The following is a 144,179-nucleotide window of genomic DNA, read 5'->3' as shown; positions in this document are numbered from 1 at the left end:
GATAAATCATGAAATGTTAGGCCGATAATCCTGGAAAGGTTTTTAAGCAAAGGTTCACAAGAAAGTTGACAAGAAAAATGCCTCCTGAGTACCTTCTGGAATGTCTAAATTCTGATGTTATTTTAAATTTACAGTAAAGTAATGGGCTTTGTTTATCTCTAGTTTGTTTCAACTGTGATTTTACCTTAACCTTTAAAGGCTAATTCATCGTTATTACTGCTGTGCATCGCAGGGACTGTTTGGAATTTTCCATCAGGAACTTCAAGGCTTTAGGTTTTGGCCACAACATCATGACTACCACACAAAAATCTGAATGTACAAGTGCTTCAAAAATCCCTTTCGAGGAATCACTGCTGGTACCAAGTTGAAGTCTGTGTATAACTGGCATATGTGTCACGCAAGGGAATGTACAATTCCTGTAAGGTTTGCATCTGTGCTCAGAAAAAAACAGGAAGTAGGGCAAACCTGATGATAAAACCTCAAAAGTCAAAGTTATGATCAGTAATGACTGGGGTTAACAGGTTCTACTGCTGTTTTGTGACTATAGAAAACCATGTCTTCTCTCAGTCACTCTCCGTACATAAACTGCCTGGGTATGCAAAATGTACAAAACTTCGAAACCATGAGTTTTAACTAATTGCAGATAACATTGAACGAATGCATAATAAAAAAATCTACGAACATTTTAAAAACCGGAATCGGAAAGCTAAATTCAAATCCCACATTTTATAAAAAGCATTCTTGGAAAAGGGTGGCATTAATTTCCAAAGTCTGTTTAAAAAACCTGAGGTTAGATAAAAGAACATTGTTGACTTTATACTATAGTACATTATACTGTAATTTAAAATAGCTTTTTTTTACCAAAAAATAAAATGCATCACTCCATGATTCCACTTTAGTATTCAGCTGCGTCATAAAAAATCAAACATGGGAGCATTTAGAAATAATTCTCTTCTGATATTGTTAAGCTTGTGGATGTATTTATTTTTATAAGCATTAATAGAAATCTATGTACTGCATGAACAGTTATACAATATGTCTACACCCTAGAAGTAAATATTTTGAATTTCACTCCTTATTTCCAGTGCATAATAATTTTCTTGACATACCTTACTTTAATGTAACACAAGAGAGGACAGAAAACAGATGGAAAAGTGATTTTCTCTAGTATATTTCAAAATGTGCAGAATTGATATTCCTGGAAATAAACACTACTGCATGTGTGAACATTAAACATTGCACAGAATATATACTAGTGAACAGCTACTGCTGGCACTTCTCGTCTGTCAATGTCCTGGAACAATCAAGAAGTGCACCCAAAACATTGAACATTTGGAAACATTTCTCTTATGTGGTTGACCCCGCAGATCCTGTGGGGATTTCTGCTCACGATTTGAATTTCTTCTCTGCCATGTCATTATGTAACTCAGAAGAATTCTAATGGTTCATGGTCTTAGAAACCTTAGATACAGAAGCTGACAGTTTCAGATGAATTCCTGCCGAAAAATCGTCCAGTAAGTCCTCTGCTAGAACCCAGTGGATTTTGAGTAGATCTGAATGACTTTAGCCTTGGATCATTGTTCATATGGGGGTCAACTGTTGAATCAGAAAATTAGTGTCAATGAAGCTGTCAACATTCTCTGCTTCCTATTTTTAGTTTTGTGAATATTTCATTTCAGTTGTTCAGTTACGATTTTATGAGACAATGACTATGGGATAGTGTATCATGCCCTCACCGCTCCACCCCACCGGTTCGTCCCACAACACCTGGGCGCAAACCCAGGTCTCCAGCATAACGCAACAGGGAACCAGCCGCATGAGCTAAAGGCAGGCAGCTGAGGTCCCTGCTACGCGCAGGGAGGGCGATGACGTCACTGTGCCCAAACTAGCTTCACTACATGTACTTAATATTTTATTGCTGGCATTAACTTGCCTAGAGAAGGAAATGACAGCCATGCCCATAAGGTCAAGGCTGCCAAACCCCCACTCACTTGTAAAGAATGAGCCAGGGAGACAGCTGCAATGGTGGGTGGAGGGAGGGGGGCTAGAGAAGATGTGCACAAGGGGGGCACAGCAGGTGAGTATTTATACATAAGAGAGTGTAAGAGCGAGATCACAATTTGACCTCCTCCGGAAATTCTGACTAAAATAATGAATAGGTAGATTTTGTGAGGCTATTAATGGAGCACAGTTTCAGAGAAAAAAAAAGCTGTTTAGTTAAGGAGGCTCCTGGTGATCAGTTCTTCATTTGAAAAGGATGCTACACTTTGTTTATGGCGGGAAGAAAGAAAAAGTGAGTGAGCACACTGTTTGTGCACAAACTGAATAAGCAGCACTGGAAAGTAAACTCGTTGTACAACAATTTGCAATTTTGAACCACAATGACTTACCTGCAGGGAACCTCGAGATTACCCTTGGGGAAAATATTTCACAGTCAGGACCTGCAGAAGCAATATTTCTCATGCCACCTTCCATCATCAAATCTCTGAAATGCCGATGTTGAAATGTTTGTTAACGAGTAACTAAGTTACACAAAACTAATGTGACAGCTGCAAACCCTTCCCTGAGACTTTCTGACCACTGTGTCAGCTTCTAGGTGAGCTGCTTTATTAAAAAGTGATGATTGTCTGCTAGGATAGACTGGCAGCCAAGCATGACAGATCCACTTTCCAGAGATTTAATATTGTGCTCAACCTTTTATCTAAAATTAGGGAATATTAAGGGAAAAAATGTTCCCTCTACAAGAATTTCTTAATATCATGTGAACTTGATTAAAGTGGCAATGCTTCCTTTCAAGGTTGGTGTGTGAGACAAGACAATCATTGCATTTAGTTTCCTGGGTACGTTCTCTGCAGCACTGTAATAAATGAAGTTTTTTTTTTCTTTAAATGGCCGAGCAACTTCATAGCTGTGTAATAAGTCATGCCAACAGAGTTACATTCTGGTATTTCAGTGTAAAGTAGCAATGAACTGGATATTAAATCTTCAAACCTATCTGTTAGGGTAACCAAATGTTATTCACAAATTCTTCTATCAGGTCATGCAATGCCTTGTTTTGTTATTCATTTTTTGATTCTATAAAAAAAAGTGTGCTACAGAACAAATACTTAAAAAGCCATCTAACTGCATGGGTGCTTTGGCCACTTCGCTGATGCATGCCCTGTTGGTTTTTCATATTAATCACACTATCACACTTGGAATGCCATCTACTTGGTTTAGAGCACAATGTTGGGAAACTTATTTTAAGAATTTTTTCCAAATGTTGCCATGATTCTTACCAAATATCATATGCTTTGGAGGGCCTTGCAAGAAAGGAAATACAGAACTGTTTTTTTAATTCAAGCATGTATGCAAACATGCCAGATCAATGCACAAAAGCGACAGCATTGAGATATATATTAATATGAGGATGCGTGATGATTACTGCTCTTTCTGCCCTTCCTGGATTCAATCCCAGTTGCTCATGGGGTTTAAGCATGCACTGCACCACTTCCTAAACAGCAACCAACTCCACTGTGCCAAACAATTGGGGCCTTTTCCACAGCACAGTTTTAAACTGTCTGGATTTCAGGGGGGGGCATCTGTAAAATCCCATGTTTAAAAGGATCACAGCAGTTTAGTCTGTGACAGAAAGTTGTGACTTTTCAATTTTAAACCAGTATGATTCACACCACATCAACAGAGACAGAATTTCCAAAGTATGGTTTTCCTCTTGATTACCACCTTACCAAATTATCCAATGTCTCTGAGTGAGCATGTGATTTTTCCAGAGCTAAGTGGTAATAATGTAATAATACTGAAAACCACAGACATGGCTGCAAAAGGCCTCCTCATGTGATGTAAACTTTCATGCAAACCTACAGACATATATATGGAAGGCTCATATTTTAATGTATTTTTTGTATTTATGTATTACAGGGAGTTGGTCAAATTATATGTACTTGCAAATATAAATATCTACTGTTAAAGAAGTAACACAAATGATCCATTGGTTCACTTTGGTTTCTTCTTTCCTTATTTCTGTGATAATATCTGTTTTTATTCTCACTGAATTATCTTTTTCTAGATTTACATTGATTTCTGACCTTTCTAGTGTCCTAATCTAACTTAGAAACATCTAACATTATAAGTTTATAAGCTTTCTGTAAAAAAACTGAAGGTGGACCTCTTTCTAAAGTTTCATTGTTTTTTTTTAATCTGTTTTGTTTCTTCATTTACTTTTAGTATGACACATTTTTACCACATTTTAGTGGCATTTCTGAGGTAGTATTCTGCCACTAGACAAAAGTTATGATCAATATGTGACTTAAATAATACATACAAACACTTTTGTGTATGAATGGTACACGATGCAGCTGTTAAAAAAAAAACGTTCAGAAAAAAAGCCTAAAACGTTTGTCATGCTCAATAACTAAAGAAATAAAAGAGATAAGGTGAATGTGTTCCTTATCTGAACTCCCCAAACCAGTTTAAAGACACCAGTAACTCCAAACAGGTTTCTCCGAGACCACTATGAACAAAGTGCCCCTTTGGACATATACTTGTTCAATGAGTGGTGAATCTCAATGAGTCAAAACCAAACTATATTTCAGTCCACAGAAGGGCTGTTAATAAGAACTGCCATTAGATGCCAGTAGGAAGATCAAACAATCTGATATAATCAGATGCTGGTTCTATAATCTGTCTGTTGACATCCTCTCTAAACAATTTTTTTTAATTACACATACTCCTTTTGAGTCCCTAAGAAGATATACAGTAACACTGTTTGGTCAGGGCGGTGCCTGACGTAACTGCTACAAAAATGCATGTCCTGTTTTCTTCTAAATTTGCACACTTTTCAACATTTTTACAAGTCAAATCCAATCCTTTCTATTCCAATGCACTGGAACCTTGCTAAAGAAACCAATTTAAACCAGTGTGATCCCCAATAAAATATTAACTGAAGCAAACTGGAAAAAATGCCCTTGCAAAGACACACTTGTTGATTCTCCTTGGGTTGCTGCATTGATGTTCTGTTGAGGAGGTGAACCATTATACACTGTACTGGAGGGTTTACTTAAATATGGCTTGAGCTTTATTAGTGAGCTGAGGCATAGCCCTCTGTCACATACTGTAGGAAGTCCTACTTTGGTAATTGTCATTCAGAAAGTGAGATGCTATAACTGTATGTGAGGGGAGGGGTAGATTGAAAGGGTAGCTGGCTGACTGCATTTGGGTTTTACTGGCAGCTGTCTGAAAATGAATTAGGAGTTAACCCTCCATATCGCACAGTCTCCGAGAGGGGATACCGCATAAAAGTTGCCTATTATTAAAGAAAACATTCCTAGGTTGCTATGGAGATCCCTTGGTTCTTGTCTAAGTTGGTTGAGTGCTGACGGGGAAAGTGGAGGGCTGAATTCCATCCCCTCACAGAGGATTTGAGTTGTTTTGTTGCTACAGGTCTCGCTTGGCTCTTTCAGATTGTACTTATTAGTGTAAAACAGGACCCAGCAGGTAAAGCAGCATCTGGTTACCGTGCCATCCTTATGAATCTACACTCTTCCAGCACGTAGGCCACACTAGGCCGCACAAACCTACTTCTTTGTAATGAGAAATTAGACTATAGTGTGGAAACAAGTGAACGATAAAAAGCAAGAAGATACAAATCCAGATCTCTGCATGATTCAGGGCAAGTCCAAGTCCAAGTTAAAAGACACAGATCCAATGATGATGAACTTTGTATAGAGCTTTGGCATTGTACTGGAAGCTGCCTAAATGAGTTAGAATTTTGAAGACTGAGGTCCATAAAGTCCATAAAGGCCATAAATTATTTGTTGTGGTAGATCTTCCAGACTTCCACTCCTTTTTAATAAGCAATCAGATGGTGGTGATTTAAGCAAAGGGTCAATATTTAATAATATTACAGTAACAGTGGTAGCTGGACACTCTGAACTGTGTCTCCCTTTAATTAGGTATGACACTTACAGTACTTGGTAAAAAAAGTAATGAAAGAATAATTGTCAGCTACTGTGATTCAGATTGTGTGATTCAGATTTTCTGGTTACATTCTGTTTACATAGCTACTGCTTATGACAAAAAGAAAAAAAAAACTAGGTCTGAAATGACACAAGATGATGTAAGAACTTGAATAAAAAAGATTTCAAAGTCCAATGGCATAAAAGGGAGTCTAAACTGGAAGACAAACCAGGCTCAGGGGTATCACATGAGCCCAAGGCACCTCAGTTTACCGAAAGATGAAATCTTTAAACGGATTGCATCCCTAAAGGCTTCTTATGTGCTTTACCATGCTTTGATATGTGCTCTCCCTCATCTAAACCATGTAACACTATCTCTAACCGCTATGTACCATGGAAAAAAACCACGCAGGCCATTGCACCTCCTCTTCCTCCACTAAATCCACTTTAGTGGAAAAGATTACAAATGTTGTAAAACATGTGGCTGCAGTTAGAAGGAAAAAATGAGTTCAGAAATTAACGTGACTCAGGGTTTAATATTAAAATGCCTCTTTTCGGATCCAATATTACAACTTGCAGGGCTAGTCTGGGTCACGGTGCGTTCCGCTGTTAATGCGCGAAGTAGGTGTGTAGCTCTGTGATCTCATTGTGGGCGCAGCTCACTGCTGAGAAGGGCTGGATGTGGCATCTCCTTGGCAGAGCACAGACTCCACCCTACTCGGCTTTAGCATTAATTAAAACGCAATTAAGGACGGTGGCTGCTTGTACGGTAAACAGTGCATCATCTCCAGCGTTTTATTCAGAGAAATCTTTATAGCACAGTCCTGTCATTCAGACTTCCTACCATGCACACTTTTTTTTCCTAAACCACAGCTTGCAAATAATTTTTAAAAACTTTAGACACAAGCCTTAGTTCTCTCACTTAAATGTACCTTATTTCTTTAAAGATTCTTAGCCAGAGCTATTATTAATCCGCATGTGCTTGCATACATATTTATAATGGCGCTGGCTTTGCATCAGAAATGGAAGCACAAAAAAAGAGTTCTTTTCTCCCTTGATGCATAATTGAATGATGCATAATGTGTTATATGAAGGACGGAGACCATAATGCAAGCAAAGTGTAAATTTATACGCTAAAGGAAAAGACTAAATATTTATTTCGCATGGCTACACTTTTCTGCCATTTTCCTTCCATTTATCAAGGCTGTTTACACTACAGGTCAATGTGTTCTCTTCTGTAAGAAATGAAAAAGGAACTCTGTATGCATAAAACAAAACTGGTAAACAAGTGAGGTGGACTGAGGGCCCATCAATCAACATTGTTGGACGTATTTAGCTGTTCTGTGGTTTCATTGGGTTTTTTCTTTCACAGTATAGAACAAATGATGTTGGTAAAAGGTATGCAACTGCAGTTGTCAGGATGATTGGCAACTGTTTCTGCTTCATTGTTAGACTCCTGGAAGTACATGCAGAGGTGCTGAAGTATAACAGTAGTCAGAAATAACTTTGGTTATTAATGCTTAGGTTCTTCTCCTGATACACACGAATGATTTGTGTTTCTTTCCAGCAAGAAGAACACTAGACAATAAAGTTTCAAAGTTTTCAATTGCTTTATGCCAATTTTTAAAAACAAAACAACGAAACGTATTCTGCACAAATGATTCAGCATTGCTATATGATTGAACACATTTATCTGGATTTTTGCTCCAACTACTCTGGAATAAAAATCACATAATGAACATCTGAAATTCAACATAGACAATGTTTTCCTTCATTTATTCACTTGGTGAGAAAAATTCTTGAGCTCCAAATTTCACTGTTATCCTGGTCAGCAATTAGAGCTGATTCACTTTTCCTGTTTTAAAAATGTATAATAATGTGAACATTTTCAAGCACAAAAACATGCATCTAAACCATACTGTATAAATATTAATTCCCGACATGTTCTAAACTTAACGGTATATTAAATAAATGACATTAGAGCAACAACTAATGTAATATCCTGTCATTTCAGTAGACATAAATAGAGTACAAAAATATCCTTATTGATTTGCTTCTTGCATAGTCCCAGAACGTTTTTCTAGTGACCCCAACATTAGAGTTTTTAAACATTGTCTGTTTCCAAGTTCAAAGCTCGGCCATTTTAAGACATTAGTGGAAAATGCTGTTAATTTTCTCTTTATGCTGTCAAAACAATGAATCACTTTAAGAAAAGCAGTTATTTTATTTATAATTAGTTCTAGGGAAGCCGTCAACTGAATGGCGCTTACAGCCAACTGAGATAAAATGGACTAAGTTCAAGAGACATTAACTTACTGCTAAATGCATAAGAGTGTAATTCACTTAGTGTGTGACTATTGCCCAGGATCCATTACCCACAAGCAGATGTTGATATTACAATTACTTAGATTAATTACAAGTGCTGTTGTCAAGGGTTGTGAAAGGGACTCACGTATTTGTCACTGTAGTGTATATTAAGTCAGATTTATTAAGAATGTTCCAGTGAAGTGTAATGGGTACCATTTTTTACAACAAGAACATTATAATACAATACTCTAAGCCAATAACTTAAATCTTAACCATACTTGTGTGCTTTTTATATTGCAGAAATATTAAGGTAAAATATTCAAGTAGCTCGTAATATATAAAAGAACAAAAGCCTAAATCTGAAGATAGATGTAAGCAGGCTTTACGAGTCTTTGAAGTTACAGCATATGCGTTCAATGATGTTAGTATCTCAGTTGTCCAAAAATACCTATCGCTTTGTTAATGCAGAAGCTTATGTCATCAGCTGAAGTTTAACTGGTAGTCTCTTCTCACACCCCCATCCTTATCACTAAACAATGAAATGAGTATTTCACCCTTCCATTTTATAGGTGATCCGCAAATTCTAGAGATTCTCAGAGAAATATATTTGAAGCTGATGAAATGATTTATAGTTCTCCAAGTGTGATACAACCATCTGGGTAACAGAACAAGTCCTAGCAGACTTTAATAAACACATTTCATACCAGCCTGCCTCAGGGCTTCGGCACAAGCAGGTACAAACAGGCTGGGATGGGAAGAAGGGAACAAGCGAATATGTTTAAAAATGCCAAGCACTGTGGCATATAGTCAAATTAAACAACCACATAACCTCCAAGACTTGAGTCTGGAGAAGAAGCCACAGCTTATTTTTCACATTGTTTATTCGTTTTTAGACGCTTTATGCATTTTTGTAAGGATCCTGTAGGAGTTATGATTACGTTTACTGTAAATGATTGAAGCCCCAGTACATTTTTAACAACAATACCTCGCCACTCAGAAATTGAAGAGGGCAATGAATATAAGTTTAAAACTGAATATATCTTGAAGAGGAAGCTTTGTACTATTGCAATTCATGGGGGTTTTCATCCTTTTTCCAAGTCATAGTCACGTGTAGTTACAAATGAATTAGTTTTAATTAATTAGCTAATTAAAAATTAATTAGTTACAAATGAAAATGTTAAAGACATATCATTGAAAAGGATCCTAAACTTTTTATATCCTTTTTAAAATATTATCAAGATTCAAGTACAGACAGTTTTGGGGTGCATGGGCAAAATGAATTATGAATTATCTCCACTCTCAAACTATTTAAAATGTTTTCTTTTTGTGGATAAAATATTCAAAATTTTCATTCTGATGGTTTTTGTTGACTGCAGTATAGTAGCGGTTGATCATATATCTGCCTGCACCTGTACAGTATCAACAGGTAAATGAATGACAATAGCTTTTAGAAAAGACAGATGGATTGACATTCTAGCTGGACCTGTTTGTTACCCCGAAGTTAACAAGATTTACATCTTTATTGCACTGGTCCACATACAGTAAGCCACCCCGTCTTAATCACTTACAAATAATAATGATTAAATCTCAACAGGCTTTAAGTTTTATTCTTCTTTGAAGGAATTTAATCCATACTTACAATGCATTAAAATCTCTGTTCTCTTTGCTTAAAAAAATCTTTAAAACATGTGCTTTTTTAAAAAAAAAATAACTTTAACTTGGAGTCACTGACAAAGTTAAGCCTAAGATAATAAGTAGATGCTAGCATTTTAAACCATCTTGCCTGCCAATATTTGAAACTCAAGATGGCATGAACAACACCTTATCTAGTTCACAAAAAACAGCCTCAGCCCTTCCCTCACCTCCGAACCCTTTCCAATTATTGCTGGTGCTGTTGCATCCCATAATAGAATTGTTAGGACAACATCTATATAAGCTTGTCCTCCCTTTGAACCGTGATCTTGAACTTGACAATTGGAAAAAAAAAACACCCATTTTTGCTCCAGGACAGGTAAATTGCGGGAGAGACAAGAGCTGTTTTGTTTCAGACAGAAACACTACACCTTTTGGTACAGGAAGTTTTGTTTTCTCCCTCTGAAATAATGAATTAAAACCACAAAAGAAAGCCTTAAGGAAGAGATGATGGCACCTTCATGTCTGAGGAATATTCCTACTGTCAGAGAAAGATTGACCAGATAAGTACAGTAATATTAAATGTATACACTTCATGCTGCATGTTAGTGCTTTAAAGACAAATTTAGTTTCTAGCTTTTATTTTTTTTAAGTCTGTATCATGATTGTAGGTATCATTTCAGATCCTACATATTAAATAACACTACTCAAATGCACATTTTGCTCAGTGTGGCACTACTTTTTACAATAACTTTTAATTATTAATTGTTTTTAGTCAGATTATTAATTATATTTGACTTAAATCTTCCAAAATGAAACTCTCCTGGATGGCAAGATCTAACATGATTGTTTTGGTACCCTAAAATTTGCAAGCTGCACTTGTCTTTTTCCTGTCTAAACAGCTAAATGGTCTTTTTCTCTGTCAGTTTTTGCATCTCTCTCTTGATAGACTGTTAAATCAGCTTTAATAAAAAATGTTGTTCTTCATTTGTGTAATACTGTGTATTTATCACAACCTATTTATATCAAAGTAGGCTCATACTGTTTCTTGGTTAGTAAAGTAGCTAAAATTTCACTTTAAGGCACTATAAAACTGTCACCCTTTCAGTGCATAAAATGATGGACTTTAAGATTAAATTTTACTTTGTACCCTTCAGTGGGATACCAGCTCTGTTGGTGATGCTGTGTGGATAGGGTGGAAATCTGCGAGCCAAAAGAATTGCTGCCAGTTCTCGTCTCGGTGACAGCCACTTTATAAATGGGTTTTAAATGATCAAAATTGTTGTAATATGGAGGGTTTTGGTTTAAATCCAAGTAAAAGGATCCGTGCTTGGATTTGCAACTGAATAGCTCTGCTGGTAACACTCATAAAAGCATGTGTGCTCTGAAAAACCAGAACTCTTGTGGTAGGCTGGAATCCGTTCATTTGGACAAGTTACGGGAAGGTACAGTCTTAAGACCCACTCATTTGGTTTTGCTCTGGACGGTTTACGGAGAACCACTTTAGATTCTAATATGGAGAAGCTCTTGTGGCTTATAAGATGTATCAGGAAAACCCAAATGATGTATTGTACATCACACTGGGCCAGATCCCAACAGACAGACCCTGTCCAAAACACTTGTGGTCGGTCTTGCAGCTCAAGTAGAAAAATAATACTGTGTCCAAGGAGATTACAAATGCTTACACAATGACCGTGTCATACAAACGTGAGGTTATATACATTTCCTAACTGAAGCAGTTACATCACCAGAGCAGGCATTGTGCAGAACAGCTTGATGCTCACTTGGCTGAGTCTCATAAAAGGGATTATATGAGTAGTTATGTGGTTGTTTGAGAAGGAAATATTCCTTGATTTGTATGGCCTAAAAAATTGAACTATGGATACATTTGAAACTGCCCTGCTCTTGTGGTTATGAAACAGGTGTGGTTAATGCCGTCCTTTGAAAATAAGGATTATTTTACAGCACTTTAGAATGATCATATTGGCATGATCACCAACTCTGAATGCCCACTAAGCTTCAAACTTTGATCGTGGCTATTCTCCTAATCATCTGCAACTCCTGTCCCAATAATATCTGATTTGCAGAAGAGATACTTGTATATTAAATCATATGGTCCCTTCTAGTTGGTTCAATGGATATTTAGTCCTAAAGGTTACAGGTAGATTTCACAAAGAACATCAAACAATGTTCGCCAAATAATGCGATCATATGTTGGAGCAATGTCTGCGGTAAAATATTAGTAATAAAATGCACTATCCTGTATCAATATAGAGGAATAATTAAAAAAGTTAAGATACGTGCAAATTAAGTTCCACATAGTTTTCCTACTGTGAACTCCTGATAAATTGGTTTAATTGAAGGGCTTAAGGTGTTTTATCCACACATACCTTAAAAGGTGCCTGGTTGTGTCTGTCACACAATGGCCTGAGGAAGGCCAAAGTAGGTCCATTTTATAAAAGAATGGCTCAGGCGCAAAGCACTCAAGTAAAATAAGTGCAGCTTATTTACAGTGCTCCCAGTGCCCCACACCAGAAAAACAAAACCCCAAAAAGGAACAAAAATAACTCTTCAAATAAAGACAAACCCATCTTTTCTTATTGCTTTCTCTGTGATTTGAGTCACACTACCATACTCACCAACCACCAACAACTCCCTCTTAGCCTGAGGAGCCATCTTAAATAGCATGTAAGCCCCTCCCCCTCTGGAACAAACCATTTCTCCAACTCACAAATTATGCATTCATAATTAATTCCTTTCTAACCAAAGAACATCACATATCTTAATAACACAGTTCTTTTGATCCTGGTTCAAATAAACAATACTGAAAATAAACAATACAAACAATAACATTTCCCTCTCTTCACATGCATGTGGTTTTTCCCATCTCCATAAATAAACCTTGAGAATCAGTAAATGTGTGAAACCTTTGGCCTTCTGAGGCCACTATAGACTGACCCACCCTGGAAGTACCAACACCAAACAAACAGTGAGTATCATCCATTTTGAGAGTGCTCTCCACTCACACCACAATACTCACTCATACTTGTGTTTAAGTATGTGTTTTATGTATGTGAATGTATATGAAATTAAGTAATAGCAGTTACTAGTCAAGCCCTGAGTGTGCACCCTCAGGAACATATCTAGCAACCGCTCAACGGAAGGTATATGAATAGTGTATTTCCTGTGCTACCTGTACCTTGTGACAGGCTCCTCTGTCAGTGTCCAAGCATGTTCCTGTTTATTATTTTGGTTTTCCCCACCACTGGGGCCCATTGGTGTTTCTGACATGAGGTTTAGAAAAAATGTTCTTTAAAACATAGTAGATTCATTGATACCTATCATTTATGGATGGAAAGTTTGAGTGCCTTTGCAAGCAGAACAGGTGAAGACAGAGGCAATGTGGCTACGTGCCTGTTAGACAGTATGAAAGCCTTGTGGGCCCCCTGACATCTAGCTGGTGCACAGACCTCACAGAGGGTTGTTTATGGAGTAGTGCTTCTGCCCTGACAATCCACCTCCATCTCCAGGTCTGAATACTGATATGCCAATTTAGTTATGCAATAGTGCACTCCAAGAACAAAATAAGGCAAAAGACAAGGGGGTCCCTACATCCCCCAACTCTTCTCCCATCAGCAATAGGTGTATAAGCAATTCTCTTAGCCTATCCTACTCACTGCTTTGTAAGATTCAGCAGCCTCCTTCCTCCATGGTTAAAGTAGTATATTGCTTCACAACACCTTGGTGACATCATTGTTGCTACAGCTACTATCACCCTTCTACCCACAGTACCTTGCAGCAGGTTTTATCTCATCTGGCATCCAGCCCAAGGCCCGACTCCCACCGCAGGCACTCCACTGGGCCTCTGGCAAAACTGTTCTACAGGAGATCCAATCTCGGGAGGTTGCATTATGGCTTGCATATTTGCACTGATCCTTTCCAGAGATAGGCTGAAAGACCTGTCTCTCACTTCAGTCTGTGTTTACTCTAGGCCTGTGTATCTCAGCCTTCCTTAGTACATAATTTTGTATCATAGAACAGGGGCTTTACTTAGATCTCAGTGACTGAAATCCCCATCGAATGATGAAGTCAGTGATTAGAAAGTGAAATACAGAATGAGAGACATCTTTCTTTGCTCACCTACCTTTCATCTTTGTTACTCCTGGGAAAAACTTTGCGCCCTGTTGATATTTATCAATGAGCATCTGATAAGCTGTTCAATTGATTTAAAATGTCAGCTTGTTTCACACATTTACTGATTCATGGCAGAACTATAGAATCACCATTTGAAAGATTATATTTGTACACCATGGGGAAACATCCATAGATATCTCAAAGGATAATACTAACTTGAGTCTTTGTTCCAAAACCCTTCTTATAAATAATGCTTCCATTTTGTAGCTTGGAATGATCGTCTCAGTCCTACTACTCATCTATATACTTGTAGTTTATCCCATGGGTAAGCTCTGTAGTTTGATTTGTATACAAAGCATGACTCAGCATATGTGTATGTGTGAGCTGATAATTATGTTTTTAATGTGTGCTATTGTTTTGGTTTTGGCAACTGTTTGAACCACCGCATAGATACTGTATATCTTTCAATAAACTCAGTTCTTTTCTTGTGTGCCTACTATCCTTTATTATTACTAATATAAACTGAATTTTAGGTTGACTGGCTTAGCTGTATGATGTCATTTGATAGTAAAAGATTTTATGACTATTTTTTTACAGTACTAGTAGTTTTATTGTTTTTAATGCAGAATGCACATGGAGACAAGATGTGTGTGTGCACTGATCCATGACATCATGACTGATGTGTTTATTAGTGATAATCAGAGCTTTGTGGAGGAACATGGAAAGTACTGAATGCTGGGATTACATTATAGGGATCTGAAACCACTAAATCAGACTCCTTTTTGCCTGACTTCAAAGTCTGTGGCAAATATCATTCATACAGTACTTCTCTATAGTCCTATACTTGTCTGCTTGGGACGGTTATAACAGTGTTAGAGTTTTGACACATTATGTGAGGTTTATTGTGCTCATTTTATGTAACTTGTGTTGGTTTACTTTCTTGATTGGAAAACTATGATTTTAACTTTTCCAAACCAAAACTTCATTTTTAATTATGAAATTCATCTGTGAAAATCCCCACTTACTGTATACCTATTTTGTTACTTTTTTACCACCTATTTGCAGTGTTCTTTTTTGCATCTACTGTATCTAGGACACACATTTTTAAATATAAGAACCAATGTGAAAATTGCCCACTTCTTCTTTTTGTTTTCCTACCTGTTAACAACTACAAGTATTAAAAAAAAAACAGTAACATAGATTTTTTGACATGCTATCAATTCTCCAATGTGATACTTTATGAAAATGTTGAGAATTTCTTTAAAAGCCATGCAGTCATTGAGCTGTATCTAACACAGAGTTTATCTGTTCCTAACTTTATGATTACATGATGATTCACTGGTGCTGTGAAAATTCTGAAGAAGTGAAATACATGTGGAGGACAAGTCCAGGAAGTAAAAAGGGGAAAATCCTCCTGGATACATTTTGTTCCTTGTTCTGTAGTTAATCCTGCTAATACAAAGTAGATTATATTCTGCCTTTTTTGCTACTAAGCAGGGGTAAGGGCATAGCTGGAAACATGGAAAAAATAAAAAGACAGAAAAAATGTCTGTTCTTGAAAAGCTGTACCAAGGCAGGTCTGGATCTCCAAAACGACATCAGGCTTCAGGATTTTCTGTGCATGAAGCACGTCTCATGTCAAATGACTCAGTGAAAAACCTGCTGCATTTCAGCCCACAGACCCTGCCCCCCTTGCTATGGTGTACCATGGCAATGGTGTCAGTGAGACAGAAACCACAGTGAAACAAAAGGATATGACTGACATCTCTACATGCAAATTATCATCACATGGGTTTTGAAGGCATCAGCCTGTATCAAGTCAAGTACTGCAATCACTCCGACAAGTAGCGACACTACTTCTGCTGCGGTTTTTGCTGCTCCTTTTAGTACTATAATTGTATTGCTTACTAGTGTTGCAAGTAATGTTAATTATAAGACATATTAATAAAGACATAGAAGACATAGACATAGACATAGAAGATTTTCACTTCATATACCATTTACTGTACACAAACTTTCATATTTCTGTAGAAAAAAAAACGTCCTTTTGTCTGGGAAACATATTTCCATGAAAAACTGCAATGCAATCTGAAAAGTAATTTAAACTTTTAATACAGAAAGCTTTTTGTAAAGCATTCAAAAACTAAGTAAAGTGCAATGTAATATATAATTATAATGCAATATTTGTTTTGAATAAAACAAAACTCAGTGTAACATTTTATTAAAACTCTGTGGTATTTTACAGATGTGAATTTTTAAAAAAATAGTTTGAGATTTAAGTAGGAAACATGGCAATAACGACAATTAAGGGTATTTTGTAAAAGACACATAAACACTGCCAAAGCCATAAACCATAACAGCCACCATCTTGACTAATCTAATCTGTACTTGCAATAATAAGATTTAAGGAATATGACCCAGCTTCAAACAATTAATCACAATACAAAACATATATATATTTCTAATGTACAATCCAACACATTGCAGAAAAAAGTTGGCTTTTACTCAATATTTAGTTTGGAACCAAATGAGGTATACACGATGAATGGCCTTCTCTCATAATATAAAGTATATAAAAAACTTACATTTCTATACAGTATATCAACTCCTAAGGGAAAAGCTAAACAGTAAGTGCTAGAAAACTTCAAACATAGAGAATGCTCATGGTTCTCATAAAGCTTAAGTGATTGATAAACCCAAGAATCTACTTAAGCTGTTTCTTTAGGAAGAAAAGCTGCACTGTGATTGAGAGGTATCTATGCTGCTTCTAAAGGCTTTGCACAGTCTAGGGCACTTATACAGCAGGGGTTCCCAACTCTGACCAATGGTGTCTGACTGCAGCAAGTTGTCTAAGTGTCTCCCTAAGTTATAAACATCTCTCAGCATCAGGAGGTGTTAAATTCATCTAGTTAAGGTTTGATCTCCACAAGGTTATTATTTAAATCAAGACCTACAGAAAACCTGCTGGATTCAGGACCCTAAGATTTGCAGTTCAGAAGCCCTAGTCTATGTTGACCATGTGAAATACTCTTTACTTAGTGAAATACTTATACTATACTATAATTTTAAAATTGCCCTTAAACCAAAAGAAAATAACTAATAAATCAATTACTATGTCCTTACTTAGACCAATACTGGTCCTTCATGATCATGTCCAGCAAACTTGTAATATCCATCAGCTCTTCACATTTCTTGCCATCAACCTGACAAAGTGAACAGCTGGCCAATGTTATCTGTTGGCACGGGACAGCCATTGCACATTAGGGTTTATAAACAATTACTAACAAAAATAATCACTTCCACATATTAGTAACTGAAAAAAACATTGCAACAAAATAAATAATAAACATGAGAATTTCTAACAATAATATACTTGGTGATGGTGCTTTTCCTACTTGTATTTCCTATTGTTTCCCTCTGGGATAATTAAGCAACAGTGTTCCATGTGTATTTCTTAGTTAATGGAATTCTGTTTCAGGACTGTCCTGTTTCAATGTGTACAGGTGAGCACTGAGTCATATGGTTAGCGTATAAACATGCTTACTTTGATTCCTATGGTCTTAGTGGAGAGGTCTCTGTTAATCATAAGAAACAAAGTTCCCTGCGTCCGAATGGCCTGCATGGGTAATGGAGTTGTGCTCGGGAGCTAATCCCCATGGCTTTTGCACTAAGTCCTGCACATGTTGAGGAGATCAGGAGTGTGGGTGGTGGTGCAAGTCTGTGGCAGTCGCTCACCCCATGGCCCAGCGCCTGACTCGTCTAGCAGGACCCACTTAGCCCAGGATTTTTCAGATGTGATTAGTAGTAAGACCAGTCAGGGCCTAGGAGGCTGGGCAGCTATGTAACATATCCTTCTGCCGCTGTTATCGGAGCCACATCCGACTCAAGATTTGTTAGCAAAATGTAAAGAGATCTGGACAGCAGGAGAGGTGCCTGTTTCCCCTACGGCTCTGTTTCGGATGTAGGCACTGACATTGACAAGCACTCAGCTATAGTGAAGAGGGATTCCATCTAAAATCAGGGAAGTGATTTTTCCATCTAAAAATGGAAAGGCTTCACATTGCAATCCTCAAAGATTTCACAAAACAAACAAAAAATGGTTTTCTGTGCTGCTTTCCAAAACTTAATTTTTTCAAGGCAATAGGGCACACAGTATATGGATGCACTAATAAAATTGTTTTTCATACATGTAGTGCTGATATTCCGTAACTCTTGTAGTCAATATAATAATTTAAGAGTTATACTGTATGTCAGCTACAGTTTATTTGTTTGAATAAAATTCTTCAGAATTATCTTTATTAAACACCAGAACTGTAAGAGGCTAACTTTAATTTTGTTAACAAATAAACTCTTAAAATCTCACAAGGTAAACATCAGTAGAGGATACCTATTATAACTATTTTCATTTCATTTGTTGATAGGTTAGTCTTCATAACCATAAAGCCACAGTTTTCCAAGTGATTCGCCTACTCAGTCTAGCAAATACCAAACACCACATTACAAACGTATTATCTAGCTCTGTACTATGAGGTCACCCCATTACACATTAGTGATACTACAGAAAAATGCCAGATAAATGCAATCCAAAAACAGTAATAATCGGACTTTTTAATATACAAGCTTATATAATTTATCAAGGATATTTAGCCAACCCAGTGACTCATTAGAAAAGAATGCTTTCTGCAAAAAAAGTAAATTAGATCACACGTTACTTATTGCAAACATTTTTATCCAGAAAAGGTTTATTCTAAGTGATGCAATGTGTAGCAGCAGAGTAGGAAGCAGTACAGCTGAAAGGTTAATTCATGGGGGTAGAGGGCAGCCGACCTCAGTTTCATATTGCAGGCCAGGCAGTGATTTAACAGGTGACCTCAGGGAGTGTCTTCACTTCCCCCCCAGCCGCAAAGCATAAGGTCACCCAGCTGGGGAAGTGAATTGGAGGATTGCACTGGTAACTGGTTTTGCTGTCTCCTTGGACTCTGCACTTTGATCTGCAGCTCCCCTTCCCCAGCTCACCACAGGTGTTTCCTGCCCAAGACTCAGTCACCTGAACCGCATTCTGACTAGGAAAACTAGATATCCGTACTACGACTAAAGTAAGTCTAACTAATTTCACAAAAGGCACGATTTCTATGCTGGGAGAAAGTTTAAATGGTTGTCACCCCCGTCATTCTTTTTTTTGTTTTGCATTTTTTAAATAAAATGAAGCTATCAATTAGGCAATTACAGGAACAAATGATAAATCTGTACAGTATTTGTGTAGAAACAAACTTTATAATTATTGTTCTAAGAGTGCTGGGAGAACATAAAATAGTGTGGGTATTATAGCAACTATCTGCAATGTATATGAAACAGCCAGAGCCGATAGTGTGAATACGTTTTCTTTCCTCTTTTACGGTGACTTAAACTATCATAGACACCTACTGTAGGTCTCAGGACAAAGCATAATTCATCTTCTTGCTGAGAAGAGGGGTATATTGCAATCCCTAATATACTCCTCCACCTAATTAGTGCCAAATCAATACTTCTAATGAGGCCAAGTGAGGCCTCACGACTCAAGAACCAGGACCTTTAAAAATGTGCTTAGAACTCTGGAACATGCCAAATTCCAGAGAGAGTACTTGTTACAAACTGTGGCTTGTAACTTATACTGACATCATCTCAGGATACCTATATATCCTATGTCCCTGATGCAGTTGTACCTTGTGCATATTTAATACATTAAATTGTATGCATAAATGTACTGTATATGCTGCACCTATGAGATACATAACGTTCCATACATTCCATTTTCTATTAATTCCACATGAACTATCTCATGCCCTGAGGATTCTTGAACTGAATGCATCAATTCCATCTGGAATGGAAGAGCAAAACTAGAAACCTGGGATATATTATTTGTTTAAGAATGCAAGGAAGCTCGCTGACTTTTACGGGCCAATGATTATGTTTTTCTGCAGCTTTTGAGGTTGACGCTGCAGCTAGCTTGGGCTGTGCAGGGCAGGTCAGTGTTAAGGTTAAGTTCAGGTTTATAGAGAATGTTTTAGCAAACCCTCAGGCAGCCTGTTGTTCTACTGTTGAAGTGCTGACTCCATAGATGTGATATTTTAGGTCTGAAAATAAATCAGCAATAAATGCTAGAGTATAATTAGCTCCTTTTGTCTGCAAAGCCAAACTCTAATTTTGAAGACAAAGCTGAATCTCAAGCCTTGGTCCAAAAAGGTGTAAGATCCAAACAGGATTATGCCCGGCGTGCATCTCTAAATGTTCTTGTGAGAATTTCTCTTGGTGTGGATAGTGTCACGGGCATAGTTTGATTTTAAATACAGTACAATATCACACACAGGTGTGTTTGGGAAACAAAGCTCCTAATCCACCTCACAGGCAAGGTGCTGCTGAAGTGTGCCACTAGCCTTCAAAAAAACCTCTGCAAATCAAACAGGTCAGAGACTTTCTGGAGAAAACAGGATTTAAGCAACAGATTCTTTCTGCAGCCTTTAGCAATCCACCCTTCACAGTGTAAAGGGGACCTACTTTGGTGAGTGGTCTTTGCTAGTTGCTAGTTAAAAAAGATATCTCTTCTTAAAATTTTCAGTCAAGCAAATTGAAGAAATTGAATTAGAAACCACCAATGTTTCTGTTGTTCTATTTTAATAACGTAGCAAATGTTACATCCAAAGTGTACCATCTCTGTCAAAAGCCAAACCGACCTTAGACATGTAGCTGAAGCCCTGCCAACTTGGCAACTTGAAATGTCTGCATTTTATAGTAAAACACAGTGACTCACAAACTGAGCTGTTTATGACAAACTTGTGCAGTCCCCATACTTTCTTTCATTTTCCCCTCACAACTAAAACTGTATGCACTGAGACTGAGTGCACTTAATCTTTTCGTTTTTCAGAAGTCATTGAAGACATTGAAAAAATAAACTTGAAAAGAGACCTGGTTAACTGTGTCACTGTGTGTTGTTTTAGTAAATGGATTTGCTGTATAGATTCCAAATCTTTCTTTTTGCTGACCTTCATAGTACTCCAAATAAGTTACTGTAAATTCAGGTCCATTATGTGCCTATTATGTGGCATGGCCTTGGTTTCATACCCACATTGGAACAACCTAGGGATTTGTTTTGCCTAAATAAAGTGTCAAAGTAAAAATATTTCCAGACTTACTAAAATATGAAATATGAAGCAGTGCTCATTGCAAAATAAATATTCTTTTATGTTTTTTAACTGAAAGGAAAATGAAGGTCACACAAAAATAGATGCAAACTGATCTGCAAAGAATGGCACAACAATGGCACTGCAGAATTGATTACAGCATTTAATTTCATTTGATTACAGCTGTATCCAAAAACACTGCTACCTCTTTTTTCTGTGAGGCCAACATACACAGCAGCAGCAAAGCCTCACTGCCTTTTTGTTTCTTTATTTATTTCTTTCACATCCGTATTTTAAGACGTAATCCACACACATCTTTTCCTCAAAAGGAGGAAGTAAAATTATTTCCTAACTATTTTTTTAAATACCAATTACAACTTCTGGTAACAAATATACATACACATAGGAAGGAGAAAAAAAATAGTGATGTTTTTTACTGGGGAACTCAGAAACAAACGGCTGTGCTTCAGGCCTGTTAGAGAATTTTGTCAAATTTGTAGCGTCTCCCCAAGACTCAGAGGGCTGGAAGAAGCTGAATTTTTAAAGCGCATTGAAGGACAGCTGTAAAGGAAGCATTGCTGGCATAAAACATCGTATTTCAGTCAAGTTTGTGGAAGGTTCATTTGTAAGATTTGTTTCAGTACAGCGAGAGAGAGGGAACACAACTTGGCTCAGTATCGAATACCAGCTTTGCTTTGTCTTCCCACTTCGCCTATTATTATAATTACCTGGCAGGCTTAAAAAAGAGAGAGATATCCATTTCATCTGGTAATTTAAAAATAATAAAACCTGATTATATTTTGAAGGGGGAAAATGGAGACAATGGGAAGCTGGGGTGCATGACTGAAGAGGAGGGATGGGAAATATAGGCAAAAAAGGAGCACTCCTACTTTTTTATTATCATTAAACTTTTATCTCGGATTTCCAATAAGCAGCTTGCAGTTTAAATTACAGGATCGAGAATGGAGACGATCCAGGCGATTTGGGGGCCTGCCGATAACAATCGGACCGCATCAACTTTCTGGGATAAATTTCAAGCAGGTTCTGTTTGTAGACAAAGCTTTCTTTGAGTGGAATTAGAAAAAAAATCACTGAGTCTTCATTATTTTAATCAGGCTTCATGAAGAAAAAAAACCTTCAAATCCTTCTTCCACGACTATAGATCTGAGCTTGGAAGATGTGATTCCTTTGCGACTGTCTTGAAATGGATCATATTCCATGACTGATGCGCCCAAATGAAAAAAAAGACACTTCTTTCAAAAAGCCTAACATTATATTGATTTTAATAGCAGCAACTGCTGCTTTGCAATGCAACTCTGGACATGGGTTCTATGGAAATTTGGAGATTAAGGTACTAGCAGAAAATTAGGAAAGAGTAATACTATCCTTCTACTTACAAATGGTTGTTTTAGAATATAATCCTTTACATGTTCTGCAAACTGGCAAGAATTTCAAATTGCTTGCCCATGTACACCACACTTCAAAGCAATTTTCCTTTGTTTCAGAGTCAGTGACAATGAGGTTTTAACATTTTTTCAAATTAATTTCAGATTGACAAAAGACCGGTTCATTAAGATTTGAAAATTATATCGCACAGACAGGAAGCTTTTCATGACAGAGCTTGCAAATGCCAAGACAGACATGCCACACAGGAAAAGCAATGTATAGAGTTACAGACTTTAGTTAACATTGACGGAAAGAGGGTTGTTTTGCGAGATTTGCCTTCGATGCAGCTTTCCACTATACATGAACATGATTACATCACAGCAGTAAAATCCCTGCAAATCTACACAAATGCAAATTGAAGATTTGATTACTGGAAAAACATAGACACCATGGAAGAAAAACAAGGAAGTTTTTGTATTTTTTTTTCAACCCCAAGGTCATTTTCGGTGGCTTACAAACATTGGTCTGCATACATACTGAATCAAATTGCAACCAAAAACCAGTGTTCATACAGTGGACCCCCAGCACCTCCTGTATAAACAGTAGTTCTCTTTATTTTACAGAGATAAGGTGCTGACTATCTGGACCTGTGAAACATTCTGTCAGGGTTTATCGCTGATTCCTGAACTGTAACCAACAGCTAGAGGGCATGAATGGTGTCCAGTTCAAAAATAAAGGTGCCAGTGACAACAGGAAACATGGACTGCCTAGCAACAATGCACTTAGATTTGCATTACTTTCTGATTATGTGATAAATGGCATTCTTTTTCACCTGCTCTTCATCTATTTCTGATTTGAAAGCTTCTCTTGTGTTATTATTTACTGGCTTAAGAGATACCACCATCCAATGCAACTTAAAATATAGACAATTGTCTATGTAGATTGTACATTGTGTAGTATCATGCAGGTAACACAGAGTACATTATATGAATACAATGACAATAAGGCTAGCAAATATTGGAAAAGTAACATAAGAAAGATTAAAATGAAGCAGACCACTTGGTAAATCCACCCTGTTTGACAGTAGTTAACTGATCCTAAAATTACATCTATCTATTCCCAGAAAGAACCCAGAGTATCGGCTTCAACATCATGACTGGGTAGGTTGTTTCATACTCCCAAAACGCAGGAAAAATCCACGTAGTTTCCATTTATGCCCACTTGTTCATGTTTCACTTTTTATTCTGAATTTGCTGGGCTGACTTTGGATACTTCCATCAGGTTCCCTTGTCATGTGTTCTGTTCAAGACTGAAAAGTTTCAGTTCCTCGAGCCTGTCAGTGATGGACAATCCATTAAGCCCTGGAATGTATCTGGTTGCTGATTTTATAGGAGCAATATCTTTTCTCAAATGTGGTGACCAAAATTGTACATAATATTCTAAATGCACCTTTACCAGCAGTAGCGGTTCAGGTGGTAGCTGCGTCAGCATGCGTAGTCTGCAAAGGAACAAATAATAGGTTTATTCCATGCTGAAAAGAGAAGAGAGAAAACACAAACGTTTCGGCTGTGGAGCTGTGTAATTTTCAGGTGTGTCACACATGAAGAAGGCAATTCTGTAAAATGCACAATACACAGCAGATATATACCACCTGGGCCTGTACAATTTCTGCCTGTTTTGTGAAATAACACACCATTTATATACTTCATTAGATCATAACACTGTTTAAAAACAGTATATGCAACATTAATAGAATTTGGTCATGTTCAGCTAAACAGACCAGGATTCACGATGAATGTTGATATAATCATCTGTATGTAATTCTAATATCTAAAATGTAAACAGAGAAATTTTAGAATTAATTGTATGTATGGCATTTCGTATCCCACTTCCAGATAAGAATGATGTACATTCAGAAAAGAGCAGAAAGTCGGATGTGTTTGCCAGACTCCTGATCTTTACCAGTGTGTTCTGATGAGATACAGCTTGCGATGTTCTGACCTTCAGAAGAAGTGCTGCATTACCTTTTTATTTGGTTGCACCTCAACAAACCCATTTTTCGTTTGTTCCGGTTGAGAAACTGGGCAGCACAACTGTCATGCGAATATCTGTGACTGACCATTTTTTTTCTTCGTGTCAAGTCTCAAAAGTTTTATTATTCTTCCTGCTGTATATTAAAAGATGCCATGGGACCATCTCAACATGCTGCAGCAGATGGCGTAGGTTTTAGACATTTTCCTGAGCTCTCTTCCCTTTCTTTCTTGTTTGTCAGGGCAAACAAGCCCGAGCACAAATGCATCATGGTGGCTTTTTTAGCTAGAAAAAAAGAGGAGGCAGGCTGTCTCAATGGGTGGTGACAGTGACTGGCAGGTCAGTTGCTTATCTTAACCATGCTGAAACGTGCTGTGTGCCCCATCGCTCAGCTGTAGAGGAATTCCCACATAAACTAAAAAAAAAAACCAGGCGCCTCCCTGTTTCTCAACTCAGTTCTCTGACTCAATCACACCAGGGCTGATAGAAATCTTGCTCTGGGGCTACAGACACTGACACTGATACCAAGTAATGCAAGATGAGCCGTACAAGAAAAATTACACCAATGGAAAAAGTAAGGCATAAGCTGTATGTTACTGGGGCAGGTTAACTTCCAGACCCACCCCACTGTCAGGGTGGAGACAGAGTGTGCTTTCTACTGTTTTGGGGGATATCCTGGGGATTGAAAAGTATAACATCTGGCAGGCCCCCTGCTTGTGTCTTGACAAGCGTTATATTACTTTCATTTCACAAAAGACGTACACTGACTACTGGAGAGGGAAAAAAACAATGCTGTTATGCATGAAACACAGTGAACGAGGAGCATTTCCACAGCTGTGACATGCCCATCACACTAATAGTACCCTTCAAGTTCTATTAAGATTTAGTTTTCTTTGGGGTTTCTTCCCTTTTTTCCACATGAAAGTTAAGTGAGAAACTCGCAAAACACTTGTGGAGAAAACGGCTTACTTATGATTCTTAAACCTTTTAAAAGCTAAATTGTATAATATGGTATAACATGGTACAGTATAACAGTGGTATAACATGGAACAAAAAGCAGTGTAGTGTAATAAAGAATAGTGAGATCACTGTATAACATGGAGAGTTATGGCAAACCATGATACAGCCTGATAATAAGGTATCTTTCAGGACACATTTTTTTAAAGAAAAAATAATCATAACTACAAACCTTGTACTGTATCTCTGAATTTCCAAGAGAGATTTTACAAAAATCACAGAAAGCAAAAGGTATCTTTCAGGCCTAGATTTATCCCAGATCTTTTTCAAGTCAGGGCAATGAAATGCACTCTCCAGGAAATCAGAGAGTGGGAGAGAGAAAAAGCAAATGAAAACAGTTGGAGTCTCAGGTTATGCAGGCTGGCATTACCACATATATACACCTGATGGCTACTGGCTCAGGGAATCAGTCATGTGCCAAAAATTGTCAGACCCCACATTAACACCAGTCTACTTATTATTTTATTTATTTCTCTTCTTTTAAAAGCATGAATGCTTGCCATCTCATTCAGCATAAGGCTGTCAATACATACTGTACTGAATGTCCAGTCCTTGAGATAATGATGAGATAGTGACTCGAACTGCAAACTAACCTGAGTACTTTTAAAAGTGCCACCACACCTCACAGCATCCTTTTGCTTTGGTTGATTTTTTCTGCCTGATTAATGTTTGATTATCTTCAGGTTGCATTCTTCTAGTCAAAAAGCCTTTTCTTCTTGCAGTGCTGAGATTTATTTGGCTTTTTCTAAAACTCCCATTTTGTAAAGATAATACTCTTGTGGCAGTTTTGGCCTATCTGACCATGTCACCTTTTACCTGGGATATTAGTCTAGTCATAGTATGGGTAGAAAATCAGTTTCACTTACTGTCTTGTGGTGCAGCTGTCACCACCCTGGGGCCCTGGGTTCAATTACTGGGGTGCTATCTGCATGAAGTTTATATGTTCTCCTTCTGGTGTGGCCTGGTGTGCGTTTGTCTCTGTGTGTGCCCTGCGATGGACTGGCATCCTGGCAGGGTGTATCACTCTTGTGTCCAAAGCATCTTAGGATACACTCTGGGCAATGTGATTCAGAATTGGATAAGTGGTTATTGAAAGTGATGTGATGTGATACTGTTTTTTCCATTAGATATTTTTCACTCCAGAACTAACGCAGACTTACACTGCTTTATTTTATTAATTCTGCAAAATTAAATAACAAAATGAGAGAGAATTACAAAATCTAATTTTTTCATGTTATTTCATTTCAGGGAGTTTTAATGCATCACAATCACACCTTAAGCACATAGCGGATAAACTGGGAATTAATTACTCAGATATATCGGACAGTTACCAGCTTTAAATGAACAAGTCAAGACAAATAACTACAATCACAATTACAAAAACACATTTTAGATTAAAATGTGAGTAGTTAATTCTGGAAACTTTTTCTTTACTTACGATACGAAAGTTGCAAAGGTCATCTTAATGATAGCCAACTGTCTGTAAGTGCAAGCAGGAATATTACTGTACAGCTTTCTCTGTGAACTGCCACAAACTAGCTGTAGACTACAGTCTGCCTCACACAACCCTCTGAGATACAAACTAATGCATGAAAACCTCTCCCAAAACCTTTTAGCCTTCACACATATAAAAGATCTTTGTTAAATGCTGCATTTGAGCTCTGCAATGCCTGCAATGCTGATTCGGCGCTGCATTGCCAACCCTCAAAACATTGATGTGTACTTCCAATAGAGAAGGAGCATTTAAATTTTGACATGCATCTCAAATGTTTTTATCATCACTTGGTATTTTTTCCAAATACAGTATGTTACTTGACGATGATCAATTTCAGCTATGTGCAGAAAAGTGGAAGAAAGACAAAGACCTATATAGGGGGTTGAGTTGTAAATAAAGGCAAAAGTATGACCAAATCTTAAGAGTTAAAAGGATTTAAAAAGTTGGAAAATAGTTTCTAATTTCTATAGGCAAATGTTCTTAGTTATGCATCTCAATCAAGAGTAGAAAGACTAAACTGAAACAGTAAGAATAGAGAGGTTGAAGCCTAATATTGATTACAGCAAGAAGCATTTCTTAATTTGATCTTCAGAACTTTAATGATGGCCATCATTGAGTATATATGCCTCCCTATTTTAGTTTACTTTTGCTTTAGATTTCTTTGACAGAAATGAGGGAAATATTCTTTAATGTGTACAAGGGCGAGCCTGCAGTGGGTCTGCGGAAAATTAGAAATAAAAAAGCTGTCAACGCTTCTGTTTCTCTGAATCTTCCCCTTTGCCACCTGCAAAAGGTCAAGCCACTACCATATTGTGTTGAGTCACCATACACTGGAAATTTTTCATTTTTTCAAAAGCTGCATGTCAATTTCCCCTGTTCTTGGGAATCAGAAAACATTTGAAAGAAAGTGCAGGAGCACTTAAATACTTGGTGCAATTGTCCAGTCAAATAGAAGACAGCCTTATAGCAGACACCGAACTAGGACAGTCAAAGTCATTTAAGGTCTCCTATTTTCAATTTATACCTAAGGTTTGAAACTGCTTGTCAAAGTGATATATGGCAGAGTTACAGGATATCTGGCCTTTGTAGAAAATGTCAGGACCAGATTCTCCAACAGACTTATTTATTTGAAAGACAGCTATACAGTATACTAAATCAAGACTGTCCATTAGACAGACTGGAGCTTTTTTAAAAAAGGTCCCAGAAAACATACATCAGACTACTCACAAATTAAGATAATATCGTATACTGTATGTCCTTAATTATTCATTAAAAATCCCTAAATTATGTTTTAAATAAATACTACTTTATGCAATAATATTTTTCACTCTACACTGTCAAGCCATTACTATGGAATTTTACTTTTGCACTTCATACTCCCTACTCATTACAGAGGATTTTATTCAACATTCTATAATTCCAAAATTCCAGCATACTTTTGAAATGGATTTCTTTACAAAAGAAAATAATCATTTGAAGCCAGTCCTTTGTTGGCCACAAAATTCCAGTATATTTCAATGAAATTAATCAGCACAAATAGAAAAGAAACACTAGCACTATGTACCTAAGCCTTGACAAAGATTGTTTTTTATTTTGTAGCACAAAACAAATGCCTGTTTAAGAATCTAATTCTTATTGAATTTGGGAAAGATTTGACCTTATGATTTGTAATTTATATCTCTTAAACACAATTTATTCTGCTTAAGAGGGGAAATACAGTACATATGTTATTTAAAGCACTTTTTGGCAACCAATTCATAAATTACTTAGCTATGTAAATTTCAATGGGACTAATTATGTTCCTGAAGGCAAAGGTCTTGTGCTACCAGAACATTCAAAAGAATCCACAGAGGCACAAAAACAAGGCCTCTGTCAATCACACAGAGAGTCCATGATCAAAAGGCTAAAAATGGTATGTTCATATTACTTCAGTATGGCAGCATTATAACCTGAGGATGCTCTTTATGTGATTTGCTGTGTTAACACTACTTGAACAGAACTGTTTGGAGGCCAAGCACAACATTAGATGTGCTATTTAATCACCAACATTATTTATTGTGACAGCTGGGAGACTGGTTATTACAATCAAAGTCTGAGGGCTCTAAAATTGTATTGATATAATTTGCAACCAATTCAAATAACAACGAACATTTTTTAATGGTGCATTTGACTTTTTTTGTTGGATACTCTGGTCCACCCATCTGTCTCTCAGCACCAGTTGACATGCACAAAGACTGACAGGAGACCTGGACCACCTGGAGACAGTTACCTTCTTGCCTGTCTGGGTGATTCAGGGATGTTTAAGGGCTGCTCATACATTGCTCTGTGCTCTGAAATAGAGTTTATTCCCCCATCTTGTCTCCCATGCCTTGTTCAGATTCCTGAATTCTCAGAAAACCTCTCAACTCTGTTTCTCTACAGTGTTTATCTTGGGCTAGGACCCTGGATTGCTTTTACCTTGTCTTTCGGATTCCTCTCCTTGTGATTTGGACTGTTTTTGGATTCACTGGCTTTGATCGACCACAAACTTGAATAGTGCTGTTTCCCTTCTTCCCTAGACTGCTAAAGCACCCAGTCTACCTGCATACAAACAGCTCTGCTCTCCTGACTACCAGCAACTCTCCAGTGTGCACTCAGTTCCCCTGGGTATCATCTGACTCTCATACAGCAAGTTGGACCTTCTTTACAGCTCCCAATCCACTGCTAGTTCCACCAAGCAGTAGCACTGTTACACTTCTATAGAACTTCTAGATACACATGTACTGTAATCATTTTGAGCATTTTGACAAATGCATTTTTTTATTACTTTTGAGAACACACAAATGATATAAAGGCAACTAAATTCAGAGAGGGAAAGAGGAACAACAAGGCTAGAAACGTGCACCAGATGAGGTCACAAACAGAACGCAACAAAGTTTAGAAACTCGTAAGTCAACACCTGGCACTTATGCATTAAGGCTGTGGGAAAGGCTGGTATCTTAACAAAGTAAAAGCGCAGCCGAGTTTGCATTTGTGAATCGCTGCCACTGCACTGACCACCCTGCCTGCCTGCGCCACAGAGGTAGGGACTCGGAAGAAGAGGGCAAGCGCAGCTCCACTAATGCAGGATAAGATGCCTTTGGTTTTCTAACGTCTCAATTGCAATCCCACCCTTTTTATTCCATTCTCTTTCTCCCTCTAGACTTCGAGTGGCCTATTGTGCCCCTGAGAAATGCAAATGGGACATATCAGCACTGGCAATGGGCAAACACTCGTCTGAAAGTATTTGTCAGCTTTAATGATGGTAGAACTCTCTCTCCCGCTCGCTTGCCCTTGGCTGCTTTGGCACTCCATGGTTTCCATCTTGGCCGCCCCTCTCCCACACCCCCTTGCAACCCCCCCTCCTCTGCCGCTGCTCTCCGTATTGATGCTGATAATTACTACTGAATGGATTTCCAGATTCCCATGGATGTCAGTCTAGGCCCTTGGCCTGTTTCCCCCCCTCAGCCCTCCCTCTTCAGCGCGGTTCAATAGGGGATTAACGAGTGTGCAGCGCTCCAAGCTTGAGGACAGATTGTTTTGTAACTGCCTTATCATTTTCACAACTCGCCCCCCTTTCCCCAACCCCCAGTTCTCTATGATAAAAAAACAATAATAAATGAAGTTGTAGGAGAGTTTGGGACACTATAGATTTTGCACCCAAGTCGAATTTGTTCAATATTTGACTAAACTATCACACTGTCATTGGTAAAACAACATGAACATTTCTGCTAGTTGTCTTAAATGGGTTTTCTCATATGTTGAAAGTTTGGTGTTATTTTTTTTTTAAAAGAATGATTTAACTTTTTGCCTGTTCATGCAGTACAAATGGCAGAAATTTCTACAAATGTTGGGACAGTATAATGAGAGACATTAAGATGCAACAAAAAGGTACTGGAAACAAAAGCATATACAGTATATGTGCCTATCACATAATGTACACATATACTACATTTAGCTTCATAATCCACATAACATGCCTTCAATATTTTCCTTTAAATAAAATGGAAGGAAAAAGATTAACAAATGCATACTTTTCTGATTTTTTTATTTTGCAAATAGTTATTCATGAAGAATTCTTGAAGCATTAGCTAATTATTGCTTGGTTAATGACGCTGAATCACAGACTGAACAGACACAAATGAATCTGAAATTAATTTTTTTTAATTTAATTGTCTTAATAAACAAAAATAGAATACAAAGTGAAAGTAATGAACAGCCTTGTTTTTTTAAAAAGGGAAGTATTAGCATTTGAATGACTTTCGTCAACAAAAGACAACCAATCTGAAGCATTAGAAAATTATTTGTTGCAACTGGATCAACCTTTGTCTTTAGTTTTGGTTTCCATAAAAAAAAGAATCATCTGAATTTAGGTTTCCTTTCCCCTGAGTCGATCCTTCTCAGTTCTTGAGCAACACCTACACAGTGACCGGTAACGATGTGGGTATATCACACAAACTGGAAAGTATCTACTGAAAAGGTTCATTAGCAACTGTCCAACTGTAAGTCTGAAATTTGTAGGCTTGGGGTGATGACATTTCACCTTCGGGAAAATATCCATTTTGAGAGACACCTGAAAATGACCTGAATGAAAAAGAAACTAATTTCACGAAAACACTCAACTCTAGTGATTAGGGTTACATCCATTCTTTTCTAATATAGCACTCTGAGATACAGGGAGGTGACAATACGATTCACTCCTGGAGTCTGGAAAAACTAGAAAATAACTAGAAATGGGATCTGAGAGACTAAATCTTAAAACCCCTAAAGAAACTATTGATGAAAACAATGTTCTTTTAAGGCATTACTTTGTAGTGATAGCAAAGAACATTATTTTAGCCGGAACCTCAGAATGTCAGGCAAAGTTTTGAATCCCCCAACAGGAGACTCAAGTTATAGAAGCTTGTCTCTTTGAAGGTCTGTTAATCACCTCTCAGGGCCTTCATACAAATTTTTAATAACAAAAGTCTTTGAAAAAAAGTAAAGGGATTTATTTCCTCTTCGGATAATAAATTCAATTTTGGATGGCAGTTAAAGAAAACAATATAGAGAAAAAGATATTGACATAAATTCCTGAATCTCACCTACCTGAAATTATTAACAGTGATTCCCCCCAAAAATCTTATGTCACTGGTATCTGCATTCATCATGATCGTGGACACAATTTTAAAAAATACAATAATTCAGTTAGCAGACACATTCCAGCAGCTCCAGTGTAAGACCAATGAGAAAAAAAGAAAACTGGCCTTTGTGAAAATGTGGAACTCAACACAGAAAAAAGTAACAGAGAACAAATATAAATGTAACTAAAATAAAACTGTAAAAATAGATGTCCACTAATGGATATCCTACAAAATCTACAGCAACCTTCGTTGTTTTCACCTTTAAAATCTAGAAACAACTATTGAAGAGTTAGAAAACTGTGGAGATGTTCATACTGAAAAATATCAAAGTTTTCTTTAAGCACCAAAGTAAATTAAAATATGTAGAAGCATGACAATTAATGAAAACTTTACTTTGTACTGCTCTTTTTTATTCATTTCACTGCTTGATTATATATGCTTTAAGAAGAGTACAGGAATTAGTCAGACACCTTTTCCCTCTGAAAACAAAAAAAACAAAACAAAACTTCCAACCTTTCTACCTAATTAAATCAAGCTTGCGGTTTATAAATGAGTCTCAGCTGAGAAGGACGGGGATTTGCAAATATGATTTGGTCTCTAATTCCTGTCATGCGATTGGACGGAGCCATTAGAAAATACAAAGGCCCAAAGCTGAGGGAGAACAAATCCCTCCAACACAGCTCATCTAATTAATTCAGCAGAAAATTAATTACTGCAGGATTTTCAAACACGGAGGCTCTTAATCAGTCCACATCCCCATTCCTTTAAAAGAAAAAAAGGAACAAAAAAGAATGAAAGCATAATAAACTAAATAGTTTACTTCCCGTCACCTCTTTGACTGAAATACTGATATGGGCCTCAAATGCTGGTTAAACTGTCTCTTCTTTTGCTCCTTGTTCCATTGAGGGGCAAAGATGATGTCCTAAAGTCTTGGAAGTCCACAGTCCTGACATGGTCCATACCTCAGTATTAGTACTTGACTTTCTGTTTCAACATCATAACACCATAGACCAACGTTTGGCCTTATTTTACGTATAAAACATCTATTTAGATTATACTGCCCGCACCCCAAATATTTATGATGTTCTGTTTACCTATGGAACCTGAGAAGAAAAAATCCTCAGATACTGTACTGTGTGTTCCTCTCTGTAACATCATATTGTATGCAACAGATCTTTCATTTCAATGACGCTGCATGGAGAAAGCCAAGGTTTTGCATTTTCACTATAAAGAGAGCAAAAAGGGATGGCAGGTCATTCTTTGACGACAATTACAATAGTAGTACTTTGAATTTATATTTGTCAGTCTAAGAATAACAATTTAGTGATTTTAGATCTCCCTTGGTTACACAAAAAGAACTACACATTTTAGTGTAGTATACACATTTTAAAATAGCTCTCTAGTAATATTTGAAAAAAATTGAAATATATAGTCTGAAAATTAATTTAATAAGTTTTCAAACAATTGATACCGATTGATAAATCAGTATAATTATCAATTTTCCACTAGTTCAATTAAGTATCACTGGATAAATCCTTAGTAAAAAGGATGTCAAACTTAAAGGTATATTGTATTATACTGTACATTTAATTACAAGATCCTCAACTTTCTTAACTTGTGTACCTTTTCAAACCATTTTCAAAATGGTAATGTAATGTAACCAGTAACCAGTTCAAATGTAATGTATTGTAATTGCTGTTCAGAAATGTTGATGGTCTATAGTTAACTGTATTGTAGCTTGCATGCAGTAATGCCAGTAACTTAAGTCTTCTGTCTCTGTCAAATGACTCCTATCAAAAGGGATTCCCACACCTAATCATATTTACATTAAATCAATCTAAATAAATTTGAAATTTCTCTATTACTAAAATAATGAAACATTTAAAACTGTACTGTGGGGCTATAGATTTATAATGTAAACAAAGTAGCTCACTACATAAGAGTTAAAAACATATTAATGAGTCTTAGTATCAGCGTGAAATGTTTTCCAGCAATTGGGGAAAACTCCTGTAGTTTGTCTGATAGACAAATTTGATAAAAGTTAGAGAAATCATAATGTCTATTGCACTTCAAAATAACCCACTTCACAAGTGTTACAACTTGTAACATTTTACCACAAGACCTCTGTTTTGAAAGAGAAAAAAGGGAAATAAAACTATTAATTGTTGAAAACGTTTGTTTTTATTACATTACAACTTTTCCTTAATTTGTTTTATCCACGTTATGTGTGAAACAAAATGTCAGTCATTAAAGTATCAAACATCTTTTGCTAGTTTTAAACAAATGTATAAGTTTGCATTTAGGATAAGGTCAGCCTGAACAGAAGCAATCAGTTGTTTGACATTGGGACACTAACAAACTTTTGTTTTAGATTCTCAATCTCTGCCTTCCACTGAAACACATTCCCAGGCCTGTTTACCACAAACAGAGAATCAACTCTACCCACATTCATTAATACTAGCCAAATAATGACCTGCCAAATCCTGTGGGCAGCTAGCTTGAGCGAATGCAGTTGTCACAGCAACCAAGCATCCTGGAAAGAGAAATAGAGGGGGCAGGCATGATGTCATTCTGTGGGAGGCAGGGACCAATCAGATCCTGAGAAAATTATGTCACCTTTTGTTGAGCCGGTCCATTCAAAGCTATAGAAGTGTGGTGAATTGAAAGTTTCAGAGGTCATTTTTCCCTTGGCTGTGTGTGAGAAAAAAAAATGCAGGAAAGCATTGAGCAGCATTGAGGACATGCTAATATTGTTGACCGAAGGTAGTAACATAAAGATGTCATCAAACCTATCCCCCCCACACCTCCACAGTTTTAACCCACAACAACTTCTATTCCAAAATATTGTTTAAATGTAATCATTCCAAACAGTTCAGAATGGCATGTCAAAAAGTTGTCAGTAGTCAAAAAAATGAAATGCAGTGCAAAAGAGTTCGGGTTGATTCGCTATTGTTTTGGCAAGTTGAGAAAGAAGACAATGATCCTCACCTCCCAAAATACATGCCCCCTCCCCACATCAATCCCAGAATATAGCCCCCCTCAACCTCCCATTGCGCTCATATTTTACAGACTCACACAGGACCAAGCCTCAGCTGAATCCCCAGTTGAAGTTGACATAGAGAGGCGGTTCTAAAGGAAGTCGACATGGAGCATTTCCCAGTTTTTCACACCCACAGGAGAGAAAGAACAAATATTTAAAGGGACTGTGTTTTGCGGTATCTCTTTTGTCTTCTGTTTTGATAATGTGCAGGCAGGGTAGCAAACTCCAGGTAGCTAATGAACATTTTTAAACAAGCTGAGCAATCGTGGCATTTACACTGCTGAGGGTCCCTATAAAATCTGAGTTCAAACTGAAAAGCTGAATTTCAGACTGACCTTTCAGTTTCTTTTTTTAAATTTAGTTTCCTGGTCAATAAGGATCTAAGACTTGGCAAATGTGTAGCAACTCTGACATGTTGCCTTGGGAATATTCAAAAACATAATATTTGAAATATGTATACAAATCCATTAAAGCAATACACTTTCCTAATAAAAGAGCAGCAGCACAACTGTTTAAGCCATGCTTCAATGAGACAGTAAAAAGGAGACAGACACATTTGACAAAAGTATTCCTTTTATTTTCTTAAGAAATATGTTGAAAAGGGGTGATCAGTGTGGTTCAGAGCTATTTCACCCACACCCTGCAGAGCTGATTGTCTGATTCAGCAATATTTAATAGTATAAAACTGTGTTTCTCAACTTTTCTCATTCCATGGAGTAATTACATAAATATAACAATTTTCTAGCACACTGCCCCCCTTCACAAACACATACATGTCATTGGTCCAAACACATTACTATTAATATTATAAACAAAATGTATTTCAATGCTTAATCTTTGCTTGTCTAAAAGTTGCCTTGTATCCTGGCAGGGATTGATGACAGTGAAACATGGAGCTCTTTCTCTGCTGCCCTCAAACATTCCATTTTTTATATATGTACTGTACACATCAAACTTGAGAAATGTAACGAGCACCACAAGTGAGTCCCAGTGGCTGGCCCCTGTGTCGTGTGTATACACTAAACGTGCAATACGACACTTTGGATACTCCACAAAACTAATACACTGTATATATAAACAATATTTAATGTATTCATTTTTTATTTTTCTCATATGTGACTTTTCCAAAATTCCACAGCATACCCATTTACGTCTGAAAGTACAACGCTGTACCATGGCACTCAGGTTGAGAAACACTGGTATAACACGAGAACATCCAACTAAAAGTCCCTCTTTATGTTAGTCATCACAGCCTCAATCTCACAGCATTTAACACTATTATGTCCAACATGACTTTGAAATATTAGTATTGCACAAATGGGGAAATAAACCTTGTGAACGTCTGCACTGTTACAGAAAAATATCTATATTCACACAGTGTATTAAATAAGTTAATCCACTAGAAATCCTTGCTGCCACATACTAGAATGAATAAGTGCTCCATATATTTAGAAAATGAATCGTTTTCAAACATAGTTTAAGAAACAATAGTTATCACACTTAATAAATTAGCGACTAACATTACTGATGAAGGTCTCCAAGTCTTACGTCAGCGATTGCACCAGCTGACCTTTGCATAGTGAGCTAGTTGATTTGTGCTTTGGGATCGGGCTCTAAAATGACTTCATAAAATGAGAAAATAATATTGAAATAAGTGACATCCCTTAAACAACTGTGCAATACATCATTTTGCAAGCTTTGACAAACATTTGTGTCTTGATTCAATGTGGTGTGCACTGAGAGCTGTTAACAAGAAGGAAAACATCAGTGTTTGAATGTGAATTCCTCTTCTTTTATATGCGGTTGGGAGTCCCCTTGAGCCCATACACTGCAAAACAGAAAATCCACTATTAGGGAAAGAAAAATCAATGCTGAAATGTAGTACAGTGCTAGTACAGTACCTACTCTAAACCTGCTAGTACCATGCTCAATAACTTTGAGGTGCCATCAGGACTTTTAATAGAGAAGGAGAGGCCTTGAAAGTCTGGGTGAATGTTCCTTTTATAAGGTCACAGCTAAACAGTGGGAGTCTGTGTAGGTGTGAGTCAGCAACTCACAGGTACCAGTCAAACAGCCAAAAACATAGGGTAGATAGCAGATAGAAGGTAGATTATTTTTTACAGCCAAGAAACATTAACCTTTAGTGCAAAATAATTAATTCAAAGTTGAAGTGGAGATTTTAATGAAAGTTTGAGATGGATCACAACAACCTCATTCTCCAAGCTCAGGGTGAGCTCCACTTGTCTACCCTTCATGATGTCACATCCTGAAAAGCCATACTGTACATACAAATATGCAACATAAATATATTAAATCATTCTCTTTATTCTTGCATTCTCCGTTTTGCATCCCTTTGTCACCCCCTGTCCACCTTTGCAGCTCACCCTTGGATAACGTCTCTCTCTGTCTGGGAGTCCTAACTTCCTTGTTCTACAGCCAGGTGGTTGACCCTCAGCCAAGCAGGTTAAGCCAAAGCTTCTTATGCCTAACTTCTTTATAAACATTCCTAAAAGCATTTACGTATTGGGTGGCTTTACTTCTTGTGAACTCAAGGTTACATACATATATATATATACATAGAAATACATGGACAGGAAAGCCAAGAAGACATTTTATCAGCCTGAGGCAATATACTAATGTATCCAGGAATGCAAAAATTACTACATTTTGCTTTTTGACTCAATTCAGTTAAGATTCTTGATTCAGTAAAGATTAAATTGCTCACTGAACTATTGGTTTAATCAGACATTTTTACTATCTCAGGCATTTTCAGTAACAATAGAAACAAAGAAAAACAGATGACTGGTTTTGGAAGAGCAACAGCCAGAGGGAAGATTTACCCGTCTGCAAGCATTACTTAATTAGGTGTCTATGTTTATTAATTACTCCTTAACAACGACCAAACTGAGTTTAACACAGTAAACAGGAAATGGAGCAGGGGAAACCAGTCTTACTTGTTTAGATCGTAAGGTTTTTCTTTTGCAGTTCATGGAGGTTATGTACTCATGAAAAACAATGTTAAGTCTCGTACATTGCCTACCAATGCAAAACTGAATTGTCATACAGTATATGACAATTCAAAAGTAGCCGTGTCACAATTTATCAGATTGCTTTGGAATGGAAAATAATCATTTGTATTTGGATAGGATTTTTCAGTTCAAAGTATCCCAAAGGGCTTCATACATAGGAGGGGATCCACCTCATCCACTACTTACTGTGAGTACAACACCTACCTGTGTGACATATGGCAGCATTCTGTGCCAGCAACCATACTACACAGCAGATCACGAGGAGAAGGGAAATGTCACCAGTTAAAAGAAAATGTAGATTTAGGGATGCCAGATCGATATTCAGGAAACTGGGGCTAACGCTTTTACTCTCATGAACAGTACTATTGGATCTTTAATGACCAAATAGTCAAAATCTTGGTTTTAACATCTCATCCAAAGATCAGTGACTCCTACAGCACAGTAGTCTCTGTTAGCATATTTGGTTTGGGCACTGGTTTGGAAATTCTGGTTTAGAGCAAAGAGTACTACCCAATGTTGGTCTAGCAACATCTTTTACATTATTAGCAACCTGATTAGCCTTAGAGGTAAGCCCTTGCTTAGCATCTGACATCTGATAAGGTGATAATGCTGCTGAATAAAAAAACTTTCTCACACGTGTTGTTGCATTTTCTTTAGTGAGGGAATTTTTCAGATTTCTTCCCCAAACTTTGAAGTATACATGCAATCATTTATGTGCAGCCAGATAGGTAACTTTATACTCCAATTAAGCTCTATCTGCTCCAACACAACAATTTACACAGACAGCATGGCTGCTCATCGTTAATCCCCTTATTTGGGAGCCCTTCATCCTCTAGTGGGATTGAAAATTAGAATATTATTTTGTCTTTTGTAGCACTTTACAGATTTTTAATGTGTATTATTACAATAAACTCATTCCTTAGAGAAAAAAACAGTGTCCAAAATGGAATCTATCAATAATTGATCTCAAACTGTTACACACACGAGTTTGCTGAAATCCCACAGGCATGCAAAACATAGGATCTTCAGAAAATGCTCAGTGGACGAGTCACCATCTTATCGGAAAACAATCTAATCTTGAAAAGATGGGAAAAAGTGATGCTACATTTTCAAAGAGATTCTGGAAGATGTTTCATTTCAGTATTGTTTTCCACTGGGCACCTGCAGTTCTTTCAGATATATAATGTAGGTGAGAAGTCACTGTGGTGGTATCCTTTGTAATTGTTCAGGAATTCATTAATTTGTGCTAAGATCCAGGTAAAGTCACCTTTCCCACAATTAATCATAGCACAGCAGACACCTATACACTCCATGGGAATGTGAAATGTAATGAAAGCCATGCACATTACTGCCAGTTTAAAAGAATGATTAATGAGACATTTTTAAGATAAAAAATATATTTAAAATTCCCATAGTCATTCACTGCAGCCCAGTACTGATAATTTAATTCACATAACCCTTCTTGTCTACATTTGTTTTAGAGATACTTATTCTTGCTTCACTGTAAATTACTATTGCATTTCTTGATTTATTTGTAATAAGGGAAAAATCTAAATCATAACAATTAAATGAAGCAGTCCAATAACTTTTTCAGGTCTCATTGCCATTGTCAGTTTACCAACTCTACAGGCATGTTGATGTTCCAGTGCAGGTTGATACAGTAGTATTGTCCATTCTTTGCTGACAAACTGAACCTATTCAAACTGTTCCAGCTATTTGGGTGCTGGGGTTTGGTGTGGTGAAATATCGTTATCAAAACTAATAAAGTGAAAACAGTAGAGGTACAACACAAATCATTCTAGACAGCTTTGGAGGACATGAGTCAACCAAAAGCAGCAATGAAATTATATCTGAACGAATTCTCATCAATGTTGTGTGACATAACATTTTTCATCAAAGGCTGAAAAGGTTTTTAAAAGGCACCCTGGAACCTTAAGTACTGAATTTTCAATTGCAATACACCACATTTGGGGTATCCATCAGTTAAACACAACATCTCAGTCTCACTTAGGCTACAACAGCAAACACAATGTCTGTCTAAAAGTTACCAAATAAGGTGTTAAAATCTTGCCAAGTTCTACCAAAGATATAAAACATACACCCTCTGAGATACGCAAAATAAATAAAGTGCTAAAATCTTGGGAACAAGTTATCTCCACCCCCTCTCATCTCAAATCTCTCCAGCGTCTCCTTGCAAGATGTAGCTTCTAAAACCTTCAAACGTTCATCTAGAAAGCCAGGTTTCTGTTTTTTTTACTTTCTCCCACTGTACCTACAGTAGGTTACTGAAGGTGCAGTGAAAATGGTAAATCCGCTGATTCTTTGTTCCATTTTTGAAAGTTTTTTCCCCAAACAGACAGGGGTTAACTGTGTACTTCTCTTCCCTCCTTGTGCAGCCTACAGTCTGAAAGCAAGTTGCAGCTTGAAGGCGAGTTCTGACAGAGCCCAAATGTAATGTCTTTCCTCTGCTCTGAAAGTCATGGTACAGTGCCAAGGCATATCCATCAACCATGCAACCTCTCATCTCTTCAAAAGCAATAGCAAACACTAGTGTTGATGCAAATTCCTTTTTCAATTCCTGTAAAACACAATCCAAAGCAAACGTCTGAGCCTAAAGCTGGATTAAAAAAAAACTTGCATGACACACTTGTGAAGATGAGTACCTAGACGGTAGGAAAAAAATTGGTAAGACAAATTTCAAAGGTGGCAAAATAATATAAACTTGCTTGCCATCTGTCATTGTTCCATAGAAATGTTGATATCAAATGTAGTAGTTTATTAACATTACACCAAACAGGAGTAACGTAGGTAAACAAATGGTTTAAGCAAATCATTCCTTTGTGTACCTTGAACAAAGACTTTATCATTTACTGTATATGTGTAGATACACACTGTTGCAGAGGAAGAATTTATTTTACAAGCAAATAATTATGGAAGGATCTGAAAAAAAAAATCTTTTTTTCTGGTTTATATTTTTTTTGTAAATTAATTCTCTTAAAGGCAAAGAAAGATGCACATTCATACACTGCACGGTACTGTACGTAATTCTTTTCACATCTTTCCAATAATGGCTTTATTTAGAATTTACAGAAATATTTGAGCTTGGCATTCCAATTTTCACTGAAGGATAGTGCTATTTTATAGGTTGACAAATGCAAGATTAAAAAAATAACCACTAAAAAGCAATTCTGCTTGAAATCATTGCTTCTATTAATATATTGTTAATATTAAAGAAATTCTCTGCTTCAGAAAGACTCAGTCTAATGCTGGGATCACAGTCACCAAGAAAAAACTAAACATGTAGTAAGTAAGTGGCTAATGTAAATTCAGCACTGAAAAAAAATCTCAGTACATCTATCTGTGCTAATTGCATTACATCATATCTCTGTTCTATTTTACCTGTCGCCATGGCACTAGGTTTGTCACTGCCTAGCTCCTGGCAAAGAGAAGCTGAAAGATGGGATTAATACAGCCTCAGGGGAGGAAAGACATGTCAGGGGATCTGTCAGCACTTTTTGCCATGTTTTTTTTCTTCTTTATTTTTTGTTAAAGCTTCTGGAACCTGCAAGGTATCACATTCCCTGCGTCTTTGCCTATTTGTACTGTACCTAATAGTTGGGCTGGTGCCCATATCTCAGTATCGCCCTGCATCAGGCCCCAACCTGTCAGACAGGCTGACTTTGCCGGGTTATCGCCTAATCTATCTCTCTCCCGTATAGTACGCAGGTCTCAGTTGTGTGCTCCCCAGCACATACACTCCATGTCCCCTGATCCTTTTGTAGACATTAGACTCTGATCAGACATAGAGAAGGGGAAGGGGTCTATGATTACAACTTGCCCCATGCAGGTTGAAGGGGTCAATGAGAGTTTGCGTCCCCAGCCCTCACCTCTCACTTCATTTTGGAAAGATTAACCTACTCTTACGTTATCGTTTCTGTCATGAGGACTAACTTGAACAATGTCTTCTATTGTGTCTTCCAGCTAATCCAATAAAACAAAATAATTTTGTGCCAGCTTCTTGTGGACAAGTGGACTTGTGCTCTGTGCATCTGAATCATTTCCTTCATTTTCTTCAAAGTCTAAAACACTAGCCCTGTTTAGAAAGGTTTATGAAAATATACTGAGACAAAGAAAACTCAAATCAAGGGCATCACAATACAGGACAACAGTCCTGAATTGCATTATGTGTCCTCTGACCAAAATGAACTATTCGGAAGACTGCATTTCAGGTGAGACAGGGAGAAACTGCACTTACAGCAGCAATGAATCACGGAAGAATTGAACATGTCAAAACAAAGGAGAGGGATTTATTACAGTTTCATTAAATTAAAACCTGCTTTCTGAAGAGATTTGCTTCAATGATAACCAGAAATGTAAGATCACACATGGATAGCAGATTGGCTTATATTGTAGATCTGAAATTTACACAGACTTTAATGGGATCCAGGGCTTTCTAAGCTTCTTTTTCAAGTCTGTACAGTTAGCCTGCTACTAACCATCCACATATCATATTAAGGAAAGAAATTCACTCCTTGATGATAATATTTAGTATTCTAAAAGGCAATGGACCACACCTCTACTGATGAGAAAATGAATCACCTTCTGTGCAGCAGCACTGACTTATCTTCAATAAAGACCAGGTAACCATATTGTCATTCCTGGAAATACTTCTGAGAAAAACCCTGTTGGATTTATCTTCCCATGCTGAAATGCTGAAGCCAAACCCTTGACTGATAAGGCAAACCCTTGACAAGGAGAGGGAAAACAAAGAAGACATTTTTTTTCCAAATTGCGTAGACATTATTGATTGGCAAATATCCTAGAAACACACTGACTGGGAAATGAAGTTAGTTTCCTAAATATACTCGAAGCTGAGAGTAAGAGAAGTACTGGATTTAAGCTCGTCTGCCAAGAAGACTTTAAAACAACAAGATAATCTGAGACCCAGCAATCCTAAAATAAATATTTTTTGTGAATAAAACATTTTAAAAGACTAACAATCCTAAATAAAAAAACAAAAGCAGCAACAACAATTCAATTCTTAGGTTTGATTCGGGTAAAAAATTATGATACTCTTTTTAAAGTCGGTTAGATCAAGAGACCATAAGCAGTTAAATTATTGTAAATCAACCTTTGACTCAAAAACATTTTTTTGTTTTTAGGTATGTTATCTCTTTGTATCCAAGTATCTTGGGATAACTGTTCAAAAACAGTAATTCAGTAATAATTCAGTAATGTTCAATAATTGAAACACCACATTATTGATAAAACCTATTGCGATTCCATTTCAGCAACTGTATTGGTATACTGAATTTCTACAGTAGCTTGGTTATGATAGTTTCTTAAACATCACATGTAGATGTAATTCAGCAGTACGATTGGCTTTCAAATAGTGCTTGCAAATAGTTTTTTATTACAGAAATAAATAAGAAGTTATGAAGACTTTGTACTGAGTAATGACAGTAGCCTAGTAGGTTTTGAAAACATCTCCATCACTTAGCAGATGGATATAACTGATCAGTTTCATTTCCACCTGCAATTCCAATTCTTGATTGTGACACTACACAGCATTGAACTTGTAATTTAGTCATGTTATGTGTCTATAATTTATTGAGAGTTTTAATTCTGTAGCGACAATGGTGCCATATACACTATACTATAATTCACTGCTTTGTAGTTATTTATGCAGTGATATTGGGCACATCTTTTGTAATTACAGTACATTTCAGCAATTATATCAATTGATACCATATAGTATTATAATTATACTTCAGTCATGATATGGGTCAATTCAGTCTCAACATCAGTCCTCCAGTTGGTGCTCCACTATTAGGTGCTGTGGAGCTTTGCAGAATATCACTTGACAAATGGTTTTGTGGTGGGGTTGTTGCAGGAGCATGACTGCATATCTAACTCTCTGGAGATCCCAGTCTTTACATGATTGTAAGAGAATGGGTGGGTTTACAGTAAAAAAATGTTAAAACCAATACAAAATTTCAAGACTGTAAAAAAGATAAAACACCATTTGCTAGGGATTTGGAAATTATCATGGATCTACCTAACTACACACCAGTGAAATTTTGCATTTATTAACTATTATGACTTGTTGCACTGTGAGACAAGTGAGAAGTAGCAAAGGTGAGCTTCCAAACTCTTACCTGCTACAGTCGTTCAGGCCACTATAACTCCAATTCTGTATTCAGCATAGGATACCACTAAAACAGAAAACAAGAAAATTTGCATCAGTGTTACTCTGGCCTGAAGTTCATTAATAAAAAAGAATTAAATAAGGCAAACAAAATCCAAAAGTATCCAAGGGGTCTGTGCAGAAATCTTAGAGGCTCCATTCAGCAAAAAATGATATACAGTATGCATTCCAATTTGGTTCTGATTAAAATGTTATTTGTTTTGCATTAAATACGCCATTGCTTAAAAAAATTAAGAATTCCTTCTTATGCAAGCTAGGTAAACCACAGATGAAGAGAAAAAGGCAAGGAGTGGTCAGGTTTATTAGTTTGCCAACATCTTTTGAGAAATTGATCACACTGACATTTATAACTGGGATAAATATTATTAAGGCATTGAATGTCCTTGTTTTAACTCTGGCATTCCCTTCAATTGCAAAATTGCAAGCAAACTAAGTATGGTCTCACAACTGCATGACTCAATGAAACCTGGAGAAATTCCTGACTTTTTCTTAATTGCGCTTTTCTCTGTTTGAGGAGACACAAAGACAATTTTGTTTAATGTACCATATGTAATGCATGGTTACTGTTCATCTGCAATGGCCCAAATTAGAATTGATCACTGTTTCAAATGGTAAAAACAAATGCTGAATTGCTCACTATGCAGCGTGAGGTCAGAGGTCCTCATTTTCTGTTGTTGTACAGATTGTTGTGGAGCCATTGTTGTACAGTCAAGACTCATAAAAGGAATTCTGCTAGGATGACATGTAAACTCAATTTCTCATGGGAAAACAGGTAAAATGTCTTGAGTAATGCCACAATCTGAGTATAATGTAACATAACAAACACCTATTCAGGAAACTACATGGATTGATCCCGAGCAGAGGTATCGTTTACTGCTCTTGAGTGTCCTGGTGACTGGCTGGTCACCCAGGCAACTAATGCACTGTTTCCAAGTGACAAAACCCTTCAACTTAAGAACCTTGAACAAAGTTATTCAGCACAGGAATTTGGAATGTTAAGAAAAAGGAAAAATACAGGGAAAAATATTTTTGGAGGTTATATTAATTGGAGGAGTTAAGAGAAGTGCTTTTAGGTTCTCTGGACCTGGAAAATAGATAGCAGATGTTCTGAAAGTATTCTAAAGACATAATGTTGAATCACACAATAACTCTGGAAAGTACACTAAATGTTTCTCTCAAGGTAAATAAATCTGCACTTAAAGGATAAGAAAAGTCAGTTGTAAAATGGTGTGTTATTTATCACCAGTGTTTTGCAGGTTTTTTGTTTTTTCTTTGTATGAAAAGTCTTTTTGTACACATCACTTGACAATATCTGCCAAGCGACATGACCAATGGGAATTCGCTAACGTCCTTTAATAAATATATTTAATATAAGAGTCTTTTTTTGTTCTTTTACAAAAACTCTTCATTCTATTCTTTCTCAGGTACCAAAGCAGACAACCCAAATTCACCCTCAAATGCATTTCATCTGGCATAGCATGCTAGAAATAACTACTACTGTTGTGGCATTCATGCCACAGCTTGCATCTGCACCTGCAACCAAACACTATTAATATTGACTTGGACCACAATAGTTCCAGATCAGAAATTAAAAGCAAGATTAAGAATTAACGGCATGATACAACATTGACTGGAGATGACATCTCTAGCTGTGTCTACCCTAATGAAAAACTGGAATTAAAATACAAAAAAAATAATCCCAGGCCGGCTTTGATTATCATCTGAGCTCATGATCGGATCCCCCAGCTCTCTGCAATAACTGACTTCCACCGTCAGGACAACGGGAAGCAGATTTTTTCTTATGAAAAACCTCCCGCTGACAGCAGAAGCTGGGATTAGAACTTTTCTCGCCACATCTGCTGTGTTTTCTCAGTTAGCCTTCACATGGACTCCCTGACTTTTCTCTCTCTTTTATACCAGCCTGAAGCCCCTGGGAGCTGAAAACAACAGAAGCAGCCTCAGACCTTTGAAGAAGCTCCTAGCAGCCTCAGACCTTTGAAGAAGCTCCTAACTTATCAAGAGCACAGAAAGTAGCCAGAAAGTACTGTAGCTCTATTGAGCACACCCCTATCTATCCACCTCCCCTGTCTATCCCTCTCTTTCCCTCCCTCTCACTCTCACATTCTGTATGTGCTCTAGCATTAAATAGTCCCCCAAGATCCTACTCTCCAGAATGTTTAAAACAGCTAATCCACCCATATGGAAAAGCAGATGTAAAGCTCAACTGAACAAAACAAACAATCCTTGCACAACACAGAAATAATTATTAAGGATGGCTGTGCCTGGTATTTTGAAATGCAAATTAGATGGTGGCTCAGTGCCGATGACAGTAAGAAAAAGAAATCTTAACCCTCCCCCTAACAATTTCAAACTGTTCAAACATACAGAACAAGTAAACAAATCAACAATAAAAATAGTGATGAAATACAGAACTTTCTAGGGACAATATTCTCAAAAACTCTGCAAATATCCGGAAGAAAATATTAAATAATTATCAAGAAAAGGTGCCGGTTGTTACATTTTGTTATATTTTATGACAGAATTGCTTCTTGGCAACAGCACAATTGTAGTTAAACAGAGTTTCGTTCTCAATACCCCCACAATTCTGGGGTTGCAGCTAAGGAAATGTGGCACTGTGAATGGCTGTTACCCCTTTTGCTACCAAGACGAACATAGGTATTCACAATGCAAACAGTTTGCATTGAGTGTTTTTTAGAACTATACTGAATCAGACAATAGCAGAAGGAACAACTGAGAACAGGATATGATTTTTTCTATGGTATTTAATCAATAAAGATTTGATTATTTATTATTTGCAGTAATATGATGAAGGATGCTCAGCCTGTTAGGGTGGTGTTTCAAAGTGTTAACCAAGAAAAGGTTGAATGGGAAAGACAATATGATGTATTGCAATGGATATATTTCCATGTAAAAGGACAGTCTGATTAAAGACTTAGCAGTAAAGAAAAAAATAAAGTCTTCTAGTCCTGAAACACACTATTTCAGACACATTTTTTATCTCGTATCCCAGAATGCCTTACCCCCACCCACACAGGCACAGCTCCCCCAAAAGATTCGTCCCTTTCACACAACCCCTCCTCCTAAGGCCCACTAACACCCTCGGGGACACTGGCACAACCTTGCGCCAGTCCTCTTCTAAACTGGTCATGTGAGACACCCCATTCCACCCTGCAAATCAGATTACAGTTCTGAGCTAAGGCAATGCTCGCTTCCATTTTACTGGATTGAAGCAAGAATCCTAATCAGATTTGCTCCGTTTACTCAAAAGAACATGCCCACTTTCTTTTCTTGGGTTTGTCTTTCTTAAAGCAAAACAACTTAAAGCCTTTAAAAAACATTTTTACAGTGCGTTCCTCTTGACTGTACTTGTGAAGGTATTATAAAACCAGTAAGACATTTAGATTCAGGACTGTCAGAGCTATTATGATATGGCTTTACACTACAGTCTAATAATTTGGGAATTTAGGATAGCTGTGTTTGGTGCAAAGTGCGGTCTGTTACTAAAAAAGGAGTGTCTTAATTTTTATGTGCTAGCATACAGTGTATTCAAATAGTATCACAAAACCACACTGCACCCCCTCCTAATAATTGAGGCTTGGGTTTACTTTAATAACAGTGTGTAATTTTAGTTTCAGGGACACCTGAATCGCCTTAAGGAGCGTGAGAAAAGTGGTGTTCCTCTTACACCCTGTAATAAACAACTAATAAATCTTAATTGTTGTTAAAAGCTTCTGCTCTAAGAGCACACGTGGAAACTTGTTGATTGCACTAAAGAAAGAAAGAAAAAAACAGCATGTGAGGGACCCACCCAGATGCTCTAAGGACTCTCTCAAGCTCAGCACTAACCTACCGTGAACTTGAAATAAAAAAAAACAAATCGAAAAAACAAAATACAAAAACCAATTAGTATTAGATTAGCCACTTCCTTGCCCCATTGCCAAATGCCTCTCCACCTGGAACACGATGATGAGACATTCAGATAAATAAATCATACACAGGACAGTATAACAATAATTATTATTACATAGAGCTCTTGTCTCAGAGGATTCCATAGTCCTTCACATATAAGAGGTGATTCATTTCATGAACCATTGAAGTGCAGAACTCTCCTGGGTAAAATACAGGCAGCTCCACTACACAGCAGGTAGAGAAATCACAAATCACTTCACCATTTCAATTAAGAAGGACCTTTAAGTAAGTTGGATTGAACAAACCCAAAGCAGAATTTAGCCAAGATAACATTGTTAACACCCACCTTATGAAGACTGCCATCTGTTACTAATCTGTCTAATCTGAAAGACAGTGTGTGCGTCCCCTGTTGCTGTACTGGAACAATGGTTTAAAAGTCCAGAAGGAAGAGTGTTACCAATGGGTCCACTCACAGCAACAACCAGAGGTTGTTCATTCCTCAAGGTGCTGACTAGGTCCAAGCCCTACTTAGCTTCGTAGATCAGAAGACAGCAGGCTAAAGGATGGTATAGTATCTATATACTGTACATTTACCGCAAGAACATTTACCGTTCTGTAGTTTAATTAACCATAGAAGCCTGACACACTGAAATGCTTAGAAATCATAGAACTACTGTACTGCTCATGCAACAATCCGCAGCAGAATCTGTGCTAGCACTCTATCTACAGACTGTGCCTGTATATACTGTACTTCAACTTAGTAAAAATGATTCCAAAATTCTGGCCAGTCTAATAGAGAGTTCCTCAAATAGATGCATTTTTAATGCCTGTACAATGTGGCAAAGGCAGCTTTTGGAGATCATATGAAGACTATAGGAATTTTTTAAACTATGAAAAAATATATTTTTACCACATAGTCCAACCAGTCCATAAAGAAACATCACTACAATCTAAACCAGGTTAGGTTTGGAAAACTAGCCAAAATGCAGATATTTCGAGTGATCAAAAAGGAATACAATGCCGCAACATACATGGCTGATAAATATCAGACGCTGTAAAGAGAAAACAATTAAAGCAGCAAGATCTGAGAAAGCCAGAGAAAATTAGCTACCATGCTTCTGCAGTCATTCTTCTTGATAGACATACTGTACTTTCCTTGAAATTGAAATGCTCCCAAGATATAGCTACAGTACAGTACATCCTTTATTAAAACAATACTTGTCATGTTTATGCTATGACAATTTAATACTACAACGTCCCCTGTGGTAATGTTTTTTTAATCTTATTTTTCTCCAGATAGTTTGAGGATTATATTTATTTGGGTCAGTTCTGTGTATTTTCTGTCTTTTGTGAAACTAGCTCAGAGACAAAAATACATATTTAAGACAATACAATCAGCTGGCCTTGAACCCATGCACTTCAACAACTACAATGTTGCAATTTAAAGCCTTCTATTCAGATACCTTGCACTGCACTCCGTATTTCTGAAACTTCTGCTGAGAAACTGGAAAGGGAATGGTGCTTGCACTTTTGCTTGATTTTTAACCCTGTTCTTCTTGCTACTTGCCTGTTGGAAATATAATTATTACGTTTCAGATACTGATGTCATATCCCCATGAGCACTATATATTCTCTGGGAAACTATTGTATTCTCTGACAGATTGTAGGGAGGTTAAATGTCTCTTAACCCTAGTTTTTTAAACATCAGTTTCCATTTTGAGTTAGCTACACCTTTTTTAAGCTATGTATAAGTAATGGATCACCATTTTAGAAACAAGGAGTGTTAGGATATTATTAAGTATAATAGTGCATGTATTGTATACTGTGTACCAAGAAAATAAAGTCTAATAATTCTGAATGCTGATTAAATGCTTTTGTAGTCATTTTGATTAACTAATTCATGGCAGATCATAATAAGACTCAAATGACTTTGTTGCATCTGAACTAAATCCCTTCATTAGTGTATTGACTGGACACAGGTGATGAGGCACCTAAATATGTTGAATTTCACACTGATTCTTGCTATCAGTATGTTGGAGGCTGAACGAAGACATCTCAGCATTGAAGCCTGTTCCCTGTTCAGCAACATTTTGCAACATTTAGCAAGATCAAGATTTCAAGGACATCGGTGAGTGTGGTGTAGATGCTTCGAATGACAAACTGACTACTGCATACAATAGACCAATCAACAAGGATGCCCCAGTGTAATGGTCTGGGCAGGTTTGTTTTGCTGTTACAGATTTCCATTTGTAGTGATTGATGGCAACTTCACTACATTTCACTACACTACAAGGATCAGGTAGTGCCTCATTTGATGATTTAGGCTGATCCTGATGTGATGAAATTCTGATAGGGCTCACCAGACATGAGCCCCATTGATCTGAAATAATACATGGCATCCAGTGCTTTGATACAAGTGAACAGGCCCTTGCCTGGGACTTTCACAAATCATCCTCTATTGATCAACCCAATTGATGACATATGTCATTAAATCACACATTAAACTAAACAAGTGGCAGCACTGGTGGCATACTGGGAACGAACATATTGTTTGCATCATGAACTCAAATTCTGGTGCTGTTCATAAATGTTACGATACTGAAACACATGGTAGTAACTACACAGTTAAAAAGTAGTCCTCTTGAGAAATACTTTGTTCCTGATGTTCTAAAAATAATGATACATCATGTGAAAAATATCTGTCTTCAAACTCCTTTTCGAGATATGCTACTTTAATTCCTACAAACAGTAATTAACAATTTTGCTTGTGGGCCTCAGTAATTATAAGATTAAACCATGCCAACGTTGCACACATTTGACTGACAGCTCCTTAAGAGGTGGCTCATTAGGGGATAAGTGCTATATTGTTTCTGTTAATGCATTATCAGGACAGGAGCACTAAAGCTCCATGAGGAATGAACCATAATGTTTCACCGTTCTTTGTAAAATGAATATGGGAAATGGTGTGGATTCTATAAACAAAACTCTCGTTTGATGCTGAAGCAATTTCCATGCCCTGCTTTTCAATTATTCCTGACTGGCTGATTTTTTCCATTTTTGTTTTAAAATTTTCTAAGCTACACACCCCAATTGTTCCTCTATCACTTCCAATTCTTTACGGTTTATTGTTTATGGTTTATTGAGCCCAGCCATGCTAAAGACAGGATCCATTGTGACAGTTAAAGTTCCAGTAATGAGAAAATAAACACAAAATGTAGCAGTACAATTTACTCTTTCAGTCAAAAAAGTCTTAAAAACAGGCCCACTGGTCTTTAATAGTGAAGGAAATTCATCAGAAAAGTGACACTGCCAATTTCTTTTTGCAATGGGATTTATTTGTTCCATATAAAGTTTGAATGGCATTTTTTCTGGGTCTGACAAACAGAATCCTGAAATATTCTTCAAATGAAGCACAGGATATTCAAGGGTAACAGATCTGGGTACCCCACTCTTGCCCAGGTCAAATTGGCAGAATGACACGGCCGTGAGGAAAAGATAAGCTGAGATGATGACAGGCCGGAAGGAGGAGCCGGGGAGTTGTTCCTGAGGTTCAGCAGGAAGACCGGAATGGCTCAGTCATCTCTGGGATCAGAATTACTGTTCTCCATTACAGCCAGGTGAGTTAAAAGGCCTTAACACCGCAAACAAACGGCCTCATTTCTGCAGCAGCACAGCACTCCAAGTGTAGTCACTAGTGATGCGGGGGTTGACTCACACCCGGGGGTGGGTGTGGGTTGACCCCCGGGTCGGGCGAGCTTGGGGTTAAAAAAAAAAAGATTTAAGATCGGGTCCGGCGGGTGCGGGTTCATTTCCCACAACTGCGGGCGGGTGCAAGTAAAAAAATAAGCCGACCCACACATTACTAGTAGTCACCACAACCCAACCGAACAGCGCCTTTTCCTATCTAAAACAGGGGGGTGCTGAGATTTCTTTTAAATCCAATAAGAGGTCGACCGACAAGTAAAAGCAAGTGTTTAAAGTCATGGTTTGTCTTTAAAATGATTTTTTAATAATCACCTTTCCACAAGTGTTATGTGGGTGCTCAAAACAGTTGTAATTTTAAGTGTAGTCCCCTATTCTAAAGTGTCTTAGATGAGTATAAAAAGTATAAAAAGCTTTTTTTTCTAAAGACAGACACATGGAGCCTATCAGAACACTGTGGTTTATGACATCATTGTCAAAAGACCTATCTGTAACTGACCTCCTTACTGCAATTTTTACAACATTGCCACTGGCTCAGTTCTGTATCCCATATATCATACTTTCAACCATATGCCATCTATATCTAAGGAACCCATATGGATAACATTTTCAAACTTCATTAGCATCCTGAGCACAAGCACCAACTGTCAACAGTCCTGGCAACCCTGACTATGCCCTTCATCGTTCCAGAATTTTCCGATGACATCTACAGGTTTAATAAAAGAATAAACTTCATTAAGATTTTATCCTGCATCTGCTCTCACAGACAATCTAACTGTGGTGATTTCCTTTAATAATTTGCCAGTTGCAATTTGTGGACAAAGCATGGGTAACTGACAAGAATGACTTTTCATTAGCCATGGCATTTTTGCTCTTCAGGAGCCATTTTGTAATTAAACAGTAATGTTCCACACATCTGGAAGCAGCTGACATTGGAGATGATATTGTTTTTGGCATTCATCTTGATGAAACCAGCCCTTCATTTACAGTACTTAATGCCTCAAAGCCGAACCCAAAATCTGAATTATATTTATTTCTCATAACATAATTCAATGATGCTCGGAAAAAAAAAACATACATTTGTTTTACCTCAAAAGGGTAATGATGTACTGTATTTTTAGCATTTGTTATGTATACAAAGAGGGTATAAAAGGATTATGTTTTGACAAATTTTGGAAAATTCATGTTTGTCATCAAAAGTTACGGCAAAGATTTTTTTACTTCAGTTCTAAGTACATATAAGAAGATTATACAAACCATTTGACCCATCTTGCTTAGTGGTAGTGAGTGGTTTACTGATTCAAGAAACTCCTCCCGCCATTTCTTGAAAGAAGGCAGGGTATTGATAAGAACATAAGAATAGTTACAAATGAGCAGATGACATGGAATTCAAAATGGGACCTCATACATGCAAAGCATACACCTACCACTGAGTTGTATTCCAGCTCTGTATCACAGTTCTGACTCCTACAAGGTGTAAGACACACTGGATGCATGGGAAGGTACAGCAAAAGGACACCCTGCTTTTGTTTAAGGGTGCAGTACAAATACAGTACTTTTTCTTTCTTTCTCCAAATGTGAGAAGATGTCATTATTCCAGGCTCCTTGTTTAACTCTTTTTTTAGCAAAATCCATGTTTCAATTAAAAAAAAATCTTATTTGATAACTGCAAAAACAGTGTTTATTAGAACAGATTATGCAGCTTTGTTGGAACAGCTCATATGTTTAAAGTTACTGGAAAAAATCCTTTTTACCACATTAGCAAGATAGTTGAGATGCCCCCATCATGTCTACATTATATTCACACATTTTGTTGCAAGTTTAACTTTTTCATTTTGTACTGCAATTCATGTACTGCAATTAAATGAAAAAAAAACCTTATACTCAAAAATACTTTTTAAGCTAAATGTAAAAATGTAAAAACATCTCCATGATCCAAAATTTAAATTGTAATAATTCAAGTGTTTTTCATGTATTTGAAAAAGGCCTGTTCATCATTGTTTGTGATGTGTGATTGAGGAGTTAAGTCTGAAATAAAGGCCAAAGGTGAACAATCTGCTTCTACTGTTAATGCTTATTAATTCCAGTCACAGAGTCTGCTAAATTCTTAAAGACCGTACAAATCAATGTACATTTTATAGAAACACAAGAATACCATAAGGAATGCATTCCTTTATGCCTACTTATTTCAGATTATTTAAAAATATGATATGGAATAAATACAGAAAGAGATATGTAAATGATTAATGCACTGAAACATTAAAAAAGCATCAGTATTTCCTATGCAAATGTGTCTGGGTGAAAATACATTACAGCCAGGTGAAAAATATTCTCCTATGCTGTAGAGTCCAGGGCACTAGGGGCTTGAGAGAGCCTTTTGAGCCCAGTTCTGGAAACCAATCCATGGGCAGCCATAGCCAGGCCTACCCTTTCACTGAAAAAGATCTCCAACTCTCTAGCTCTGAGACACTTAGACAAATACACAGTAGGAAGGGCATATGAAAAGGTGTTGAAACTGAGCGGATTTCGGTTTTCAGAATGTCCTGACATCCTGCTAAAATTCATCAAAGCTTCTCTTCAGGAAAAAAAAAAGAGAAAGGGAAGCAAAGAAGAAGAAGAGAAAAAAAAAGCAGTCCCCTTGGCCTCCTGCTAATACCTATCAGAGCTGGGATAGAATATCATCCCCTCAGATGTGCAGCCTTTTCTCTCTCGCTTGCTCTCCCTGTCTCTAACAGAGCGGATGTTGCGGATTTCTCCCTCTTGCCCACAATGTCACTGTTGACGTTTGGCAGGTCTCACTGTGTGTTAAGGCAGTGGAGGCTGCTGGGCTTTGATGGTGGCGAGCGAGGGGGGGCTAGATGCTAACACAGACCAGACAGGAGATCAATTGGCTTGTCTCCTCCAGTAGGGATGCGGCAGGAGAAGGGAATTAGGGAGGAGGGGGGCTCCTTTCAAGTAACCCAGTAGGCACAAACAGGGCACATATGAAGCACTTAGTAGTGGTGACATCTGACGGCTGTGTTAGCTTTAATTTGCTGACAACGCACCACGAGACAAGCTCCTTTTAGAGGCTCCATGGCAGGACTAGTCAAGTCTCCTCACACTATCAGAAGTGTGAGGTTGTATATTTCTCATTTTTATGATGATACACAAAATTTTAGCGATTTATTCATAAAAACTAATACTTTCTGTATTTTCACTGACGTTTAGCTCTCTTGCTGGTGATCAATGAAAAGACTGAGCTAGTATACGAACAGTATTTGGGGTATTTTTGTTTAACAGTCTTCTTGTTTTGGGCTACAACCAGGCCTTCATGTTGATTGCTCTTTCCTTGGACATGCACTGGTCAGATTTGTTCTGTTGTATCGACAGATACATAACAGCTAAACAGCAAGTAATTGATAAAAACCATTTGACATGTTTACATGTAAACATGAATAGCCACTTTACCAATGTCCCATTATTCATTTTTGTCATGTGAATGGAAAAGGAACATTAATTTTTTATTCTTTTTCTTTATTGGAAAGTGTTCTTTAAAGGAAAAAAAAATATGATTGCCATAGTCCACAAATGTGCAGTTTGTATAAGTGCTCTTCTTTGAACTTTGATCTAAACGTAAGCTGCAAAACTCTCAAGAGCTTGTGTATATGCTTTCAATACAAAATCGATCATGAAAAAGTTTCATATCCTTTCACAAAGCCAGCCTCGTAGCTAACCAAAAGGCACGACTCTTTTAAACAAACTATTCCACTGAAACATCAGAAAGACTGCAAACACACCCAAAGTCAGTTCAGTATCACAACCCGTCCTGGACCAAATATTTCACATAAGCATCTATTCTTTAATTAATCCCTCCCGGGGGATATCTTGGAAAAAGGGAGAATTGGATCCGGACAAAGCCTATTCTCAGTATGAATGTAAATTAGTGGATCGAATTCCAGCCCAGAGATTTTTTGGAAAGTTGAGTGTTGCACTCTGCCAGATTTCTGTCAATAATTCAAACCAGCCACAAGCGGCCTTCTTACACCACCCAGTCTAGCGCCTGATTATTATTAAGTCTTTAATTCTGACCACACACAAGGTCTTGCTCTACCTCTCTCTTCTCCTCCTTATGCAATATACAGTATATATACACACACACATTCTCAGACAGACAGACGGAAGAGATTTTTGATCTGTTTGCAAGTAAAAGGCTGAACTATATTAGATTATTTCTCATTCTTAATATTTTGAAAGGCCTTTATGAAATGAGGTGCTTTACGAATGACTTGACCAAAACCCCTAATTTCTTCAGTCATTTACAGTCCTCCAACATCTCATGAAGTACTGAAGGCTAAGAAGCTTTCTAATCTTAAGATTAGAGATTTTAGGAGAAAAAACAATTGGTTTAGAAGAAAACAACACTGTTTTTCCCTGGGGGAGAGATCAATGGAATATCTTCAACAGTAAAATAACCAACCTCATACTTTGGTTGCTTGTATGAACATTCAACCAGGTCAATGAAACTAAAATTCTGCCTTGTTCTGTGAAGGTGTTTTTGAGTCATTGATTTTTACAGCACAGAAAAGATCTTCTGTTTAGCTTCCTATGTCTGTAGCTTTCATTTTTATGGAATGTTTAGATATATTTTTAAAAGTATTTACTGCTACCTCTTTAAAAAAGACTGCAGATCAAAATCTGAATCAGAGAAAACAATAGTTGCTGTGCTACACAAAGGTGATGGCTTTATCAAGTTTCCAACTGCTGAATCATGGTTGGTGGACTGTCTGGACTATAAAAAGTCCCTTGAAAAGTGTTAAAAATTGCCAGAATAAGGTCACTTCTTATTTACATTTCCCTTAATGTCCTCCTCTCTGTACACTAGAATGACAAATCCCCTCTGCGCTCTTGATACAGGCAATTTGAAAGACAAGGGCTGGTATGTCTCCGAACATGTGGTGTTTAACATCGGCTTCCATCTGCTTCATTGGAATGAGTGGAAAAAGCAGAGAAAAGGTGAAATGACTAATACAGGACTGATCTATGCTGGGACTTAAGGGAAAGAAATATAAATAAACAAATTACAAAGCCAGCCTAAATTGTTAATGGTGGACAGGCAATCCTTCGGGTCAGGTTTTTTTAACATCTGGTTCTAATTCAACTGTTTATCATTTTATATTAAATCAAATTAAAACTTTAATATTTAATGCAACACCAGATGGACCTGGGGCAGGAGCAGTGTGGTTTGTTTAATATCCCTGTAATTGGCTGGATTTTCTCAAGCGCACTCTATGAAAGCTGTACGCTAAAAAACTAGAGCAGAATGGAAAAAAATATGGATAATAAAAAAGGATAAACAACTGCCAGTTCAGGGATATGGTTGATCGCTGACATTTCAGCATCATCACTGTGAATTAAACTATACTGAATTACAAAATTTGTATTTATAGAGGCATATGTAAGATTACTTTTTTGTATTAATTGAAATACATCAGACTACTGGGGAAATGGATGTGTTACCGTTTCTAAATATAATAGCGCAGAAAATAACATTTTTTGTAATACAAAGCACAAACCTGGTCAGATCAGGAGATTGCTGACTCACCATTTGATGAAGGCTTTAAGAAACTCAACTTTTTTTCTGCAATTACAGAAAGGATTATGAATTACAAAATTTTAATCTCATTTAACACAAATGCCTAACCATTCTACATCAGTGATAAAGGATAATGCAATCTATAATGAGACAACAAAACACATGCCAATGCTTAATAATTCATAGGAAGTAAAGGCACATACATCCAAAACAGAACAGAACTATACAGTCACATTTCCTCATCTTAAGAAGAGATCCACTTGGCTGAATCACTGCATGAAAAGTAATCTGACTTTAACTTTAAAACGCTCAGCAAATACTGAAACTCGGCAATCTCAGGAAAGTTCTTTATTATTGAACTACCAAGCATATTTTTACCAACGCAGAGCAAAAGATTACACTAACAGCAAACCAAAAAGCAGAATTGCAACTGCAAAAACACAGAACTGTAGCATTGTATCTCCCAGGCTTTCGTAAAAGCATGAACTGGTCCCAGAAAAAAAAGTTTTTTGTAAAAAAGGAGTGACATCAGAGGGTATGCTTCATTACATCAATGAAGAATATATGTGGGGGGGGGGCTCTCACAAGGGAGTTCATCTGAAAATGAAAACTTTTTCTTTCCTTTTTCTCCAGTGCATAGCTTAAAACCTGCATTGCTTTTAAAATAGAGAACAAAGGGGCAAGCAAGTGATGCATTACAATGTGCCTGGGTGCATTTTTCTGCACTGCACCCCAGATCTTCCTCACAAATTAGAGTTTGCTTTTTCAATGTGGAAAATGCTGAAACAAGTGGTTTTTCCTTTTGCTTGGGCGTGCTGTTCCACAATGTAGTACCTGCTGGGGTTAGAGACAACATAACCAGAGAGGGCCTTTTCTGTCCAGCACAAAAGCAATCTGGGGTGTAATTCAGTCGAGTCAGAACAAACTAACCCTTTTAATCTTGCCTTCGCCTGCCTTTGATTCCAGCTCTTTTCGGCAGGACCGCCACCTCACCACCCCCTACCTCCATGCTTTAATCCCGTCTTACATGACTAAATTTGTCTGAAAGCCACACGCCAAAGGTGAAAGCCAAAGGTGTTCCGAGATTAAAAAGAACTCTGTCCACAAAATCCAGGACCACCTGCTTATCAAAATAAATTGCACACAACAATAAAGAGAAAAAAAATCCCCTGTGATCATCCCAAATAAAAGAACAAATTGCTCTTCCACATCACTGGCTCTCCTGGTCAGTGCAGCTCGTCCTCGCATAAAAATAGCCTGTGCTATGCAGAAAATTGTGTGTGTATGTGTTTATACATGGACAGATGGGTATATGGATGGATGTATGAATAGAAAGAGACATTTAAGTACATATAAAGACAATAAAAAGCCTTTCATCATATGCTCCTGTTCCTACTCATGTTTCCTCCTGCGTTGTGAAGGTATTATTATTACAAATATTATTATCTTTGTTATTAGCACTATCAGTATTATTACTGATAGTTATTAGTCATTTGGATCCAATAAGCCTTACATAAGTTCCAAGTAGATAAAAGGAAATTGAGTAGTCACTCTCATTTACAGATAAAGTGCACCCGCTGCATTCATCTCCTGCCATCTTCTTGTAGCATACTGGTTATTGAGTTGAAACACACGGCTTGCTTTGATTTCTAAACTCTTAGAGGTTTTTCAGGTTACATAAACAAACGAATCATATCCTGAAATGCCAAATATTAACCCCCTACGTACCAAAAACAATTCCCGGAAGCCTTGCTTTTTTCCATGCGACGATCTGGACGAAAGTCAAAGAAGATGATGGGTGGTAAGAAAGAAAAAGATGGCTGGTAGTGCCGTCCAAGAAATGCCTAGGACCCACAAAACAAGAAAACCACAACAACATAAACTTGGTTTTAAGCATTTCAGAATGCTACAAATGCAAGTCACAATAACCTACAATATATACAGTAAAACCTTTAAAGCACAAGATGAATTGTATTAGGAGTTTGGAACAAATTGCACAAATCTGCATTTCCATTTAAGACCAAGTCTTATCTAGCTCTAAAACCATATTACTTGCTGTGAAATATTTAAGTCTCAAGAGACCAGAGTGAGTGTCAGCTCTAAATCACTACTCCACCTTTTCCAAAAATACAGTGATTGAATGTATCCATTTTTGAAACATTATTTTGAAATTTGTGGTTTCCCACTGTATTCATTAAGCTTTCGTTGCAGGGGCGGCTTCAATACATTTTTGCTAAACCTGGACCTAAAAGGCACATATTGGAGCCACTGCCAGTAGATGCGATAAGAGACAGGATTGTCTGTGGCCCTTAGAAATGCTGACGAAATGCTGAGGTGCTCCTGCAGAGAGTCCTGTGCACCATGTGAACTCCTCCTCCTCCCACAATGCACTGCGGAGGAGAGCTCAGCTGATGGCGACGAGGAGAGCTGCGGCTCAGGTTGCGGCTCAGGAGAGGAAGGCCTGTGGTGTGAGAAGCCTCAGAGTGTTTACAGAATCCTGACCTGCGAGTGGGAGCTGCTCTCCCCCAGCACCGTGTGCTGCGGCTGGGAGAAGGGGATTCCCGTCCAGATGACGAAATGTGGACATGCAGGCTAACCTCACTTGACACACTCACAGGACGAATAACGTCAAACGCCTTCCCTTTTTGCTTCCATTGCCATCACAGGCTCACCGCATTTTTTCATAAGAACGTAAAGAAATTCAGAATCTACACTTAAAGTCAAATTATTTTTTTTTTTACATTCAAACATCTACATTTCACACATACTAGGAATTCTGAGGTTACATTTCTCTTTAACAAATAACTGTGCTTGGAATTGGTAAAGTGCTGTAGTACATGATGGCTTTAAGAATGGGAAAACATGAACTAAACTGAATTTGCTCAGAATCCTGACTTGCAATAAAATTGTAACCTGTTTCATTCCTCTGAAGGACATTGGTAAAGTTGCGGAATAAATGAGAGCACTAATCCTTGACACTGTTTCTTTAATTTTTTTTTCTCTTTCAAGGATTCATTTGGAGCCACAGTACACAGCCAAAGGATCTGGAAGATGAGAACACCAATGGAGGTCCAGCACAAAAAAAAAATGAAGTTAAGCTCTTGTATAAAAAGTTAAGAACTTCCCTTTCAGCCTCACAGCCTTTCACCAACACACAAATACAAAGAACTATATTAGGTCAGTCCTTTGTCAACACATTTATTTTACACTTGAATTACAGAAAAGGAAATTTAATATATATGTAACTTGTCGGGACACTGCAACAGAAAACCTCAGGGCGCCAGTCGGAAGAACAAGACAAAGGAGAGAAAAAAATAAGGACAAAGCATATTTACTTTCTTAGAACTGATCTAATAAATTGTGACAGGTAGGTAAATACACACCAGTACTTGGTTAATAATAAGGTAATCAGGTGAGCTGATTTTGGCAGACGTGGTTAAAGACAGCCATGAAACAAATGATCCTGACTCATCGGTTTTAGAGCACCTGTATGAAATGTTTCAATTATCGGTCTAAATCCGCCCAAGCATGCAACACTGTTTCAGACACAAGCAATTTGTACAAAATATTGTTTCTGGCTTATGTGTAAAAAAAAATTAAACTGATACTATTTAGAAATGTCTGACATTCTGCACGTTGTTGTTCTGTTTGGACAACAAGCTATCAGCACAGTACAGCATGTGTCACAAATTATGACCTCGTTATGTTTCTTATCAACTTTATGGTACAAATAAAGTTATTGGTATTAGTATGTTATATAAAATTAAATACAGTAAAAAATCACAGGTTATACTTAGTGGTATTATCTTTTGGACTGCACTCTCAATACAGTCTGTACATTAACTTTTTATTTCTTAAGAAAAACAAAGCAACCACATTTTCCCTTCACTGCTTCCAATTCATCTGAGGTTTCTGTCAAAACTTCCCAGCTCCTTAAAATAAATCTTACAGTGGCGCCCATGTGATCCACTGGCTGTGTCAGGATTGGCCCCAAGATGTGTTTTATTTGACACTTGTGAGATGGGTGGGGGGAGCCTTGAATACATCACAGAAAACAAATTCCCAATTCATCACCATGGTGATGAGTCAACAGTAGGCCATTTGAAAAGGCAGAAAACTGGAGCACAGGCTGACCTGGAGTAGTTAACAATTCACCCCCATATCCGGCTCCTAAATGAAGCTGCAAACATGGAAAGCTTCCAAGTCAAAAGGCCCCAGACAGATTAAAAAAAGGACACTACCTTGGGTAACTCCTTGACAGACATACCGACATAATGAGTAGGGTGCACTAAACAAGCACTGATGCATGTAAGGAAAGAAGTATGTAGCATACAAAGGGGCAATTTCTTGAATTACTCTCTCCCATTCCTCATCAAAATACATAATTAAAGAGTATCAACCTTCAAACATGTTTCATAGATTTTTTATTGCTTGTTTTATTGCTTGCCTTAAATTTCCAAGTGGGTGGTCAGCAGCATCACTCTGACAATGAACACTATTTTTAATTCAATCTATTAGATACTTAAAGCCAGACTTCCAGAAGAATCAGTCAGAGTACATTTATGATTTAATTCTCCTCTGATTTTTAAATTATGTAGCTTTGACAAAGCCAGTGAATCTTCAGCCTTGACTACTGTACTTTGTGTTGCCAGTACTTTAACACAGATAACTATTGAAAGAAGAAGGCTTTATTCAAAATGCCCACAGAAAGCTAACTTTGCCAATGCCACAGTCTGAATTAGTGGTCTTTTAATAGACTTCTCACATTCCAACATTAAACTTGTGCTGAAATGTGGCAAAAGCACGCTATGACAGGGATATATTATATCTATCTTTTTTTGCCTTTATAATTTGCTAGCAAACAAAACACTTAAATGTTCTTTTTAGGGTCCAACATAAAGCCAGGAACTGACCACTGGGCTGAGCAGTATGGGTGATGTATGAATGTTACATCGAGTGGAAGTAAACCTGTAATCTAAGAAAGCAAAAGAATCAATGAAAACAACACAAAAACATTACCATACCTGAGATAATAAGAATCTCTACCTTATAAAAGACAGAAAAAAAAGATTAAAAGGTGAAAATGAGAGAAAACCATGTAATAACGTGAACCTGAATATTAAGCCATAACACCAAAGGAGAAAACATAAGTGGCACTACTAAGGTCAAAGGTCATCAGCCCATTGTCCATTTTCTTTTTGTTGCTAGGCTATAGCATGCATTTGATGAAGAATATAAAGATCCACGAAAGCAAGGCTTCAGGTAGATTTGAAGCACATTTACAAGGCAATTTCCCACGTTCAAATACTGCCAAGGGAAAAAAAGATTTCCACAAATATAAATTCTGACCACAAGAATCTCCATGAAGTAAGTCAGACTGCCGCTATAACTCAACCAAAATAAAATCCAGGGCAGCAGAATGTTAAACAGAACACTTGGCAATTTTCACATTTTTATTGAAGTGTAACTCATAATATGTTGGCTTACTGCAACAAACAAGCTGCATAGCAAAAAAGCATCAGATTCCACAATACAAAATTTTGATGAAACGTAGTACTCAAATGAACATTTTGTGGAAAAAATAGAGCAACCTAACACACACATGCTAATAATTTCTACTATTATCATAAATGTGCTGCATTTATTAAATGTTAGGGGAGGTAAAAAAGCATACACTTCAAAAGGCTGAAGTGTACGTTTTTAATCTATAAAAGAAAACAAATGTGCACTAAATCTAAAACAATTTTAACTCTTATCTGTTCATTTTGTTTGTGTATGCAAATTTGTCCCATTATTTTAGATACTGTAGCTTCTTTCTGTCTAGACTGTGTTCTATAAAGTGTTAGCAGTCAGATTCTGTCACTGTTTCATAGTTGCTGTAAAAGCAGCTTCTTAAAAGAAGGGCTCTTGAAGTTTTCAAATGACATGAAACAATTTTTGATTTTTTTCTTTGAACACAAGTGATGAGACTGCAGGTTAAATGTTTTCACAGCTCTTAGTTTATTTTGCTATTTAAAATTACCAAAGATTTTACATTATTAACACTGGCAGATTGTGTCCATTCCTACTGTTTCTGACACTCCACATTAGAGTACTCTACTGTACCTGCATATTAGCTGATGTGCCTTGAACTCCTTAATATTTGCACCCTATCTTTTGTAATCCCGCTGCATCTAACTTTACAAACACCGCATCCTCAAAACTGGTCACCAGCATAATGCCATTCTGAACACATTAACCTTAGAAGTTAATATTTTTACAAATTAGAATTATTTAGAAATTATTAACAGTACCTCACTCAACAAAATGAGTGTGATTTCAAAATCGCCACACCCTGTTTCTTTCTTTACAGACCTTACTCTACACCTTGGCATGCACTGTAAAAGGCTTCCCATGAATGTGGCGTTAGTTATGTGAAAAGCAACCAGACAACTTCCTGTCTGTCCTGAATAACAGGTGTAACTAAACTAGACACAGTCTTAGTACCCCTCACTACAATAGCTATCTGAAAACTTCCTTTTTTTAAAAAAGAACAGAGGCAGTACCCTGTGTAAGCACATTTTAAACCATGTTTAAAACAAAAAATAAAACTAAAATTATCATGCTCACCAAATTCTGAAACAATTCTAGAAATGATCGATTTCAACTAGAACAGCTGGTTTCACACTTTTAAGCCTGTCTTTTGAGTTTTTGTCAGGGATTCTTTAGTTGCAGACACTAGAGCTCAGTTGTCCTCAGAACTTCTAATTTTTCAGTCTCAACAGAAAGAAATAGGGAACAACAGGTCCTCAGAGTAACTTTTCATACGGTATTAAAGCAAATATTTTCATTATGTTCGGTTCAGTTAAAAAAAAGCAGGCCATTAACAGTACCAAGGGATATAGACAATCATTCTGATCGTCAGAAGAAATCCTGAACAAGGCATGGCTTAAAGATCACTTGTAGTTAAGATGAACAGTATATACTGTGTTATAAATTGTACACAGTGGCAATGTGCTTGTCGTTGCTGTCTTGCAGTGCTGGGGGCCTTCAGTTCAATCCATTGGGTGCTATCAGCATGGAGTTGTATGTTCCCCCTGTTTTTTTCCAAGGGTTTTCCATGGGTGCTTGGGTTTCCTCCCACAGTCCAAAGACGTATAGGTAGATTAATTGGCTTCAGGGAAAATTGACCCTTATGTGAGTGTGCATGTGTGTGTTTATGTTTGTGTGTCTGCCCTGTAATGGACAGGCATCCCGTCCAGGGTGTATCCTGCCTCCCATTGCTTGCTGGGATAGGCTCCGACTCTCCCGCTACCCTGTACTGGATACAGTGGTGAGAAAGTATTCATGGATGGATAAATTGTGCACATAAATGTTTAAATAAAAAACACTGGAAGCTTTTCTACTTACAATAACTATACAGCTTTCCTTTTTGAACCAGTCACCAGATTTTGGAAATAAAAAAATGTGTAGTTTGATTAATGGCTTTCAGGAACTCACTATTCTGAAAAACCAGCCTGCAGTAATAGCTAACAAAAATAAAAATCCAAAACTAAGTCTACAATACAGGTTTTATTTTTGGAGTTTTAATGTTGTGAATGGCACTAGCCCAGTTTTATTTTTAGAATATTTCCTAAAATAAAATCTTGCTCGCTGGCTTGCGCCATGAGTTTCCTCTCGTTCACCGTGATCACAGTGGGGCAGGCAACATCACAAAGGTGTGAGTCTGCGTAAAATAAGACTTCCCCATCTGCCAGCTTGTCACAAAGAAAAGGAAAAGGGTACAAAAAAATAGTTTCACTTGCCTGGAAACTCTGAATAAATAGAAATGCACAGGTGATTTAACAGTTTGTGACGCACAAAGTTAAAGACTGTTCCATTACCCAACAACAATGGCAAAAAAATAAATTAAGAGATTAGAAACAAAAAGAAAAAATAATTTACCATTTTTTTCTGAAAATCAGTAGGCTGCATCTTTTTTTTAACTCTAAATCAACCAGTCTGTTAGTGACTTGACAGTTTTTGAAATGGGAAAATATTAGCCTATTCCATTTTGTGCCAATATAACTACTAATACAAGTGAAAAACATATGTATTCCTATATTAGACTGGCTTTCACTTCCATTCCAAATACAGTACAACTGCTATGCTTGGCTCAAAATAACAATGAATCTTTAAACCAATGACATTTCACTTTACTCTCAAGTGTGCAATTTGAAATAAATTAATATAAACTGTTTTTTTTTTCCACTGTGTACCAACAGTGTTTAGAAATCCTGAAGGGAAGGCAAATGCAAAAGCACTGGTCGTGAGAAATGTCTGACAACACCTTATACTATACAACACTATTTAGGTGTGTTACATTTTAGAAAAGCAGAGCCACCCATTCATTGCTTTATTCATCTGGGTTTATCTATTCAATCAGCCATTTTTACACTTAAGCTACAGTACCATATATTAAGATAATTTTATTTAGTGAAATCTGTAACCAAATCTGGATCCATTCTGGTACAAGCCTACAAAAGAAAGATTAATAGTAAATCCTCACATTTTCATTTCCACAATGTATTTTATTCCCAGGAGTTTATTATTAAGTCCAGCATCTCCATTTTCAGAAATGTCAGTGGAATTGAATTCCACTGCAGCCCTGCTATTAACTGTCAGGCAGGGGAATGCACATATTAGAGTGTTGAGCTCAAGGTTGTGCTAAGTAATTAGCAAGTTAATATAAAGAAATTTAGAAAAGTACTATACTATAAAAATCCATTGTTTTAATAAGGTAATTTCTGCACATCTAAACAAAACCATTGGAAATGGACAAAGCACTTACATTGCCTTGCAAACACAGCCAACAATTAGGAAAAATAAATGGTCTGAACTATTTAGAACAGGAACTGTTAGCAACTAATTAGTCATAAAGCGCACTGCAGGTGTTGCGATAAGTGCAGAAGTCTGGAAGGTCACTGGCTCACTGAAAAGCAAACTACACTGAGCAATGTAAAAGTCCTCACACGGAAAACAGAGGGAACTCCAGCAGGCCTGTTTCTAGGGGCAACATTCCAGTTAACATTTATTAACTTTAGCTGAGGTGACTGGTTTCGGTGTGTCACATCGTCGCAAATGACAAGGGCTGTTGTGAAGCAAACAGTGACATCAATGTACAGCAAATCCCTTTCTGCCACCTAGGGTTTTCTGGAAGTGGGGATCGAAGTGAGGGTGTGAGGTTCTTGGCTGTACCGCTCAAGAAATAGTTAACCCACCAATGCATGCCAGAAGTTAATGTTAGTGAGCAACTCTGCCCCAGACAGGTGCTGTCAAGCTGGCCTTGAGTCTGTTTTTTTATTACCCTGTGATTCATTTCCTTCAGTACCAATTTGTAGCTTAACTCCTTCATACATTGGGTTACAGAACAGTAAGGTTCATGACTAAATCTAAAACATGCTTAACTAAGAAATAAGTTGCCTAGGTTTCCTCCAACCCTCACTAAGCCTCATAAGATTAATTCTCTATCCCTTCCTCTGTTTGATGCAATCTGTAGGTCAAAGATTAAAGCCTACACGCCTTATAGTCTCTGCAATGCAAAATGCTTTAGCACATGTTCAGATTTTTAATACTTAATAAAATACCTTCCATTTATATTATTATATAATGTATATATCAAAGGGGACCCACTTCATCCACACCTGGTGTTATTCTGCACCAGCAGCCCCACTACACAGCAGATAAGGTGTAGAAGTAAAAAAAAAACTTGTCATAAATATCTTGGCACTACTGTTGATTACAAACTAACCTTGAAGGAAAACACAGATGCCATATGTAAGAAGAACCAACGGTGATTATTCTTCCAAAGAAAACTCCACACTTATACAGTGTGAACTACAACAATGCCTTTATTCTATAGAACTTTGAATCTGTCCTGACACTCACTGCAGTAGCCTGGTTTGGTAATACACGCAATAAAAACAGACTAAGCAGGATTGTGAAGGTAGCCAGCAAAATTATTGGTCCACAACAACTACAGCTTTCAGACATAGTCAAATAAATAGCATGGAAGGCCAATATAATCACTAACTGTCAGACCACCCCTTGCACAGTGAATTTGAGCTCCTTCCAACTGGGTGTCGATATAGACTACCTAAATTCAAATGCCATAGAACTAAGCCAGCTTTTATAGATATATATATCCATGGCTAATAACCTGCTTAATTTGGACAATTGATTGTACATTTGACTTTATTTATATAATTTTCTTTCTTATCATTCTGTACCTGTATGTCTCTTATTTGTTAATGGGTTCATATCATGTATTGTGTTATGTCTTTTGCCTGCCTGAAAAGCAAATTTCCCATCTGGAAAATAAAGGAAGTAAAAGGAAATAAGTCAGAAGTGAAGAAATTATTTGACCAACTGAATTAAGGGAAAATGTTAGGAAAGACAGATTGTACAAGCCCAGAGTAAAATTTAGTCAGAATGCCAGGGTTAACACCTCTATGCTTTCAATAAGTGCCATGGGATCTTTGACAGCCAAGTAGTGAAGACCTCAGTTTAACATCTTAAGAAGTATGGATGAGTATTATTTATTAATCTATTCATGTATTTCTCAACATCTGCAGTGCAATAAATGTATATTCTGTGTGATGTTTGAATTTGAAATTCCAAAGCATAACATTTAAGAATAAGACTGCAATATTCAGAACTTTTCTCTTGATAGTAACACATCATAATATCCAGAGGTGTACGTATTGCATTAAAATTGACAAATAAAGCACTTCAGAATATTTTGTTCTTTACTTGGCTACTGTTGAATTATCAACATAAAAGTATTTCTGAGAAAACATGTTTGCAATGTGTATTTACAGTATAATGACACTGCTGTAAAGGTTAAGTTACATGCAGTATTTGTTATAGAACATTAAAGCAGAATTACTCAAAGGGACACTTTACATTAGAAAGAAAACTTTTTGGGAATTCAAATTTATGAAGCGCTAGTTTTGAGTTTCATTGCCTACCAAACATGTTTCACAGCATTTATCTCTATGAAGAGTAAATAAACCTCAAACCTCAACACGCCTACTCCCATCACCCTGATAAAAACTGATCCATGGAAATATTTTTGTTTTTATAAATCTTATTACTGTATATATTGGGGCCATTTTAATGTTGACACGTTAAAAACCTAAGCCCTGTTTTTTACAACCCTGCACTTCTCATTGTATCACAAAAGAGAATAGCTAAAGACTAAATTGTACAACAGAACCAAAGGGGGTTTTGGCACTGTGGTTAAGAAATTACTTATCTTGGAGTGGCTTCAAAACTATATTGGTTTTCCTCTGGGATTTGCAAATCCCCACTGTTTTCCTTTCCTGACGTTTTGCCTAATACTTAATCATAATAATAATAGCTGACTTCAATAACAAATTACACAGAGACGATTGGTCTAAATTATCGCCTGTGCGTTCCTCCTTCAGACACTAAGAGTTTTTAATCAACATTTCTTTTTGGATAAGATGTAACAGCATCCTTTATGTGGAATAAATTTAGTTTGTCTTGTTCTGTTCATGTCTTTTTTCTGTTTCCACCTTTAGAGTTACCGTATAAACTGTGTCATTTTTTAAAATGCCTGCTTAATGAGACAAAGGTTTACTTAATTGATTATACCTTTTCTCCAACCTAAACAACTACTACATTCAAAGTTCAAGTGAAAGACATTCTTTCAGTCACTATAATTATGACATTCTGAGGTCTGCATCTTGCACGGGGCCAATTCTGTTGCAAGGAATTATGCATAACTGAAAATGGCAACACTTAGCATCAGAGCAGAGTGTCAATCTGTCTCAAATTGCCTCCAGGTTCCAAAGGAGTTAACAGAGCAAAAAAGACAACTAACCACTAAAGCATGCACCTTAAACTTGTAACTAAAACAGTTGATAAACAAAGATGATGTCAACGATTCCTTAAACATCAGCCAGCTAAACTTCCAGCAGGACAGGTGTCACAAAGTCTGACAAAAGGCAAGTGACATCATTATTTTCTTCTTATTAATATTTGACTGATGTTTAGTCAGACTGCAATCATTACTGTCAAGCTTCTCTGTGTTCTAGCTATAAACCTCTCACTCAGGAAAAGACTGCAGGGTGTGAAATTCACAGGTGAAAGAACACACATGAAGTTGGACTGTAACTCTTTCACAACTAAATTGCTTTTCTCAAAAAAGTAGCTGATTATCTCTAAAATTTACAATTTAGAGATAAATATAGACAAATATCAGCTTCATTAACTGATTTGCAATGTGCAGGGTTGTGGATCTTTTTGCCCAGTTCCCTTAATAAGCAGATAAGTAGAAAAAAATAATCTTTTTTCCTACCAAATTGTGTTGAGATCCAACCTGCCCTCTTTAATGGGTAGCACAACTGAATACTGCAAGATGGAGCTGCTTGTTTATCTCAAACACCAGCACTATAACTGCAGACTGCTGTTCGGTTCTACAGTAAATTAGCATAGCTGGTCACTATTATTAATGTTAACGGAGAAACAGTGTCATTCATTTGTTATTCATATGAGACTTTTCTCTAACCCCTACAAATATAACCTTCACTTTTCACTGCTTGGAGTATGTCTTTTAGTGTACTGGTACTAGTTTTTATATTCTTTACACTATCCTGTCACCTACTTAGTTTAGTTGATAATGCTCTAGGTTTTTTTGATCATCTGTATTCCCAGGCATTGGAATAATAAAGTAAAATGCTCACTTCTCATCACTCTTACTTCTGAAGCTTCTTTAAAACCTATTCTGAGGGTGAAGGTGTTTTTGTGCCATTTGGTAAGAAAACCTCTGATTCTCAAGAATGACCTACTGTCTAAAATTTTTGGTTATGCCTGGTTATGACTTTCTTTTCCATGATGATGAAATTAGTATGAATTCTAATCCTAAAGTGAAAATATATTATTTCTTTATAATTTTTGCATTCACTTTAAGAATGTTTATTAGCTTGTGGATATTACATATACCATTGTTTGTGTGCAAAAAATACATGAGTATAATAGTGCAGATTTTAAGTAAACTAAAAACATTTAGCCCACCTCAACAGGTAGATTTAAGCTTAAATCTTGCGATTCGTTTCAAAAGTTTTGGTGCACAAACCTGTTCCAACCACAAACTAGCTAGACGGGCCAAAAGCAAACATTCTTATGTTCTTCTGTTATTAATCCAGAAAGAAATCATTTTGGGAACATTCCACATTTCTGTGAACTTTCAAATTGGATTTTGCTTTTTTAAATGGGATTTTGAAAGGGAGTTTTGTTTCCATAAGAAACTGAACTTTTAGCAGAAGTTGTATAGAAAAAAAATTTAACCACACATTCGTTTATCCTAGAGAAAAAAAGAAAAGGGGAGGGTGGAGCTTTCTTTTATCAGTCAACAGCACCCCCTAGAGATGTGTCAATTAATCCAGCTTCTACAGTCCTTACAGCTATACAGTACACTTAACACCAATACATATATTTCACACATTCCTTGAAGGTTTATTAGTTTATTTCCAGCTTTAATGTAGCAATGCATTAGTATAGGAATTTGTACTTGAACATGTCCCTCTAAGAAAGGGCTACTTTTTGTCCCTGCAATCTGTGACTTCAAATTAAGTTTTCAATTTCAAGGCTTGTATTAAACTTCAGAAAGAATCACACCATTAGAAGTGAACTGTACTGTATAAACTGTCATGTTTTCCAAAACAAATGTCTATGCACGTCATGTAAAAAATGCTCATTACTACACTTGCAACGTAACCCAAAGATTCCGAAGGACTTTTGAGCAAAACAATTAGCAAAACTCTTTCACACAGCAACGCATGTATATGATTCAGGTCTGCAATATTGATTCAACTCATGAGCTGATTTTGTTTGCAATGGGAGTGGTCCTCATTGTAAAATCTTAACTTTTACATCTTAAATTGTATGCTGCATGACTTTAAAACACAGACAGACACCTGAAAATAGCTTCAAATCAGCTGTGTGACTTTCGGAATGTACATTTATCTTGTGCTATACAGATACAGTATAATGAACAGAGACCTTCCTGGTGTTATTGTTAGTGTACTTTCTGGATTGCCTAGGCTGACAGTATTTGCACTATCAATATTACAAGATGAGAATGGAATGCTTCCAATATCTCAGACACTGAAAAAAATGACAAAGACACAAAAGATCTCAATTGCAGATGAAAACGTTACCATGTAACTCTCTTAGGCTTGTGTTGATTCATAGGCTCGTACATTGTGCTCTTCTGCAGAACTGTAGGAAGACACAGTTGTTCTTTAAAGACTGCACTATCATATGAAGAAAACTGGGCACTGATTGGTTGCATTACAGCTGGGGGGAAAGCACCAGGGGAATACAGCTGGAAGAGGATGGTATTAATTTACAATACAGGATATTGTTGAAGAAAGTGAAGTGTGGAGCACAATAACTAGAAGAAGCTGAAAATGTCTGGCTAAGAGGAGCAGAAAAAGTATTCAGTCTAACAAAAGAAAGAAACGAGCAAGCAAGTACTGTACTGTATATGGATTGCACAAGGATTATAGAGCTGTGATTATGACAAGCATGTAGTCGTGCCATGCAGGAAATATTTCTGCAAACAGCAAATCTCTCCTAAGCTGAACATACACAACGTTTTTGTTGGGGTTTTTTTGTCTTATGAAACCAACAGAGGTGTCTGCACATATCATAAAACTGCTCAGTTTCTTCCCTACCTCAAAAAACACCACACACGTAGCTTGCATGGTTGTAGATTCCTCTAGGACTAATTTCAAATGGAAATCTCCTGTATTTGTGAATTTCATTCACCTGTAGATTCAGAAAGTTCCTGAATTTGGCAATGTTTTGCAATTTGTTTGAAAATCATAAATTGGTAATTACTGCATGTATAATTGTTTATGGTTGCATCGAATCTTGGATTCTTCCAAAGAATGCCCCTAAAATTTTGCCTTACTTAAACTAATTTGTATTAGCGAATGCTAGCCAATTCAAGGGATCAGAATGTTGTACTTGAAATGTCAAAATAAAGCAATCAAGTACAGATATTTGGAGTTGTTTAATGACACAGGAAGCTTACACAAAGAAAAGCTCTAATTTACACATCTTTAAACAAGTAATGACACCAGTTTTCAGTGATACAGTAATAATGAGACTACCACAAGATATTTAGTTTACGTAATGGTTTACCAACTGAGGCACTTATTTAGGTGATGTTCAGGCACAGTGGACAGATAGAATGTTAGGCATTTAAACACAATTTATTTGAATGGATCACTGTAGTTTTTTTTCTAATTTTGAAATCTGATATAATAATACTGTATACTGTATTAACACACCACGACAGCAACAGAAGTCTTAACAGGCATTCTCCTTGACGAGAGATGTGGGCCTTAAGGGGTAAAGATGGCAGCAATTCCTGGCAGCTACAAAGCAAAGCAGTGTGGATGCCAATGTATGCATTAATATGACAGCTTGAAAGTACAACACCCAGGAACCCCATAATTATCATCTGTCTCAGTGGGGGTGACCCAGGCATTTAATCTAGTTTTTCATAGGCAGCAGAAATAAGTGTGGGTAAACCACAAAAAGCTGAAAGGTTTCAATTAGAGTGGATCTGAACAGCAACAGTGCAGGACCTTAGAGCTCTTCTGAAAAATTGTCTTAAAGATTAGTGTGGTAGGGCTGAAAGAGGACTAACACTCACAAAAATGCAAAATCACTTCCATTTAGGACTAGTGTGACATTTATTTTATTTACGAGGGCTAGATTCATTGATCATTACACACAGATTAAAGTTTGAGCTATTTCCTTCTAACAGAGTGTCGGTTTTACAGAGCGCAAAGGGAAACAACCTGAAATCTTTAGCTTTCTTGTGCATATCTAAGATATCTAGACATAGGTTATAACAATCTGGTTTAAATTCTGCCTAGAAAAAAAGGGAGTGCAAATGATGAGTAATCTCAGAGTAAATCTTGCTTGAGGCATTATTGATATTATAGAATATTTTTCAAAGGTCAGCGAAAGTAATGCAAAAATTAAAACACTCCATGAAACATTAAAACTACAAAACTTAGAATCAAAACATAGTGTAGACTAAGTACTCAAAAATGTTAAATTGTAAGTATTTCAGGTTTGTAGAAGTTTTCTGATGGATTTCCAGAAGAGCAAAAAGGCACCCATTCCACTCTCTCAGGTAAGTTTGCTGAAGTTTCAATAATGACATTTACTACCTCTAAAAACAGGACGTAGCACAATCCTCTTTGTTTAAAAACAGTTTAAGTATGTCCTATAAAAACAACTCTCTCCCCCCAGGCATTCCACTAGTGACATACTGAAGTCTTTCAAAAACAATTGCAGGAAAAAATACACAGGATAAGGAAGCTTTTCAATAAAAATATATGACTTTCCATTTGCACAGGGGTTAAAAACAGCATATGGTTCTGCAGTGTACCTAGTGCCACCTCATTCTCTTTTCTGTAGCTATAATTAAGACCTGCCCACTGTTGATATTAGGCAAACATTGCAGCACCTCTGTGAGGAATTTAAAGAAAAGTCTGTAAGCAATAAACAACACTTCTGTTCCACAACACTAGCCCCATGCCCTTTTTACTGCTTATCTCTGGGTTCACTTAAACTGCTTTTCTCAAAGGCCTGCGGGCACAGATGATGTCATAGTTCTATACTGACCCTGCTCAAACACTTCCGAAATATTTCCCAGTCACTTCTGAAAGATGAATTTCAAAATGCTTTGTTAATCTAGTATGAAACATTCTGATACATAGCTAAATGTGAAATTATTATCTTCATATTTACAATGCAAAGATTCAAAATGCATTGTTTACAACGCTTAAACAAATTAAGGCCAGTATCCGTTCTGTATGCAAAAAGTAGTTCATTTTTTTCACATTTGCACAGCTACCCTGTTGTGTACTTCATAAAAAATGATAAAACGTAGAAACAAAACACATAGTTAAAGAGTTAATCTCTCCCCTTACTTCTCCACCACTCATAAGCTGTCTTGCTCAAAATTCCAAGCTTTGTATTCATAAAGCAACATAAATGTGCAGCAGTCAAGAACCCCTAATTATGTTTTTTCACTGTGGGGGGTATTGAGGTATTTGATCTGTTTTTTTTTAATTTACAACAATCTTTCCAAGTTAATGGAATAATGTTGTCTCATCCTTTATCTAGAAAACCAAGTGAAAGAACTTGTATTTAAATGTTTTAGATCTATATCTAGTCTTGGTGTGCAGGGATGTGAGGTGGCCACATAGATTAATAGGCTCATCTGCTTCTTATCCTTCTCTTCAGGCTGGAGAGAGGAAAAAAAATGGAATAATTAAAAGGCTTTTCCAGCTTTTCAAACCCACATAGATTTCAGCAAAATAGTCATGGGCAGGTTTTATAGCAGAATATCTGTGCATCTCCTCTTAATGTCTTTTTTCTTCCTATTTCTTAACAATTTCTGAAAATGAATTTAATGATTTTTGCACTTGTCTAAAATGCCATACCACAAATGTCACCTAATACAGTAATTTTAGTTGGGTTTTTTTGCTTCAAGCTCACAATGGCAACATGTTTTCAGCAATGGTACAGATTTATTTGAAGGGTCCTTTATACTCTACATGAAGCTCCATCACGTAACCTTTCTTACACATGCAAATTTCACAGTTTTTCACATAACCATCATTTTGCACCATTATCATGGTTACATGCCTGTATGCATTTACTTACTGAATTATTTTGACTTCCATGTCATGGGCACAGACATCATTTGAAGAAATATAAACAAAAGAGATCAGTTGATATACAGTATTAATATCACATAATGGAATGACCAAAACAAAGCACTGTAAAAATACTATTAAAATGCTAAGGAAATAAAACTTCAAGTAATAGACTTATTCCATGCTGAAAAGAGAAATAAGAAAACACAACGTTTCGGCTGTGGAGCCTTCTTCGGGTGCAGGGGTCGGGTAGGGTGTAGCTCCCCATACACGGGGACTTCTTCTACACCCGAAGAAGGCTCCACAGCCGAAACGTAGTGTTTTCTTTCTTCTCTTTTCAGCATGGACCTATTACTCGTTCCTTTGCAGCCTACGCATGCTGATGCAGATACCCACCTGAACTAAAAATACAGTCATGTGAAACAAAAGCAATCCAAGGCATAAATTCTAAAGTTTTAAAGTTCTAAAGTTAGTCTAAACAAGTGACCAAAGATAATTTTACAGGCAAGAAAAGTCCAATTTTATTTCATAGTTCTAATCTGTTCTCTGTAATGCCACTGCAGTATTGACATTGATGGGACAGCCTCAGCAGAGCTCCACAAAGAGATGCCCACACTAGATGTGTGGCACTTTCTCCAGCCCAGCTCAGAGGTGTGTGGGCAAGAAAGAACCAAAGAGATTCATAATAATTATAGCTTAGGCAGACCATACCTGCTGGGAGACAGAGGGCAAAGTGATGAGATAAAAACTGCAAAAGAAACTTTGACTCTTCCCTCACAAAAATCTAGGTAGGGCTCCATGCATCTTTGATAATATTTTCTGCCTTTATCTTTACTGCATTAAGATTCAGCTACAAAGTATCCATTATATCAGCTGCAAAGGAAGAATAATACCCCGAAGGGCAAACCCTTATTCATGCACTGTTAGCAAGAAGACGCAGTGAGAAATATTCTCCCTCATTAGGAAATCAGATAGACACAGAAGTGGAGAGTGGACCCTCTCAAAAAGCTGCTTCCACTAATTCAGTCATGAAGGCAGAGTGTGTTTAAGATAAGTAATAATGTAGTAACTAGGTTACGCACTATTCAGTCTCCTGTTGATGAACACTGTGAGAGAAGCAACAAATCTTGGGACCGCGTTCCCATATGCGCCTGGATACCCTGCGGAAGAATTAGATGCGATTTGTATGTGTTTGAAGTGGGCGTTCATAAACAGCCATGAAAAAGGGACCTTCTATTATTCCCAGGTTTGCCTAGTGGCCCTTGCCAATGCTGGACTGGGCAAGTTTCAGTTCAATGAACAAGGTCTTTGTTGATGCTGTTTGCAACCTCTTTTGGGAAAACTGGGGAGATTTGCTTGATGCGTGCAGGCTCAAATTATGCTGTTAGCTTGCTGCAAGCCTTTTCAAAAGCACTTCAATAGTGCTTAAAGTGATTTAGGATGCAGAGAAAAGCTGCAAATCCTATTTGGAGAACACCATGGTATTCAAAGAAAAAAAGCTTATGAACGATGCTCTAAAGGTTCTGACACATTCTCAAAGTCTTCCTAAAGCAGCTTTACATCATTTTAATAAAGGCAGGGGCATCCCTTATCATTTCTACCAGCAACTGCATTTCTGTGAAGTTGGAGGTTTATTCTTCTGCTGACCCTGTCTAAGTTGTATTTAATATGCCCAACCTCCTGCCATACTGTTCACTTCAACTTCATACTTCAACTCCTTTTTTTATTCTCTCTGGCCCCATGAGGCAGGTCTGATATTCTGATGTGCAACAACATAGTTGCGATAGCAGTGAAAAATTTATCATGCAAGCAAGAACACATAAACAACTGTTTTATATTACTCAGTAATATGATCAAGTCTATATATTGCACTGGCCTGAACTCATTAAAGTAACTAAGGAGTGGACAGTTTAATGAAAGAGATGTCATCTCTCATTGTGTTCATTCCAACCCACACTTTTTTCCAAATAAAATACCAGTGGTTCACTGGTGGTCCAAAGAGCAGGAGGCTGTGGGTTAAAAACACCTAGATATTCAGCAGCTCCTAACCACTGTCTGTCTAAACTGCAGCACAGGAGGTCAGCACATCTTCAGCATGAGAATGACCACAATGGTGCAGGCACGGGAACATATGACACAGCAGGCCACTGCACAGCAAAACAAGAACCAATTTGTAGTTAGAAACTGCAGATCAACAAAATTTGCTCATCCGCTAGCTGCACTGTAGCCAAATCTTGTGTGGGCTAACTATGAAGATACATATGCAGGTTTTTATTCTGTCTCTCATTCAAAACTCCTACAGAGAGCACATCACATAATTGCTGGGGGGCAAAAAATAGGAGGATTAGCACTGTCCACAGAAAAGAAAACCCTTGGGTTATGGATTCTGCCAACCACAAAGGGTTAAGCTGAAACACATGGAATCCTAGCCAGATGGATCAGATTTAAGAAACAAGATGAAGCAATTTAAGGGCAAAGGGATGACATTAATAACAATCTTGACCTCCCCCCCCACCCCCCCCACATATTGAGATACTTAGTGGATTTACAAGAACAGGAACTTCTGACACAACAGGGGAGGGGAGAGACCTGCCAAGATATGTGCTATCCCCATCTGAGGGCAAGTAAAAGGAAGACTCAGAAACATACTGCTGCCGATTCAGTGATGTCACTCATTACCATTGTTTTATTTATTATTCTAGGTGAAAAATCATTCTTTTGCTGGTCAAAATTCAGAAGAGAAACACTAAACCCTGATGCCCTCATCATCCAGACCTAGAATGCTAACCAAAGGCCAAATAGAAGCTTTCTGTTACACAGAGGAACTGAACCTCAGAATGTTTTAGATTTAGAGATGCACATTTCAGCTTAACAATGTTATCAGACATCATTTTTTTATTAGGCTTTTCCTTTGGGGTTTTTATGAATTTGAGTCAGAGTGCATGATGGTACAATTCCATGTACAGATAAGGTGAATCTGTTTTTATTTTTTGCTGTCTTTGAAGGGTTTACTGTAAGATATAATGAGCCTGTTGCTTATAAAAACTGGTAAACCACTGCAACAGCCATGCCTGTTCACTACAAAAACAAAACTAAACAAAAATATCATCAGGATTATACACTGTAAATAATATTACAAAGAATCTGTCCAACGATGTCCCAAATGGAAAAGGGAAAGTCAGTTATACCTTTTTAGGCAGAAAATAAATTGTGTCGCTGCTGTCTGATCCATTTTATGATTCCTCTTCACTCAGTGAAAACATAGGCAAACATTGGGCCAGAATATATATGAAAGAATACAAGTGTTGCAATATCCTATTTTGCTCTGACATAGGCACATATGAAATAAGCAAACTTTTTTGTGAGATGGTGTCAACTATATCAAAATGGAGTAAAATCAGATCAAGCGCAAATGCTGGTACTTTTTGGTACTGAAAGAAAGACGTTCATTTGCAGCAAAACACATACAGTACAACAGCATAAATGTCTACGTGCTCGTAGTCCTCAGGTAGCTTCCTGAGGAACACTGTCAAGTAGAGGTTAAGATATGACAAACTGCAGTTTTTTCCAAATGAAATGAACTAAACCACATATTGCACCATCTGCTTTTGTTATAGTAATGACAAGTGGAGTCCAGATTTCTTAAATAACCAATTTCTTCATACAAGACTTGAATTCCCTGTTACCTGAGTTTCCAGGAAGAATATATTACAGTTTTTTCATATGCTATTTATAGTTACCTCCTACATTCCTTTCTGGATGAATTATCTAACTTCTGTGTTCTTTTATTTTTATTTCCATTTTGTTTGTCTATGCTGTGTGTGAAACCTGGGCAATTGGCATGCCCATCCCACTCCGAAAAAAAAAAAGATTTTTAAGAGGCTGCCAAGAAGTGGTCAAGCCCTTTTCCTTAGGCGTGGATTCTCAGCATTAATGGAAAACGCGGAAGCAGAAGCTATAATTCACACAGATACTGTACATTCACATTTCTTAACTAGAAATCCATTTAGAAGGCTTTAACAGTTGTCCGTGTACCTGACATACATGTAACATAATAAACGTTTATATCAAGTGCTGGCACTCTAACCACTGCACCATTTAAACTAATTCATAAACAGATGATTACTGATCTGGAATCACAAAGGTAACCATAAGAATAACACAGGCTAGTCAAGAATTTTCCAACCCATTCATGATCCATGGGGAAATTTCCATGAGATCAGCTATTTTATATTACTTTTTAATACACCACTTGCAGACAATACTGAAATATACAAATCCATTTTAGGTATGATCTAAATCCCATCCTGTTTGAGACATTTAGAGGAATTCAACTCAAAAGCCTAAACAATTAATCTTCAGCTAAAAATACCCCCTACCAGGCATTACTTCATACCATAACTTTCACCAGAGATTCACAGGACTTTACTCCAGACATGCAGATTCCTCACATTTCAACATCTATGCAGAAGAACACCTCCTCCCTGCACCATTTATATGTCTAAGATTGTGAAAATAAACAGATTATAATGTAACAAAAATATTCAAACAGAGTGCAGGAATCCAGTTATCTGTTTCTGTTTGGTAGCCATAGATATCGAGGACCAGCTGGAATGAATGAAATTCCAGAAAGATAGTCATATGGGAATTAGAAAGGTAAGTTGCTTTCCTTCACAGCCCCACTACAACTATCCCTTCAAACAAGGGCATTTTCTAATCAAGGAAGAAATGTGACCACAGCTTACTTGCATAGAAAACAAGGTTTACACAAAATGATATGTATTTTTTTACTTAAGATAACCTTTAACATTGGTGGAACACAATGCTTAAAAATATATAAACTTGTAACATAGAAGTGAGAAGGTTATTATCATACATGTGTTATAATTAATTTTCTTTTTACTTTTTTGCTGTATTTTTTCCATTCATTTAAAGAGCTTGACCAAAAGCATCAAGGTGCCTGGAAGAAGGTGCCTATACCTGTAACCTAAGTGCCACAGTAAATGTGAGACAGTACGGATGCTCCATGTAAAAGCTATAGGGAAGAGTCACTAGCAGATTTCACACCCAGTCATCAGAACCTGATAAGTGACTGAACCCACCACTATTCAGGCCATCAGTACTGCCATCAGTATCAGTGTTTTTCCTTGCTTTTTTGCAAAACTGCAAATTTCTTGCAGAAGGTAGCATGAATTTACAGGTAAAATGATTTTAAAATGTAACTGGTAAAATTATGTAGTTAAAATGAAATTAAATGTATTTAAATGGTTATACCTCCTTCCCTTGTGTAGACAAGTTGGGCTTATCATAGGTTTACTGTTACACATTTTTTTGAGAATGGTTTCTGTCCTTGTTTTATTCACTGGAATCAGTGTTTAATTCATCTGTAAACATCTGACAGACTCAATTGGCCATACTAATGTCAGATTATGTATTTATCCTACTTTAAATCAATTTTTTCACTGTAATGTGCTGATTTTATATGGAGACAAAAAACAATGATTACAGTGAAGAACATATCATATTAAAAGCACTGTCACTACTGAGAGAGATTGTAAAAATTCCTTGCATTCATTTATCTGTAAAACCATGCACTTAATTTCTGTTTTACATACTTATACGCTGTCTTTCCAGAATGCAGTCACACTCCATAACATGAATATCTTTAATGATGGTTTCAATAGAAATGCACAGAGATACAGCCACAGTCTCTTTCCCTAAATGTTGACAAGCCCTGCATTTTCGAATAGGACCACAGAATATTTAAAGATCAAAAGTGCCCAGGACCTTGGTTCTGTGTCTCATTCAGTACAGGACTTCTCCTGTCGCCATCCTGGTACATTTATTTGGAAACTCTAGTCTAGTGGGAAGAGTGCTGCCTCCTGCTCGGACCAGTTCGAGCCTCGTTTAACTTCTGAGACCCAACAGGATCAGGCTACAGGGTGGTAACACTGCCATCAACACCTCTGCTGTATTTGCCTTTTACAAAAGGGTGTTAGAAACCACAATGCTTCTACAAAATAAAAGAATCAAGAATATCATTATCAAAATCGATTTCTGAATGATCAACAGCCACAGCAGATCAGTACGTTTCACAAGCCCAGAGTAAGGACTAAGGTTAGATTTTGAAGGTTGAATTACTTGTTTTTCTACCGAAAGATCTTGCTGTATCTGCTTATTTACTGGATCTCACTAAGCCTATTGTGAAATCTGATGGCAACAGGTGCAGCCTTACTGCTGACAACAAAATATGACATTTTCAGCTGAAGCATTGCACAGGTGTGTCCAGAGGTCAGTTCTGTAGAATAACAAGAAATTTCAGGGCCAAGGGGGTCTGCGCATGATGGTGACAGACCTTTGACTTGTGGTAAAATTCCTGGTGAGAGGGGGATGGGGTCATAGCAGATCTCTGTCTCCAGAAGGAAATGGCAAAGTGCCATGGAGGGGAACTCCAGAGCTTCATTTTGCGTCACTATTTTTTGGGAAATGCGCAGAACAAATAGAAAAAACTGTGGCACTCATTGCTCTCATAACCATAACAATTCGCCAGACCTGTGGGAGACAACATGTTGATGTCAGCCAGTACCCTGGGTAAAGGGATTCCCCATTTGCCCATAAACATTACTGCCTTCAAAGGTGATCAACTGATCATAGATTCCTGAATGAAATCAACCAATCGAGGACTTAAGAACAATTTCCAAAGAATGAACCAACATATTTAAGCTCTATACCTTTGCACCTTTAATTAAAGTTAACAAAAATAAAAAAATAAAAACTAGTCATTGCTGTATTAACCTCCTTCTGAACAAGTTTAATCCTCTTTGGAAAGGGCTATAGAGTGTTACATTATTTACAGAGAGAGGGGCATAACTGAAATACTGTAAGAAGATACAAAAGTAAACTATCTAAGATCTCCCATGCATAAGTCAGTGAAGACTATCGCACAGCATACGTGATCTTCTCTGTAGCGTAATCTCTAGATGATCTTCTGATCACTGGAGAGGAACAAGGGCTCCATCATCTCCCAATCTTTTTTTTTCAAAAACAGCACATGAGGGCCAAACTCTTTTCCCCACTGCTAATTTAACAGACTTTAACAGTATGTGAAAGGTATCTCAGTGGAAACGTAGCGCCCCAAGACAGGACCAAGTGAGGTAATGAGAGACAGAACGATCGTTCTCAGGGAGAGCACCATTACAGAAAAGGTATTCTTGTGGGAATGATGTCAGAAGCAATTATAAAAAACACTTTTATCAGCCCTGGGCTTCCAGAGATAAGACATCCAACTCACCTTTGAAAACCTTACATTTCCTTCCGGGGCCTCTTATTGTCACAATATCCTTTTCTTTAAACTATCTTGACATCTTGCAAATAGGCAGCATGTATGATTGCCATGCAGGTGCTGTGATTTGGACTCCTTGCTTCAACCCTTCACCTTTGAAACTTCTTCCTTCCTGCAGTGGGCCCTTCAGTGACTAGAGGTGATGGGCTGTGTCTGATAAGCAGCATTTTCCCTAAGACAACTGTGCAACTGGGGTAAATTGCCCTGAGCCAAGAGAAAAAAAAAGAGTGTGATTTCCCTTTCATGTAATTGAGTCTTGTGCAACATTTCAGTTAAATACGGCATTAGCTAAAAATAATGTATTTGTAAAACATATTTAAAGAAAAGAAAATTCAGGTTGGTAAAAATGTATAACCCTATCTTATTAGTTTAGTTACATAATGGGGAAAAGACACTTGATGTGAACTTAAAGGCCCATTAGTTTGTTAACATGATTATGCAGGAGGTAACTTAACTACTACTCTCGGTGAGATCTAGCTATATTCCAAAAGCTTTTGTGGAACTCAGTCAAACAATGATTCATTCATGATTCATTTGGTATCAACACAGACAATTGTCTACTTAACTTTTATTGCTGTTAATAGACCAGAAATACTGGGAGATTACACCTTGCATGCCAACTACAGTGCCCTGCAAAAGAATTCAGACCCTGACATAATTTTCATATTTTGTTGCTTTGAAGCCTGTAGTAATGACACTTTGACACTTTTTATTACAGACACAACCTAATTCAAATTTTCAAAGAAAAAGTAGTAGTAAATAGGTGATTATACTGAAAGGAAAATGTAAATGTCAACATTATATAAGCATTCAAAACATTTGGTGTGCAAGCCTAAATTAATTGAAGTGCACAAAATTAACCTTAACAAGCCACACAATTATTTCAGTGACCTCTGTCTGTGTGCAATAATAGTGGTTCCCATAATTACTGAATTAAAACACCTGTCTCTGTCAGATTCCTTGGTCAATTGGTAAATTTCATGCACTCACCCATAAAGCAACTTTCAGAGGAAGTCAGGGAGAACCCACCACATATCCCACATGGATTTTGTAACAAAGCATCTGAGTTATTGTGCAAAACGTGTTGTGGTTAGATGAGACCAAACTGGAAGATTTGCCACAGACCCAAAACAGCACATCTCCTAGTCAACACCACCCCTATAGTCAAGCACTGTGGTGGCAGCATTAAACAGTGGGGATGCTTCTCCTCAGCAGAAACTAGAAAGCTTGTCAGGACTGAAGGAGAATGAACAGCTCAAAGTACAAGCAAATACTAAAGGAAAACTTGTTTTAGTCTGCTAAATACTTACAACCGGTATGAAAATTCATCTTTCAGCAGCACAGTGATCCAAAGCATAAGGCCAAACCTACAATGTAGTGGCATAAGAATAAGAAAGTGAATGTTCTTGAGTTGGCCAATGAAAGTTGTGTCTTGAACCCTACTGAGAAACTGTCAAAAGAATATAAAACTGCTGTCCATAGGCTGTCCCTAAACTTCTTAACAGAGTTCAAGTAAATCTGCCATGATGAATGTCAAGCACTACCATGCCAGAGTACACAGTTGGTACACATAACCAAAATGACCAAATATTGAGTTCACATGGCTGAATATTAATGCAACAGATTTATTTTTTCTCTGAGCTTTTTCTCATATTTACTATAACTTATCTTACTCTTAGAAGTTTTCAGTTTGAGTATTCAGGTTTTGAATAAAATATTAATGTTAAAAAATGTGTATACAGTACATCATTTTGTAAACTGGCAAAACAGAACACCAAAGCAATGCTTTAAATGCTTTTGTGAGACATTATAGTTACTCATGCTATTTTCAATTACTAGACACTTATGTAACTGTAATTGATGTCACGCTGATTTCCATCTTGTTTCAATCATAGATGATTTTTGTAAAAAATAGAAACAAATCTTTAAACCATTTAATAATGCGTTTTTATACTTAATCATTATCACAGGATAGAGAGCAGTGTCCCAAAAGTTTTAATAAATCAAATAATAAAAACCTAAGGTGAAAAAGCACTTTATAAAATTAAAGTATTAAAATTAATAACATTAATAACTACAAAATATCACAAGAGAATTTTTCAATGGAGACTACAATACTTAAAATGTATTTTCAGTATTAAAACAGCAAATGAACTGTAATAGAGGAACTAAATTATCTCTGAAATAATAACAGAAATAGTGTATTAGATTAATATTTCCCTCAGGGATTTTTGAAAGACTAAATAAACATCTTGCCTTAGGCTGAGGTAGGAGTTCTTTGTGAATAAGAATATACGATGAGACAATCTGTTACACGTATGAACAGCAATTAAGATAAACAAATTATGGCATGCTGGTGTTCTAGTTAAATATTATTAAACATTATTAATTGTCTATATTTTTCATAGATTATAAACAAAACTTCCAACTCAACAAGAAATTACTAATGTTGTCTGTAAAAAACTAAAACTGTAAAAAAAAATTATAGACTTACTAGTCTCATGTCTGTCACATGTAAGGTAATGAGATTTATTATTAGATCTAAATTAGAGGATTAACTGTATGGAAATATGATTCTAGGATACAATCAACATTTAGAAAGGTAGGCTGCAAAGGAACAAGTAATAGGTTTATTCCATGCTGAAAAAAAGAAGAAAGAGAACCCAATGTTTCGGCCGTGGAGCCTTCTTCAGGTTCAATATCACCTGAAGAAGGCTCCACGGCCGAAACGTTGTGTTCTCTTTCTTCTTTTTTTCAGCATGGAATAAACCTATTACTTGTTCCTTTGCAGCCTACGCATGCTGACGCAGCTCCCCACCTGAACTACTTTAGAAAGGTAGGTCTTGCTTGACTAACTCATTAGAGTTATTTGAACATGCAACTGCAGTATTAAATTTTAACATAGCATATGATACCATATCTTAAGATTTTCTGAAGCTTTCAACAAGTTCCTCATTAGAGACTTTATCTTAAATTGCAGGCAGTAAGCATTCAGAGTAATACATGCTTTAGCATTAAAAACTGCTTAATGGATAGGAAGCCAAGAATACAAAGACTTAAAAAAAATTCAAGACTGGCTAAACACCTGACAGACAAGTGTGACATATTACACATAGGAAAAATAAATTATCCAGTCTCCTGTCTCCCACAACATTGTGATTGGACTATAGCTAATATCACCCATATCCAACAAAAGATATAAAACAGGATGATAAAATTGTATATTTTCATCTGTATTATACATAACAAAACTTCAAATTATATTTGCAGCTTGCAGAAAAGAAATAAGCTAAAGCTCTTTAAAGCTTTTTAAAGGACTACTAGTCCTTTTCAGTACAGTTGCTATGTGATATTCCCCTCAAGAACAGATAGAACACTGCATTACACTGTATTGTACTACATTCAAATTAAAGTTTAAGTAAAATTTAACGTACATTTATTTTAAAAGCTGCTTAACAGATTCAGCTTCAGAAATATGAGTGCATTCCTGCTCCTTCAGTTTACTTCCTTGTTACATCCCATACAAATAGTTTACTGTATTTCAGGTAATCAGTTCTTACAGACATACTTCGGAATTTTGTCACTGTGGTTTTTGGTCAAGCTTCTATCCCTGTAACAATGAGAAGCCACATTAGGCAAAGGTGCTTTGAAACATTCTCATGTATGTTCTCAGCCCTCACCCCCAGACATTTTCCACTGCATTGGCGCTTACGTAAACTTTTTGTCTAACCGGTTACCTGCTGCATTATTGTTTCAGTGGTGGATGATACCTATACGGACATCCAGGTGACCATAATGGGTTAAAAAGGAAAAAAGGGAGAAGATAAAGCAACTGCATTCAATCACCTAATCCATTACAGTGTGTCAATACATAAGAATGTTCCCTAAACCAAAGTATTGTTCTACATCCAAGAAGTAATAAAGGAAAAAAATAAAAAACACTGTACATGAGCCCACACTGCCTCTGGGTATCACAGCCTCTCACAGAGACGGAAAAGAATGATAAAAAGGAGAACAACAACAGATAATTGTCCAGACTTTTAATCCATTGTACCAGTTAAGAGCTCCCTACTGTAGTATGTTTAAGACAATTTCAAGATCCATTGAAAAATACCAATGGGGTGACACAGTATACAGTAAATGTTCCCCTTTGCCACAGTGAGGAGAATAATACTCCCTGGAGGTTCAATTTGTGTCAGGTTGGATTTTGCTTTTCAAGGTCCCCTGAGTTTCAGAAGAGACAGTAAAACCAAGATGTGGTATTGACTTTCTTTTCTTTGTGAAACAAATTGCTTGTCCAAACCCAAGTTCAGCTAGATGGCACAAGACAGCTCTTTTGAACCCTGCGTGAAAATCACATCTACTGTAACTAAGAAGCTTTACAAAGTATCCACATGATTCTACAGTTGATCAAATGCTGTTCATTGTTATTATTGTCCTCTCCCACCTCACCCCCCTCTGCCTTAAGATTCATATCAGGCAACATTGTTATAAAAAAGTAGTCCTAACATTTCCTTACCCATGGCAAAGTGTGCACGCCCTTTTCTGTAGTTAACCACTGAAGCAAGATCATTTTTCACCAACAAACGGGTGCCCCACTTAAACAGGTGAAATAAATGCCTGTCAATTCCTATTTCATTGACAGCTCGCCCCTTGTTCCCTCACAATTTACAGTTTTACAAACCATCCCCAGCTCACTTAAAGAGATAAAAGTTCCAACCAAAGGAATTCATACACGGAGCAGGCTGATTCAGTGCCTTAACTTTACCTTAATGCACCAGCCAAATGAAGTCACGTGAATTGCTAAATAGCTTCAAGTTGTTTTGTAATAAAGTAAATAAGCAAAGCTGCATGAAAAATACACAGAATTGAATTAAAACTCTCCTCTAAGCTATCCTGAGCTACACAAGTATTGAACAAATCAGAAACTGTCAAATACAACCAAGAGATATTTAATTGAACTTAAATGTTGATAAACCGACAATCAATGAATATTTTTTTTTTATATTTCATTAGAAATACCTGCTCCCAGTAAATTAACAATTAGAGCTATTCAAACACTTAAAGAGGAAAGACACTCAACGACAAGTTTCTAGCCACATCACCTGGAACCACGCCTTTCAACAATGTGACAATGGGCTTTTTTTCAGGAAATGTTGTGGTTGACACCTTTTTTAATAAGGATTACTTAATTACCGCCTGTGGAATGTGGACTACGGATATTTTTGTTCAAACAAACAGAAGGTTTTAGAACTTCCTTGGTCTGGTTTTTCTTCCTGGAACATTTTATTGCGTCTGACAGGACTAACAACAATCGTTTTGGTTTTTTTCCCCCCATTCGGTCCTTCATGTAAGTCCCAATGCAGCGCTGCTCGGATTTTCAATAGTGTTCTGTTAAATAGAAGCTCGTACTTTAGCAAACGGCATTCATGGACAAAAAATAATCACTGGTTTTAAAGCATCACAAAGTGCTGTACAACAGCATGTATATCATGTGCAACAAAAGTAAAAAGTGCAGAAAATCCCAGTGACTAAGTGAACCAACAGTAAAACAAAAGTATACAGAGCACTTTCTCATGTGCAGAACCACAAAAAACTCACTGCCTATACCCTTTAGAGACTCTGGGACTACTGACGCTTTCAAAACCCAATTAAAAACCTGTTGTCCACTGTGTGAAGCCTGGTCTTCAGCAGGGTAGTCCTGAATCAGATCTCTTGACTGGACTATAACCATGCAAGAGCTAGCTTATACTCATGCAATAAACCCTTAAGATACCTTGGAACTAGACTATTCAGGTAAATCTTAAAATCCACTCTCAAATTCACTGACAGCCAATGCAATTTACATGGGATGGGAATTATTTGCTAATGCAGAACACTTTTAGTAATCACACAAGCCTCAGGATTGTGGATATACTGAAGCCGGTTTACTGTTTTACCTACTGTATATAATATTTTGTATTCAAGTGTGTAAACCTACATTCAGTAAGTGACCCATTCTTTTTTACAAGCTGGTTGGATTTTATGAATGGATCTAGTAAAATGAATATTCTTCAGACTGTATATAAGTATTTCACGACCCAGAAATGACAACTTTTTTTAAAAGAGCACTGTTTTTAAGAGTTAAATGAGACTGCCACAGGATGGTAATTAAAAGGCCAAACACGTTAAGTACTCCTCTTCTGGTCAGCAAAGAAGCTGAATGTGCCCTGGCCACTACAGCTATCCAAGGCTCTTGTGACCTTGAACTTTTGCACTGCAGCTTCAACACCGGCGGAACACAAGGCCCGCGAGCTAAAAACCGCGCCTGAAAGCTCAGCGCACAACCCCCCCCCCCCTCCTCCCCTCTGCCCGCCAACTTTTCTTAAGCACATACTTGGTTGTTTCTTCATCCTGTGAGCAATTTTCAATCTAGTGTGGGAAATGTCTGACATCTGCCACATTATTTCGGTTTCAAGCCCAACCACATATCTGTAGGCGCAGTTGTGTCATGTCTTCACCTGCAGCAGCCTATCATCAAGAGCCTCACGTAGACACCCCAGCTTTCCCCCACAAGCCTCAACAGACTCCACACACCTGCAGGCCAAAGCCACTTTTCCCAGCCGTCCTATTCACAAACATTCCCTCCTATTCAAAAGTTCCTATTCATAAGTGTGCTTAGCTGTTTTATCATTTTTTTCTTTCTCCCTTTCGTCCAGCCATTTTTTTGGTTTGATCTGCTATTGCTTCTCTGTTTTTTTCCCCGTTCTTCCTTCCTTCAAACCGCCACCTTGCTCGCAGCCAGTAAATCACTAAAGCAGTCAGATACTGTTAGGCCCAAAGTTTGTTACCTGATGTTTGTCTATGCACGGGAGGTATAAATGTAGGAAAGCAAAACTTTTATTTTAATAAAAAGATTGAACCAACAGCTCAGACTAATGGGCTTTCTTCCAACAAAGACTTTGCAATTTGACATGTGCAAGTTAATTTTAAAAACATGAATTCACTTTACTCTGTACCAAACATAGAGCACATCTTTAAATTAAAAGACGAGCTGAAGGAATGTGTCTGCAGTAATTAAATTATAAATTCTGTGTGTCTCCAGGCAACACACAGGATCATAGGCACATCTCAGGGGAACTGCCACCTGGTTAAAACTGCAAATAGTATTAAAGGCAGCCACACATTTGGAAAACCACTGGTTTATTACATTGACATATTGTATGCATTTTCACAGAATGGGAAGATGTATCCCACAATCCAATTTCAACCACCTTCCAGATAGTGGAACAGTTCTGGCTGACTGGCTAATGCTGACAAGCTGAGCAGGATCTGCTACTCACGTTCCTTGGGTGGAAGGAGAATACAGTATGAGTATTCAACAAGAACAGTTGGAGGTCACTATAATCCCTCTGTTACCTCACTCAAGTGGGTTCACTCAGTGAAGTTTGTATTAAAAATTCCAGAAAACCCAGTGCAACAAAGGCTTGGAGTCAGATATGAAGGAATTTATTGAGCTCCTTTTGTTTTGTGCTGGTGTTCCGATTCGACCCTGCTACTTCAACTTGAAAGCATCTTCACACGGGCCTAAGGCACCACGTCAACGCTGAGCAAACATGCCATTGTACAGTACCTGAAGGAGCTCAGCATCACAGGAGAAGGAAACGTCAGAAGCTATCAAGATGAGAAATAGTTGTGCAAACGTTCTTAAGACTGCAATCAGCTCGCATTAGCAAAAATCAACAGAAACTTCCTGCACACTTAATCGCCAAACAGTCAGGACTTGAAATTATGTTCGTCTCTGGGGTGTTGTCATTTCACCTTCTTACCTTGTCAAAAAGCAATCTGGCTACTTTTAATTGAAAAACAAAACTGCCCTTTAAAAAAATACTCCATTATCCAGTATATGGGCTATACCTCATATACGAGATGCACAGGTTTTTATTGCTTTTTGTGGAAGATCTGATTATACAGTAGTTTATCAATAGCAAGCTGAAATGCTCTCCTGTTTTAATCAGCTACCTACCTGTGTGAACTTGCTTGGTCTTTATCAGATACTGAAATGAAGCCCAACTGCCTTACACAATGAAAAAAGAATGTCCATGCTTTTGTCACAACCAAGGTCCTCAGCACAGATACACTGTGAACAAGAATGAATCATGCCCATCTACAGTACATTTCTAAATCGTCATGCAGATCTTACTGAAGACATCGGAGGTAGATATTATTTTCTCAGTGGGTGGTCTTAAGATATAAAAGCAAACAAATAAAGTTCAGTCCAACTTGGGTGTCCTCAATTGTACTCAGCAGTGCCATGAGGAAGGGCCTCATCTAAAAATATTTGTTAAATACAGCAGCATTCTCTTCTTGAGCATTTAAGGGAGGGAATAGTATGTTCCTGTTAATCTAGTAGATTTTTTTCTGGTTCTTTGAGCAGCCATTCAGTATTTTATTCAAACAGAGAGAACCAGAACACAAGTCATCAATCTCTCACAAAAGAAAAATCTCATAAATATCATAATTTCTTCATCCTGTTCATTGCAGTTTAGCAGATTGTTACCAACCTTTTAGTCTTTTACAGTACATTCCAGTCCAGGGTAATAGTGGTTTTGAAATGGAACATTTGCTAGCAGTCATAGACACACTGCTTGTTTAATCAGTATTAAGGTGTATCGATGCAGACTTCAGTGCTGGAATGAATGAAGAAAACTACATAGGCATGGCGTAGTTCTGGCATCATGTCTTAGCCTGCCACCCTGTTCAATCTGAAAAACTGTCTTACAAAGGAAACTCTGAATTTCAGATCTCAAGGCACTTTCTTTTTAGACGTTTGCTGACATGAAATAATAGAAACTATAAAGTAAAAAATAAGTGGAATGGTGCTGAAATGGTCAGCCATTCAGCACTATTCAGCCATTCAGCACCACCGGGGCCATACAGCTCTTGGGTCCTGGGTTTGATTCCAGACCTGGACGCCTTCTGTGTAGAGTTAACATGATCTCCTGTGACCGTGTGGGTTTTCTCCAAGCGCTCCAGATTCCTGCCCCCTCCCAAAGACACGTTGGCTAGTTGAGAGGTGCCTGTAGCTGTCTGCGTGTCGGGGTGTCCTGAAATGGACAGGTATCTTGTCCAAGCATGTAGTCCAGGCTTGTACTCTATCTTTTCAGGTCAGGCTCCAGACAACTCTTACCACGAAAAAGTAGTTTTCTGATATTGGATAGATGGATGCTCATATCTATCTAGGACATAAAATCCAACCTTTTACCGGCTAAATTCAAATTCTTATTAAACAGAAAGTGAGCAGAAAAGAGTTAATTACCATGCATTTAGAATAGCAAATTCCATTGAAGAATGGTAAATAATAAGAAAAACTCATTAACCTTTGGAATATATGCATATTTGCTGGTTGTTTCACATTGAATATGTTTTTATGTATTTTGGGACATAACAAAAATGCAATACAATGAATAGGTCATCAGGATCATGCTAATTGACAGCTCATATAATGTGATATACAGATGACATAATGCAATGTTTTGTTTAAGATATAACTAATAATATGAGTAGACGAAGGTGTGAATTTCCCATGCAGCTTGGCTCTGTTACTCAATTACTCAATTTAAGGATAACAATACCTTCTAGAATCCACCTTTGCAATGGGCTTAATGTACGTTTCGGTGCTTTGATGTTACACATTGACTGATTGTTTTTGATGTGGCAAAAAATCCACTTTAAAGTTTGTTTCTCATTTAATCTCACAGCAAAAAAAAAGCTGCTGGGTCTAGAAACAGGGCTGCATACTCTCAGGTTAATCCTACTCAAACATACCGTTGCTGCAATCGTCCAATAAATCAAAGTCATTCCTGCCCTCCCCTTTGTTCTTGGCCTGTTTTGATTTGGCTGAGTTATGGAGGAGAATCGGGTCTCCAAGGCCCACGCAGTCGGAACTACACCTAAGCAGGTAAACAACAGGCGACACAGGTCTGGCACACAGACGGGCTGCTTAAATATTTAACCTTAGTCAGCTCTTGCCTTACCTGCTGCCTCAATCTTGTTAGCTGGCCTGCTTTCCTGCTTTTCAAGGTGCAAAAAAACAAAGGTAGTGAAGTGCTTCCATTAACCCACCACACATGAAATCCCCCTTACCAGGTGGTCCCTCTTTAAACCAAAGCAGACGGGCCATTTGTTTTAATTTCTGCATCCCACATGGGAAGCAGCAGGCAGGTATAGCAGCAGGCACTTGGTTACATAATGATGATTCCCTGATATTGGACCATAACTGTTTGCAATACCGCATGAATGGATTTAAAGATTTAAATGAGGGCTTAAGATCACAGAAGTAATAAGTTAAACTCCGGTCACATTGCACAGTTACCCAGAGCAATAATACAACCCTAAGCTCTTATTTACATGTATTAGACTCCTCAAACTTCTGTAGTGTTGCCTGTCTGTCACAGATGTACAGATGCACGTATGCATACAGTAAATAGTGTTCCTTGACCACATACAGTAAACTGCCCTTCATTTCAGGATGTGTTATTCACAGTGCATTGTGCAGGAGCATTTTTGGGAAATATCTCTCCTGCAATACGATACAAAGAATGACACAAGCCAACATTGTTCTTCACATGCAAACATAGAAATTCACCTTGAATAATAATTCTGGAAAGCTGGATAAATAATGGTAAGTAATTCAATCCTGTCCATACAGGTGCTACAGAGCCACTCCAGAGCAAAGGGTGAATCGTTCATATGTACAAAAACCATTGAAGCTGTGAAAATGTGATGACCTGGTATGACAAAGTTAAGAACATACTGTATGCATATACTGTACTGTAACACTCACCAGCATAAACCTCATAAGGTTTTTAAGACTGTCTGACAAGGTAACCTCTCACAATTTGGAGAGACCTCTCAAAGTGGAAAAGCTTTCAGGAAGGTACATCAGTTTAAGCAAAAAAAAAAAGTTTTCAATGCTCAGTTAAAAAACCACAATGTCAAGAGAAATATGACGCACCAGTTCGCAAAGGGGCAGGCATGATTAAACAGATCTCAAAACATCCGAAGTGTAATTCCCCCCAAGATTCAAGAGGTCTGTGGTCTGTTAGAATAAAAGAAACTTTGTTTCACAGACAAAAAATCTAATCCCTGTATGTTTACTCAATGAGGCTCGATTAAAGGACCTGTAATCTCTGCATGCCTCCCAGTCCTCCTGCTGAGTTTTGCCACAGGTGTCAATCCATGTCATAAAAGTGATGTTATGTGGGTTTAGGTGCTCACTGTGCTTTGTTTCCTCAGCTAGCTTAACTGTAACTCATCCCAAGGCAGTACAAAAGCCTCCGGCTCAGGAACAAAACAGGCTTTCACCTTACAGAGACAACAACAGAATTCTTCTGTCCAGCCCTCGTCCCAAACCCCACAATGCTTCACTGCTTTTAAAAATTATAGCAAACTCTGCTGCCAAGCATTTTTGAGGTTACAAAAGCCCCTCTATTGTCACTAATGTCATCACCTGTTTGAACAAAATCTTCTTGAGTTTGCTTGTTTTCGAACAAGGAAAAAAAAATTACGAGTTGATTCGTTTCCCAGAGGGCTTTTTTCTCTTATAATAAACAGCTGCTCTTTTGTGAAAGACCTCAAAGTCAAATTCAAATACCTGGCACGGAGGAAGGGCAACCTCAATTTACTGACAGGTCAATTAATCCTCCCCCCTACCCAAGATACACACCTATCACAAATATCTAACAAATGTCTTCTTATTCTCAAATTCATTCTTTCCTTTTTTTAACTTGAAGTGACCTAGTTATGACGAAAGCAGTGGGGGTTTTTTCCAATGTAAAGGTGGCATAGTGTCTGAGCTCTCCCTTTGTTCCCTGTATTACTTCAGAGTGGTACTAGAACCAATATTTGAAAGAACACTGCTTGTCAGGGTCTGGAAAACTACCACCCCAAGACCAAATGTAAAATATCTTTATTCCTGCAGCTAGCTTCCTTGTCTATTTGCCAGCTATGTGTTTTTTTTTCCCCGACTGGAACATAGATGCTGCATACAGTACATTCACACATATGCACTCTGTTGAAAATGCAAATTTGTAATGAAATGCATCACACATTTTTGTCCAGATGGAAGATAATTTGTTTTGTTTTAACCTCGGATGAACACTTAGTTTTGGAATTAAAAAAAATACTATTTCTTTGAAAGACTGCAAGAGCAAAAAAAATATCTACAGTTAGCAACAATTGTGTTAAGTGGCACCAAAGCATATTTTATCTTAAACATTTCTCCTCCTGATTTTGCTTGCAGAGGAAAACAAGAGAAAACATTAGTGACAGTATTTACTCACAATAGTCATGAACTGATTGCTAAGTAATTGTAAAGTTTGTTCTGTTAAACTGAATCGATCACCAATACAAGCTGGCAATTTAATTTAAAATACTACCTCAAATTGTATTTAAAAACACAGATCAAGAAAAGATTATTCAACAAATATCACTATCCAGTCTTGTTATTCCCCTGTCATCAGCACAATACAATAAAAGTGAGTGGAAGTGACTATGTTCCAGATGACTAACTGGTAACAGGGGTAGGAAACAACATTTAGGAGACTATCAGTGATGTTTGCTGAATATCTTACAATATGGAGTGTCAATATTCTGTCATGTACTGTACTTAAAGGCTACACTGCTGTGTATAGCTACCAGTTTGTTTTAAGGAGACCACCATTCTTTAGTTTGTAAATTTCAACTGGTGTTTACTGTCATGGTAGCTGCATGGTCTCAGATTGCTTTTCAGCCATTAACAAAAGCAAATCTGCTGTAAAAATAAATTGAAAAGTCTATCTACAGCATTTATTAGTTTTACCACCACCTCAGCAGGCTGATCTTAGCTATATTTTTATGTTGTTTCTTTTATGAGCTTTAATTAAATGTGCTTATTAAGGAGGTGAAATATTTGGAAAGGCTGTACTTCTGCCAGAGGCACATTTTCCAGCCCAGAGAAATACGTCTGCAACCCACAGTCCCAGCCAGAGTTGACTTTTTTCCTTTTCTTTTTTCTCCACCTCTTTCTTTTAAAGTACAAATAAATCCACACATCAAGTGCTGACAGATTAGTATTTTGCCAGGCAGCCAACAGTAGGAAGGAGAACATTTTAACCTGTTCCAGTCAAGGGATGTATAGGACTCCTTATGTATTTCATATACAGCACCAGCAGGGCGCATTATGCAGAACACACTGACATTATTATTATTTAACTCTGCTTCACTGTTTTATTTAAATCAACCCTAGAAATTAGCACCACTGTTATTTATTCCACTGTCTAGCTTCACTGAAAATAAAGGCTCTAAGAATCCAGCAAAGTTATGACTCCAGAGGACCAAAGCATGAATGTGAATTAAAATATCATAAACCAAATTGGGGTCAGGTGAACCCTGGCCCAGCACCAGATCATTGGCTCTCAGAGAAAAACAGAAACGCAAAAACAAAAAAGCCTCCCAATCTTTCAGCTGTTTTTATATTTATTAAAAACCTACTTACAGTGAATGTGGCATTACTTTTTATTGATTTTAGAGGTGTGAGCCCATACAAACAGGAGAGTCCATTTACCTGACATTTCACACTTAGACAAAGTACCTGTCTTTTCCACAGGAACTGCTGTGACTCATAAGATAGGATGGCAAATTCTTTTACATCAGCACAGATCCTCATATGTGGTCCTATTGACACAAAGGCACCTATCATTTTTAAAGCACACTGAATGGCAATTCTTTGTTTTACAGGAAACCCTCCTTTTGTGCCCCAGAAGTGGATAATTGTGGTTTTATTTTTTTAAATGGTAGTCTGTTTATCCCCTCTCCATGACCACTGAGTTAGGTTGTCTGTAACTGCAGACTCTACAGACAACCCAAACTATGAAACACTCCAGTTATTTTCCTTACAGATTCAGAAGTTAAAAGTCAGACACCAGAAAAAATTATTTTATCTGAAATTAATCCATCAGTCCCAGATTGCAACAAGTTCATTGTATTTAAGCATCTCTTTATGATGGGTAACATATGGTTTGAATTTTAGCCATGAAAGGGACTACAGGAAGCAGAACAGTGATAGCAGGAAATCTCTGATTTTGAGTTTCTGCTAGTGAGAATAGGGACACGCACCAAAAGACTTCCTTCTTCTGTAACTAAAACGATATGCCTCGACAGAGCTTTTGTTGGACACAACTGTGTTCAAACTTGTATTTGCTGCAGTAGATACTGCGGAAGCTCAGCCTTTAAAATTCTGACGGCCCGAATTTCAGTCCTGTCTGGTCAATAGCCAGGAAGCATACAGTAAATATGGCATTGTCAAGTCAGCCTCTAACAGAACATGCAATCATACAATAAATCTCAAGACTTGAACCACAGGGCACGGCACCATTTGGAGGCAAGAGAGGATAGACAAGATGCTAAAGCACACTGAAAAGGTACCCTAATGTACCCTGTCTGTCTCCACATTGGTAGCTGCTCCAGTGTGTGGCATATAGAAAGTGTCACTGCTAGGAATGTTCGTTACATGGGAAGTACACACAGCTTTGTTTTCCAGTGCCAAAATCCTTCCAACAAGGCTACAAACATACAGCATTTGAAAAAAAAAAGTGTATAAAAGACATGTGATGGTATAGTGTAATAAAACAGATATAAACTTATATGAAAAAATAAGTCATTCGTAGAAATTTCTAGTATGAGTTATGCAGAAATAATACCTTTTAAGCATATTTAAGACTAAGAGCAGCAAAAGTCATAAAAAAGCATCCTTGCAGTATGCATCTAACTAAATTAGGCAACAGAAGAAAATGTCAGAAATCTACACCACACCACCTGACGTCCACAGCAGCATTCAGACCAATAAAAATTAAACACACGCCAGGATCCTGCAGTATAATTCTGGCACAGAAATACATCAAGTCAGCATTTCAGCTAATCACTGAAAAGTCAATACATTTCACAAGTCTGGCAACTTGTTGAATGTGTTAGAGATGAAAGTAAAAAAAAAAAAGCTAAACAAGGTTAGTGCTGGATAGAAACAATGCCAAAATATTCAGTCTCTGTAAGATTTCTATAGTTTTATGCATCTGTCATTTTGCATCTTATTTGGGACTTACAGCTATGCCTTCGAATATGTTTTTTTTTGTTTGCAGATCTCAGTTAAATTAATTACAAATGTAGGTTTTACTTTATTATTCTAAGGAGAAGAGATTCCACTATGAAAAAATCTACAGTACGTTATCATAATGAAAACACCTTTCAATGCTTTCCTTCTTCAGGAAGGCAGAAATACAGAGGAATACCCAACATTCAACACGAAGAACAACTGTCAGTCATGGTTTCCTTTTGCATATAAAATGTAAAAACTATTTATTTGTCAACTTTTTCAACATTGGTAAGGAAAATTGTGCATTTATAACACAAATTTTGTTTGGAGGGATTCATTCTTAATGTTTGGAACTGGATTTGAGAATCTATCCCACATTAAACAAAAGGTAACACAAACACAGAATAAGAAACAACTGAACAAGACATACACTAACAGCAATGGTATTAGGATTACAGGGTTGCCACAAAGGAGAATGTATGGAAATAACATCATTGAAAACCTGAATAAAAATTCGAATCCTTTCCTCCAGATTCATGCCACTCAGAATTTGTGCCCATAAAACAATCTGAATGCCACGTTCTGCCATCTAGACTCATGGAACGGTGCAAAAGAGTTCATCGTGGCACTGATGAACTCTTTTGCACCGATCCACAGAGCCGTAACCTCAGAGTAAATTCTGTTTTTTCAATTATATGTTTATGTCTTCAAACAAGACAGAGCATGCTTGGTATAATCCTCGAAGGAGGGATTAACTTTATTTTGAATTCCTTCATCTCAATGCAGCAATTAGACGTCCGTTTCTGCACTACGGCAGCACAGAATCAGGCTTGTTTTGAGCAGAAATAAAATATTCACTTTGTACACAGGATGCAATCTTTTTTTTCTTGTTTGAAACCTTAAACTTTAAGCAAAGGTCTCTTGAAAGGAAAAAAAAACAAGGTTCCACTCCAAAAATTCATCAAACGAAGTCAACAAACAGCCTTTTGAGATCCTGAGATCCTCAAGTTGATCTCCATTACCAGGGCTTACTGTTCTGTGCAAAACCAAGCCTAGACAAAAAAAACTGTCCTTTTAATCTGGATTATTATTATATGCAGTAATGGTTAACAATTACCTCTTTTCAAATCCTATTAGATGTATACATCAGTATTACCAGTGTAATTAGAGAAAACAAAGAAGAAAGCTATACTGGCTTCGGAACAGCTCTTAGCACATTAATATCACAACATGAAGGCCTAAGGCCTATGAATTCCTGTGATAAACTTAAATTTAATAGATAACATACCGCATAAAAGTAATGTTTTAGTGAATTATTTGCTCTCAGGAAAAGTTAAGATCATTCTAAGGTCTCTGTATCAAGTTAGTCTAATTTTTAGGTGAATTATTTTATTGTGCTGGGTTCTTTAAATCCTTTTGCAGTATTTAGTCCTTGTCTTTAACCAAGCTCCTAGACAGGGCTCAGGAACCTGCTGCTTGGGGCTTTTGCACAATTAAGAAAAGATGTTGAGTAAGCTAAAAGGATATTCTTTACTGTGGGTTTATAATGGGTGTATCTACATTTCTAGCCATCCTTTTTAAACCACATTATTTATCCTTTAAGATTTAGGAATCCTTTTACTGCATATTTTCTCCGCCCAAGTAAAAGGAGCAAATGGATAAAGTGTCTTTAAAGACATTTCTAACAATAAGGCAGGTGTAAGGGCTCTTTCACAGGAGGTATGTGAAAGCCACAGTTCAGAACTATCCCAGCATTAATTTCCGCAGCAATAACAACATGTGCAAGCAAATGTTCCCTGTATAAAAGTCATTTAAGTTTCAATTATCTACAGTACCAATGCCCATGTTCAGATTGAATCGCAGAACTGTGATTATGACGCATTCAGACATAAATTCAGATGTAATGTAATTTTCTTATGTAGAGTACAAAAAACAGCGAAGCCAAGAAATATTTTACTAGTTTTGGTGCAAAAAAAGTACTTTCTGCAGTTGATAAAATGGCACTACATTTTCCATTGAACAGAATCACTGAAAAAAAGCTTTACATGCAACTATTATTTTTATACAAAAATAAAACTGTATACGTGTTTACTCTAGATTCTTTGTCTATTTCCCTAATATTTCTATTACAAACACTAAAAGTGAACTGAAGTTCAACTTGCTGGAAGTAAACAACTATCTGTTGCCATTCAACTTAATAAAGGAATCTGAGTAATTTCAGAATAATTGATATAAATTATATATATAAATAACTTTTCAATAAGATTTCAAGATGTTGGAGAATAAAGAGGAATGGGTCTTTGATAGTTTGCTTTCAAATAAAAATAGACTGAAGAGGTTGTATTGACAAAAAAGCTCTTTTTAATAAATCCAAGAAAAATAGCCTTTATTTACCGGAAGATTCTGTACTGAGTTCTTCTCTTTGTAAGACCAAAGGAAGAAACCCGCAGAGCTCAATGTGCCTTTTCCGTATTTTGTAACACTAGTAGCATTTTACTGAGGAAAAGGTACACCTATTATCTTCAATAACACTTTGCTGTGGTTCATCCTGCGATTAATTCCTACATCTAAATAGCAATGCTTTTTCTTATACTTTTTATTACACTATGCTCCTTCCATGCTTGTATTTTTTGCCAGATCCTTCTATGAAAACAATGTTTTTGATTAACAAAGAACAAAATACAGTTGAATTAAAACAATTGAGATACCATTTAGTCTTACAGATATGATTAAAGGGTTTTATATTTCATTATATTTATATTATTTACACAAAAATCAGGTGATGTTTACTCTGCAGTTACGTTCAGTGGCATGCACTTTAACTTGAAACCCAGAGAATCTTAACACTCCTCACTGTCACACAGCGGAATGAATTCGCTTCTTAGTGAGCCAGTAAACAGGGAAGTCTTGAAGGGGGGTTGACTTCTGTGACCCATGGAGGTCGGTATAGGTGGTACACCCAAAGGGCACCTTGCAGGCCTTCATGTCTGAGACTCCATGGTGGGTACAGGACCCTTGTCCTACTGCGTTTAATTTCCTTCGCCAATATTTGTTTTGTCTGACGAAATCTTTCAGGCAGGGCAGGCAGGACCGGACAGGACTGGCCCTGGGACACAGCAGGGAAACGGAGGTGCAGTCGCACAGCAGGGATCTGATTAAAGCTCCATCAAGCTTTCCCGGTTGGCAAAGCCATGTATTATTTTACAGCTCGGTCACAGAGACACAGAGTTGGGGGAGAGATCTGAAATGCTTCTTCCTATTTCACAGATTTTTGCCAATCAGCCAGATGCAGAACGTGTTTTGGCACTCAAACGACTGTGGTGCGGTCTTCAATAATAATAATAAACTTTATTTTATATAGCGCCTTTAAAGGTGGCTTCTCAAGCTCTTCACACAGGGTTTACCCTAAAAAACAAGGAGCTCATACTGCACTTCTGCAACCTGATGCAGATGAAAAATATTTCACTGACCTCTGTTTTTTCCAGGATTATTTAAAAACCTATTCATTAAAAAACCTTAAGCAAAGATTGCAAAAGTACAGATAAAGACCATAAGCAGAGTATCAGAAGTCCGTAAGTTCTTCTACACAAAACAGCACAAAAGAGATTTACAGTAGGTATTAGTACACAGACATTATTACTCTTGGAAGTATAATGTCGTCAGTTCACCTATAAAAAGGGCTAAGCAGAATCAGGATTGTAACTGCTTGGTCATTTTTCCAAATTTATGTTTTCACAAGCAGTAATTACAGTAATAAAATATACCTCTTAATCAAAAGCATCTCCATTAAGTTGTTCACTTAAACCTGCAATCTACCAGATCTGAGATCCTAACAATTTACAGCTTTTGTGCTTGTTTCTCTTGCACCTTTCAGCATGATTACATTTAATTAAAAAAATCACCTTTTTCCTAGTGTACAGATCATGTCATAAAGGCTGCAAGGACTGATGACATAATTAACATGTGTTAAAGATAGCATAAACATAACAATTTCATAAAGATGAGTTAATTATGACATTTTTGTGCTTCTAAAACACAAAAAGCAAACCTACACATACCACACTGTGACACCAGTACAGCAAGTATTAACTTAGTGTAGTGTGTATGCTTTGGTTTTGGAATCACCAGTGCTGGTTTAAAATAGTATTATGCATAGCATCAAATATCATGTAGTATGGAATACGGTGCCCAGGCATACTGTCGAAGCTGATGCTCTGTCTTCTTTCAAGAAACAGCCAGAAGAGATCCATGGGTCAATTAACTACTTAAAAACCAAATGAGACACATGGCCCTAGTGCCCCCACCTCCTTCTTATAACTGTTTTTAAGTTTTATCCTTAGGCCAATTAAAGAAAAAACACTGCAGCAACCACAGGAAAATGCAGTATATTCAACAGTTATAAAGCCTTAAAACCTGAAGCAGAAGTACATTCTGTTCAAACTTGCATCCAGGTAACTGCCAGAGAGCTAGTGCTCTCCCAAAACATCAGCTGTATGAACATTAGTTTATCGTCTATCAGGCGATGATAAAACATAAACAGCAATTTATCTCATCTAAAAGGGATCTGAAGACTTCATTACCCCCCACCTACACACACTGCTCAAAGCGCTTGTTTTTTTCATTTTTAATAGAAATTCTTATTAGTGTTGCTATTTAGACTACAGAAACCTTTGTTGGCCAACATTGCTATAGGTTTCTGCGTACACAGCATCACGCTGATTGCACATTACTTAACGCGTTTTTCTAAAAATGTTTTTGTCAGCCAGAAATTAGGACAAGTGAATACATTTTTAGAGAAAGATCTAACACAAACTACAACAATGTACACAAATATTTAATTACAAAATAAATAATGGAAGTCAATCCATACCCGGAATGCAGCTTAGTTCACAGTATCACTGAGCACCTGCAGGTTGAAATATTTGAGCGTAATATTTCAAACAAAAGTACTTTAAGAAGTTAATGTACAGTATATGTATATTAATCTTGACTTTTACCAAAACTGTTTTATTTTAATACTTAAGTATACATGGTATGATGAATGTGATTTATTTTGCACAAAACAATTAATAAATCACTGTACAGGAGGAAAGCAAAACCCAAACGTAGACAAATTCAATATGACGAGATGAAAAATGAGATAATAAAGGTGGAAGACAGAAAATAACAATGAGCCTTGATTTAAAACACCAACAAAGTTTCTGTTTGGTGAGGCAGTAGCATAGTTCTAGTGAGGCAGTAACACAGTCCTATGACTGGGCTGACAGGGCAAAGATTTGATTGTCAAATGCTTATTTCTGCTTAGGGAGGAGGGGGTTAAAGAACCCACTTTCTCTCCAGTGCCCTGTGCACTGCTGCCAATTGTCCTTGGTCCCAAAGGCACATTCTTCATTTATCTCCCTTTCCCCAAACAAAGGTGCCATTAAGAGATCGGGCTCTGACAATATTTAATTAGGTTAAAACAAAGTGGAAATCGCAAACTCAGGTTCCAGGGAAATTCCACAGAGGGGAGAGATAAAAGCTGGGTTCAAACCAATTTTGACAGTTTTGTACAGACAGGTAATTTTATATGGTGTTTATTTAACCAAGCTCTCAGTGCCCACAGATCATATTTAAAACCGCAAATATCGGGGGCCGAGGTGGGAGGGCTGTTCTTCTTCACAAAACAATGACAGAATTGTTCCTCTCCAGATATAGATTGGAAAAAACGTCAATAAACACATTTCTGTGCAATTTTCTATTTTTCCCTGCAGGGCATAGACATTAACTGTTGGACACATGATTCTGTAATTGTGAAATGGAAACATTCTCAACATTTTTCTTCTCAGGACATCAATGTCGGTTACAAAACAATCAACAGCAACAATTAACACCTGTGATGATAAAGATTGTTTCTAGGCTTTCAGCAAATCTGTTTGACCACCTGAATGAAGCTCAGCACTCTTCCTGTAAAATGTTCTCGCAAACACAGAGCAAGGTTTCAAAGGAAAGAATAAGCCCATTAAAATGTCCAAAGTTAAATGCAAAGAGATTGCAACATCTATCCCATTATGAAAGGGTTTGCAGATGCCATTCAGTTACAATGCTGTGGTTCACTTTAAAGAAGTTAAGTTCCCTTTCCTTAACTTTGAATCATATCCACAGCTACTAAACAGCAGACATATTTGGGTAGACAGCCCTGGTCCTTGTTACTGTTTTTCATTCCATCTCAGGCCTTAATGACTTAATTGAAGCAACTAAGTGAACCAATTGAGTGAATGAGAAGATTAATTACCTGTCGTCCAGGGTTAATTGAAAGCTCCCCGTAAGACCAGCAGGAACCTGGCACTCAAGAACCAGGATTGCCTAGCTCCATATACTGTACAGTATGTGTGCTGTATCAAGACACCATGAGACAGAGGAAAGCTTCATGAATCAAAACCCACAACTATATGAGAAACACTTCTCAAAACACAATTAGATCAGAATAATTTCACACTGCAGTTTAAAGTTAAAATGGGATGAACAGCAGAGAACCAAACATCTAGATACAAATGTACAGTTCAGTATATGAAAGAACTGCACTACAGCACCATTGTGCCAACAAAAGTCTACTGAACTGAAACATGAAGAGTAACAAAACTGGTTTTACATTATATTAAAGCCTAATTCAAACACAAACTTTTCTTCTTTAGCAACAAATGTTCAGACCTGGTCTCAGTTACATTATACCACTTCAGAAAAGAATTTAACTTTTGTTAGATTCTATATAAACAACCGAAGAGCACTAACTTACACATCCTACAGGATATGCAAACCCTCACTCAGGTTTCGCAGTTTGGATATGGGCTGCTGCGGGTACAATTCAATCGTTGTAGAATTTATTCAGACATAAAACAAGTAATTAAACTTTCCTGTTGTGTATAATGGCAAGAATCAAGCTAGCAAGGATAAAAACATCAAGAATGTGACTGATTTTTCACATTTGCAGAGCAGATGTTCACATCAAATTAAAGTTTGTTAGCAAGGCAATGAGCAACAACGGATGGATTTACATATCATTTTATATACAGTACATAGAATGGAGTTGTTGTAACCAGTATGGAAGCTTAGAAGTGCCTTCTAGCAGCTCCTCAAAATCACTGCGCTTGGGTATTCCGAGTAATTTGCATTGTTACAAAACACTCAGCCCTCTGTAATCACCATCCGTCTTTAATCTATGTAAGAGCCAGGACTGACACACTGTACTAAGCTTTTGCACAGTGCAGACTTTTAGCAAATTATCTGCCATGGCAACACAATTATCCTATTTTGGCAGTACACTGCTCCTGCTCAGGACATAAGGTTATAGTGGTTATGGGACTTTTGCTGCAAAATGTATGCATTCCTTTATTTTCCTAAACAGAGACAAAGATCTTTCCATCTGAGTCAGTTACAACAACATCTAAACCTGTAATGAAACAGATTATAATTGCATATGTTTATGTTTTTTCATGTGAAATGTATTTAAGAAAGCACATGTTTTTTAATATTAAATGTATATGTATTTAATAATCATCAAAGGCTTAAACCCTCTGCTGTATTTGTAAAACTTGGACTTACTGTAACTGACAAATAATTGACAATTTTTACAGATTGACAATTCACACTTTTTACAGTCCTATAGGAGCAGAAAGCAAACAAAATCCTACTCCCCTGACAAGCTCTAAAAGTTCTTGCTGCCTACAATGTTTTACACACAAGCAACATACAGTACATGTATCACAGCTCTGTAGTATCAGATACTGTATGAGAGATGATTTCATTAACCTAAGAAATTCTGGGTGCTTGGACAACACTGCTGAAGTACTAACAATATCTTTATTAAGACATTCTTCACTAGATTGCTTAAAAATGAAAAAAAAATATTTGTAAGTATGCATTTAAAAAAAGCGGAAGAAGAATTTTTATTCTGAGGTTCTTTTAGACTCCTAATGCAATTTTTTCAACTGTACGTGATGATACTCCAGTTACAATATATCCAAAAGACTTCACTGAAAAGCATTTTTAAGAGTGAGTTGATTGTAAAAGACAATGAATTGTATTCAGGAATAGAAGTATTTACATTTGTTGTAATATTTCTGAATAAATTACAGTACTTGGGACGCTGCAACTTTTGTGAATTAAAAATAAACCATCAAGGCAAGTTTTATACAAAACAAATTCTAATTAATGGTCATGCTATTTTATGATTTGGCTCCAGGATTTCACAATAAAACATAAAACAAGGCCAAGGCAAAATGAAATAGAATAAAAACACAAATTATCCACCTTATTTTGGATTTTCTGCAGTGGGTAGAAGAAAGTGAACTTTCAGTGTCAAGGCCCCCCGAGTCAAAATATTTTTTTTTTTGTTTTCTACAAAAGACAAATTGAATTTGAATGTCGCACAAATAAACAAAGATGCGGCTGTACAGTTCAATTGACTCTTTCTGGTGACAGTAACAACTAGATCCCCCCCACATATTTTCATTTTCTTTCCAGCCAAAAGGTCAGCTTCTAAGATAAGAAAGAATTTGTGATCATCGTTTTTTTATTGGCATGTCTTACCAACATTCTTACTTCTCTCTCTCTCATTCTGCTCCTGCACATATTGTTGCCACCTGACATGAAACCCATCAAGCAGCAGACAGACACCCTGATCATCCCAAAATATAAACACCTCGCAGATAGACTTCTGCTGCCATTCAGGAGAAAGCGAGACCTGGGATTTATTTATGTAAATGTCTGGGTCTGTGCTCACACACACTCCCACTGCCAAAGTTCCCAAACTCAGAGCCATGAAGCCATTCCACCCTGGGCAACGGACGTCACAGAGCCAGCCTTGTCATGGCTGATCTCAGGAACTGGGATGAAAGCCCTCTACCCATTAGATCACCTAATCTCAGAGAGGCCTGCCCTTCCTTATAAAACTAAGGAGCATAAATGACAGCAGGAACAGTGATGCCAATAAAAAGAATTATTTCAAAGAGAAAAAAATCTTTCAACTGTATAAGTGTAATAAAAGAGCACAGCATTTCCAGGCTAACCAGTTGATCCAGTGTCCAAATGAACTCCCATTGGATAAAACACACACCCTTGTGAACATCATATTCGAATGGTTCTGAGATGATGAGGGTTAACAGAGGTCTCTTAAACAATGTTGCTTAATAAAAATCAAGATCTACTATATCTTTGTTTCTTAAACATGGAGGACAAGAAATCACACATGTTTTACTGTACTACACAGTACCTACTCTAGTTAATGGTATTTTTGTGTCCTTCTTGTGTGCACAGTTTAATGGCTACCACGATAGATTACCAGCTGTTTAACATTTACTCCAAGCATTAAGCTTACTGTACTGTACAGTATATTAACTTTTCCAGAATAAGATGTTACTAATTTGTTTCCATTCCAAAATTGAGATTTCCACTCTCAAATTAGGACTAAGGCAGAATAAGAAGGTGGGGATTTCTCACACAGAAATGAAAAACACTTCTCATATTGGCAGAAATTAATTGACCTGCAAAAGTGACGTCAAAGATTCCACAGACTCTGGTGAGCAGAAGAGGCCAAACTTGTACCAATGCCGAGGCTAGAGAATTGTGAGACTTCACTACTGATTTACAAGCGATTCAAAAACCCGCCTTTATGGTTATATGGCTTAAAAAATGCCTCTTTCAATCTTCAGTGCATTTGTGTAATAATATTTCTACAGTCCGGATTTTACAATAGGGTTTATTACTTAATTGTAGTGCTACAGAAACCCAGACATTACAAGGTGTTTTACTGCCTTTTATTTCTTTATGTTTAGGTCAAAAGAGACCGATTACTGTACAAGGCCTAGGTAAAAAAAAATTTGCTTTATTACCAAAACGTTCAGATTGACCGGTGCAGATGTCAACAGAAAACAGACAACAAAGAGCTCCTTAACACTATGTTCTGGAATCCATATGAGTAGCAAGAGGCCTACAGCCATCAAACTCTGCTAACATGATATTACAGTACTAGTGATTTTCAGCTACTTAAAAATATTTTTTCTGTCAGATATCAAAAACAAGAAGTGCTCCAAAACTGCCAAATTACACATAAAATAATAACTATATAACTATAATAGACTAATTTCCTGCTTATTTATATATTACTTTCATTTTAAAATCTAGTCTTGTATTTGCTTTTCTGAGGACTTTTCTTCCAGTTTATAAGGACTTGATCAAGTGAATCAAGTGAGTTTAAGAACAAGTAGTTTATTTTGACAGACAGATATACAGTACAGACAGTAAATGAAGGAGTTTTAAATAACAAATGTGAATTTAATTATTTTTTGCACTACTGGCCTGCTTCTTATGCAAAGTACAAACCTGCTGATAACTCTTTAAAAATCAGACTATTAATACAAGTGTTTTAGGCGCCTGTCCTCTTTTTCTTTTTACATCAGCTTGTAGCAATGTTCTGTACTTTTCTAAACCCTGGTTGTTAGTGATTGCAAATAGGTATTAAAGCCAGACTCTTAGGTAATTAGCACACTGGGATATTTGTTACTTAAGCTGTCTGCCCAGCTTCACGTCACAGTACCTAATTAATACCATGCCACCCATTTTAATGCTTATTTACATTTCAGTGTTTAATTTGTTTTAGTGTATACTCTTTCAAAACTGCCTGAAAAACACTCATTTTAATTGGAACCTTGCCAGCACAATTTCTAATTCCTCTAGAAAACCCAAAAGATGTTAGATTAATTTAGTTGTTCTGCACTGCCTTTACAAATGCACAAAACAAAATACTGTGATATTACAAGACCAGCATGTAGAGAAACAGACAAAAACCAGGGTAATACACAGATGAGACATACCACATAGCATACAATGTTAAAATTTATGTGAAATGCCATGTTAAACTACACCTTGACAGCAAACTCATCATTGTAAATTTGTCATGTAAGGCCCTCTAACCATGCAAAACAGTCAATCATCTCTTGCTCTATAAACCTGACAGAATGTTAGAGAATGTCACTGTACTTCAAATTCTTCCTAAGAGCAAAACAAAACAGGTCTCCAGAAATACTTTTCTTTCTGTCTGTTATTTTCTGGTATCATAATACTGTACAAGGCCTGGGTAAAAAAAATAGAACATGAAGGCTATTTTATACATATAAAATTGAGCACGTTTCTCTCTCAGAACATTAAAAATCACCTCTTTAGTCACATATTAAACCTAATACACAATTATTCACTATTAATGAGTAAACAATTGACTGAATCAATAATTACAATTTTTGTAATTACAAAATTTACAAAATTTAGGACTATTTCTCATTAAGAAACAAACCAGTACAATTTTAATTAATCAGGTGTGAAATTAAAAATGTGGATATTATTTAACATATGACCTAGAACTTAATTTTCTCTAATTATTCAGAATGTAATGAGTAAACAAAGATCTTTGGAGTAGTATTTCCATATGTGGAAATTCCACAACTGAATAAACAATAATAGAGTATACATACAGTATAAATAAAACTAGTATAGTGCATGAGTTTCAATACCAAAATATTTGCTTCATATTGACAGTCTAGCCAAGAACAGTATTACACATTAATATATGAAACTACACACAGCCTCAGCAAAATATAGTTTAAAAGCTTGTGATACATGCATTGAAATTAATCATGTATAAAAAAGTAAATGCACAGTGCATAAATGTTTTATCACATGGTTCCATTTCCAGGACTTTCTGAGTGACCAGGTTTTAGAACTCTCCTGAAAACAGCCTTCTATGTAAAAGAAGTACAAGCACTAGCAACTCAGATGAAGAGAACACTTTACAAACTTTAGCACTCAGTATGATGCCGCACGCTGTAACGTTAACCTTATATTATTTTTAAAAAAGAAACTATCTGCTTTCAGCTTTTGCTTTCATTCATTGCTTTCATTCTAAAGGACTTTGGTTAAGATGCGGTGAAGCTATTTGTACAGTTATTTTACAGGGGAAGGAAGAGAGGGTTAATTCCTTGTACTTCTCAATCAGTAACATCTGTACTTTATTGGCCTGCAATATTCCAAGTTGGCCAGCACAAGGGACTTGAAGACCCTGGAGGCAGAAGGACTGGCAATTGCTAACATTGTTAAACTGTAAACCCAAGTGTAGAAAGCAGATAAGCTGGCAGATTGGACTTGAGAGCTGGCCATCGGCAACCATAGGGCTGCAAGTTCACATTTTCCAGCACAGCTCAACCCAATCTCCTCCGGGAATGAGGTACCTCAGGTATATCAGTGGCGCTGCCTATCTGTGCAGGTCTGAAGGAGTTATTAGCCTGACATAGAATGGTTATTGCATTCATTTTCAGGCCTTAAATGGTTTGAAACTAATAACTGTAATAAATATTCCTGCTTTATTCTGCTGCACTTGGGCTCTCAAGAGGTCGATCACGTACCTTGTCTGGTTTTGTACTATGCAAGACTTTTAAAAAGCGGTCATCTTCCGCATCACAATACTGAAATGTGCCTTGAAACTCACCAACTGGTGGTATCTAAAACGTGCTATCAGACAAACTATGTTGAGATTATACAGTTTCTTTGTATGTTAACATCTGTCAAAGCAGTATGACAGCAAAAGGATATTTAAAAGATATTTCAGATGACAGTGCCTTTTTAACGAGAGAAATTAAATCAATTTTAGTCTACTAGCATTATCATTTCCCTACACTCCAAAACTTTCCCTTGCATACCTGTCAAAACTGCAAAAGCAGGTATCTACAACTGTGACATATGATTCTAATATTAGTGTGCATGTCTGCGTGGTGGTAGGGTTTCTTGGATCTCATTGTGTTGATATACAGTACTCTTTTTTCTTAATTTTGTACATTATTTTTTTCCTAATCTCAGGGTTTAGACTGCAACTACACGGTTACAAATGAAAATCTGCCCTTCCCTGCACATTTTAGGTAATGGACCAATTCCATTTAAAACCAAGCAATAATGTATGACTCAGGAAATGCATATAATCAACTCTGCTACTGAAAAGACCCCATCCATTAATGTGGGCCAGGGAGACAGCATTAAAAAGGGGCAAGGTTCAGTTGTTTCATGGCTGATGAAGCCTAAATCAGATCGTATTTTATGTGATGCGGTAGTTAACTTTTCTATCTTATTCATACATACAACCATACATTGAATAATGCCAAAAAAAAAAAAGAATTTACCAAACAGAAAGTTTTCTGATTTAGATCCAAAAATGTGGAAACAAATGACTCTGAGCGTGTGTGTTTCTTTTCTTTTATCCTGTGAGACAGCCTCTTGGCTTATTATTGTAAGCAATTTATCTGAAAGCATAGGATATTCATATGATCATCCTTTTCGAATCAACATTTAATTATTCATAATTTATGGTTTTGCCATACACTTCATACGGCTTTCTATGAATAACTCTCTAAACAAAAAAGACAGGTAGAGTCCCGTACAGCACATTCTCCACAGTGAAATATGTACATTAGACTGTAAGGGTTAAAAATAAACCCATGAAAAACAATCTTCCAGACTTTGTACCTTACCCCTTTTCGGAAAACATCACAGAGCAACCGGCATGCTAAAAGAGTTAATAAAATGATAATTATCAGATAAAAGAAACGTCGGGACCGGCACTATATAGCTATGCCACAGAAGAAAATAGTCTGTCTAGCTGCTAAATTTAATTAATTATTAATGAGATGTAGGGTGGCACTGTGGCTCAACAGTTAGTGTTGCAGCCTCTCAGATCTTTCTGTTTAGAGTTTGCATATTCGATTTGTTTTTGATGAGCTTTTGTAAGGTGCTTCATCTACTCTCTAAAGACATGCTGCCAACGTTCATTGGCATCTCTAAATCTTTCCCTGTAGGCACATTTCTGTATGGACTGTATGGCTCTTTGATGGACTGGTGACACACACTTCCAGGGTGCATCCTGCCTTGTACCCAGGTTGTCTGCCAGGTTAGGGCCAGCTCACCCTGGATTGGACAAAGCCGTTACTGAAAATGGGTTCATTAAACGTCATAAATGAAAATGTTCTGAATGTGCTCAGAAGACCCAACCTAGCTACCTCCCCCAGGATCGGACAGCATTTTAATGAGCTGAATTTTGTACCAAAACTGATTTCTGTCAAAGAAAACGAATTAAATCTATACCATGTTCCAGAATAATAAAGAAGTCAGGGTCAAGATTCTTATGATCTGGAAGGGTTTTGAATCAGAAGACTTTTACTATGCAAGTGTTTATTTTAACTTAAAACTTAACTGCAATGTGCTAAGCCTGTAATTTACAATTGTGTTCAATTCTTTAACTTCAACAAAGAGAACAGAGAAAAGAATACTGTATATAAGACTTCTACAGAGCATATTACATACAGTTTTATTTATTGTTAAGACATAAGTAAAATTTAGACTGATTAATATTAAATCATCCTTAATCCTTTCTCTTTTACAAACATCCTGATTTATATAAACTGATGTGACAGAACTTGCTTCTTTTGTCTTTTCTTAGTCCACTTTTCCAGCTGTCCCAAGAAGGAGCAGAACAATTAAAAGAGTCGTGACGGCGCTCCGTTCAGGGAGAGACGAAGGCAGACAAACCCCACCTGTTTAATAAACACTTGAATAACGACATAAAAAATGATTTGGGAAAAAAAAAAGACCTGCGGAAGTGGGGGAAGGAGGGAGAAAGAAAAGATAAACATGAGACAAGCAAATTAACCCAGGAGGACTAACAGAAAGTTGATAAGCCAAGCGCTGGCATTTTGATTTCAAATATATTTAGTGAGGAAGCGATAAGATTTCTGAAAAAAAAAACTTGCTTTTCGATAAGAGCCCGTGTGCCTGTCTCTGTACGCGTCTCTGCAGGAATGAGCTATATGAATGTCTTTGCTGAATAAATTCTGATTAGAAGCTACTGCATGCTCGCACTGTGCTTGTACTGATACATTGGCATTAAGCACAGAGCTGCACTAAAGTGGAAGGACTCTTAGTCATTGCCTTGGCACACCCTTGCAAAGAACAGCAAAAGAGATACTGTATGCTGTTAAGGCAGCTACAGAAATGTAGATTATAAAGGACTTTACTTTCTCCTTCTTTAAAACTATGGCTGAGGTCTGAGCAAATGAACACTGAAATTAAACTAGCAGAAGTACAATGGGCATTTTTTATTGAAAATAAAAAGATAGGACACAGCTGTTGAACTTCCACAGACAAGGAAAGAGAGGGTAAGACTGAAACATGGCCATGCTTAAGCCTCTCTCCCCATAGTTCTAATTGCATAATGTTTTGCTAAGACATTATAGGTCTGCTTTTTTTCCCTCCAACACAACTAAAACATTTAGAAACAAAACAAAAAATCATGGCTGCAATATTTATTTTAATTACAGACACAGAAAGCTTTCAGAAAGACTTTTGTTTGTTAATATACATTGTTCTGTCAGCTGAGGTATAGCAGTCGGTTTGTTTCGTAAATGCTCAGGGACTGCACATTGCAATGAGAGATCATGGATGTATTTTGCAGCTTGGCTTTTGTTTTTTTTGTGTTGTTTTTGTTTTTTACAGTTCTTGAGCACGTTGCAGTGTTTAATTAGGAATGTGAATCATTTTTACTATTTTTTTTCATTGTTGTTTATCTGTCCTTAATATGCCAATATCAGAAATGTGAACATGTATATAAAGAAGCAACCTCAAAATTAAAAGGGTAATTAACAATAATAACTTTTGCTGAAGGATAAACTCATAAGGAAGTGTTGTCTCCTTACTTCGGAAAGTACACACCCACACAGACAACTTTTAGCACTTCCGTATAGACAACAAACAGCAAAGTAATTTTTGTAGCCCACTAAACGTAATTCAGTGCTAAAGAGAAGTCCTTGTGAACTTTATCATTGCTGATAATGAAGGGAAATTTTAGGTTTAAAACAATTCTGTTTTAACCACAGTAAGACTGTGAGCCACTTCCTCTGAAAACAGAAAAGAACACTCCAGCCTGGAGGTAAACCATACAAACATTATCCTATTCAAAATGAATGTAAGAATTTCAATCTAAAACTCATCAAGAGATAACCCTGCATTAAGCAACTGCCTGTCGCTCTCGCTCTTTCTGTGAACTTCTGAGAACTCCCGGCTGTATTTATACCAAAGCTATTAATGTCACCCAATGATAACGTATCTAACCTGGATCTCAGTCATGCCACCTGCAATATTGTCTCTTTTATGTCTGAACTTGAGACAGAAAACTGGAGGAGCGCCAACAGAAAGCAAAAGACATTCCGATCATCATGTTGCAGGAAAAAAGAAACCTTTATCTCTACTATTAAGTTCCATAGTAAAGATTTCCATTGCTGTTAAAAAAATTAATACTTAAAGGAGCTGCATTTTCTATAAGACCCTCTCCAATTTAATAATTCCATCGATCCATTGGATTCTGAAAGACCTGTTAAGTAATACAAAACATCTTCAAGAATCTAAAGTCTAAAAACACAAAACAAAAAACAACATCTAGCCTAAAAACGCAAAAGGCAAATATATAATACGTACGCTTTCCAATAAGTAGAACAAATGATATGGCAAAAGAACACAACAGAACTGTATAAGACAAATACAATCAAGTTTTACAGCAGTTTTATCCTATTATGCATCAAGGTAATTCACCTCAGTGCTAACAGAGGTGCAGTCCTGCTTTGATCTTCAAAGAGAGATGAAGTATAATGACGGTGGTAATAAACTTAGTACCAATCTAAATCTATTACTCTGTACAGCTGCAAATGCAGTGGAAAGATGGAGCATTAATGGAGCAAGACTGCCACCTCCTGGGCACTGGGAGAAAAACATATTAATAATTACTCCACACCTGAAGAAAGCTCCACGGCCAAAACGTTGTGTTTTCTTTCTTCTTTTTTTCAGCATGGAATAAACCTATTACTTGTTCATATTACTAATTATATATTAAAAACCAAAGCTGAACAAGGGAAAATTCAGAATAATTTAAGAAAGGTTATTTCACAATTCTGCTTTTCTAGATAGTAAAGTCTCCATCTGCTAGTCTAAAACAGAACAGCTAGACAGTTTAACAAATAATTATGACTTTCAGCTTTCAAAGCATTGAGCTCCGGGAGAACAATTGTTACTACATTTTTCTCCCACCAAACAGAAAACCAAAAATGAACATAATAAAGATTACAAACGAGGAATCTTCTTGGCATCTACTCCATGTTATGTTCAAATAAAAAATAACATGAAAATCTTTTGTTTCCCATTCTTTGGCTCCAGTGTAATTTGCATCTTCAAACTCATCTCTGCAAAAAAAAATGTCTTTGAGGAAGCAGGATACATTACAGCTCCGTAATGTATCCTGAGTCCTGGGTTCAATTGCAATTTGGTTTGGGTGGTGTTAGTTTGTTTGTCCTGTGTTTTCAATGTTTAGATTTCTTTCACCAGGTACTTCCAGTGACACACTAGTTAGATTTCACAGCTGCTCTAAATTGTTCCATTCTGGGTGCAGGGGTTAGTAATATTGCAACAGCACATTCTAGTGGTTATACAGGTCATTGCAGATGAAGTCAGTGTCTCCTTTCACCAACCACCTAATATTTCAACAGATCTAGAAACCATTAATGTTTTTATTTGTTTTTTCAGAGAAGGATTTCATGTTTTCCATATTTACCACTGCATTTTGTGTTATCTACAAAAAAAATATTTAATTAAACGAAAGGGCTCTCATAACTTGAAAATGCAAATTAAAGGTTTCTGTCCAGTTGTGCATTTAACTTGTTTTAAAGTAGTGGCATAGAAACTGTGAATGTCAACAGATGTTTCTGTACTCAATAATTCTCATTCACATTTAGGTATGTCTTTCTTAATGTTTTATTATTTTTTTAATTGAGGAAATTCCTTTTACAAAACTTGAACCTTTAGATCTCACTGTATTAAACAAATTGCGATACTTGTAAATTGTGTCATTAGACCACTTTGTCAAGCCGGACCTTTTGTGCGATTCTGTGTGATTTATTTGAAATAGGGTTAAGCATAAAACTACAGTGTCAGAAAATTACTTGATTAGAATAGAAGGGTACATTCTTGTAGTCTTTCTAATATTCCCTGTCACATTAACACAAATAAATACAAAGAATACAACTTTAATATGAGAATAATAATTTAAAGAAAATACATAACTGAATAGGCTGTTAACATTTTAAAACTAATGGTTCTTTGAACAGACAGAAAACAAATTGTATATTGCAACTATTTAAATTTTGTTTAAGGAGTTGGGTAATTTATACCAACCAAATGAATGCTGAGAAGAAGCAACAGTGTACTGAATACAGATCTGTCATATGATGGATTCTGTAAAAGGAAATAACTTAACCAACCACCATTTAAATACAAGCATTTAACACTATAAAACTGCTGATAAACACATCACAGAGGTCTAATTCAGAACCAGCACTGAAACAACTTTCAAGTAGAAGCTATGGAGTTAAAGGCTAAAATGAGGAATTCCAACATGACTGAGATAGCCATGCTCTTACATACAGTAGATAGACTCTTACAAATCTCTTTGTAAAGATGTGCCTCCTGTTCACAGTCTTAATTAAACAGATCTAAGGAGTATTTAAGTAAACCAGAGCAATGTGCTACTGACACATTAAAAATACCTTATTATAAGGAAGAAGAATTATTTTCACTGCTCTGTTGAAAGAAAGTTTAACTTCAACAAACTGGCACTGACTCTGAATCAAAACATACTCACCTTCTGAATCTGACAAAGCCCTTAAAGTCCGCATTAAAAAGAGGAAACACTTATTTGACACATACCCATAATTATTTATTTTCTCCAACATAAATGACCATTTTCTAATTCATAAATATTCCATTTTCTGCAAAGCAACTGAACACATACAGTAAACTTAAGATATATAGATCTCCAACTGAAATTAACTGATAACCTGAGGATCTTCAAAATTCAAATCTGCATGATACAAACATCTCTAAAATTGCATCCAAAAGGCTCCACAGGTTGCCCTGAACTCAAGAGCTGTGTAAGGTCAACTTAATGCAATAGTTCTACTGTATAACCAAGTGTTTATTTATACATTTTCTAACTGCTTAATCCATTACAGTCAAGCAATGGGTGCAAGGCAGGATACTCCCTGGATGGGACATCAGTCACAGGGCACACACGGACACATACGTAGACACAATTACACCAGTGCCAAATTTCCCACAAGCCAATTAAACCTACCAATAAGTTTTTAACATACTTATTCGTGGAAGGAAACCCACAATATACAAACTCCACACAGACAGCACCCCATGTCCAGAGTTGAACCCAGTCCCCTCAATCCGAACTGGATGCGTCTCCAATTAATATAATTGATCAGTATGAGGCAGAAGTAATAATAATATAATAATAATTGCTTACACTTATATAGCGCTTTTCTGGACACTCCACTCAAAGCGCTTTACAGGTAATGGGAACTCCCCTCCACCACCACCACTAATGTGAAGCATCCACCTGGATGATGCAACGGCAGCCATTGTGCGCCAGAATGCTCACCACACATCAGCTATTAGTGCGGAGGAGAACAGAGTAATGAAGCCAATTCATAGATGGGGATTATTAGGAGGCCATGATTGGTAAGGGACAATGGGAAATTTGGCCAGGATGCCGGGGTTACACCCCTACTCTTTTCGAGAAACGCCCTGGGATTTTTAATGACCACAGAGGGTCAGGACCTTGGTTTTCATCCGAAGGACGGCGCTTGTTTACAATATAGTGTCCCCGTCACTATACTGGGGCATTAGGACCCACATGGACTGCAGGGTGAGTGCCCTCTGCTGGCCCCACTAACACCTCTTCCAGCAGCAACCTTAGCTTTCCCAGGAGGTCTCCCATCCAGGTACTGACCAGGCTCACACCTGCTTAGCTTCAGTGGGTTGCCAGTTGTGAGCTGCAGGGTAAGTAAAAATGAAACATCTTTTCTTCACTATCCAATAAGCATATGCATACATTCTGTTTATTGGATTTGAGTATCTAGATAAAAAAATTAAAATATAAATCAGGGTCAACTGAATACAGTAGGTGTAATTTTCACTAATGATGCACTCTTGAATAATGTCAAATGACCAACAGGGGGAGACAAAGGGTAAAAGCACTATTCAATATCATTGCCTTCAAATGATTTATCAAGTAGTGGCATACTGCAAGCATCAAAGTGCATGTCTGTTGACCTGCATGTGCATGTCTATCATAAAGTAAAGTGAAAGGGCACCTAGCAGCAGGAACGATGTAACTGAAATGTTAAAACACCCACATCCATAATGCTAAAGTGAATTCAGGGGAATCAATGAAAGATTAGATTCCTAAGCCTTACTAGACTGTTTAAGAAAAAAACTGTTAACAATACCCTCCAGAATTTTTCATGATAATAGTTGGATGGGGTTTGGAAGCCTTGTGTCTTTGTTCGTAAGCAGAGAGTACTATGCCGACTAAAAGCTTATTGATATTTTTAGAGCACCTTATTCTTAAAAGTTATCAGCTTTGTGCAACATTGCACAGAGCTAACCCTTTATTTAGTTTCCCTTCTAAGTGAGAATCCAGGGGTAAAATGGAGAAAGCAACAAACATGTCAAATGCTTCTAGACTTACACTTTTATATAATTACTGATTTCTGAACTTGCTCATCATTGCAGTGTTTACCAAACAACTTGGAAAAAGCTGCGTGGTACTGAAGAGGTCTACATCAGAAAAACAAATTACATTGATAAACTAATTCAGTCTTGACAGGAAACTATGTAACTGACAGAGTAGAGAAAAGGAAGGTATACATTTATTCAAATACTTATATCACAGGACTGTAGGGTACTTTTCTGGAGTGTCCTAAAAACTGGATCCCTCCTATTAAACAGTGAACAAGAGATATGTCAGTTGCAGCCTCTAGTGGCCATTGTCAGAAGCACAGGTTTAGTTTTTACAAGGCGAACCAGCAGTGAAATTCTTTTCCACGAGAGGTCGCAAGTGACTAAAAGATCGCAGTCTGGAGAAAAATGCACATCCTTAATGTTCCTCTTCTCTCCATCCGCCCTGCTACAGCGTTTGTCCAGCACTGCTGGAAAAGAAATCCTTTGCCTGAACAGAGTCCAACCTCATCTGTGGTAATACAAACTTGGCAGAGCACAGCAAGGCAATATTGACACAGCAAACTCAATATTTCAATTCTGTTGAAATGAGGTTAGAATATAAGTACAGACATTTCATATCCTGTGGTCAGCCCCAAGGAAAGGATGGTGGGTGTCTTATTTTTCTGACCCTTGGTGTACTATAACTTAACATTAAGGGCTCTTAAGTACAATTATGTTTCAATTTGGTCCTGCAAGTGCTGAAACAGTCAGCAGGAGAGTCAGAAAAAAGGACATAAAATAAAGAAGATAATAAACAGATTTACAACTACCAACAGACTACCTGGGTTGCACTGTCATATTTGAATGATTTTGTCTTTGCTTGTAATAAAGACTACTTTATTTTTAAAATATTTACTAAAATATCTGTTTGCACACAGAATTGAATTCCGAAGAGAATTCCTAAGATGCTGCTCTTAAAGCAAACTGATAAGATTCAAGCTCAGACCTCAGTTAGTTAAACACAAATGGATATGAGAATAATGCCTCTAGTCCAACCCCAACCACTTTCCTGGACTGTATCCTACTCCTAAGACAACTGCCGTAAGATTACTCGGGGGAAAAGAAAACACATGAAACTCTCAAAAACAGGACTTGAACAAAGGTCAATTCAAAAGGGATTTCGAGAAGGAAATTGCATGCAGCGGATATCATATGTTTTAATAAAAACTACAGCTGACTTCTTTAGTCTTCTCCCGCGGTCTTCCCTAACACAATTCTCAACTTTGCAGGAAGTTTCAAATGCAGCACCTTTAGATAATGTCTTCAAAACCCCTTGATTATCTTCCAGCCTTGTCTCATTTGGCACCAACTGGTGTCCCTTCTAATCAGAGGGGAACCCGAGCAGAATGGTGATTTTGCCAACATCTCAGCAATGCCATTCCGTGGCCCGATTGATCCAGGCCATACTGTATGTCATCAACAGTTTCTCCAGCCATTCCTGTCGCACCATGCATATGATTTGAGTAGATCACGATAAGCATACTCTACATGTTGACATCGCCCTGAAAGTGGCAAACCTATTGACCGAATCAACAATATTTCATCCAGCGAAAGTGGAAGTGAGATATGGAATGTGGGGTTGTGTTATAGAATAGCCACTTCATGAAACACTGCTTACAGGGCTTTAATTTTTTTACACATGGGCCGATCGATAATGCATTCAAGCATCTGCCACTCCACTGGAGAATTACTGTAAATCACTGTGATCAATCCTACAGTAATTCTTTCTGAATTGTGACGTTTCCTCACAAGCACTATGCCAAAGCAATTATAAGAAACATTGATGAGGACAGATGCTATACTACCAGGTAAACTCAGACAGGACACAATCTCTACAATCTCCCAAATACCACTGCCTGTAGGGTATAAGACTTGAGCGCTCTCAAATTCCACTAATAATCTCCTACCATGTGTGAAATTAAATTTAGGGAACAAATTGCTAGAGTAATATTTAAGATGGAACTCATGTCCATGTGGTGATAAATAACCAGACCAGAACTTCCTAGACACTCAACCTGTTCTAGATATATCCAGGCTCTTCAAACTTAATTCTGAAGCAATTCTGATACTGGTAAATTTGTTCTTGCAAATACAGAAACCTTATAAGAGCACATCTGTAGTGTTAGGGTGAAAAATATAAACTCTGCCCCTCTTTAAACTTAGGTATTTAAAAATAACTAGGCAGCAAAAAGTGACATGGGTTTTGAGAAAACTGATCTTGTTTTAATATGGGTGCCCTTTGTTAACAAGGAATAAAAATGTTTAATTTCACATTGTATTTTAAGATTTTTAATGTTTTGTTGTGTGGCCAAAAACGTACATATGAAGCCCTCTTTGGTTGCAGGGTTATAACTACTCTTCCACTTCAAAGTCACATATCCAAGCTTGTTTTCAGAACACTATTGTCTAAAACAAAAATGGAAATCAAACCTTTCATCATCTGTGGTGATCTGTGTCACTGAAAGCTGGGAGTTGATTGAACTCATCCTGTCTTAACGGAAGAAATATTCCCGGTCAGGAATGTTCAGTCAAGTAATAATTAAAGGGCAGAACCTTCTAGGATAGGTACAAAATTCCAACACTTCCACCACAATACATATGTATTGCCATAGCAACTAAGTAAAACCATCACCCAGACTTCAGAGGCAAACAATGGGGCCTGTACTGACCACAGGAGATCAGGAATGTGGCATTTTAGAGAGAGGAATGCAAACATATCTTACTCAAAGAAGACAACAAAACAAGAAAAACATTCTATTAGCCTCTATGAACACATTGAAAATACATGACAGTTTTCTTCTATATATGATTACATCCAAGTGCCTGTAATAGACTTGGAGATTATATTTTCCTAAACACCAGTGAACAAAAGAGAAACTGAATTAATGCAGCTGAGGCAGACTTTGTGTCTTCATTGTGCAGAGGGACAACTGCTGAGCCAATACAAAATCTACACGGCATTTATGACATGCCTTTAAATTAAAACTGCTTCGACGCCACCACCTGCCTGTCTATAGGAAGCCATTATACTGCTGGACTCTAATTGAGAAGTGTGCCTTCCTGAACTGACCGTCATTAGAAACCTAAGAACTTCCAACTGATGATAAGGAAAACCGATTTCATGCCACTGCATTGGGAAAAATGATCAAAGAAGCTTCATAGAAAAGAAACCTCAGGAGAAAAAAATAGTGTTCATAAATAAGTCTTGGCAAAACAGTTAGAAACATATTGTTTACAAGTAGCTATTTGCAGTAACAAGGGGTTGAACTTTACACCATGGTCTGTCTTCAGCCATACTCTCTTGCTCACTGGGACATGGTAGACATTTAGGTTGAAATAGCTGGTTCTTTAGTGTGTAGTTCCTTTTTTATAAGACTCGGGAGGATATGAAACTACAGTAAAACAGTTATTTGTGGCCAGTTAACCTTTGATGACAACAGAAGCATTTATTTCACACTCGAGGGCAGATTTTACAGTCCCCTTAGTTTTATTGCCACTGACAATGTGCCTCTTTAAGCTGACCACAGACTGAGTGGAACTCTAACACTAAAACAACCATTTCACCCCAAAATTATCGAAACGACTAAAGTAAAAGAAATACATGTCCAACCTCTTTCCTAGTTTCAGAATACTAAATATTTTTTAAATAAAAATGTGTTTCTGGAAGGAAGCTATTTGGATGAGGTCAGATCCATTTCTTAGCCTCCCTGAGGTACTGAAGACTCTTTCAAAAGGTCTGAGCAACGGACCAAAAATACTTTTTCCCTCTGGAGTTACCTTGTCAAGACCAGGTCAAACATGCGACCGATATGTTCACATATAAAACACAGGTAAAGTAGTAAAGTAAGCTGTTAAAGTTAGAGCAAGTAAAGTTCTTTATGTCTGTGTGCCTACAAGAGGAGGAAGAGCATTAGACAATTAGACAAAAGCTTAAAGAAGGGGAATATCAAAGAATTCCACAGGTTTCACAATGATCCCATTCTGTAGGGACATACTGTAGAAAATAAAAGGTCATTAAAAATTATGCAGCATCTGTATCTGATGCGACAAGTCCTGTCACACAGTCCTGAACAAATTTCAGATCTGAATTTTAACTTAGGACTTACTCAACTCAATAGACCTTAAAATTAGATTTTCTATCAGAAGGAAAAGGTGATAGCAGGCACTTTTCCAGAAAAAAAGTGTCAAAACGTTGGGACTGGTAATCACAGTCCAACCTTCAGTGAAGAAATGCCCAGAAGTAGAGGAGCCTTAATATTTTTGCATCGATTTTCTCATCAATCCTAATAACAAAACTTTTTTTCCCTGTTTGGGGTTCAGCCTTTGTGGGCCGACCATCAGCATTTACAAGCATTCATTTCCTACCGAACACACCTAACTTAATGCGTTTTCAAGAGACCCAAAATAAAAGGGAGAATAAGCTGCACAGTCTCAGGTCATGAAATTTATTGAACCCATTTAACAGCACTGAGCTCACTGTAAAAGGCTTTGTTTGGAAGTGATCCATAGGTTAAGATGGCTGTGGGGCACTGGAGCTGAGAACATGGTGTCAATGAGCTACCCTATCCCTGTACACTAATTTCCGCCCAGCTGAGCCTGAGCAAAAGAGCCAGTTTGACGAGAGTAAATCGGTCCTTTATGCGATTGAAAAAACATGGTGGTTAACATGGGCGCCTTGGGTATAAAGAAAACAGGGCCTCTATCCCCTGGCGGTGCCAACTGAACAGGGATGGACCTAGAAAATAAATAAATCAGACAAACTGGCTGGCTGAGCGTGAATAGAGAACAAGCTCGTTTTCCTTAGCAAGGAGGGCACAACTATGAGAAAGAGACCTACAGCACAGTCTTCACACTGAAACACTGCAAGCTGGGTACATCACAGACTTGTCTGCTGAAACACAAGGAGACCTGACTACGCAGCGCTGAGACAGCCTTCCCACAAGGCGAAATGAGAAACACATGCTGACGAAAGCTCAACGCTGATTAAAAGGAAAGAATAACACATCAGACTAACAGTTTAAAATACACACTTTCCAAGGCCAGAATATTGTTTTGTGGCGGTAACTATTTTCACCTTAGCACATCTTCCTTTAGGGCTGCAAGAGTGCAGTGCACAACTATTTTGTTCTATGACACTTTACACCTGTCTGTTGTGACTGTCCCATTATGATTGTAAGCCACTTTTGATTGAAGAGTGTGCCAAAGGAATAAATGTAAATGCCCAGCTCTCCTATTTAAACCTATAGTGTCTTAGCTTTGGGGCCTACTGCAGTTCTGTACAGTACATTTTTATGCCACATTAACACTTTTTTGATAACCAGGAATCAGGATTTGTATATCCAGACTTTATTTCATACAATGAATTCAATTCAATTCAAGCTGTATTTATCCCTTGGGGGACAAAACAATACAAGGACAGACAAACATTATTATTATTACTATTAATTATAATTATAATTATTATATACAAATATAATAATTAGCTATGTAATAATTATATAATATATAATTATAATAGTAATCAATTATATAATAATGATTGGTTATATAATTATAATAATTAATTATATAATATATGATTATAATTATTATTAATTATAACAATTACCAGTAGAGAAGACAGTACAATGGTATTACAGGAGATAAGAGAAAAGATAGTTACTTCACATCATTTGAGAGAGATATTGCAGCACAGATAAAGGGTGCAGGAGTCTATCCATTCCTTATCAAGGAGCCTGGTAAGAGTCATGGAAACGTGAAGCCTATCCCATAAGCACAGTGGAAGGGATGCCATCCATCACATGGCTCATGAGTATCCCCCTTAGGCACACACACCCAGGGACAATGTAGAGACACGATACCAGTCTATTGCAGGGATCACACAAACACACACTGGCACAGATGGACAAATTCAAGTCACCAGTTCAAACATGGGGAAAACTTGCAAACTATTCAGAAGGCTCCTAGTCTGGAGCACAAGACACAACAAACAAGACTCAGGTATCTATCACACAACCATGCCACTAGACTGTAGAATATAGCATACAGTAAATGTTTTATACAAAGATTTACAAATACATTCAAATCATGTGTGGTAAAGGTATTATTCCCCTCTGTCAGCACATTATGTCCAATAAACTCAAACTCCTCCATATAGACAAGACTATCTTTAACCTAACGGCACTGCTGCTATAAAGTTCTCATAAGTATGCATTGGGATTTTAAAGTCCTCATTACAAAATCCATTTATGTCAATAACTTTCAAAGCCACATAAGATTTTAATGGACTAAATTAATGTAGTTAAACTCATGACTACATTTTCATAGGACTACAAATATTTCAATAAATTATGTATCCTTCATATAGCCCATAAAATCAGTGCAAGAGTTTGTCTTAGCATTTTTTACCTCAAACACTGTATTGCGATTGAAAACTGTAAGCATTTTCCCAAGGACAAATCATAACAGGGCAGTTGCTGAAAAATAAAGCTAAAGGTTTTTGTAAGTGTTGCAGGCAGCCTGTCTATGTTTAGAAACAGTTTGATAAAAGTTACTATGGTGTGTATCTAAAGATCAGGAAGATGGCATAAGCTTTATAGCAGTGTAAAAGTCAAAAAGCAAGGACAACAAAAGAAGAATACTGCAAAGATGTGGCGTACATGAATACATATCTTGAGAGATGTGATGGCTGAGAGAGAAAAAGATCATTTCAATTCTAACTAAACACAGAAATGAAGGAGACCTGTAAAGTGTGAAATAGTGTAGGCCCTGCATGTGTGAGACATTGGAAGGTCTATTTTATAGCAACCTAAAAAGAAAATCAGCCTCATGCCTACTCAGAGACACCCAGCTTTTATAGGAAGAGAAACAGACTACTTCTCCTTTTACATTAGTAACTTCAGTTTGTGATGACAGGAAAGCAAATGAAAGATGAGGAGTTTGTCCCACACTTTTACTTTCCTCCTGCTCAGCCCAGAGCCTATCCCCAAGGCTAAATGAGGCAAAGCAGATTCCTCATTTCCTTGAAAGAACTAAGCAATTTGCTACTTGTTTCCCCCACCACCTTCTTTAAATAAAACTCAGGCCTTTTATGTACAACATTAAAAAAGACAATTGTTTCTGCCTCTGGGATTAAAACCAGCACCAGGATACTGGCACAGAGCCGAGGAAAATCAGGAGCAGCTGAGGGTGACAGCAGTCTGTGCTTTGTATTCACTTAATTTTTTTTAAACTTACAGTTGATAAACCTCAGACGGCCACCCAAGGGACAGTTTTAGAGAAGCAATTTAACTCACAGGCTAAGAGCCTGGAAACAAAACTGGGAAAGGTCACTCATTAACGAAACAGGAGCTGTTATAACTTCTGACATATGACTCATTACACTTAGCTCATTTAGCAAAATGTAAGAGTAGGGAACCTGAGACAATCTTGGTTAAACAACTAGAATATTAATCTGGAGGCAAGGATTATCAGAAAACACTTAGAATGTTTCCAATTCAGTATTTTTCAGTATTGAGCATCTCACTGAGATAAATCAAATGTCATTTAATGGCCAAATGAAACATTTTGCAGGACAGAAAATATTTCAAGATTTGTGCGGAACATCCATATAAATGAGTCTTTTCTGTTCTCCACCAGCTGCCCTGAGACTAAAAACCTATGGAACGAACCATGGAAAACAAGGTGTTCTTTGCTGCAGAAGTGCAGAAGTGAGAAGGTAATAATACCTTGCTTTTCTTTGCAGTTTAGCCTCACTGAAGGTTTCATACATAGGCAGAACAGCGAGAAAGTCACTTGAGTGAAAACAAAAAGTGACAAGCCCACATACCCTCTCGCTTTCCCCAATCCTCTGACCTGACACCCCCCGCTCACTCCCTGCTATACACACAATCACACACACACCTCTAAACAAAGGTGCCATTTTCTTCCCCAGGGGTCAGCAGTTTTCTCAATCAGACGGCCACTTGTTCTCGGTCAGAGGCTGCCCAATCTCAGGCCATTCTTCCCAGCTTCCTTGAGCCCCAGTCTCCCCTGAGACAAGCCAGCCATTGTTCCTTTTCAGCTAATAAATGACAACGCTCCTGTTCTGACACACTTTAAAGTTGCTCCCAAGAAAGGAAGGAAGAAAGAATGGGAGAGAAATAAAATATTTTTCTTTCTTTGCAGATTATTTTGAGATTTGAAGTAGGTGGAGTTTTTGCTTTATTTCTATCATGAAATAAAGCTAATGGAGATCATGATCTGTTTTTCCAGCCCTTCAAAAAATGACAACAATGCTTCCAAAATAAGTAGTATTTAAGTCACATTTTGTCCACGTTGAGAGGCAAATGCACATCAGTGCCCGCCATTTTCTTTAAAGTCAAACTTAAAAAGATAGTGTTTTCCTGAGCTACTTTCATTCTCACCTTCCCAAGATAAATGTCAGATCATGTTTGACTAGAGACTTGAAACAGTCCAGAAAGCATTTAAATAGTGTTTCTTATCAGTAAGCAAACAGCAGTCTATGACTAAGATAAGTCACTATGACTGAAGTCTTCTAAGTCTTAATATTACATTTCTTACCTTTCAGTTTTTCAGCTTATTCTAAAAGCTCTTGCTTTCCATGAAGCTCAGAGCAAGTTCAATGGAGCTTCAGGTACTTACTGACCATATAAGTCTAACAGTCCATACCATTGTCTCTAAGTTATATAGTCCCATACTATATTTTATAATTAATAATAATAATAATATACCAAAAAGATTATAAACTGTACAAGGTAAAAGATCCTAAACAAATGTATTCAGGTGTGCTCAATTAGTAACTGAAATTGCTATTGAGGTGAATTTGATAATCAGTCTGTCTGGAAAGATTTACAATATTTCATAAGACCACCTGGACAGTTTGAGAAGGTTCTTAGGGGTCCACACCTTGGGAACTGCTGTTCTGAAATGTTGCAAACACCAAGTTTAGATCGCCAAATACATTAAGGTTTTGAACTTCCACAAGGGAAAGGCAAGTGAAGTGATCTCTCTGCAAGCACTATGGGTGCTTGCAGAGAGATCATCTAATACAGCATCTAATACAAGTTTTGTTTTATAGTAAATTGCACTACTCTGGCACTTACTGTAAGAGAACAGGAAACAAGGACTACCATCAATAATAAATAAGGATGTAAACTATGACCTCCTGATTGTATGTTGAATGACTTATTTCCTGTGGCCTACCACATACTGTAAATGTCATCTGATACATGAATGTCAAATCCAACAATGTTCTATGATACTGCAATTTGTCCATTGTTACTCTGTATTGTCTTGTGGATTTATGCAGACTAAAAAGAATATTATTTCTCTACAATTATAACTGCATGCCAAATACACAAAAGCAATGCTTTAAAATTTACCTTTATATCTATGCATACCTACACCGGGAAGGAAGGATTTCAAAGAGATTGTCCATTTAAGTCTCAGATACTGTAAAGAGCAATAGCAGAAAAGTGAAATATACCTGTTGATCTAACAAGCTATGTTCTTTTTGCTTAAAGTATAATGAACTTGATTGTTTGTACTTTTTAAACATTACAAACTGAAGGCTTAAGAGACTCAAGCACATTGGTTACAGCAAGAAAGGTTTGTACAGAATAATTTTAAAAATATCATCATTGTAAGCATGAAACATTGTAACAGAACTTTTTAAAAACCTATAAATGCGTGTCAGTTTTTGCTCTCAGTAGACATTGTTTTGTTTTTTTAATTTAAAGTATTTTTGAAGATTTTAGAATAATTTAGCTGTTCTGTGCATCTAAAGAGAATTTCCAAAGTCAGCCTTTTAAAAGCACATTTATTGAACAGGGCTATTAGACTACAACGCACAACAGGCATTCTAATCAGAGAATGCTGCCGTGCGCTGGACAGATGCTAAGAGAGGGGTAGTTGAGCTGGGGGAGTCTGATTTACAGCCTCATATCCCTCTCCTTGTTAAAGGAAAGAAGAAAAAAAAGCCCTACTGTTTTGTTAGAGCCTGCTCACTGACACAAAGTCCGCCTTTGTCTCCCTCTGGGGTATGAAATAAAGGAATTCTTGTGTCTCAGGGGCTCTGACCGAGTTTATTTGACACTTCAGCTCCTTTTGTAAACCAAGTGTCCGACCGTCAATGCTAGCCCTGAGAGTCACTTGGCGTTAGACAGAGGGTCCCTCTTCAGAGGAGAAAGGAAGACTTGTTCAGAGAAGATTTTAATGAAGGTGGGGGGGGGGGAGCAGGGTTTGGGGGGTAAAAAGAGGGAACCAGTGTGCTCCAACATATACAGGCATAGAAGGGGCTCTGTCCTAGGACTCAACAATAGATGGAATTCTTTAAGGCTAACAAACTGAAAGAAGTGGGGAGAAATAGAGATCCTTTATGTCTTAAGAATATACCGAAGGAACTGTTAAGAGCCCTTGAAACATACCTTCCTTCTAAATGTTTAACAACTACCCTTGTGCATCCTATTTACACACACACTGGTGCCTTATAGGAGGAAGGGGGTTTGAGACCGAAATTCAGGACTAATTATTAATCACAGGTGCAAGCATTTAGTCTAGCAATAATAGTTACCCATATATCTCCATAAAAGCCAACAAGGACTCTCAATTCATAATAAGTGTTTTTTAGGGCAGCAATGAATAACTTCATAGGAAACATGACGGTAAAAAGAAAATATGTACTAAAAAGATTATCATTTGGCATCTAATTTGAGTTTGTGAAATGCAAGTCTCCGGTTCTCTTGTTCTTTTCTCTGTAAAGAAATGGTAAACTGGGATCTTCTGGCTCACCTCACCGTGACCTTACAAACTGGCAAGGACTGAGCAGCGTTAGGATACTGTTGACAGCCTTGCCACAACACTGGAGATGGAGGAGGAATTGAAGATTTACATAAATGAAGGAAAAGCACTATTTTGCAGGCCTGAATGCAGCATACTTCATTGTGTATGATGCATGTGTGCTTGAGTACTTAAGACTTCAGACTGGGTCTTATTCAGAATCATATGACAGCAGGCAGCTCTCCACTGTGCTGGAAGCAGCCCTCATTGTTCCAGGACTCTCAGGAAGAGACAGGCTGGATTACTCAGGGGTTACCGTATGCCCTCTTGCCAATGTTTCAGTTGCACTTTTCTGTCAGTGCTTATCTGTGCCTTTTTTCCGTGCTTTTTCAACACGTGCATCTGCAGGGCTCCAATTTCACCTTACAGATAGGTGGCAGTCCTGGCAGGTGTCATGGTTATTATGAGCGTGTGCCACCACAGCAAGCTATCGAAACATAGCCTGGTGCAGTTCTTGTTTCTATGTCTACATCACTCGAAGTGAAAAATGCAGTGTAACTAAAGCTAAAAACAAAAGCAAGTATTTAAATACAATTATAACTAAAACAACTTCGGGGACAAAAATCTACAAAGGGTCTGTGATGTTATAGAATATAACATATATGTTATATATGTTGACTCACAATTCTTTTAAAAATAACAGAACTTATTGAGGTTTACTACATTCAAAAACATCTGCTGTGTAACACTCAGTGACCAAACAAGATAGCACTGTAATCACTGCAACATGGAGTCAGTTCAGCTAAGAGAAGATCACAAAAACTCTAAATCACTAAAAACAGAAGTCTTTAAATAACTACAAGAGGAAGCAACATTCTACAAAAAATGCCAGAAGGAAATGATCAGATGCTACTCATCAACAGACAGAATCATTGGCTTGTGTCTCACTTTCCCTCATGAATTAGAAACCATTTCAATAATTATGTCTATACATTTTGACAGCTGTAATTGGTAACACCAAACTATTTACTGATTTGTAAAGGTAATCATTTGGTGTGTTTGTTTATTACAAGCAATGTTTTGGAAAGGTGACAGGGGTCAGTCACAACATAATTAGCAATGTCTAAATTTGATTATGGTTGTTGGGTTACCACTACATATACTTTTTGTCTCAGAATGTAGACAAGCACAAAATATAGGGAACTGGTCCATGTAGGCTCAATACATTTATAATTAAGGTAGACCAAAACTTCACAGACTAAATAGATCACAACAGCAATGACCTCTGTTAAATTGCTTACCACTAAACATCCAGAGGTTATTTGACATTTATGATGACCTTCAAATCTACCAGGTGTTCCTCAGCCTTTTTTAAAATAAGTACAAATGTAAGTTGTTTGTTGTGTGTTTTGTTTAATAAATATCACTTCTGTTACCCATGTTTATTCTAAAAATTATCCAGACTTTTTTTTTAAAGCAGCACAATCCAGGGCTTGTCAAGAAACTCTCCCCCAACATGAAACCTGTTGTTCCACAAACTCTGTTTCTTAGCTGCCTGGGTTGCTGACCTTCTGTCTTGAATCAGATTTATAAAAGACAAGGTATAGGTATGCTATTTCCAAATACTGTGTGGTGAAGAAGCTGTTTTCCTTCAGTCTGTTCTGCTACACACTGTAAGAGAACCCTGTCTAAGACACTACAGAGACCCTTTCAACTACAGAAGCCTTCATTCAGGGTGAGGGTATTACTGTTTGTACAGTAGAAACACTAGCTCTCCAAGAGGTCATAACATCTTTGCCTTCATGATGCAATATAGGCTCCAGTTAGTTCAGAATGAGCCCACATTCGAGTACTTAATGTTTCAAAAACTATTAAAACCAAGAACAGTATCATGTGTGATAAAATAAAGGTTTCTTATGGACAGAAAGAGTAGGTTTGAATGTTTTTTTAACATATTAGCCCAATTTTCCAATATTAGCATCATGAAACTTTCTGACTGATAGAGAACTGAAATCAAGATACTGTGTGTTCCTGAAAACTAAACGAAAAGTCATTTATTTCAGCAATTTCATTCAAAAGTGAATGTCAACATCCTATCATTTGGGAGAGACTGCATTGACTCCATAAAAAAATTACCTCTGATAACAAAATAAACTATTGTTTATCGCAGAACTAGAAATAAAGACGCAACAATTCTAGTTAGGAAGGCTGAAAATGTCCTTTATGTCATCCAGCTATGCATGGAACTCCAAGAAAGGCAAAGAAAGTGAATTCTGTTAGTCTGGAAACTGCAGACTTGCACAGGTACACTAAGCACAGTTTCCACCTGAAAGCAACCTCAATGAGCTATTTAAAAAGTCCATCAGGTGCACAGCTCACACTGTACAAACAAGATCAGTTTGCATGAGGGCTTCCAGTCAGTCACAGGTGCTATATGAGGTCATTACACACAGCCCCATGTGTTACAGGACACCACAGAAGTCTGTTCACTTTTCCTCTATGCATTCCAAACAGGAACTGTGGCCTCATGCTTCATATAGGATTCCTGAGGTCGAAGGAACCTTGTATTGTACAGAGGCCTTCAGTTCTCCCTTCAGACCAAATCCTCTTAAGTGGCAACTAAAGAACTCTAATCGAGTAAATAAATAGACTTCTGAGGAGGGGGGTGGCTGGGATGCTAAGAAGAGATTTAAATGCCTCCTATAATGGACTGCTTTCAGTAAAAAGTCTTTCTGTTATTCTAAGCACAGGAATATTTACATCAATTGCAAAAGACATGAAAGAAGGAGTAACCCTTTCGCTTCAATCCAGAGAGAACCACACTGCAAGGCTTTTCAGCAATGTTTTCATACTTCAGAGAGGAGTCTCAGCTAAAAAGAAAACACACACACTTGTCTGGTTTTCCTGCACAGCTGTTTAGCAATCCTCTAGGGCTAAGACTAATTTAATTTATAGCACCAGTAAGGCTAACTCAGTCATAATAAGTGTGGGGGTTCTGTAGAAAACAATAAGCTGTTTTTTTCAAATTCCTTCTCTGTGATATTTTGCACCTTTAACCTCAGGAACTGATTTGCTTTTAATACCTCCTGGATTGTACAATATGTTAGGGTTAATTTTTAAATATATTGTTTCAAAAACTAACCCTAATTTTATTTTAGCTACGGCACTGCATTGAAACCCAATGATTCTTACTCCTTCTTAGTCTTCAGGAGATAAATAAAGACAATGTTTATTACAAAACATTTCAACTTCCCAAAGATTTGCATATTTAGCGCATGACGATATACAGTATACTATTCACTTGAAGAGAATGGCCCACAGTGCCCAAATTCTGGATTTATTCCACTGTCAATTGCTCTTTACTTTATAGGTTGCAAATGAAATATATACATTTTGATATTTATAAAAAGAAATGTATTAGGGATGACTAATGCTACTAAGTGATTTCTAATGGATACCTGCTTAGTTTCAAATGATTGACATGCTATGCTAAAGTACTGTACATACATTAACAGTACTCTTATACAAGTAACTTCTAATGTAAACGAAATGTTGCTCAGATGTTCCCCAGAACTTTAAACTTCACTGAGCTCGAAGTTTAATCTCTTCTATGGGGAAAGAAATGGTGTTCAGATATTACTGCAAAAATTAAATCAATATAATGGCGCACCATGTAAAATTCCTAAATGCATTCAAAGACTAACATAACATTCGCAAAACATTGGAGAGTCCTAATTAAAGGTAAGAAAGAAACAAGTAGAGCACCAGCAGATTTTCTTCTGTAAACAATGACAATGCCATTTAAACAGACAGGAATTTACAAAATAAGTAGAATGGTACCCTTGTGTGCAGTGAATGTGGGCATTTTAAACGGAAAAACAGAACGTCCTGTGTTTCCCATTTCACCATGGAAATGTGTGACTATGGAAGACTAACAAGGTTATTTAGTCACACCTGAGTAGAAGCACTGTAAGAGGTCACAGGCTTCACTGACTCTGAATAAGCCCTTACTAAGGCACAGAGTGGTCACAGCTGCGGCGGGGATGGATTATAGCTGAATAGGGGGTAATGCGTCTTTTGTAAAAGATGGCCTTCAGCAGGTTGGTCATATTCAGTGTAGTTAATTTAAACGGTTTATTTATAGACTTTAAATAGAACCGCCCAAAATGTATTTTTTATATTCATATCCAGGTACCGACTGCACCTGTGAGAACTCAGGTGCGAGTCTACAACAGCCACGCACTCAGTGCGCCAGCCGCTGTAGCAGTTGTATAGACATACTGTACAATGTTCGTTTTAGTAGCGATCTGTCTCGGAAGACAAAAAAAAATCAATATAATTGCATTTTCTGGTTACTACCTTCTCATCTTCTCCGTTATAATATCTTGGAAAGGGGCTTTGAAAAACTTTACATTTACACTTCTTATAACTTTACACTGTGATGGGAATTTTAGCTGCACTTCAAACCCCTCAAAATCGGTGGCAGGGGTTCGTTCATTTCACTTAATGTACGAACTTATGACGAATGCTTAGGAAATAACATTTCCACATTGACACATGCATGCACATACAGTAGAAGAATATAGTGATAACAGGTGTTGGTGTTTTCCACGCATTTGTTTTACCGTAGTATCTACTGTAGCTGTGCTTAAGTGCTCTATCAGTGGGTTTTAGAAGTTCCACGAGTGTGCACTGCTGAATTTCAACGACTGAGTTTAAGACAGTGCAGGTTACACTTTAAAAGAAATGCCCTTGGTAGGCGCTGTTTCCCTGAATACCAGCAAAAACTAACGGAACTGAAACAGATCAACTGAAACAAGTGCGGACCTACTCCAAAAACCGGAGAATGGATAAATATTTGAGAAGGAAACTCAAGGAACACCTGTTGTAAAAACTGATAAAAAAATGTTTTTACTACTTTTATTAGAATCTAACCAAGGACATCTTTCCACATTCACGAAGAAACGTCACCAGACAGAAGTCGCAAACACAAAGTTGTGTTTGCTTAAACTATGTTTTATAAACTAGAGACACAAACTGATACAATCAAAGGATGTTACTTCACAGCTTCTAAACAAAACATGAAGCGAAAGACAAAATTATTTTACGTGGGAATCTTACCTCTTTTAAGGCTTTCACGCCATTGATAAATCCACAAAGATTATTTGATTATTCCGTTTTTTTACATTTGACAAATGATGTAGAGAATAGGCTGTATTCTAATCCAGGAGATGGCTTGTATAATCCAAACCAAAATGACTGTTTGACATTTCCAGGTATTCTGGCCAAATAAACACCCAAAGAAATCGCACTGATGAATCCCAAACAAAGTGCGTTGATTAGTAGCAATTTATCAGAAGATGATCGGTTTCCATAAAGTGACAATAATCCATTGCGCCTCACATCATCCAGTGATCCACAAAACCGTCTCTTCATAGATGTAGAGCCATGCGACAATGTATCGAACCCGATATTTCCATACCAAGTACATTTCTTCTCTCTAAAATGAGATGTCCAAGAAAAATAAATAATTTGCCTTTTAAACTTTTTACAGTGATTCCAATTTGCCCAAAGTAGCACTTGAAAGTATTTCGTAAAGCAATATAATCCAAAACAGAGTGATGTACTACCAAGAAAACGCAGAAAAACACGTAGCTAATCCAGTAAAAAGTATTTTCCCACACAGGTATTCGTCCACAGAGCAGTAACTTAAATGTTCAATTCAATAGGCAGCCTTAGGAATGTGACGCTTCAATCTATTAGTTTAAAAATCGAATCCCAAAAGAAAACTGCAGGAAAAATCACATCCAAAATCGATAGAAATATATTCCAACTTCTCAGAGCCTACTCATTGTGAAGCCCAGTACATGATCCGTGCGATGTATTCCAGCGGTGTGATACAGCTGTAGGTGCAAAATCACTTTCCACGCAATCAGAAGCCTGTATCGACAGTAGACCGCTCTCATGGAGACTGAGCCATTCTCTGCAAAGCACGGCGCTACAATCCCCAACCTCACCTGACGCGACGAAGCAAGGCGCAGTGGGAAATGTAGTTTTCTTTGCCTCACAATACAATTCTGTCAAAATTGAAAGTACTGTTGGCGCTGCTTCAATTGCAAATAGTGGGGCTGCTACAACTACTACAATATCAACAACAACTATCTCTACTATTACTAGTAGGGGTACTGTAGCAACAGTTATATTAGGAGCAACTAATGAGAATAAACTAGATTACTAGTTTATTATATTTAACTGATAAACTAGTTTATCATATTTAATCAGTAAGATTTTATGTTAAATAACATACTGTATAGCACTAATGGTAGTAGTGAGGAAATATCATGGGGGAATTAATATTCTGTAATATAAACAGACCTATTAACCCGTTAATAGTACTAAAATTAGTTATATTTTCTTCCAAATTAATTGCCTTGTGGTTGGCAGGCAGGGACCTCCGTGGGAACAAAAACTAACACTTCCTTTGTTTAATTGCTTTAGGGCCTAACCACAGGATTAGTAGCCAAGTATAAATGATTTAGTGTTTTAGTAACCCTATGTCTACGTCCTTTTAAACTAAAGTCATGAAGACTGATGTATTGATGATATTAAAAGTAAGGAAGAAAAGTTCTTTAAATATTCTAAAGACGTTTCCATTAAAGCATCACTAAAGCGCAAGTAAAGAGGAGTTAAATTAAATAAATATGCAAAAGAGACTAGGAGAAATCTCCCTTATCACTATTATCACCCCCCTTAACGGCGTATCTGGCTTTGTGGCTTTGCTTCTGCGATCTCTTCAGTTTAGTGGTGTGAATAAGTTATCTGCTGTCGTAAGAGGAGGGTATCAGTGCTTTGAATCACCTTCATATGAATGCAGCGCTTGTTTCTCTTACCTCACCTTAAAGTCTTACTTGGCCCCAGGCTCTCCTTTATTTCAGGAATCTTTAAAGTTACTAGCACGCAAAGGAATTCCTTGTAAACCCAGGAGTGGAGCTCCTCGGATTGGACTAAATACTGCACTGCAAAATGGGAAGGAAACCTGTCAGTCCAAATACTGCAGAAGCACGAAGGCATCACTGTTAACCTAGCGTGTGTTCTGCAACCCAAAATTCTGCATCCGTTAATAATTTAGAAATGTCACCTACTCCAGTATCTTAAATATGTATTTATGTCTGTAAAGTAGCAGTAGAAGTGAAATTGCAATGATAACGATGCATTTTTTAACTATATAAATCTTTACAGCCCCCTTTGGCTGTTTCTAGATCAGGGATTGGCTATTTTTGCTTAGGATGCGATTTTTAATTTCTTTTTTGTTTTGCTTTTATTTTGACCGATACGTTTAAAAATGGTGATTGCGTTTTTAAGTGAAGACAGAACATGGGGAAGGTTTGTTTGGTACACAGCATAATTAGATTTAATTCCGGCTTGTTTAAACCGTGTGCGGGTGAATTAAAGCAGGATAAAATAATTGCAATTACGAAAATACCATTTGGGAAATTCGTTAATTGCATAGGAATTAATGAAATTTTGTCGAACACTTAACCTCGATACTATCTGATGCTGTAAAAGTATAATATTACTCTGTATTAGTAAATAGCGCGGGGAAAATAACTGCAATACATCGCTACTCTGAGATTACGTACAGTATTCTGATATTTTGCAATAGATCCAGTTCGTATTTTACAGCGCGCATATGTTTGGAGTCTGTCCAGTTCAAGCCGGGAGTACCTGAGTTGCACGCGATTCCAACAATTGCAGGTACTTGATCAGTTTCTTGTGTGCAGAGTTGAAAAGTTTGGAAAGTTTGTACACACAGCGTTGCGTGACTAGCGCCCGGGCAGAAAACACAAAGACATTGTTTTCAGTTATCAAACCCCCTTTCTTGTAATAGGACAGCATTCCTGTCTCACATTCCTCGGCCGTTTCTCCTGCAGAGGATATTTTAGGAAAGGAAAAAGAAAGGAAATGGGTACTTATGTTTTTAAATCAGCCACAATGCATATTACATTAGGTTAAATATCTGTAGATTGTGTTTTTATGACATACAAAACTTAGTGACTTTTCTGATATGATCCTACCTGTACTTCCCAATTAAAAAAACAAAACAAAAAATATATATTAAGGGGGCAACAAACCAAAATGAGGCGTTGTGCAGAAATGTTTGTTTTTAAATTCGGTTTATGTGTCCCAGTGAATAAGTTACGTGTACCTCAGGTTCGTTTTGATTTAATGACAACTGTTCCTATACGGAATCCTATCCTGGTCTTTTCAAGATTTTTTTTCTAAGGAATACAGTATCTCTATAGCTACTGTTGTCAAATACAGATCAACAGATTGTTTCATGACTATTTAATGAAAAAAAAACAGAACACTGTATCTGTATTACATAGAATGTTTTTCAAAATGTGGTTATTAAAAAGATATAAACTATGAACCATGTACTAGGCGCTGACACTCACTTCTAATGCTTCATTTTTTTATAGTATTAAATTGACATCTCCCAGGAATTACTTTTTCAATTTTCTGTTTCTAAAACAACAATTTTTTACAAAGAATGTATAACTTTATTTTTTTTTTTAATCCATATGGCAAAATCATTAAATTTAACACTCCGGTTTATAAAATATTCCAGTGAACTGGAAAAATGTTAGCTTGTCTAATCTAGGCGTACAGTAAAGTTTCCCAGCTGTCATTTGAGGTGGTGCTTATGTGGTTTCCACCCCGTCAACTAATGAATTGCTTTCAATATAAATATATTCAGGCCTTCAGTGGCTTTGTGATAAAATGTTGAAGTGCTTGCTTACAGGTGCTGTGCATGTCTTTGTTCATGACCACAATATCTGTCAGCTTCCCTTTATTGCTGTGTGTCAGCACCACCAAAGAACAGACTGCATTCTTTTGCTTCTTATCAACCACATCCAACAAAACCACCACGTCTGTGTACTGTAAGCCTATTTTATCTCTTGATTTTACAAACTGTGCATCTCTCCTTTATGTCAGTTTGTGTCCATGCATCAGACCCGCTTTGGTATGTACACCAGTGTGCAAACAAATGCATTCCAGATTGTTCAGGAACACTGTAAATATATCCAGAAACAACTGCAACAGAAAAAAACAACTTTCTCCATTACCGAGAATGGCAAAGAGTTGAAAAATATTTTGGAAGCAGGAGAGTGAGTCAGAGTGCTCATGCTGTATTTTCTTTCACACAAAGAAAGCTATTTATCATATCTTCAGACTGAGGAAACAAGCTTTTACTTAAACATACTCAGCAAAGCAAAGATTCCAAAACCGACACAGAAAGCCCAAAGCTGTTTAAACACAGTTCACTATACTCTGTTCATATTTTTGTCTTCCTAAAGAAGGATACTAGGGACTGCATAGTAGACAATGGCTTTAGTCATTTCTGAAAACAAACCACTTCTGCAAACAAAAGACAGTGCATTTTGAGACTGATTAAGACTATATGAGATTCATTATTCCACAGAGACAGTGTGATCTTAGAGTCCTTGTTATTTCGTTATTTAGTGTCCTGCTCTATCTTTCCCTACCTCTGACACAAGGCTCTATTGAATAGCACAAGAACAAATGTTTCCTTATGTAGCTCTAAGCAAACCCCAGTGGTGAGACAGTATGAGAGAAGCTGTTTTTAGCACGCTATAGTTATTCATCAACTAGCTTCCACCATCAGGGAGCACTGAGGGCATAGAGACCAAGACAAGGAAACACTCAAAGAATATATGGCATTTAATAAAACATCTCAGTAGATTAGTAACATAAGTAAGATTTTTTCTTGAAAATGTCTAATTTTCTATTGTTTTCCTTTAATGTACAAGATGTTTCAGGTTCATCACCCAAACCCTAGAACATCTTTTCATGTTGGAAACATTGCCATTAAATATCACAGTCTAGTCTAATTGGTATTGAAAATTGTGCATGTCCATTTATTTGAAGGCTGTTAAGCAGGTGTTTTTATATACTGGATGTACTGTATCTATCTTCATGTATCCACCTGAGATTTAACAAACATTGAATAGGAACTTGGACAGGAAGCTAGTCCATCACAGAGCAGACATACAAACATGTACACACTCACACCAGAAGCCAATTGACCCACCAGTATGTCTTTGGACTGTGGGAGGAAACCCATGCAAACAATGGGAACAACATGAAACACCACACAGGTAGCACCCTAGGAACTGAACTCAGGGCCCTAGCACTGCAAGGCAGCAATGCTAACCACTGCACCATCATGCTGCCTGGTCATAGTCCACTTCCTGCCAATCACTGCTCTCTATAGTTGGATCTCTAATAGGTGGCCAAGGGGCAAATCTTCTTCCTGGTCCACAGGTGCCCCCCTGGGAATGCAGATAATCGGTGAGGAGGAACAATGTCATGCAAAAATGATAAAGAAGTCCTTCGTCAAGGTCCAAATGTGGAGAAGTATATAAGATCACTTTATTAGCCCTATACAATTTCCTGCATTAGGAATTCATCTTTTCGCATACTGCAGCTTGCTCTCCGTGAGACACAGACACACAGACAGGGAGAGAGAAGCTTTGGGTCAGAGTGCAGGGTCAGCCATTTATACGGCGCCCCTGGAGCAGTTGGGGTTAAGGGCCTTGCTCAGGGGCCCAATGGAGTAGGATGCCAGCCATGGGATTTGAACCAGCAACCTTCCAGCCACAGGCACAGATCCTTAGCCACAGTGCCATATACAGTAAATGCTAAAAATTACTAATGGGTTGATCCTATGGATTGTGTCCAGAAATTCCCCTTGCAGCCACCATCTCCAGTGTCTCCAGCCACAGCAGCAAAACATTTGGTTTATTGCAGGGAAGTTCTAACGTTATCATCCATGTGATCGGGTGGTTGTTCGTTAAAGCCACACATTAAATGCCCTATGATTATTTCAATGGCATTATTGTGAATTAGGTGTACAAATTACCCTTAAAACAATATTGAGCTGGAAAGCTGAAAATAAATGCAGTAAGCTGTGATCAAGAATGTTCAAACATACATATTTTGGATACTGATTAAGTGTTCTTGGCATCAATGAGCTTAATTGATCATTTGTCACTGACCGTGATATCCTTGAGTGACTCGGACTGTTCAATCATTAAATCATTTACTGTTAGAGCACTAAGTCATTAGTGAGAGAATGTTGATTTAATCGGTTGCATGTCAAGACAGATCATAATCAAGAAAGAAAAACACAAAGGAACCAATATGATCCATTTATAAAAGACATGCCGTCAGCATGCTAGAGGCTAGACTAGGTCACCTCAAGTGAACTTGCCCAGGAGCTGGGTCTCTTTAGTGAAGGATCAAAGATTTCTGTAAACCACTCTGATGCACTTCAGCATTTGTGGTTACAGAAGTGCAGAAAGATAATATTAAAGTACAACAGACTAATCATTAGGGACTTCTGAGTGTGGTGGTCTAGGCAGGAGTACTTAGTTGCTGCAGAACTCCACTTGTAGTGATTGATGAAACATTGATCAATGCTTGTGACCTCACTTGCTGTCCTTTCGTTGTGATAACATTCCACCAGATTTTCATGCTACTCGTGTAACAACAGCTTTCTTGCAGGACAGGAATGTGACAGTTGTGTCATGGACACCCTACTGAACAGACTGCAATATACACATGCTTGTCCAGAATCTGTAAGAGGAATGGAACAGAATTCCACAAGACAGCATCTGCACCCTAGCACAAAGCATGATGTCACTGACATACACACATCTGTGGTCACAGATGTACAGCTTGTATTTCTTATGGTGGTGGTCACATCTACAATTGACCTACACAATTTACAATTGACACTTTGTTGATCAACTATGTTAATTACAAATGCATAAGAAATGCATGGGTGTCACACATGTTAAATAAAATGTTTGCTGTCCTGTTACAAAATGATTGTGATTCTTCTGATAAAAACTTGGTGAATTTGTTGGAGTTTTAAGTGATAATTTTATTTGATGCTCAGTGTTTGTTAACTATTATATTCTTTTAGTAGTTTGTTTTCAATCATTTTGTCAACCCAGTAAAAATAAACAGAAGGAAAAATGATGGTGATGAACAAGAGGAAAAATGATGATCCAAGAATGATGAACAAGAAGACACTGGAAGTACCATACAGTACAAGTCTTCCCAACATTTAAGGGAACGTCCAGTGCTGAGTTAAAGGTTTGCAATCAGAATCTACAAATATACAGCATTTGTATATTTCACATAGTCCCCTTTCCAATTTTTTGGGTTTTTAGCTATTGTATCTCCTTCTCAAATTGACTGTAAACAGCCTCTTGGACTGGAATTTAACCAGAGCAATAGAAAAAACACTGTAGTGGATAACACCATAATTCAGTTATGGGCCTCTCCAACTCCACTGCCACTTTTCTCTTTGTCAGGCCAGCTGTGCACTATGGGAGAGAGGGTGTGTCAGGGCCGTGTAGTAACAGATCATGTAAGCAGTTCTAGTGAGCACAGACCTTCTGCTGCTTAACCAACAAGCTTGTGAAACAGTTGTACCGTTAATACCATATATGGATTTAATTAAATATGAATAGAGGGTGTGTTCTTGGACAGACCAGAAACAGGCCAATTTCATATCCCATGAGAGGAGGCACTTAGTGAGGAAACCACATAATCAATTATGCTCTTCTCACACAAAAAAATCCCTTGTTATTCTTAACATTTTATCGACGCTTACCACTTTATTTAGGCTAAATCGCTTCCTGTTTCCCAAAATCCCCCCACATCCACCTCAAAGAGCACTCATTGTTTTAGGAAAAGATAAAAGGAGCATTTCCTGATGTTTATACTTGGAAACAGGGATTTTTCTAAATAATATTTTTTCTGAGAAATGGACAAAAGGGAAGGGAAAATAATCCAGGTCCTGCCTGAGGGACTGAGGAGATTTCCAGTAGCCAGTCACAACCTGCCTCAAAACTTGCTAATTTGTTGGATTCATAAACACGTTCGCACGTCAGCCTTCACCTGGTTTATTTCCTTATGACAAGCAAGCATAGCTTTGTGGCTGGCTGACCTGCTGGAAGTGGGCCAGTTCAACTGGGAGGTCACACGGCTTCACAAGTACCACTCTTCTGTGAATTATATTACCTGTATTCCATGTAGGGCTTTTCATTTACTTTGGTATTTATCTGCATATTTGCTTTGTTTATATCAGATTTCTAAGTTAACATTTAAGTTAAGTTAACTCCCTAAAGTTCACAGTGTTGGTTGAAGAACATCACTGACTTTCAGCAGCCTACCTAAAAGATACTGGATACCATTCATACATTCTTGATCCCAGCAAAAAGAAGGTGAAAAGATTGTTCCTACTACATGTTTTTTATGACTATAGACTAATTAAGATTTTATTTCACTGATCTTAATTGATGAATATTCAAAGTTTTTAGGTTATTTTTTACCTTCTACTTCAAGCCCGTATTTTTTTTAATTAGGTATTCCTGGTTAAATAAGAAGTATGATGGTAAGAAAGGTTACAAACTCATTTGGTTACTTGTGAGTAAGCAACATTTCCAATCAAACCATTTCATAAAGCCTTCCACAGAATCAGCTAAATCAGGATTCAGAACAGGGGATATCATTTTGATTTAGATTATTTTTCTCCATTGCTATTTACTATAACTGTAAAGCAATTGATAATAAATCAGAATTTCTGGAGACACTGGAGACCTATAGTATTATGTGTATTGCAGTTTTAGCTGTTAGCTGAGTTTTACCTGTAATGTCCAATTTGGTGTTCTGTGAAGTAATGTACACTGATGTATTAAATGACATTTCCAGCACAATACACAGTATTTAGCTTGTCTTCAAGGCAAAGCAACTAATCAATCTAATCATCATCATGCATCTTCTAACTCACGATTTAAAACTGAGTTAATTTAATATCTTTAATATCCGAGTTCATTTTAATTTCCTACATGTACTGTGAGGTCAATTTTTCAATCCAATAAAAGAGTTTTGCATGGAAAGGAGCCTGGATTTCTACAAATAAAAGTAATAAAAAAAAGCTGAGCTGAGATCTGAATAGACCCATACATTTGTAGCATTACAAAAACTGAAAGACAACACAGCACTTAAAAAACAAAAAATAGACAGATGCTGCAATTCTTCTACAGTTAATTCACCTACATCAGTTTGGAAACTCTAAGTTCTTTCAGTTAGCCAGCTCCCCATAATGATGAAGCAGGCTCCTCTCTACGTATACATTCGTGACTAGGAGAAATACACCTGTCTCAGTCTTCAGGTATAGCAGAAGCCCAGCACGTAGGGGCCTGCCTACTTGAACAATACTGTCTATTGTATCTGCTCTCCCACAGCAGGCTTACCATTGACTGGGAAGCCTGATCCATCAGCGGCTGTCAGTGTTCTTAACACACTCATACACTACTTATTATACACACACAATGCTGACCGCAGGCGCCCTGGGCCATCTCTGAGCAGCTCTTCTTAACACGCAAGGTGCCAATCAAAACTGTGACTGACACCCCTGTCTGCCAATCACAAACCAGAACAGTAAACACAAGGGCTGTACCTGCAAGAGACTATAAATGCTTCTTTGCATATCACCACAATGTTCCTGTATGTTTAGTATTTTAAGTGTTATGCACATTAAATAAGGAAAAAAATGGACATAAAAGAATATCAGTTCTGCATTGAATTGAAGCATTGATACATCACAATCTTGGAACACTTTATCTCCAATCCATATAATCCCCAGACCTGTTATTCTATGTATATATGTTTCTGTAAACAAGATTGAAAA

The 144,179-nt window shown here is 37.2% G+C and overlaps 1 long non-coding RNA gene across 1 annotated transcript; it reads right to left on the bottom strand.

Moving 5' to 3' along the window:
* Positions 1-35,848: 35,848 nt before the first annotated feature.
* LOC148824103 (uncharacterized) lies at positions 35,849-135,375 on the bottom strand. The gene is made up of 3 exons (XR_016093744.1): positions 134,510-135,375; positions 44,482-44,538; positions 35,849-37,122 (listed from the first exon to the last, which is right to left on the bottom strand). It is a non-coding gene; the product is annotated as an uncharacterized LOC148824103 (long non-coding RNA).
* Positions 135,376-144,179: the final 8,804 nt, after the last annotated feature.

Source organism: Atractosteus spatula, chromosome 11 (genome assembly GCF_055471065.1).
Source record: "Atractosteus spatula isolate fAtrSpa1 chromosome 11, fAtrSpa1.hap1, whole genome shotgun sequence".
NCBI classification, from domain to species: domain Eukaryota; kingdom Metazoa; phylum Chordata; class Actinopteri; order Semionotiformes; family Lepisosteidae; genus Atractosteus; species Atractosteus spatula.
The sequence above is the reverse complement of the archived record's forward strand: the minus strand, read 5'-3'. Positions and strand labels throughout refer to the sequence as shown.